This window comes from Meles meles, chromosome 3 (assembly GCF_922984935.1).
Source record: "Meles meles chromosome 3, mMelMel3.1 paternal haplotype, whole genome shotgun sequence".
Lineage (NCBI taxonomy): Eukaryota > Metazoa > Chordata > Mammalia > Carnivora > Mustelidae > Meles > Meles meles.
Genome location: NC_060068.1, coordinates 132,832,536 through 132,967,872, shown reverse-complemented (window position 1 = coordinate 132,967,872; position 135,337 = coordinate 132,832,536). Strand labels below are relative to the sequence as shown.

Genomic DNA, 135,337 nt, shown 5'->3' with positions numbered 1-135,337 from the left:
TCAACAAAACTTCTCAAAGTAGTCACTGCCTCTAATTTTTCACCCAGCCATTTTATTGTGCTAAAATATATATAACACAGAATATGCTCCTTTAAACATGCTAAGTGTATGATCCAATGGCGTTAATCACATCCACACTGTTGTGCAACCATCACCACAGTTTCCGAATTTTTTCCTACATAGAGGAAATCCCAAAGACTCTCCAAGAAAGCTACTAGAGCTAATGAAGTTTCAGCAAAGATGTAGCCTCCTGTTGTCTCTTGAATCTTCCCCAGCCATTTTGCCTCTAATGGCTCCTCCTCCCAAATGACTCTTTCCAAAAAATTTCCTCTGAACTCCATTTTGCTAAAGCCAATGGTCCACTCTTGGCCCTAATCCTACCTTTCCTGCTGCATCATCCATGCTACAACATGGCGGATCATGTCTTCCTTTTTTATAACAGCGTCTTCACTTGATGCTGTAGACTGAATGTTTGTATCCACTTCAAGTTCATATATTGAAACCTAATCCCCAGTGTGCTGGTATTTGGAGGTGTGGCCTTTGGGAGAAGATTAGGTCATGAGTGTGGAGCCCTCAGGAACTTGAGATTAGTGCCCTTATGAAACAGACCCTAGAGAACATCTTGCCCTTTCCACCATGTGAGGACACAGCAGGAATATGGTGGTCTATGAACCCAGAAGTGGGCTCTCCACAGACACTGAATCTGCTGACACCTTGATCTTGGAGTTTCCAGGTTCCAGAACCACAAGATAAAAATTTCTTTGTTGTTTATGACACACCCAGTGTATAATACTTGGTCACAGTAGTCTGAACAGACTAAGACACTTGGCTTCCAGCATCATAGTCCCTTGGCTCTCTCCTGCTTCTATGGGAGACAGGGAGTGTGACCACAAGTCAAAGAATGCCACCAGCCACCAGAAGCTAGAAGAGACAAAGAGCAGGTCCTCCCAGAGCCTTCAGAGCAAGCATGCTGACACTTAGTATTCTGACTTCTGGCCTCCAGAACTGAGAACAAATTTCTGTTCTTTGAAGCCACCAAACTTTGCGCTAACTTAGTATAGCAGTCCTAGGAAACTAATAAAGATGTCTAATAGAGATCTTCAACTTGATATGTCCAGAACACAGTCTTCGGTTACTCCCCTCCCTACATCCTCACCCTCTGAAACTGTTCCTCCCACACTGCCTCTACCCTCTCAGGAAGGGGCAGTTCTAGCCTTACAGTTGCTCAGGCCAAACCTTCACGTTCTATCATAATCCATGTGCATATTGTCAGCAAACCCTTTTGGCTCTACCTTCAAAGGCAGCATCAGTCAGGTTCCTTCTGACCTCCTTCCCTGCAACCACCTGGAGCCAAGCCACAATCACCTCTTGCTGGGGTGTTTGCAATCATCTTCCTTCTCCCTGATTTTGTCCTTGCTCCTTACAGCTGTTCTCAAAACAGTAACTGGGAGTGATGCTGTTAAAATCCGAGTTGGATTTTGCCACTCCTCCGATGGTCCTCCAACTCACTCAACATAAAAGCTGCATCTTTACAAGGTCCTACGAGGACCTACATGATCTGGGCCCCTGTAACCCCTGTGTTACCCCTCCCCCCCAATTTCCCTCCTCCATCACTCAGGTCCTCGAACTAGCTGTGCTGTTTCCTACCTCAAGAATGTTTCACTGAGAATGCTGGGGGTCTGGGAAGGAAGCTGATGAATTGCTAGGCTACATTTTGTGCTATTTGAGATTTGAAGACATGAATTTAAAGTGATGCCAAATGAAAAGGAAAATAATAAAGTGAGGTCAATCGGCACAGTTTTTTCTCTTCAACATTCAGCTGGGAATAAGTGAATGGAGAAAGGAGAGGTTTGGGCATGGCCAGATCAAGGTTTTGCTAGTAAAGAATAATAGGAAGAGAAGATAAGGACATTAAGGCCATTTGTGGAAGAGAGTGAGTATAATGTTGGACCGTGAAATCGAAGCTGGATAGCGAGGAATTAGGTCAGGTGACGTACAGGAGGCACTTTCTACGAGACCCCCACATTGTAAGGGCTCAGGGAGCAAGAGCTAGTGTGATCACAAGTATTCTAAGTGCACTAAAACCTAAGGAAGACCTAGCAAATTTAACTGCAGTATATCCTCCGCCCAGCACCTGTGATTAAACCTCAATCTCTATAAATAGGAGATGGCTTTGAAGATAGAACAGTAAAATCCAAGACAAAGATGATAATTAACAAATATATATGTATCTTAGGCATACATAAATAAAAGTATCTTTTTTAGTTCACCACTGCGAGAGTGAAAAGTCATCATTGCTTTCAACACTAGGAATTTATAATAAGCAGCATGCCAAAAACACATCCAAACACATCCTTCAATTTAAATACAGAAACCCTTGCGTACCCTGATGATATGGTGGTTTTTCTCTTTGATGTCTGCCTCCTCTTACAAATCGTTACTGACTTGCCTTCAGTGAGGCATTAATGCTGACACACAAAGTACCTTTTCATCTGTTACCCATATCTGCCAAGCGGCAAGCTGTGGCTGACTAATTGGAAACACACAACTGAATGGATCAACTTTATCAGTGCATGCTGGGTGTCCAAGGCCGTGGCCCATTTTCCTTCAAGTTCCAATACTATTTAAAAATTTGCCTAAGGAAAATATTTTACTCCTATGTTTTATAGTTAGAGAGAAGCTAATAAGTCGAATGGCAAAGTCACATAGATTTTGATGATTAAAATGTATCAGCAATATTCAGGAGCTGGGCCATGGAGCGAAAAATCAACAGATGGTAGTTGTGGTAGGAGGTTCCATCTGCCCAGCCAAGGTCCTGCTCATTTAGGATTAAGATGACCCTCCTTCTCAGCACTGTGGTAGAGGGAATGCTCCAACAGTTTTGAGCTAAGCACGTAGGTGGATGGGGTTGCCAGTTACTAAAACGAGGGAACTGGGGCCAGGATCCATGGTTGTGTGTTCAAGTCTCTGATTTCATGCTGCTTCTCCCCCCTCACCCCGATTTTATACCTCTAAGTGTAGAAGCCTCAGTTTTATTATCTTCAGTGTGGGGTTATAACTTTGAATTTCCTCAATTCTGTCATTCACTTTTTAACATTGCTGGTATTGAGAATATGTCTTAAAATGGACCCATTTGAAGAGGTAGTGCTTGTCTTTAAATGGAAAAAGTATAAAATGGAAGAAATTCTTTTTCTTGGTGTTTATTTAAAATGTAATAAAGCAGATAGGACCTGGCTGATGAGGTTGCTGTGAAGATCGAAGTAGTGAAAATGAGCCTCATGTTGGGTGTAGGTATGATTACTTAAAAATAAAAGCCATCCATCCATCCATCCATCCGTCCGTCCGTTAGTGGAAATGAGAAGCTGTATGCAAGGCATTTAGGAGAATAGGGGTATCTGGACCTAGGGTTGAGACGAGGCAGGGAGGATTAGCAGCTGCAACCTGGTAATGTCCCACTGCCCAGTCCCACATGCTGTGAGGATTTCATGTCATCTCAGCAGAACCAAAGCCTGGCAGAGCACAGCAAGAGAACGGAGAGGGAAAACATCCCTTCCCTCCTCCGCAGGATTATTTCTTATCTGTAATTTATTGTAACTAGGTTCAAGGATGTGCGTTTCTCTGGAGCTGATTTCTACCCCACTCCTTTTTTTTTTGTTGATCACTATGAAACCTACTTGAGAACACTGTCAGATTTGGCCCATCAGCCAGCTCTGCTGGGGGACCTGGGACCTGCATCTATTTCTTGTTTACATGTACATCATTTATGTAAAACCTTTGTTCAAAACACTCCAGGTCGCTCTCTAACTCCACGTAAAAGCCAGTGTCAGGTCCGTGGTCCACGATGCCATACGTGACCTGCGTCACCATTATTTGCCTGACCCTCCGTTCCAGCCACAGTGGCTTCTTGGCCATATACTGTCTCAGGCCTTTGCATGTGTTGTTCCCTCCTCCTGAAATGTTCCCCCTCCCTCACAATACCCTCAGATATTCACATGGTCACCTACTAAAAAAGGTCTTTACTCAAATGTCACCTTTGCAGCGACACCTTTTCTGAACACCTTACCAAACATGCAACCTACCCCAACCAACCTCCTATTTTCTCCTGCACTTCATTTTCTCTCCATAGTACTCAGGAACATCCAACATACTACTGTGTCTATTTACCTGGTTTATCGTCTCTCTCTCTCTATTAGACTGGAAGGTCCATGAGGGCAGGAGTCTTTATTCTCTTTGTAACTTTATCCCCAGTGTCCAGAACAGAGCCTGGAACGTGTACGTACTTAGTATTTATTTACATAAATAATCTTAATTTAATCTTAATCTTTATTTACATAAGTAATCTGTCTGTGTTTAGCATCCCACTTCTTCAAGGTAGGACTTTTGGGCCAAAGGGATGAGATATCTTCTTTACAGTTCTTCTCCTCTGTTGTTGCATGTATCCTTGGTTTGTTCCTTGTTATCACTGAGTACTGTTCCATGAGATGGAGTTTGTTCAACCCTTCCCTTATTTTAAAAAATATTGTATGTATTTATTTGAGAGAGAGAGAGAGAGAGTGCACAAGCAGGAAGGGAGGGCAGAGGAAAAGGAAGAGGCAAGCTCCCTGCTAAGTAGGGAGCCAGATGTGGGGCTCAATCCCAAGACCCTGGGATCATGACCCTAGCTGAAGGCAGACACAAACTGACTGAGCCACCCAGGTGCCCCTGCAATTTTGCACTTGTGGGAACCCAAATCTTCACCTCTCTGGGATAAACGCCAATGAACAATTGCTGGCTTGTATGGTAGGTGCTTATTTACTCCTCAAAAGAAACTGCCAAACTGCTTTTCAGAAGGACTGTGCCATTTTACGCACCACCAATGAAGAATGATCATTTTTCAGCATCTTTGCCACCATTTGGTATTGTCACTCTTTCTTATTTTAGCCATTTTGATAGGTGCTTAGTGATGTTGTGGGTTTAATTTGCACTTCTCTAATAGCTAATGATCTTGAACATCATTTCTCTGTGTTTTTATTTGCCATCTGTTTATCTTTGGTGAAATGTCTCTTCATGTCTTTGGCAAATGGTCTAATTGGATTGCTTGCTTTTTTACTATTGAGTTTTAAGAATTTCTTCAATATCGGGGTGCCTGAGTGGCTCAGTCGGTTAAATGTCTGACTCTTGATTTAGGCTCAGCTCCTGATCTCAGGGCGGTAAGATGGAGGCCCATGTCAGGCTCTGTGCTCCCTGTGGAATCTCCTTGTCCCACCCCCTCCCCTTCTGCTCCTCCTTCGAATGAATAAATAAAATCTTCCAAAAAAAAAAAAGACTATTTACTGGAGAACATATGCACAAGCAGGGGAGCAACAGAAGGAGAGGGAGAAGCAAACCCCTGCTGAGTTGGGAGTCTGAGGGGGGCTGTGTCCCAGGACCCTGGAATCATGACTTGACCTGAAGGCAGACGCTTAACCATATGAGCCTCCTAGGCACCCCAACCTGCATTTTGACAAGCTCCTCAGGAACGTGAAGATTTGAGAACTGCTGGGGAGAGATTTGTAGGATTTCGACAGTGATGTGACGGTAAATGTTTCACAACTGGTTCCAGATGAGGAAGGGCAATTTCTGTGGTAAAAATACAACTTTCATAGTTGATTTCAAGCTACCTATATTGTACCACAGAACGCGGAGTTGGGAAGAGATGCTCAGAAGCACACCAATACGTTTTATTTCCACACTTCCATAGATGGAGTATAGATAATAAAAAAAAATGTAGTAGGAGTTTGGAGTATTAATTACCTTTGTTTTCAGTGTAATTTGTTTAATTTTACATCAAGAACTTTGGAAGTTCTAAGAGTTTACTCTACCGGTAAACTAACAAATTGTCAGTTTCACAGATGCCAACAGAAGACATGAGACTCCCAGGTCAGAGACAAAGGCCTTTATTACTCACAGCAGCTGCGGTAATCAGAGTGCCAGCATTATCTTGCACTAGTTCCCTAAGCCCCAGTTCCCACGGGGCGGAAGCAAAGTGGGCCAGCTGGCACTTGCACAAGCAGCAGGTTGAACACAAGAGAGGAAGCCTGAGCTTAGGGACCTGAATCTCTTTTTCTTTCTTTCTTTCTTTCTTTCTTTCTTTCTTTCTTTCTTTCTTTCTTTTTTTAAGATTTTATTTATTTATTTAACACACACAGAGAGAGAGAGAGATCACAAGTAGGCAGAGAGGCAGGCGGGGGGCAGGGGGGAAGCAGTCTCCCCACTGAGCACAGACCCGATGCGGGGCTCGATCCCAGGACCCTGAGATCATGACCTGAGCTGAAGGCAGAGGCTTAACCCACTGAGCAACCCAAGCGCCCCCAGAATCTCTTTTTCCGGTAAGTTACCATCTTTTGCAATGCTCAGACGTGGACGTTATTTTTCTTATTCTGGATGATAAGCAAACCTGCCCTCTCCTCTGGAAGAAGACATCGTACAAACAACTTTGAAAAGACAGCCCAGAATGAAGAGTCAGTGCCTCTACTTGTGAGACCGGCTAACGTGAGAGAGACCCATGAAGAACTGGCTCCCAGCGGTTTATATAATTTAATTTTAATTATGTTCGTGTTGAACTACCAGCTCAGAAAATTCCTGAAAATTTAACAATAGGGCCTTCGAAGCCAGTACTGGTTGCCTCCAGCACACCACTGTATTTCAAGGAAGAAACAAGGAAGGGCAAAGACGGATAGATTCCCTCTGGGGTGATTTACCAGCTAGGAGCCTAGCAGGCTGGAAATGAGGCCCCATTACTAGAAAAAGCTGTTTTGATGGATTGTTTTCCAGAATGGTTATGATTATAATGGAAATTATAATAATGGCAATTAAAATAAAAATAGCAACTACTCTTTATTGCCCGTTAAGGATAGGTCATACATTTTGGGGGCTTTTATCTCACTTAATCTTCATGATGACCCTATGAAGTAAGTTCTATCACTTATTGCCATTTAATAAATGAAAACACGGAGACTCATGGGGTGAAGGAAAAACGCTGGGCTGAGATTGACCTTTGCTGGCAAACTCTAGTTCTGAGAAGTTCCAAATTCACAGTCCTAAAAGCAACTTTCCACCTGAACTCACTTCAGCTCACATTATATTATCACATAAATGTCCCACCTGCCTTCTCGTCCTTCTCACTGCCCTTCAGAACCAGGGCTCTGCAGTGTAATGGTGGCAGGTGCCAAGAGTACAGATTTCTGGTCTCTGTTCACCCATGAGGTCTGGTGTGACCTTGGACAGACTGATTCTTCTCTGCACCTCTGCTTCCTCATCTGTCCAATGGGCTGATGGTACTGCTCTGCCAGTCTTGTAGAGTTATCCTGAGAATCAAAAGTGTATCCAAACTGGCTGGGTTGGAGTTGAGTCCGCATGACTTTATAATAAGCATACCATCTCTGGTCCTCTAAGTTTCTTCTTTCTTTCTTTCTTTAAAGATTTTATTTATTTGACACACAGAGAGAAATCACAAGTAGGCAGAGAGGCAGGCAGAGAGAGGGAAGCAGAAAATGCTCTTCTCCCTGCTGAGCAGAGAGCCTGATGCAGGGCTCAATCCCAGGACTCTGGGATCATGACCTGAGCCGAAGGCAGAGGCTTAACCCACTTAACCCACCCAGGTGCCCCTAAGTTTCTTATTTCTATAACGAGGGAGACACATGTGGTTGCCATGGGGCTGTCAGATTCTATGTCTATAAATGAGATAATAGTTCCAGGAGAGCCTGGAAAAGCCAGGAAGCAGCCCACCGATGTGAGGTGGTGGTTTTATTCTTTGCTCCTCCACCTCTTCCCAGCCTCCCATGGCTGTGCGGTCCTGGGCTCGGAGAGGGTCAGGTGAGCATTTGTGACTTGAATCCCCAGACTGCCATAGTGATGCTGGTTCAGGTGGGCCTGGCCTTCCTGGGGACAGAGGAAGGCCCCCCAGATGTTAGGGAGGAGGCATGTGGAAGGAGCAAGGGGCTCAGGCATGGCCTGCCTCTGTGCCCGGCAACCCACAGTCTGCTCTCATAGCTCTGCCAAGTGGCCAGGCCTGGGCTTCAGGCCCCGAGTTGCCAAGACAATAGCTGGAGGAGGGCATTCTAAGCTTACCAAGGATCACAAATGTAGGGCCTGGATGGGGGCATGAACTTAGCAGCTTCAAGTGGTAGCAGACAAGCCTGGCTAGAGAGAGGAAGGGTAAGAAGTCAAATATCCATCCAGGCAGCAGCACTTCCAAGAAGACAAAGGAGCCCCCAAGGGGGCCGGTGAAGGATGCTTCCTGTTTCTTTTCACCACCCAGTCCTCAGGTATGGTCACCCCTGACTTCTGGGAAGCCTTGACTTTGGAGGGATCCCCCTATCTTCTAAGGCTCTAGATGCTTGCAAAGGAGTGGATCAGTCCCCAGTAATGGGGCCAACAGCCAGCAACACCCAGCTGTGGCCATGCCCACCTGGGACTAGCTGACCATCTTTCTTCCTCTTCTCAGCTTGCCTGCAGGCTGGGTCTGGGCCAGAGGGAAGGTGCCTGGCAGGGTTTAAGACACAGCCTTGAGGACTTGGCTCTTGCTGCCTAGGCGTTACAGCCAATGCTGTGTTACCAAGGTCCCTTGGCCTCCATCTGTCAGTTCCAGAAACCCATTCACCTTGGGAGAGAAGCTTCTGGCAGCACAACTGGTGGACCATGAAACTGTAGCCTCTCCAAGCTGGCAGGGAACTCGGAGGTCACTGAGTGCAGCCAGAGACACTGCTGTAAGCTGCAACCTTGGAAATGGAACATTCCCAGGTGTTCTCCCAGGCTGAGGGCAGGGAGGTCTCCACCGGGTCGCACAATCTATAAACCCACCTGGGGAGTTTACAAAAATTCCCAATGTCCAGGCTGATTGTAACAGAGTCTCACTGGGGAGAGGACTAGACTTTTTAACATCCCACCCAGGCGATGCCAACATGCAGCCAAGGTTGAGGACCAGGCCAGGGTTACCTGCAGCTTTCTGGGACTGTAATCATGATAGCAGGGCCTCTGCTGTTACCCAGACTTGGATCTGAGCTCCTGCTCTGCACCTTCTCCCGCTGAGTGACCACAACCAACCTCCGGGGCCTCTGTTTCCTCATCTATAAAACATGCATCATAGCAATACACCTGTCTTTTATGCTATTCTCAAGGCCAAATGTATGAATCCCTGAGAAGCACACAGCACTATGCTTCATTCTCCATACGAGGCCAATGAGTGTGTTTATTGTTACTACTTTCCCCAAGTCAAGCATTCCTTTAGAAGGTTGTTTGGTAGGTTAATTTCAAGTGTTCTTCTTCTGGCTGCAGGAGTGATCTTCTCAAAACCCAAGTTTGCTTCTATCACCCACCCACTTAGAATCATTCTGTGGTTTTCTGTTACTCTCAGAGACAAGACAAAAGTCTTCAGTTTGACCTACAAGCTTTCAAGATCCAGGCTCTGCCAGTCATCTTCTCATCTTACACCCTTCCCACTTACTGCCTGGGGGTGGGGGCTTTTTTGATTGCCTCCAAATGCCATGCTTTCTCACACCACAGGATCTTTGCATGACATGCTCCTCCCTGAAATGCTTCCTCTCCCTGCTGTCCACAATTCACCCTGTAGCTCTCAGCTTTGGGTTCCTTCCACCAGTAAAGGTCTCCTTGACCTCTTATCAGGACAAATCCTCATTTGGCATTCTCATGGCACCATGTCACAGTTGACATTTTACCTTTATTTGGTGGTCATTTGTCCAACATCTGTCACCTGTACTAGAGGCTGAGTTCCAGGAAGACAGAGACCATCTCTGTGTTTTGCTCCTCCCAGTATTCCCAATGCTTAACTCAGTGCTTGGCACATAGTTGAGGGTCAGTAGTTAGTTGTTGAATAAATAAATAAACTGACCAAGTATGGTCACAAGATAAATTCCAACAGTTGTTCGAGTGTGCCTTCTAGAACTTCTCACAGCAGTCTGCACCCTTGACCCCTGGACTCCTTTGCAAGTGTAGGCAGGCACCACTGGGATTCCTACTCTCCTCACCTCTTTGTTCCCTATAGAAGATGGCTCTCCCAGACCCTCCACATCCTGCCTTGGGCAGGTTCTGTTTGAATGGTGCCTGACTGGGACAAAAACTAGGCGATGGGGAGCTTTTCAAGAGTGATTTGCCCATACAGTTCTGCCAAGTGATGGGGCAGCTGAGAAGTGGTTCCAGATGCCCTTGTTAGCCTTTCACCTCTGAGGCCCTTGAGCTCCATGTTTAGTTCATACCTTAAATGACTTTTATTCGATAAGGGAGCCCAAGTGGAACGTGGACTTTTTACACCAGGAGGCCATTTTGGGTCCTTGTCAGACTCAACTTGAGCACATGGGACAGGGGTGACTCGGTGTTACTGAATTGACAAGGGCATCAGCGAAAATAAATCCTAGAGACAAAGGTGAACTCTTCCTTCTCATTTTTAATCAGGGCCAATCTGAGGGAAAATTATAAAGCAGATGAAGAATGTCTTTTTTAAAAAGCCATTTGCCCAGAGCCATCTTCGTGCCTTTGCTGAGAAATTTTTTTCCCCAGGCTTCTGTCTCTGAGCCAGAGAGAGGGGGAGGGGCCAGGCCAGGAAGTTCCCGGAGGTTACTAGGAGCCGGCCAGCCCGGCACTCCTCTCCGCCGCCCTCAGGACTGTGGCTGAAGAGTTAGACCTTCCGACTCTTCCTCTGAGCTTCAGATTCACCTTCCACCTGGGCCCAAGGGCAGCTGTGGAAATGGCACCAAGAAAGGGGAAATGAAGAAAAAAGGAACACCCCCCATTAAAGAGCAGAATGGAGTCTTTCCTGGTTTCGTGTTTCCCTCAGGTCTGGCAACGCAGGCTGTGCTTTAGAATGAGCTGGGGAGCTGGTTCACCCGCCAGATACCCCCTCATCCCCACCCCTACGCCCCACCAGGGAAACCGAGGAGCTGGAGAAGGTACGACCCTGCCCTCTCCCACACTCCCACCCTGCCCTGGGGGTTTCTGACTCCTCGCCTGACACGGGCACCACTGGGGCCTTCCCGGGCCTTGCCCTGGCAAGAACCCAGGAGCTGTCTGCTGGATCCATCCATCATTAGCCTCGATCCTGCTCTGTGAGAGAGAAGTGTCTGCGGCCCAGCCCTGGTCCACCACTCAGGAGTGCTTCCAAATCAGGGCACTTCTCATTGCCTGACACCCCCGCGCCCCTCCTAGGGGATACACAGGTGGCAGGGAGGGTCTGCGGCTCACACGTGGGCCTGCTCATCCTCTGGACTTAGATGCCCTCCCAGGTGGAGCCATGCACTCACCAGCTAGGTGACCTTGGCACTGACCTAACCTTTGTAAGGGCTCAAACTTCTCCATCTGTAAAGTGGGGCTGATGATCCTAGTAGCTGCTCACAGTGGTGTTGAGAAGCTGAAAAGAGACAACGCGTGTAAAACCCAGCATAAGGCCGATGTTAGAAAAAGTGGCTTGTCTTCCAGCTCAGGAAACCTAGTGCTGGCGGTTGGCTGAAAGTCTTGGATGGAGGCGGAAGGCGGAATGTGGAAAACCAACCTTCCAGAATGCGCCGGCTGCTTTACTTTATGTTTCAGGAACTTCAGGCTCTTCCAGCTCTACTTTAGAGACAGAAACATAGATGTTTAGGGCCAAAACGGATTCTTGAACCATCTGATCCAACCCTTCATTTTACAGATGGAAACACTGAGGCCACGAGATGGGAAATGACTTGGCCAAAGGCACCCAAGGCGTCAAGGCAGAGCTGGGACTGGAACAGGGATTTCTTGTTTCCCAGACAACTGCTGTATTCCTTGCACTAAACCAGCCATCTCTGCAATTTTGAATGTATGTGAAATTCTTCCACTCAAAGTGTTAGGAAGACACGCGGCTCTTGTGTTTTTATTTTTTCTCTTCCCCAGTGTGCAAGGTCATGGCCGCATAGTACCGTGAGCCAGAGTCTCTTTCTCTCTCTCCCCCTCATTGGACTCTGAATCTAGAAAACTGCCTAGAGACCAGAGTGGCTCTTCCAGCCTCTAAGCCTGGGGCCTGGAGGTTTGTGCAGTAGACGTTCTCCCCCTAGTGGAAGGAGTGAAGATGACAGGCAGGAAGTGAAGAAAAGAGTTTCCCCTCCAGGACGTGGGGGCTAGGGGTTTGATGCTGCCAGGATCTGTGGCCTCCCTCACCTCACCCTAATCACAGCACAGTCAGATTCCATCTTTACTTAAAATTCGAATATTTTGCTCATCGTAGAGGTTTTTTTGCATTTTGATTTATTAACATTTTACATTAAGATATTATTTATATTTATTACTGAGGGTTTTGGCAGTCCCTGAAATTTTGTGCCAGAGGCAAGTGCCTCACTTGCCACCCACCCCCAGCCATAGTTCTAATCCAGAAATCAGCCCTGAAACACTCTGCAGACACATGACATGCAGCCTCCCTCACCTGTCAGGTGAGCCGGAGGCCTGGCCAAGACCAGGGCTGGCCTGTTTGGGCAGCACGGGTCCAGTGTTCTTTGCACCATAATAACCAGAGCTGCACACTGTCAGCTTTCTCCAGAAGGGGATGTGACAAAGACTCTCTCGTGGCCTAAATTCTAGCCGCACTACTCGGAGCCCTCATCTGGTCTAGGCCTGTCAACCTTGACTTACAAAGACTTGATCGAGAACATTACTCAAGGCAGCCCCAAAAAACCTGTATTGTTGGTCCCAGGCAGCATCTGAAGATGTTCGGCATCTGAACATCTGAAGTGTCTCCAGGCTCTGTGGGAGGGTAGGGGTCCACCTTGGATAGATGCCACTTAGCAAATGTAGGTGGGTTTCACGTGGACCAATCCTTTCCTCTGTTTTGTAGTTCTTTACTCCCCTGACTCCAAAGAACCCCTCATCCCTAGTCCCTCCACACCCCAAAATGCCCAGTCACGTCTGTACAAATCGAAGTTGGGTTCAGTTCATGTTGGATGCTTTTCCCTATTGTCAGAGTGATTATAATACTGATTAAATCTGTCTTTACCAGTATTTTAATCAATACTGATTAAAATCTGTCTTTTCCACTTTAATGAGTGTCAGCTTTCTGGTCTTTGACAATGGGTGCCTTTCAAAGTGTGTCCCTTATGAGAAAAGACCCTGGGCTCAAGGGCAATTTTACTGCGGAAAGATGAACCCCATTCTGTGTCTTCATCAATGCCTACAAACGGGAAGGCCTAAAGATAGGCCCTGTTGGCTGAGGCCCATTGCAAGCAGCCAGAGCCAGGAAGAGAGGCTGGTGCCCCCGTGTGGCTGGGAATCCCCTCCTGGGAACACCTTCCTTGTCTGGACCTCTGTCCTGCCTCCTCTGGTCCTGCCTCCTCTGCCTGAGGACTCCCAGTGTCTCCCCAAAGAGGCAGCCCCATCAGAAGTGTCAAGGGATGAACCAGCCCTCACCCTCACCAGCAGGGTGCTACCAGAGTCTTTCTCGACCGTGTCACCTGTTTCTGCCCCACCTGTCACAAACCTAGTGCTCCTATCTCACAATCTCCAGCAGCCGTGCACCACAGCTAGGGAAGACAACACCCCAGCTCTGGGGCCTGCCAGGTCCCTGCTTCTGTCTGCTCCATCCCCCACATAGTGGGCTAAGTATCCCCCACCATCTCCACGACCATCCCTGGGGAGTCCCTGGCAAGGGCACATGGGTTTAGGTCAGGTCCCAGAAGGGGCAACCACAGAGCTTTGGGCTCCTGCCCATCTTGCTCAGGCAGGATTTATAACTCAGACTACCAAGGGTTAAGTCAACTGCCTTCAAAGGAGTAAATCCCTGGGGGAAGGAGGAGGAAGTAGCTAAAGATGCTCCTTAAAAGTTGTGGGTGTTTTTTTGTTTTGTTTTGTTTTTTGTTTTTTTAATAAAGAAAAAGGGAAAAAGCTCTTCACAGAAAAAGATACCCTTACTCTCAAAAGTTGGCCCCTTCCTACAGGGCTGATGGCGGCACCACAACCCATGCATTAATACACCTGGGCCCACACCCCTTCCTGGGTTACTTAAACACATTCCAATCTCATACTTTTTGTGGCCCAGAGAGAATGGAGCTATTTTAAGTAAAACCCATTTTATTTATGGAGGGTCCCATTTCTGGGACCACCATAGGCAGCCTCGCTGGATCCATTTTTCCAGCTAGAGGTCAGTCAGAGTAACCTGCCAGCCCCATCAGAAAGTTCTTCTCAGCGGTTGACTTGTGGGTCCCTCTCAGCACCCGCCACTTTACACCGGATTCTCATGTCCAGACCCCTACACTCTGGAAACTCCTCAGGTTGGGGGCAAGATTCATTTCTATGCTATTCTTTCCCGCCACGTTAGAGCCGTGGTTCTCGGGCACGCGGGCATATCCTGGAGGGTCCCCCTGATGGAGAAACGGGCCTGCCCGTGATTTGTAACTAATAATAAAGTCCTTAAGTGTGAGGCTGAGCAGAGCCAAGGTTATCCCCATATTGATATCATGCTCACTGTTGCATTTCAATAAGCCCCCTCCAGCGAGTGAACTCCCCACGGCCTGTGAGATTCTGTGTAACACCCGGCTTCACACCTCATGCCTCCCGTCTCCTTTCTCACTTCACCAGTCCCTCTGGCCTTTAGCCAGTCCCTCAGACTCTTTCCTAGAGCGAGGTCTTTCCTATCACTCACAGCTCCTTCTGTCAAGAGACCCCTTCTCCCAGACAAATTATACGAATTATGCAGATCATGTAAAAATATGTAAATTATGCAAATTATGCCCTCTGTGTCGTTGGAATTCAGCTGAAAACCAACTTCTTCCTGTTACTCACTGGGAAGGCACTTAAGAGAGCCTCAGGGAGCCAGGGAGGGGGAAATACTGTGTTTGTGACCTACACAGAAGTGACAAGCTGTGTACCCATGTAAAAACTCACCGAGCTGTCCGCTTCAGATTTGTAGACTTTATGTGCGCAGACTTAAAAAAAATGAAATCTAAAAAAAAAAAAAAAGTCACTCTCTTCCTCATCTCCTCATTATTAAAGCAATAAATAATTTCTATTACATTTGACTATAGCACGTGCATCTCCATCTGGGCACGGTAATTACATGCTTTGATTATTTATTTGTAAATTGCATCTCCTACTAGAATAGAAGTCCCACAAGGACAGAGCCTCTGTCTATCTTGTTCCTTGATGCACCTTCCAGAACACAGAATGGTGCCTATCACACAGTAGATACTAAAAAAAAAAAAAAAAAAAAAATTAAAAGGACTGAATGGATATGTGGAAGGATGAATAAAAAAGCTTAGATTTAATGATGAAGGGAAAAATGTCCAAGGCTGGCAGTTCCCACACCCACCAGGCAGAGAGCTGAGGGGTCTTGTTCTAGAAGTCCAGGAGCTTGTTCCCTCCTTGGAGCCCCAGCACCTGCCTGTCTACACTTCATTGGGGTTGTCCTGGTCGGCGTAGATGAGGAAGCCCGTGAAGAGGCTGTCGGTCCAGTAAGGGTCGTAGAAAAGCCCATTCTGCTCTGAGTAGAAGATCTGCAGCCAGACCTCGTCACCCTGCTTCAGAGCCAGGATGGTGGAGCCTGAGGCCACATCGTGATTGCCCGTGTTGGCATCGAAGGTCCGGATGCGGTACTGGCCGTTGTGCACCAGGCCAATGGCTAGGTGCTTGTTGGCCAGCGTGATGTCGTAGGTGAAGTAGTAGATCCCCGGCACGCTGCAGACGAACTTGCCACTGGACGCGTTGTAGTGGCCGCCCTCGTTCATCAGGATCTTGTCAAACTTGATGGGGAGCCGCTCCCTCGGGTAGCTCTTGGTCACCGCCACTGAGAAGGCTGACTTGGCGTGGCCACTGCCGCAGCTGCAGGGGCCTGGGAGGCCCGGCTCCCCCTTCCTGCCCTTGGGCCCTTTCTTTCCTGGTGTGCCGTGCTTCCCCGGGGCACCACTGACCCCCTTGGGGCCGCGGGGGCCGGCCCGCCCAATGGCCCCGGCTTTGCCCTTTGGTCCTGGCTTTCCCCGGTTACCTGTCCGGCCAGGTGGACCTGGAAGACAGAGCAGCTGGTGTTATGGAGGGACCTTCACAGAACTAGGCAGAGGCTGTGGGCCTTGGCTTTCCATCCTTGGAGTGGAAGCCTTTGGGTAATGGAAAGGGCAAGAACGTTTTGGAGTCACATAGAAATGGGAGCAAATCCTGATGACATAACCGGGGCACTTCTCCCCATCTTATCTGGAATATGGGAATGGTGATACTTACTTTTCAGAACCACTGTGGATCAGGACAAAAAGAATAACTTAAAAGAGTTTGCCCCCTTCCCTTCTCCTGTCTTCTGGGGAAGAGTCTGGTTTGTCTGTCAGATCAATCCTTTGACGGGCTGTGGAGGGAATGGCTTGACAAAAGAACGGGAAGAAGCTTCTTGACTTCAACACACTGATCTTGGTACAAGCCCTGCCTAGTGCACGAGGTCCCTGTCCATATGGTAAGAGTTTTTAGTGCAGCATTGCTCACAACAGAAAAACTAAGAATAACTAAATGCCCATCCAAAGGGAAAAGACTAAAAAATTCTGCTCTGCCCATACTGTGCGATTCTGTGCAGGAGTTCAAACAGTGAGGTAGGTCTATGTGCACTATATGAGGACTTCTCTCAAGTACTGTTAAGAGGGGAAAGCAGGTAGCAGAATCTTTTTTGTTGAAAGGAAACCACACACTAACCAGTTCTATAACCATGAAGTTGCAGAGGAGAATGGCTGGCCCACAATCAACACTCTGCGAATATAGTTGGCATATCCTACAGAATATTCCTCGTGTCACGTTTTCCTGTAGAATGCCCCTTGGTTTTTAATGCCTGTATTTCATAAAATGTACATTTCTCTCGATATAATATTTTTTGGCCAATGATTATATACTACACGTGTCTATTTATGTCCCCTAAATTCAATACAACCTTTTAAACGAAACAAATGTGAGTAAGGATTTGAGTCACATCCAAACACAATGGTATAACGGGTACAATTGGTAGACTGGGAGAACCAGGTGTAGCTGTTTGAGAACAGTGCTGAATGTCAGTCGAGGGCCTGCTTCTGAAGGTTGTTGCTGCTGAAAGGCATGCTGGCAGTATCGTACACCAAGGCGACTGTGTGCTAGCCCCCACATGAATGATCAGAAAGGACCGTTGTAGGCGTCTTACATTCTAACAACGTACTTTGCTTCTTATGTGGATATAGGTAGGCACTTTACTGTGCTTTAGTTTTGAGTAAAGATGTAATGCATTTAAATTCTTCCTATTTTAAGAAATTGGGAAACAGATGCCCAAATAGCATTTTCTCAATGAACATCTACGTGGCTGGCAAAGCCTGGTGTTACCACACACAAATGTAAACTATGTAGAAAAAGGCCAGGAAGGGGACACATCAAAGCAATTAATAGTAGTTACCTCTGGGAAGTGAGGAGAGGATGAGGAGGGTTGGAATTAAGGAGGTCTTTTGTTTTATTTATATGGTTTGGATATATTGCAATGAGAATGTATTATGTATTACTTGTAATTAAAAAATTGTTTTAAATGTTGTTTTAAAGATTTTATTTATTTATTTGACAGACAGAGATCACAAGTAGACAAGAGAGGCAGGCAGAGAGAGAGGAGGAAGCAGGCTCCCCAAGGAGCAGAGAGCCCGATGTGGGGCTCAATCCCAGTACCTTGGGATCATGACCTGAGCCGAAGGCAGAGGCTTTAACCCACTGAGTCACCCAGGCGCCCCTAAAAATTTTTTAAATGCGGAAAAATTAAACTAAGATCACAAAGCTGTTCCATGAAAAAACAAAAAGAAGCAAAACTTACTGCCTCAATAGTGGCAGAAAGGACTGTGAGGAGGAATAAAAACGGAGTCATTTTGCCTTGGAGTTTTTTGGGGGAGATAGATAAAGGAATTTCTGAGGAAGTTCTACGGTGTGTAATGTGGTGTGCCTCTTTCCTGAGACTTTTGTGAGGAACTCCAGGCAAAGTTGATTTTACCTGTCAAGAGTCTCCTGGAGATGGATCTGTATGTGTATGTGAGGGGGAGGGTAGTTGGGTGGTCGCTACTGGTCCTAGGATGACCCAGCTTTACCGGTCAGGACTCTGCACCTCTTTACACTGCCTTCCTTGCTGTGTTGTCCTTATTCTCAGCAGAGACTCCCTGCATCACAAGAGAGATGGCCAAGAGCAGCCCCCAGCCTACATCGTCATACCTCAATCCAGGAGAAAAAGTCAATAGCAGGGCACCTGGGTGGCTCAGTGGGTTAAAGCCTCTGGCTTCGGCTCAGGTTATGATCCCAGGGTCCTGGGATTGAGCCCCGCATCAGACTCTCTGCTCAGTGGGTAGCCTGCTCTCCCCCCCCCGCCGCCTCCTTCCCTCTCTGCCTACTTGTGATCTCTGTCTGTCAAATAAATAAATAAAATATTTTTTAAAAAGTCAGTAGCAGAGATGTCCACTCACCTCTGGGACCTGCAAGATGAATGTCAGGGGAAGGTCTCTCCAGCCCCGCTTGGAGCCCAGGCCCAGACTGAAGCTACCACTGGGGTCAGGGAATGCGACACCATGACACCCAGCACCTGACACACTGTGAGACCTCCCTGAGTAAAAGCCGCCGTCATCATTGATATAGTTATTTGTGGAAGGAGGTGCCTTTTTAGGACCTGAATTGGTGTGGTGGGAAAGGTCTGAATTTGGAGTCTGCTCCCAGCCTGTTCCATGAGCTGGGCATGTCAGTGAAGGGGTGACTACCGTTTACCGTGTATCTACCTTGGGACTGAGGCTTCCCGGTCATATATCATCTTTGTCACACCCGGTGAGGTAAGTGCCGTCATCATCTCTATTGTAGAGATGAAGCAACTGAGGAATAGAGAGAAGGTAACTCATTTGCCAAAGCAGGTATGCAGGACTGTGGCCTGAGTTCAGGTTCTCGCAGCCGTGACATGCTGCTCTCAGGGGAACCCCCCTGACTCTCGGTTTCTCCATCTGCGGTATGGGGATAGTACCTCCTTCACAGGATGGTACGGATGGCCAGTTGAGCAACATACTCATAATCGCTTTGTCAACATTCAAAGTCATTATGGCGCCCTACTTCTTAAAATGTACATGTGGGGATGTTTGCTGAGATCAAGGGCTCTGAGACGTAAGGAATAACAGGCTGAAAGGGTCTGGAGAGACTATTTGGTCTGTTTGCTGGCTGCCTGGCTTCTCCTCCTTCAGGGAATAGCCCCTCATGACTTCCTGTGGTCACACCCAGCGGCGGGCCCATGACCCAGTCCTGGCAGGTGGTGGTACCTCACCAGGTGGTCAAAAGGATTGGTCCGGGATCTGTATGTGATTTGGGAAGATTCGTCATCCTGAGATTTGCTCTGTGGATCAAGCCATGAGGAGGTAGGATCCAGCCCAGTGGTCGCCATTTCAAAACACTTAGCCTTTGCGAGAACAAAACCAACGGACTTGAGAAGCAGAGCCTTGACAACACATTTGAGCTTCTGGACCCAGACACTGAACTTCCCAGCTGCATGAGCCATTAAATTCCATTCAGGGCTATAAATTGAGTTTCTGTCACCTGCCACCAAAGGAATTCTGAGTAATATATCGGGAAACTTGCCTAAAGCAACTCAGCAAATCAATGGGGCAGCTGGGGAAGGAACACAAGATCTGGTACCTACTAGTAGTTCCTTTCAGGAGAATACACAGCTCTGTTTTTTAGAGACATTAATTCGGTTTATAATGAAATGGGATTACTTTCAGTTTTTATAACTAAACTCCCTCTGTGTCAGAGGATGTCAACCCCAGGTAAGAACAGGAGGGGCTGGCGCGGGGCCTCTTACCTTCCTCTCCGTTGTCTCCCCGATCCCCGTCCTGGCCATCCTGGCCATCTTTTCCAGGAAAGCCCATTCTTCCTACCATTCCTGAGGGCCCTGGGGCTCCCGGGGGTCCGGGTGGGCCCTGGGGGCCAGGCAGGCTGCAGACAAGTTGAGGGGAGCCCTTTTGGAAGTCCCTGCGGGCGAAGGCTCCAAGCAGCGGGTCTGCCGCACAAGGGAGGGCACAGGCCAAGAGGACCCAAGGGATCATGGCGGTCACCTGTGGGAGGCAGAAGAGCTGTGAGCAGGCAAGTCCAGTCCCTGGGCTGACTGGCGGGCAGGAGAAATGCAACCAGAGGAGGAGAAGGCAGCTGGGAGAAATTTCACTATATTTCTCTCCTGCTTTCTCCTCCGTCACATACAAGTAGCTGGACAGTGTTGTCTTATCTTGAGAACATATTTGGGTGAACTGAGTCATGTACCCAGAATATACTTTGGAGAAGTCTTGGGGGCAAGGCCCTCATCACCACACTATTGTCCTTCAGAGGAGCTGAAACGGAGGCAGGACCTGACGGCCCAGTCACACAGACTAGGAGGAGCCATGGGTGGAGAGAACCGAGCTACGATTTCATTCCAATACGTGGTACAAGTAGCCAGTTCCAGGGCAGAAATACTTCGCACTGTCAGTGATGGTTTGTGGCTCTGCTGCTTCTGCAGGGGGGGCTCAGGGGATCACCAGGTGCGAACTGAGGCTTCAGTTCCAAGTCAAGTTGCCCCACACCTGAGCAGCCTCGGCTGCACCAGGAGCCGCCTTGGGGGCCAGGCACCGGCTCGGAGCGATCCGTACATTACTAACTCACAGCATCCCTGCCAGAGAGATGCTGGCGAGGGAGGGCAGGCTCAGAGATGTGAGCAAGGAGCCCAGCTTGTGCAAGCAGCAGGTGGCAGGGCTTAGGTTTGAACAAACTAGGCAGATTCAGAGTTTGTGTCCTTTTGCTGCCGGCAATAATGCATACTTCTTTTTTAAGTGAAAAAAAAATTAATTGAAATAATACACTTAACATTGTTTGTGAAGTCAAATAATACTCTAAGTCTTATAATGAAAAACTGTGGTCTCCAGCCCCACCTCTCCTTAACCTCACACCCGACCCCACACCCTTTTATCTATCTCCTCTGGCATTGATGTCCATTAACAGATAATATGCTAATACTGATTCTTTTTTATTTATCAAAAAAATTTTTTAAAAGATTTTATTTATTTATTTGAGTGAAAGACAGAGCAAGCACGAGTTGGGGGAAGGGTAGGAGGAGAGGGAGAAGGAGACTCTCTGCTGAGCAGGGAGCCCAAATCAGGGTTCAATCCCAGGACCCCGGGATCATGACCTGAGCTGAGGGCAGATGCTTAACTAAGCCACCCAGGCGTCCCTCGAAAAAACTTTTAAAATTAAGTATTAGGCTCCACGCCCAAAGTGGGCTTGAACTCATAACCCTGATATCAAGAGTCACATACTCTTTCTGCCAAGAAGACATCCAGATGGCCAACAGACACATGAAAAAGTGGTCAACATCACTTGGCATCAGGGAAATACAAATCAAAACCATAGCGAGATACCACCTCACACCAGTCAGAATGGTTAGAATTAACAAGTCAGGAAACAACAGATGCTGGAAAGGATACAGAGAAAGGGGAACCCTCCTACACTGTTGGTGGGAATGCAAGCTGGTGCAGCCACTCTGGAAAACAGCATGGAGGTTCCTCAAAAAGTTGAAAATAGAGCTACCCTATGACCCAGCAATTGCACTACTGGGTATTTACCCTAAAGATACAAATGTAGTGATCTGAAGGGGCACGTGTACCCGAATGTTTATAGCAGCAATGTCCACAGCAGCCAAACTATGGAAAGAGCCTAGATGTCCATCAACAGATGAATGGATAAAGAAGATGTGGTATATATACACAATGGAATACTATGAGGCCATCAAAAGAAATGAAATCTTGCCATTTGCAATGATGTGGATGGAACTAGAGGGTATTATGCTGAGTGAAATACATCAATCAGAGAAAGACAATTATCATATGATCTCTCTGATATGAGGAATTTGAGAGGCGGGATGGGGGGTTGTGTGGGTAGGGAGGGAAAAAAATGAAACAAGATGGGATGGGGAGGGAGACAAATCATAAGAGAACTCTTAGAGTGCCTGGGTGGCTCAGTGTGTTAAGCCTCTGTCTTTGGCTCAGGTCATGATCTCAGGGTCCTGGGATTGAGTCCCGTGTCAGGCTCTCTGGTCAGCAGGGAGCCTGCTTCCCCTGTCCCCTCTGCCCCCCTCTCTGCCTACTTGTGATCTCTCTCTGTGTCAAATAAATAAATAAAATCTTAAAAGAAAAATAAGAGACTCTTAATCTCAGGAAATAAACCGAGGGTTGCTGGGGGGGTGGAGGGTAGGGAGAGGGTGGTTGGGTTATGGACATTGGGGAGGGTATATGCTATGGTGAGTGCTGTGAAATGTGTAAGCCTGACGATTCACAGACGTGTACCCCTGGGGCAAATGATACATTATATGTTAATAAAAATAAATAAATAAATACAAATTGCAAAAAAAAAAAAGAGTCACATACTCTACTGACTGATTCAGCCAGTACCCCTTTGTGCCCCCTTTTTTGGCATTATCTTTTGAATTTCATTTATGACAGATGAGGAATCAGCCCCCTTCCATCACCCTAGCTCCTATTTCCCCTCCCTCATGTAGTTAAAATACAAAATCTGCTGCTATCAAAATTTGGTCTCTGAATTATTATCAGTACCATGTACTGCCAAGCTAAGCACTATACCGTATTTCCTTTTTCATACACTCTTTCTTACTGGAGATAATTTTATTTTGTCCTTTGCTTACTCCCTACATCATTATTTTCTACATTACCACATATATCAGATAATTTGATCCATTTATTCTCCCGAAGATTAACGTCCTGGAGCCTCCCCCGCCCCCCACCCCTGTTCCGACCCTCATACATGCTAAACCCTTGCCATCCTAGATTCTCCTTTATGATCACTGTGGGGTTGTCTTTGCCTCTCTCCTGCGTTACATCTCCTGTTTTATGCATCCCATGTCTTTCTCTCTTCAATTTAAAAAAAAATATTTTTTTAAAGATTTTATTTATTTCACAGGTAGAGATCACAAGTAGGCAGAGAGGAGGGCAGAGGTGGTGGTGGGGAAGCAGGCTCCCTGCGGAGCAGAGAGCCCAATGCAGGCCTCGATCCCAGGACCCTGGGACCATGACCCGAGCCGAAGACAGAGGTTTTAACCCACTGAGCAACCTAGGTGCCCCTAATTAAAAAGAAATTTTTAAGGCTTTAGTTTGGTGGGATATATCCTGTGATAACTTCCTGAAAAATAGTATGGGGAGTAATTTAAGAAAAAAACGTTGCAAGTCTTTGGGCACCTGGGGCTCCTTGTTCAGCGGGGAGGCTTCTTCTCCCTCTGCCTGCTGCTCCCCCTGCTTGTGCTCTCTCTCTCTGACATATCAATAAGATAAAATCTTTAAAAAATAAAGATGTATTTATTTATGAGAGAGACAGAGTGAGAGTTTGGGGAGAGGCAGAGGGAGAGAATTTTTTTTTTTTAAAGATTTTACTTATTTATTTGACAGATCACAAGTAGACACAGAGGCAGGCAGAGAGAGAGAGAGAGAGAGAGAGAGAGAGGAGCAGGCTCCCTGCTGAGCAGAGAGCCCGATGTGGGACTCGATCCCAGGACCCCGAGATCATGACCTTAGCCGAAGGCAGCGGCTTAACCCACTGAGCTACCCAGGCGCCCCAGAGGGAGAGAATCTTAAGCAGACTGTCTACTGAACACGGAGTCTGACACCAGGCTTGATCCCACGATCCGAGAGACCACAACTGGAGCGGAAACTGAGTTGGACATTTAACTAAGTCAGCGTGGCTCCCTGAGATGATGATGTACTCTTAGACCCTCACTGTAAAGATGCAGACACTGAAGTCCAGAGCAGGAATAAACAACTTGACCATGATCTCTCAACAAATTGGTTCAGTCACTTCACAATCAATAGCCTTTCTCCCAAGAATGAAACTTTCTAGGCATGGAAAGTTTCTTGCCATGGGGAGAGCTCCAAAGGGTAGCTTGCTTTGCGACCCCGGGCAAGCCCTTTTCCCTCTCTGGGCCTCAGTTTTCCCACCTGAGCAAGAAGGGGTTTGAACTAGGTCAGCAGTTCCCACATTTTGGCGTGGATCGCATCACCTGGAGGGCTTGTGCAAACCCAGATTGCTGGGCCTCGCCCCCAGGGTTTATGATTCAGTCAGTCTGGGCTGGGGCTAAAGGATTTGCATTATTAGTGAGTCTCCGAGTGATGCTGCTGCTGGTGGTGGTTCAGGGACCCACTTTGAGAACCATCAGCCAGATGGTCGCTCAGGTTTCTTCATCTCTGATGCTGGGCCTTCCAGGCTTTGGCCCGCCCTCTTGCAGATACGTAAGCCTTGCTGGCTCCACTCTGCCTGTGAGGCTTCTGGTTACCTAGAGCCTTCCAGCAATGAGTGCCAGGGTGCCGGCGGGTCTGGGTCCTGGAGTTCGAGCTTTGCTCCTGAACCTTCAACTTTGCTTTCCTTCAGACCTTGTTTTGCCTTGGTTCTAGAAGCCTGTCCAGACTGCAGGCTGCCTCTGGAAACAGGTTGACTCTACCTCCCCCCCCAACCCCCTCCAGCATCCCTACCCCTGGCAAGAGATGAAGGGGAGAGAAAATCAGGCCTTTGCTGTCAGGGAGACAAGGGAATGTCAGAGCACAGCACTGTCCCGGACCTAGGGGCCTGTTTGCATTCCGGCTCCAAGGCTCACCTTCTTTGGACCTTACGCAGTTTCTCAAGCTGAGTGTCATAGAGGTGCCCTGGCCAGGTAGTGCTGTCATAGAGGTAGCCCCTGGCCAGTGACTGCTTTCAATAACATTACATCATATAGTAACAAAATTATTATCTTTTCAATTTCTTTGACCCTACTAAGTCGAGGAAACAATTTCAATGTGGTTAGTGTATCTTTAATGCCTCCCTAGTCCTTTCTACTATGCCTTTTTAGCCAAGAGCACTGTCATCTGTAGCAGTACATACCCATTCTTAAAGCCCCCCCGCCCCCAGCCCCAAATATGCATGGAGATCTTGGGAAGCCCCAGACAGGAATATTTGGCGCCAGGCACCCAGGGAAGAGCATCTACTATGACATAAGGAAGGCCTGTGGCCCCACATAAAGAAAGAGACTTGGATGGGGGCACAAGGGAGCTCTGGGCATCCAGTCCTCTGGAGAGGGGAGAAAGCAAGACTTAGCGGGTGAGTGTAAGAGACTGTTACAATCGAGACTTCCACTGGGCACCAGGACTCATGAAAGGCTGTATGCTAAAAGGAGTGGTCAGGCCAAAGCAAAAAACTGACAAAGGAACAGTGTGAGAGCCCTTTCCGTGATTCTTGGTACTCATATCAGATCAAGGATTTTAAAATGTGGCGGGTGTCACTGGGATGGGAAGGAGAACGGCCACTCCTCTGAGGCCTGGTGTGAAAGGCTGAGAGACTGGCTGAGGAGAAGGGGAAAGAGAGTACAGGAAGGGGCTGACTCCCTTCTCGCCTCCCTGGGAGGTGGAAGGTACCAGACATTCCCCAGCAGGAGCCAGCCTGGGCCCGAGAGGTCTGGACAGAAAGGGAGGAGCCACAGCAGCGATAACCACGCAGGGCAGACACCAGAAAGCCAGAAGCTGAGGGCAAGGCCTGGGCTTGCCAGCGAAAAGAGAATGTGCGTGACCCACTTCAAGGCTGTTACAGTCCGAGTCCAGTATGGTGGCCCCAAGGAACCGGCAAAAGGCTCCCACAAAAGATGTAACTTTGATGTCTGCCAAGCCGAGAGAGCCAAGGCAGTCTCCGCCCAGACACATGGGAGAGCCCTCCCACTGCCTGTCCCCTTACCTCTCCTTCCTTCAACCTGGAAACAGGTGAGCTGAGAAAGGGGGCACATGGCCCTGCCAGCTTCCCATCTGGGCTGGGGGACAGGAGGAAGCCTCACCTTTGAATGAAGATTGAAGATGTGATTCCCTGGGAGTGGATGCCAGGGCCGGAGGGGGGGGGGGGTCCCTCCCTGGCTATATTACAAAGGGGCAGAGGAGGCAAAAATGTGTGTTTCTGGGGTCACCTGTGCTCCCCCTGGCTGGCCTGAATGACAGCAGAGGTGGTGAGGTGGTAGGTGGACCTGGAGAATGTGGTGAAGTGTCATGTGCGTGGTGTACTTTCGAAGAATTGCGTCCTTGACCCTCCCAGGTACCAGGCATCTCCATCTCCTTCCCTGGTCTGCTTGACAAGAGTCTTGGAAAACTGCCACTGCTCCTTGTGAGCTGTGATACATCTGGGCGCCCACAAGAGAAACGGACTCCTCAAAGCAGGTCTGCTTTGGTCTGCAAAGTTGCCATCTGCAGACATTTTGGACCAGGGCAAGGGAGGAAGGAAGCGGGTGGGAGCGGGTCTTCTAGGCAGAGGAGGTCCTGCAAACAGCTAGATGAAGAAAGGCAGGAAGGAGAGACAGCTAGATGAACGAGGAGGGAAGGAGAGGAAGCATCTGCTTCAGTTTACGAGGCCTCTTCTCTCTTCTGATGATCACTCTCAGCCACACAGCCCAGCAAGAGGGAGGAAGGTCTGCCGTCCCGCCTACCTCCGCTGGCACCAGCCTTTTTGGACAACAGGGGATTCTGCTTAGCGACAGCTGGCCCAGGACAGGCCCCAGTGGCTGGGTGGAGGCGCAGGGCTCTGGAACACGCACGAGGAAGGGATTTCTCAGAGCTGGAGTCTGGAGGTTCCCGCAGTCCGAGCCAGGAACTGTTTTGGAAATAAAGGCGGGGAGACTAGATTCTGGAGGGAGAGAGAGGCTCCTTGCCTCCAGGGCACCTCCAAGAAAAACAAGGCTGCAAAAAATTCCTTCTCCCAGCTGGTGCCCCTGCTCTCCTGCTCTCCCAAGTCCAGCCCCAGGCCAACTCTCCACACTATGGTGGTGAGACAAACTGGGTATTGAGGGCTTGGAAGGCAGCCAGAGCCCCAAAGCGTCCATATAGATTACCTCTTCCAGGGTCTTTTAAATAAATTTAATTTAGAAACGGGGCGCCTGGGTGGCTCAGTGGGTTAAAGCCTCTGCCTTCGGCTCAGGTCATGATCCCAGGGTCCGGGGATCAAGCCCCACATCGGGCTCTCTGCTCAGCAGGGAGCCTGCTTCCTCTCTCTCTGCCTGCCTCTTTGCCTACTTGTGATCTCTGTCTGTCAAATGAATAAAGAAAATCTTTAAAAATAAATAAATGAATAAACAAATAAACTTAGAATGGCATACTTGGGAAGGTCCCCATGGGACCAGCCCCTTTAGTTACAGACAGAGAAGCTGAGACAGAGATAAATGGACTTTACTAGATGCCCACAATGTTCCAGGCACTGTATTAGGTTCTTTACATGAATTACTTTATTTGAAGTTTATAATAAACTCTGTGAAGGTGGTAAACTTACTATGCTATTTTTCAGAGGAAGAAATAGGCTCTGCAAAGTGAAATGATTTACCTAAAGTTACATGATTGGAGCGATGGGGACCACATTCAAACCAGTGTCTGAGGGGATCGGAAGACCACACTTAATTAACTACACCTTGCTCTCCTCTCCTGCTATTTTTGTCCGGTTTTATACGAGAGGAAACTGAAGCTCAGGGAGGCTAATTTGCTCTTATTTACACAACTAGTTCATAGCAGAAGTTATATTTGAACTTGGGTTTGGCTGACCCTAATGCCCAAACGCTTTCCATTACGTCAGTATTTCTTAGATTTTCATCCTAAATATTCTGAATCACAGAAGAGACCCCGAAGCATTTGCCAAAGCCACATGCAACAACAGAGAAATTTCTTTACTGTCAGTTTACACACACATGCGCACATGCGGGTGTGCGCTTGCGGCGCGCACACACACACACACACACACACACATACGTGTATATATAATACATGACTTTGAAAATGTAGATGTGATTTTTTTCCCCCTCAGGATACTTGAGTAAATCAATGCTTAAGGAAAACCTCCTAACCTTTGAGAGGCCCACACTTGGCTTAGCCAAGGTGATGGGGTGGGGATGGAGGGACGTCCTGGGCCCCGACTTCCACAAGCCCCTTTGGAGTGTTCATGGGGTGTCCCCCATGAACATGAGCAGAACCGAAAGACCAGGGTGCACAAAGCCCATTTTCATCCCCAGCAGCTCATTCCTTGCTTTGACCCAGCAGGGGCCTCCTTCCCCTACACGTACTCCCCACTTGAAGCCAGAGGAACCGCTCAAACATAACTCAGCCACATCGCTTCCCGGAGGGGTTACTCCAGTAGCTGCTGGCGGTAAGGGCAGCAAAAGGGCAGCAAACATCGGAAATCCTGACGTGGCCCACAAGGCCCTAAGTGACCCGGCCCCTGCTGCCACCACTGTGCCACTGCCAGCTCCCCCTGCCTCTCTCTGCTCCCGCCCCCAGCCATGCTCCTTCAGGCCAAGCTGCTCCCTTCTGCCAGCCTAAGAGCCCCACCCTCTTGGCTAGCGGGCTCTTTATCCATCATGTTTCTGCTTAAAGGTCACTTCCTCCAAGGCCTTCCCTGAGGCGCCCTTTCCCACAGCTCTCCCTCCCTTTGGACCCCAGCTCCTTGTCTGTGCCCTTCTAGCCCAATGACGCACCTGTATCCACTGGATTAGCTCACTCCCCTGCTTACTGGGCCAGTTTTCTCTCCCATTAAAAGGAAGCCCCATGGGAGCAGGGACCCCAGAGAACCTGCTGTATGCCCACGCCTTCCAACTTCCTGGCCCACAATGGGTGTTCAGGAAGCATTTGCCTCATTAATGAGTGAGACATGCACTCTGCCCTCAAGAAAGTCCACAGTGAGGAGAAAACAAGGCAACGGCCTAAATCAAAGGAATCCTTGGATCCAAATAAGTGTTCTCCAAAAACAAAAAACAAAAACTCCCTTTTGAGGTTTTTCTAACTCAAAACGGAACTAATTCTAATCCTTCCTTCCTTTTGGCCTTCTAGAGCACAGGCTCCCCACTCCAGGCATGGCATTTACAGAGTATTTTATACATAGTAGGTACCCCATAAATATCTGTCCAAATGATCAGAGGAGGGAAAAGTATTGATCCTTCCTCAGCTTTTCAAAGATTTTATATATTTATTTATATGTCAGAAAGAGAGAGAGAACACACAAGTAGTCAGAGAGGCAGGCAGAGGCGGAAAGAGAAGCAGGCTCCTTTGCCAAGCAAGGAGCCTGATGTGGGACTTGATCCCAGGACCCTGGGATCATGACCTGAGCTGAAGGCAGCGGCCTAACCCGCTGAGCCACCCAGGCGTCCCCTTCCTCAGCTTTTCAAAAACTATCTTAGTTCCTGGGACACCTGGGTGGCTCAGTCGGTTAGGCATCCAACTCTTGATTTCAGCTCTGGTCATGATCTTGGGGTCATGAGACAGAGCTCTGTGTCAGGTTCCATGCTCAGCGCGGAGTCTGCTCGAGATCGTCACTCCCTCTCTCTCTCTCCCCTTCTGCTGCTCCCCCTGCTTGTGCTGGCACACACGTGCATGCTCTCTCTCTCTCTCAGATAAATAAGTAAGTCTTAAAAAAACAAAACTATCTTATTTCCTAAATTTGTTCTGGTGGGAGTTGAATAAAAAGGCTGTGACATCTTCCTGCTGTAGGGGAAAAAATGTTAGTTGATTAAACCTCCAAAATGAAGTCATGAGGTATTAAACTTGGAAGAAGTTCTTCAGTCTGGTTTTAATCTGTCCAGTCCCTGGGCTTCTCATCTCTCAGTTAAGTAGCTAATGATTCATAAATACTCATGTCCTAGAAAGACACTGGGAGCTAATGAGCCCAGCCTGAAGTCCACTGTCAGGGCAAGAGCCTTCCTTTTCCTTTCTGCCCTTGGCCCTCAAGACACGGCCCCTGGTTCATTCCCAAGGACCCTTGGGCCAGACTGTGATGCAAGAAGGACCAGAAGTGAGGACACCAGTGTCCTGCTGACTACCCCTGAGTGTGGTCTGCTGGCAGAAACTCCAGGGTCACTTGTCCAGGCTGGATGCTCTCTTCTGAGTCATCCTGCCTTGGAGACTAGAAGATCCCCCTTTTATGCTTAAATAAATCTGACTTGTTGGTTATCGGGTGATGACACACTGCAGGTAGGGTGGTGTTTAACTCTTTGATTAGGACCCATGGGAAACCCACCCACTTAGTTTCCCCATCTACTGGAAATAATGGTTTAACCACCTCATGGAGTTTCTGTAGGAACAATGAGATAACCTACTGAAAGCTTCGAGCCCAGTGTGTGACTCAGTGAGTGCTCAGCAGTTGGAGAGAGAGCTCTGCCTGAAATACCCACTAGCCCTCCTGCCTCCCTGTGAAGCCCACAGACCCTTGCCTGCCTCGTCCTTCAGGGCTCAGATCTACTACCATCTCCTCAGTGGGAATGTCTGGTCATGGGACCAAGAGTACCTCGCCCACTCCAGCTAGTTTGCTTTTCCTTCCAAGCACTTGGACCGAGCTGTGATTATACAGGTATTGGTGTCTCGACCCACTAACAGTGTGCTTCCTCTGGCGCGGAAGGTCCAGAAAAGCAAGTCCCTGCCTGCCTTGCTCTTGGTCATGTCACCAGAGCCCAGCACAGTACCACCCCCCACACAGGAGTGCTCAGCTCAGAGTTGTTCCTCAGCCTTGCAGGAGACACCCCTTGTAATAAAAGGGTAACAGGATCAAAGCTTTCATTTGCTTTGTGCAGATGACAAAGCCACACTTGGCCAATGAGGGAGACACAGCGAGTTGACTGGTCTTGGACTGGAAGATGTGGGCCCCAGCGCTGGTTTTATAACTCACTGGGTACGTGACTGTGGGGAAGTCATCTCTTGCCCCAGCTTCCACTTCTGCACCTACGAAATGGGGGTGGTAACACTCATTCTGTCTGCCTTCTAGGGCTGTTCTGAGACTCAAACAAGATAACCAACATTGTGAGCAAACAGGATACAAAATTTCGTGCCTTGCTGGAAATTGTAATTGCCATCACCTGCCCCTGAACTAACAGCAAGCAGTCCTGACCTCCCACTAGGAGCCCCTGGAGTGTCTGGGGAGGCCGTTCTGGCAGGGGGCTGCTGGGGATACCTGATTCTGACCCAGCCAGCGACTCTCCCAGACTTTGGAGTTAAAGGGGAAGAGCTGGAGGCTGGAATGGGGTGCAGCTCTCTTGCAGATGAAGCTCCCTGAACATTCCCTTTGATGGGAGCGAGAATTCTATAATGAAAAACACCCCACGCCCTCCCTGGATTCCAGGAAGCAGACTGGAAACAGCCCTCTCCAGCTTCTCTGAAAAGCTGACAGCCTGCCTGGAGGAGAGGGGCTGGCGACAGCTCCTCATGTAGGGCTCACAGAAAAGTCCCCTTTCCTGGGATCTGGAAACACTCCAGTAACCCAAGTCTAATACAGAAGATTAAAAGGCAAGGGGCCCACTTGCCAAGAGGCCCCAGAAACCATCCAATCTGCTGTTCTCTCCTACTACACTCCCTGCCTCTGGCTGGGTATAGAAAAAGAGGCCCAAGGACAAAGCGTGACCCAGTGAGATCCCAGGAGCGGGGATCTCACAGGGTTTACATCAGCAAACACTCCTGAAGGCACATTGGAAGTCGCTATTCTGTCCGCTCTATATACCCAAACCTCGACCAACCGACAGACTTGGCATGCGAGGTGCTGTGCTGGACACGGGGCCCACCCCTCAAGGCCCTGGCTGCTTCGTGTTGGATCCCAGCTGCCCAGCTTCAGAGCTGCCCACAGCTGTTTCCGCCACGGAGACCGAGGACTGCAGTGAGCCAGAAGAATGCAGCCGGTGTGCCAGACGGGAGGGGAGGGAAGGAGGCCTGAGGGTGTTCAGAGCCCTGTATCCAGCTTGTCCTGGGGGCCGGCCCCCAAGTGGCAGCCCAGAGGTCTGGGGAGCGTGTATCCAAGAGCCACCATTCGAAGTGGGTCTCATTGCAATGTTAAAAAGGTAAAAAGAAGCTGTGAAATTAATTTTAATGTGTTATGTAGTCTTATCTATCTCAAGATCATTTCAACGTGTAATTGATGTAAAAATGATTAATGAGGCATTTTGCATTTGTTAATCAGCACTAAGTGCTGGCAACCCAGTGTGTACTTTCCGCTTGCAGTGCGTCTGCGTTCAGACCGGCTGTGTGGTGGCTGGGATTAGCTCTAAACCGAGCCACTTGAGTTGAACTAGCTGAACTCACGGTGGGACCTTTTACAAATTACTCTGTTTTCCTCAGCCTCTCCAAAATGGGCACAACAGTACTACTACTACTGCCTTGGAAGGTTGTTATGAGGACATAATGTCCCTAGACAAGACATGGCCTGTGGTGAGGGGTACAAAAGCATGAGTTATTATTACTGCATTATTTCTTATCCTTCCAAAGATCAAACAGGATGATGGATGTTGAAAGTAAAGCACGATACAGAAATCAAGACCTTGTTCAAAACTGTAATTCTCACCAACTGTAGCTGAACTCATGAAGAGCAGTCCTGATCTCTGAGTTCTGTCGCGTTTCAGGCGGAGGCCCCTGACTTTTCTCCATTTTCATTTAAGCTAGCTTGCTTTGTGTTTCTGTCACTTGCCACCAAAAGCCAGGAGGCTTGGCCTTTTCTCTGGGCCTGGCATTGCCTCCTGAGGGAAGGACGGGGGTGTCTGTCTTGGCCCCACACCACTGAGACATCTGGTGTGTTCACGCTCCATAATGCACAGACAGGTCAATCAGTGGGGCAGTGTTTAGCTCAGCCGGTGACAGGAGGCCACATGGGATATCACAGGCTTGGTACCAAGGCTCGGCACGCGGATGCCCATAAATGGTGCCACTTTTTGCCTCTGAGGCCAGACACTGGGGTTCTGGAGATGAAAAGATGTGGCTGCCACCCTCACAGGGCACATGGTCAGGTTATACTGAGGGCCCAGCCTGGCCCACCTGGGTGCCCAGGATGGAAAGCGAGCCTTGAACCTCTTTCTTTGAAACAGGCTCTCTTTCCGAAGAGCATCCAGGACCATGCAGAAGGCAAGCGAAGGAAACTGTGGGGTGAGAAAATCCCTTGGAATGGTATAGAAGGGCCACATTTGAAGACCCAGGAACTGAGGGAGGGAAGACATTCTGAACTCTGAAGGGCTAGGGAGTAAAGGCTAAGTTTGCCCGGACTTCTCTGGGCTGCTGGTCTCCCTGGAGGCTGTTTCAGTCAGGCCCTGACAGGCATTCAGGGTAACTCTAAGGATCTGACACAGGGCTGGCCTTCGAGAAGCCCACAGTCGGTCTGGCACTTAGGATGCATCTTATAGATGATGGACCTCTGCTATTGTACCTCTCTGGTCCTCAGTTTCCTTGTCTGTAAAATGGGAAAAAAAACACACTTTATCATCTTATTTAAGCCACCTGGATTTGAAATAGCATGATAGAAAAATACTGATTCTTTCTCTTTACGTGTGAAATCTGAAATAACTCAAACCCCAATTAAAAGTTTATCAAGAACCTTGCAAGGCAGCATGACTTACAAATCATCGACTGTGCTTCTGCGAGAGCCACAGGACAACACTAGTCTAGTAGGTGAGCAGAAGTACCTGCGATCCTCCCGCAGGCGAAGTGCAAATGACACCAATTTGAATTATTTGAGGTCTTTACTCCCTGAGCAGTTAAATTGCTCATACCTCCCTTCTAGCATAATTGTGAAGATCAAATGAGATGACACAGTAACCAGGCACCAGTAAGCGCTCAGTAATGTAGTGTTATTCTGACATAATCATAATATGTAAAAACCATGTGAGCTAGGATATAATGGGAAGTTAAAGGAGCAGACCTGGTTCTGCTGTTGCCTCATCTGTAAAATATGAGAAAGGTGAGCTGAGCAGTTGTGACAACAGCTTGTGTAAACAGCTCAAACGCAGTTTTAACAGCTGATAGGGGGTGACAGCAAGGCAACAAACGCTAAGGGGGCATTGTGTTTGTTTAAACTTGAAATTGTTGCCAATGCAAAACGTGGGGGATTTTATTTTATTTTTTTTAAGATTTTATTTATTTATTTGACAGAGAGAGATCACAAGTAGATAGAGAGGCAGGCAGAGAGAGAGAGAGAGAGGGAAGCAGGCTCCCTGCTGAGCAGAGAGCCTGATGCGGGACTCGATCCCAGGACCCTGAGATCATGACCTGAGCCGAAGGCAGCGGCTTAACCCACTGAGCCACCCAGGCGCCCCAAACATGAGGGATTTTAAAGTCAAGATTTCCAGGCACAAGCAAAGGAGTCTGCAGCTGGAGCCCGGCTCCCGCAAGGTGCAAAGCGCTCTTGCCAGCCCCCGGCCTCCCTGCCTTCTGCCTGAGCTCCAGGTCTCCACCTGCTGAAATACTGGCGGCTGGTCCACACCTCTCCTGCCTTCCAGGACGTGGAGCCCAGAGCTGGAGCTGCACACTGTTCCGGGGCACCTAGAACCCAAGCCAGCTGTTCTGCAAACTCACCCTGGGGCACATCGAGGAGTCCCCTGAGCAGGAGCTGAGACATACCCAGCGCCCGCAGTGCCAGAGAGTTCCATGGGAGCCACGTATGGAGTGTGTGCCTGCCTGCCTTGGGCACAAAAGGAGGAGGAGGGAAGACGAGATGGACAGCACTGGCCCCCTCGCCGGAGAGAATACTCCTGGGAAACTCGCTTCCAGCGAAGGCGGTGCAGAGGCAAGTGACAGTGACCACAGCATGACAGAACTGTACCCACCCGATGGTCACGGGAAAGGACCTGGGACGGACTGAGCATGGGGGCAGCACCGATGACTGTTTGACAGCGGAGGTAAGAAGCGAAGGTGTCCAAGAAAGAAGGGCCTTGGGGCCGGAGAAGAGATGGAAGCCAACCAGGAGCTGGTCCTCAAGCATTGGGAGAGGCAGTTGGGCTCACCAAAGAAATTCAAAAGTCATCACCATAAACCTAAGAGCTTCGCTCTTTTAAACACGTTAATAGGAGGTTGTTGGAAAAAGCAAAAAAAAAATTTTTTTTTAAATCAAGATCTTTGGGTTTCCTTGAGAATCTAGGGGGTCTGGCAACATTTGGCAAGGCGCGAATAGGCTGCCCCTTGAGGTGGAGTGTTATGGGCTGAAATGTGTTCCCCCAAATTCATACGTTGAAGTCTTAGTCCCCAAAAACCTCAGAATGGGGCAATATTTGGAGGTTGGGGCTTTGAAGAGTAGTAAAGGGAAATAAAGTCATATGGATGGGCCCTGTTCCACGATGACTGGCATCCTCATAAAGAGATTAGGACACAACACACAGAGGGATGACCATGTGAGGGCCCAGCAAGAAGGTGGCCATCTGCAAGCCACGGAGAGAGGCCTCAGAAGGAACTAACCCCGTTGTCACCATAATGGTAGACTTCTAGCCCCTGGAACTCTGAGGGAATAACTTTCTGCCGTTTAAGTCATCAGGCTGTGGTACTTTGTTATGGCCTCCTTAACAGACCACGACGCAGAACCTACATTCCCCAATGTCCACAGCACTCACCACTCCCGGATGGCATGCATTCTCCTTACTTTTGTGTCACACACTACCCCTGTCAGCATCTGAGTTGGCAACCCCTGACCCGGGGGGAAAGGATGTTCTCCACATATGTTGTGTGTTCTTACTTCAAAGCTTCGACGTTCATTTTCCCCTTTTGCTCTCCTCACAGTTCTGTAAGGCTGATACTATCGTTCTCACTTGGCTGAAGAGAAAACAGGGCTCAGAAATGTGAAGTCATTTTTCCCAGGTCCAAGCTGGGAGGGGACTCAGGCCTGCTGACTCAGGGTGCGGGGCTCCTGTCCCTCTGCCATGTGCTTGGGCATAGGACCCAGAAACATAAAGCCTTAAAACACAGCAATGCACACATCCAAGGAGGCTTATTTTCTTGGAAAAAAGATTTGGCGTAGAATTCCTTTCAAAAGTAAATCTAGAATAGAATTTGAACTGAAATCTACTTTAAGCAGGAGTTCATCTCATGGAGGCAAAACCCGGTTGGCAAGCCTCTGACTGGGAGAAAGGGTGAGGGAGGCTGTGAGGGTGTACACGGACTTGTTAGCCTATGCCGAACTTTCAGGAGCAGAAAGCAGCAGATACTGGCACAGGAAGAAAGAAGGGTCAGTCCCCTGCGTCCAAGCAGCTGAGGAGGAGTAGCAAGATAGGGAAGAAGAGGGGGATTTGCAGAGAAAGCCGTCACTTCCTGGGGGAACTTGCTGAATATTTGATGGAGGCAGAATAGCTTCTGAGATGACCCCAGACTTGTGACAGAAATCTCCATTTACTCGTGCAGTGACATACTATAACACCGTTATGAGAACAAAGTCAGTCCAGACATGCAGATGGAAAGATGGCCAAGATACACCAAGTGAAAAAGGCATGTTGTGGTATGGAATGCAAAGTATGATTTTTTTTTTTTTAGTTAAAAAGGTCAACACACACACACACACACACACACAGATAACTTCTGAAAAGACACAACTTCTTGATACACGGGTTTCCTCTCAGAATTAGGAATGGCTTTTACTTTTTACTTTATCCTTTTTTGTAATGTCTAAATTTCTTATGATGAGCACTGTTAATTTTATAGCATTTAAAACAAAAGGTCACCCTGACCTTTAGGTATTAGAAGACAGGCAAAGCTGGTGCCTCTGCTAGGGGACAGAGAGAAGCCAGACATTGGGAAGAAGGCAAGACCATGATGCACTTGCTGCGTTAGAATGAAGGGTGGCAGTGATGTTCTAAGGGGATCCGAGGTGCTGGCAGGGCAACGTGGGCCTAATGGATACAGTTACCAGATAACAGAATAAATCAGAAGAGAACTGTGTAAATGGGGGAGGGGGCAGACAGGGAGGAGAGGAGACGACAGGCTTTGAACAAGGCTAACTGAGCACCAGCCTAGGGTTGACATATATAGGATGTTGTTGCTATTGCTGCTGGTTCAGTGGGGGCGGAACAGGGGATCCCTGGGAGATGGTGGATCTAAGGGGGCAGATTTTGAATGGTTCCAGGTAGGAGAGTTCTAAGAGCAGAGGAGGATAGTGCAGAAGTTGTGCAAATGAGGACTGGGAGACCACTTGGGGCCACTGCGATGTTGCAGTGGAGAGATAAAGTCCTGGAATAGGACCATGACAGCGGGGTTGGGGAAATATGAACAAAGTAACTAAGACAACGCTTAGAGACAAGTAGTTTTGGGGAAGGGAGTTGAAAGAATTGGGTGCAAACCTCAACTTGCTGCTTAGTACCTTTTGAGCTCAGTTTGCCCGTTTAATAACATATTTAATTAAAGAAGGGCTGTGAGAAGTAAATGAGATCATGCTCTCCGTAAATACGAACTAGGATTGTTAGCTCTGGTATTGGACTCAGACTTACCAGGGTTCAAATCCCTTTATCACCAGTTACTAGCTGTGCAACATGAAACAAGTCATTAACATCTCTGAGCCTGGTTCCTCTTTGGCAGATGGGGATAACCTGTCGTCATGGAAATAAAACAACACACCAGAGGGCTGGCAGAAGCTGGCAGAAAACAGGCGCTCAATAAATGGTAGAGGTGTTCCTGTCAACGGTGAAGCCACTTAGCACAGAGCCTGGCATACAGAGAACGCTCAACACATGTTAACTCATGCTATAGTTCATAAGGCAGAGGTCGGAGCCAGGAATCCCGGGGCTGGCCGGCCTGCAAAGAGGCTAAGTTTGCAGCACTCGACCTCCCACCCTCGCAGACCCCTGCCCCGGCCCCAGCATCACCGAGCCCTCCCCTACCACCTGCGCGCTCCCCCGCTGCGGGAGGGCGGCGGAGGCGCTGCGCGGAGAGCGCACGGACACTCACCCTAGCAGCCTCCGCCACGTCCAGGGGCTTCCGGAACCGCGAAACTGTCGGCGGAGCTCGGCGTCCCGCCTCCTGCCGCTGCTGCTCTGCCGCCGCCCGCCCCAGGCATACTTTTCCCATCCCGTCATGGGCGGGAGCGCGCCATCCCGGTCACGTGGGCCCGCCCGGGGCTCCGAGTGCTCCCCTCCGCCTCGGTTTGGGAAAAACTCTACGCTGGTGACGGCTTGAGAGTGTCAATGCATGTATCTGTGTGTAGAGCTTGTCAGCGTGTTTGAAAGCTTCCATGCACAAGGGTGTGGCTATTTTTGCATGTGTCCGAAGAGACCTCTGTATTGCTTGCACGTGGGCATTCATCTCGCTTCCGACCAGAGGGTGCGTGTGGGCAGGACAGCTATAGCGGCGGAAATTCCCCAGGTACGGAATTTGCCTGTACTTGAGAGTGATTATGAATCGTGTGTGCATGTTTAGGGGTGTGTGTGTGTGTGTGTGTGTGTGCACTCTCAAGTGCATGTCCAAACGTTCATCAGGGCTCCTGTATGTACATATACACACACGTCCAAGATTGCAGCTGGGGGGCGGTGCTGAAGTGCACTTCATTTGCTGGGTGTACACAACAGTGGCTGGATATCGGCGTGCTCCATACACGCTGAAATGTGTGTATGGGTGTGCACAACCGCATACCCCAGTGTGTATGTGCATGATTTCTGGGTGGCGTCTGTGTAGTGGCTCATTCTGGGCGTGTTTATATGTACACGTGCCTTGGTGTAGATTCGTCCAGATGTGAGTGTGCGCATATGAAATAGTGCCCTGCGTCCCAGCCCTCATCTCCCTCCTGCCAGGAGGTAGAGCTTCCCTGGCTTCACTTACTCTCTGCCCCTGCCTCAAAGTCCCAGAACAGGCAGGGTGATCCTGTTCAGGTTGCAAGCAGACACTAGAAGAAAGAAAACCACAGAGGCCCGGCCTTAGCTTCTTCCTCCTCTTTCCACCGCTCTCTTCTATGAGCTTCCAGTATTTTACTCCGTAGCCAGAGCATCTGCCTAGCAGATGGTATATGACCCACATTCAGAATTTTAATGCAGGTATGTGTTTGAACTCTGCTGGTTCCACCACCTAAGCCCTTTACCTCAGGGATGGCGTTTCATTTTCTGAAAAGTAGAGAGAGTAATGATTATATTATTGCATTGTCTTTCCCCCTCGAAGGTGGGCCCCTCCCCCATAAAGGTGTTTGGTAAGCCACTGAACTATGTAGGGAATTATTACTAATATTACATAAACAGTAGCTGAGGCTGAAAGTTAGCAGGCCCAACGGGTGTTCATCCAACAAATATTTGATAAGCCTCAAACTGTTATCTGTCAATCCCTGAGCCAGGTGCTGGGGATATGGAGGTAAACCAGAAATGTCTGGTGCCTGTCCTCATGGAACTTGGAGTCTCATGGGGATGACACAGGTGGCTACAGGTGAAATGCGTATCACAGAAGAAGAAAACACTGGATATGAAACTGGGTGTTCAGGGGAAGACCCGGTTCCAGCCCTGGGGGAGGGTTGGGACCTGTATTGGTGTAGGGGAGTGTGAGCTCTAAACGCAGAGGAAAGATGGCATGGGAAGTAGGGTTTAGTGTGTTGATTCATAGTGGCTGGAAAGGGGACTTCTGTCCACCACTCCCTCTGGGTTCCTTGGTCTGTTCCCAAATAATGTCAGGAATGAAAAAGGTAAGGAAATCTCGCCTCAAATGCATGGATGCCATTCACAACCTAAAGGAGAGAGTAGGAATCTCCGTGTGTTACCCATGGGGGTCCACAGCCATAGGGTTTGAAATCCCTGACATGCTCTTGTTGGTGAGGGAGGGTTGAAGAGAAGTACAGGAAAGGGAAAAGAAGTACGGGAGAAGGGCACCTGGGATGCACTTAATATACGTTTAATGGCTGAATGAATGGGTGTGGATGTTCTTCCAGCTTTTGGGGGAGACCTGGGACCGAGGTCCCCTGAAACTGAGCAGAGTCCTTGGGGTCCTGTCCTGTGGGTCCCAACAGCGGTGATGGCTTCATGGAGTAGAAAATCCCAAATACTCATGAAATGGCTGTTCTAGGAGCTGCAGGAGCTGCTTCAAGATGGAAAGGGGCTCAGAACTTCCTTGGTCTCGCCTGTTTCTGCCTTTAATTCAGTCCACAAACATTTGTTACTTGTCTCGAGTGTGGGGACAAGAAGGTGAACATCTTGCTCACAGGGAAAAGGAATGAGAAGACTGTACAAAATGAGGATTTCCCTACTTGTTTGATTCAGCTTGATTCATTTTTTAAAAAGATTTTACTTATTTATTTGTCAGAGAGAGAGAGAGGGAGAGACCACAAGCAGGGGGAGCCACAGGGAGAGGGAGAGAGAGAAGCGGGCTCCTTGCTCAGCAGGGAGCCCAGTGAGGGTTTGATTCCAGGACCATGGGATGATGACCTGAGCAGAAGGCAGACACGTAACTAACTGAGACACCCAGGAGACCCTCAGTTCAATTCATTTCACGATGCCATTCATGTCTAGAGATGAAAGACACCAAGACATTTATGGCCACAGAGAGCTTATAACCTGGCAGGGGCAGCCCCATGCTGCAGATGGCAGACTGGCTTGTTCCCAAACCTTTCTCTGTTTGCCTTCCTGTACTACAGAGGCTGAAAAACTAAAATCCCATTTCCCAAACTCCTTGCTGTTGGGGTTCCCGTCGTAATTTAGGGTTAGCCAGTCCTGTGCGCTTGTGCAAACCTGAATTCAACACTGAGTTAGGAGAAACAACGGAGTTTGGTGGAGAGGAGGCGGTAGCCAGGGAAGGGTCCATGCAGCTGGCGGTGAGCTACAAGGGGCCAGATGAATCTAGAGTTTGGGCAGTAACTCCTGGTCCCGGCTTACACCTAAAATTATGTATTCCTGTAGCCAGAGAGTGCGTCTGGTGACTCCCGGAACCTCAGCTTCCCGACTGTGGCAGAGACTGTATTCCCTTGGGCACTCAGCCCTGTGTGGTGTTCTAGGAATCATTCTCGGAGGACCAGGCCAGGCCAGAATTTGCTCTGCAAGTATTCTGAGTTCACTTGATTCTCTTTATTAATCTGTGTTTTCTCAAAATAGCTAGAACGGTTTTGTACCTTCACATGAGCCCTAACTGATACGTTACACTGTGATCTACAGATGTTGTGAGTGTCAGAGTCAGAGCAGGACATGAATGTGAGCAGAATAGCAGGGACGACCTCCAGAGGCCCACCTTTGTTTCCTCTTTCCATTTCACCTCGACCCCATTCCAGTCCTATAAGCAACTTTCAAACCGATTGATCTATTGGTTAGATATCAAACAACAACGGTGCACAAGGCACTCTGATTTTTGTTCCGGTCATGGCAGTGCACAAAACAAGGGAGCTCTCTGCCTCTGTGGTGCTCTTGAGGAGACAAGTGTCGAAGGAGCACTGAAACTTAGAATTCTACACCATGGTAGGAGTTATGAAGGAAAAGAAGAGGGAACTGTGGGAGAGAACAGCGGTGTGGAGTCTGTGAGAAACCTTACTTTCCTGGGAGGTCTGGGAAGATCTCTCGAGTAGGTAACATCGAAGCCGTGTCACCAAGGATGAAAACGAGCCAGCCCTGCGAAGGTGGTGGGGGAGGAAGGAGACAGGTGCCAGGCCGAAGGAGCAGTGTGTAAGAGCCACACTAGCCCTTCCCAACAGCTCCCTAATGCTCCCCTGGGTAATAGTCATAGCAGAGAGCCTCAGCCTCTTGGTGTTTCTGTAGCCTCACTAACCGGAGGTCCCTGTGATTTGACATGTTTCCAGCCACTTCTCTGATTTTTTCCTGTGTTAACGTTTCTCATTCTCTGGTTATTGACGCTTGAGACTGTAAGTCTTCACTGGGGGGGGGGGGGGGACTCTCCTGGGTATTGCAGGATGGTTAGCAGGATCTTTTGGCCTTATTCTCCAGATGATGGCAGCAACCGCTTAGCCTCCAGTTGTGACAACCAAAGATATCTCCAGACATTGCCAAATGCCCCAAGGTGGGCAAAATCGCCCTCCATTGTGAGCCACTGCCCTATGGGTAGCCCTGTTTCGGTCGGGCTGGCTCCCAACTTCACCTTCACTTTTCATATGTCTGTACCTCCACTCAGGCAGTTCCCTCTAACCACCCTTCTGCCTCTCCACAAAGCCTTACCCATGTGTCTACTAGAAATTCACAGCTTTTATCTGCCCATTATCTCTCTCTATCCACTGGGGAATTCCATCTGGGTGATTCTCATGTGTACTGGGTGGTAAGGAAAGAGTGGTCCAGCTTGGTGCTCTGCCTGCCCTCTGGCTGCAAGAGTAGGGGCGTGTGGACCAGGTACCCCTTTCTTTTGTGCCAGTTAAGGACCCAAATGGTGGGCATGAGATCCAAGCAGAGATCATCAGAATCTTACCATGTGATTTCCATGAGATGGCACTTGCTTTTCTTCTGAATCTGTTAAGTGTAAAGAGAGAGCCCTGGGCTGCACTCGCCATTCTTCCTGCCATTTGGAGAGAGCCTGCTTATGGGAGGAGCCAGTGACGTCAACATACAATTAGAAGCAGGTGCAAGAAACACTGACAGGTGGGAGAGAGAGAGTGCTCTGACCACATTATTGGAAATCTGTGCAGATACTTGCACTACAACATTCACGTTCTCATATTCATTTTCTGTCTTTTTTCAAGCCAGTGCAAGTTGTTCTTGTCAGTTACCGCGAGTTACCAAAGAGTCCTACAGTGTTATCCTTCAGTGCCCACTTCAAGTCTCTCCTCTTTCTTTTTTTTTTTTTTTTTTAATATTTTATTGATTTGACAGACAGAAATCACAAGCAGGCAGAGAGGCAGGCAGAGAGAGAGGAGGAAGCAGGCTTCCCGCTGAGCAGAGAGCCCGATGCGGGGCTCGATCCCAGGACCCTGAGATCATGACCTGAGCCGAAGGCAGAGGCTTTAACCCACTGAGCCACCCAGGCGCCCCAAGTCTCTCCTCTTTCATGAAGGGCCTCTCAGTACAGAATCATCTGAAGAAAATGTTGTCCTTGAATTCCTAACTAGTGGTTTGCTGGAGACAGCCGCCCATGCCGTGCCTCTGTGCTTCTCTTTCCAATTCTGAGTCAAGGAACTTCATAGTTGCGGCATAGTGGGAATAATTACACTACGGAAATCAGCAAGTGCTACAAATCAAGACTCTCTCCCACCAGCTGAGGCTCCAGCCTGTTCACCAGCACAGCACTGTCTGAATGCCATCTCAACTGGACCACCCGCTCGGATATTAGTCATGTAACAATTTGTGACAGCTCGTGCTTTTTCAATGTGGTGAGGTTGGGAGGGCAAGGACTCCTGACCTACACTGCCTCTGAATCACCAAAGGAGGAAAGGTCCTGAGGAATAGTTCAGTCTGTGGTCTTCATTTTACACACGGGGAAGAAGAGGACAGAGACCTTCAGTGACTTGGTAATTAGTTGTGAAGTCAAGGCAGAGAAAGTCCACAATCTTTTGACTTCCACCCATGATTAAAATGTAGGCCTTCCTGGCCTTCTTCTTTGTCCTTTTTAAGCCCTTCTTTTCTGCAATTTTGGCACAAAAGAGATCATTCCAAATAGCTAATGGCCAAGACCCAAATTGTCAATGCTTACTTTCAACAAGGGGCTTTGGGGCTGTGAAGTTCTCCAGGATGAGATCATTCCAGATGGGGTCTTCTTACTGTGGCAGCACTGGGGAGACAGCTGCTGAAAGAGAGGACTTGCTGTCCTTCCACAGAAAGATCGAGATGTTGGAGTGAGTGTTGGCTTCCCTGTATATTATGTCACTTCGAATCAAACAAGATGATAGTTGAACTGCAATGAAAGCTTGCAGACTATAAAAATCGAAAATACACAGTTTATGTTTGACATAGCTGTTTTGTTTCCATAACTTATTCTGGAAATGTGCATCAAGATATTCATTTCAACCGTGTTTGAACTAATAAAATCCTGGAAACAATCTGAATGGCTCACCGTCGGGAACTAATTAAATATGTCCTTACACAGAGGCAGAACTCTATGTACTACTATAGAATTATCTGCAAGATACTTTGTCTAGTGAGAACGATAAGGAGTAGAACAGTGTGTATAGTTTGCTAGCATCCAAGTTAAAAAGAGGTGAGGAAAACACACAGAAAAACACATGACTGTATGAACATAATCTACCTCAAGAAAGATAGACGAAACATCGTGACCCAAAAGGTTGTCTCTAGAGAGGGGAACTGGCAAACAGTAGTAAAAGGAAGATTTATTATTCACTGTATGGGACAATTTGACTTTTAAAACATGGGAATCTAGTACTTATTCTATATCCTTCCCTCAATAAAATAAAAAAAAATATATATATATATACTGTGTTACAGTCCTTGGAAATTCTTTCTTTGCTCTGATGGATGAGTTGGATCTGTGGCTGTGCCAGAGCTGAGAGAGTTAAAATTACTAACACTCCCCCTACAACTATATACTTTCTTACAAAAGAAAAAATTCAGTCTGTTTGAATCTTCCAAGTTTGGTATATGTGCTGCCGAAGCAAGCACGAATCTTCCAAGTTTGGGATGACTATTTCTCCCATTATACAGCTGAAGGAACGGAGGCAGCGAAGCCAGCCATCTTCCCAAGTTTACAGGCGAGCAGGATCCAGAGATGCCACGTGAGCTCAGCTCTTGTTCAGGCATAGGTTCTTCTGCTGGAGCCACGTGCAGCTGGGCAAGGGCTTCCACAAGCACAGGGTCTTTGCAGGAGGGAAAAGAAAAACCAGAGAGTTTGGAGAGGCTCCTTTGGCCCAAGGTCTCAGTAGAGTTAAAGCCCTGAGCCAGCAAGATTCCCAGCACGAATGAAGTCAGACCAAAATAGTTACCACTTATATTCAACAGGAAATGACCCAGAAAAGATCCAACCACTTTCCAGATGTAACTTGAAGGGCCTCAGTTGGAGGGACATTCTGGAATCTAATGCAAAACGCTCTTGAGGATGTTTCTCAAGCCGGTGTGGGGACCAGAAATGAACAAGACATTTGATTTGAGGGAAACATCCTGCTAAGAAAGTCTAAGCCTTCTGCTTTAGGGAATCAGTGTTTGAGAGAGCAGCATAGGAATGAGTATAGAAACCAAGGCCTTGCCATGTTCTGCCAGCATAATATGGATAGGTCCCAAGGACCTATCCCTGCCTTTTGTCTGGAAAGAAAAGCAGAAATCCTAGATTGAGGAGACGATGCACGATTAGACTGCATAAGTGAGATTTAGCTACTAGCTAGAAAGACATTTTTGGTCTATCAGCTGTTGTGCAGTGAACAGAGACTAATTTGTCTAAATCTTGTATTTCGAAAGACCTACAGATTTCTCTGAAGACACTTAGCTCTACAGGTCTCATCCACTTATTTTATGATTGGTATAATAAAAAAAATCATTATATGTGCTACTGCTTGTGAAGAAAAAAGGTTACACATACACACACCTAACCTCTGATTAGCAGAAAAGAGAGGACAGAGGCACTTGTTCAATGATATAAGAGAAAACAACCAATTCAGAGAGTGAGACATTCTTTGAAATGTCATACAAAATTAAAAGGTGCTTAATAAAATTAAGAAGATATTTTGGGGGCAATTGGAGAAAACTTGAATATGATCTGAGTGTTAGTATTCGGGAGTTACTGTCAGATGGATGCTGAAGTATGCAGCGGTGAAGAACACGATGTTGGAACTCACTTTAACATGGTTCAGAACACGTGCGCGCACACACACGGTTGTTAGGTTATACTCTCTTCGCTTCGAACGCTACTGCGACTGCTAATTCTTTCCCCTCTGCCAGCTGGTCTTCTGTTAGTCAGCCAATAGGGGGCACTAGATAGAGGGAGACTGGAAGTCTAGACTTGGCCAGGAACTTGGCTCCTTTCTGTTTTGCTTCCTGTTACTGTTAGTGTCACCCAAACAACAGTTCCTGATGCTGGCAATGACAGACTTACTTCCTGTGGGAGCAGCTGGTTCAAGTTTCCATTTTTTCCACAATCTCAGAACCTCATTATGCTGCTTCAGACATACAGGTTTCAGCTGGCAGATGTCTTTCCTGTCCCAGCCCCATGGGTCCCTTTATCCGAGCTATTAAGTTTTATTAATCCCAAGCTCTTCTCCTTTCTCCCAGCTTTTGGGCTGGTAACTGCTTTCTGCATTTACTTCAGTATTTCCTTTGCCTTTCCAGTTTTCTAAGGCCTGGTTAACAATTCCTTATATTAAATTCCGTCTGTGAATGTAATTGGTAGAGTTTGTGTCCCCTGACTGAATCTTGACTGATGCAGAAATTGGTACCAGAAGTCACAGGAAACAGGCCCTCAGAGATGAAATTTTTTAGGTGTTTGGATTTGTCTCTAGACCTGAGTGCACTATTGAGCTTCTTATCATGGAAAAGGGATGCTGGTAACCCACGCCACAGAGTGGCACTGATTAGTCAAATTATTGGCTGTAGGTCATTCTGATAAAGAACTTCCTGAGATCAAGTAGCTGACTGGGATAATGATGACCAGGAGGACTGTGGGTGGGATGCCTTCTTCTGTGGGCACTGGAGTGCTTACAGAAAGAAAATGATACACTCAGCTCTTGAAAGTCTCAGCTCAAGTCCTGGTTAGGGAGATTCTAAAAAGTATCTCAAATCTCTTGTAGCTGCAAATTCAGACACAATATTTAACTGTGAGGGCTGCAGAATTTAAATGTAAGTTGAATTCATAGGCCTATGTCTCTCAGTCAAGTTGGGATGAGAACTGGGACAGTGTCTAATTCTAAGACTTGGAATGAAGACATCTGCATGGGCTTGGATGAAGCTAAAAATCTTAACCCCTAAATCACTCTGAGCCTTCCTTGCCTTCACCCTCCATGCCTGAAATCAGGCTTCCTTTGCTTGAAGTCTTTATATTAACCTCACCTGAGACAGATGCTTTACAAAGAGATGCCTTTACTCTGCAAGATCTACCCTACTATCCCTTATTGCCACTAGACCCATAACTAGAGTCAGAGTCAGCATATTACAAGGAAACAAGTTCAGAGTCTGATTCTGAAGAAAAGATTTTATAATTTAAAATAACTGCAAGATTTTTTTCTAATTTACATAGGCAGAAACCTGGTGAATATGTGTGGAATGGGATTCTAAAAGCATTAGACTCAAGAAGGCAGAATATAACAGGCCAGATTTACTGATATGGGTGTACTTATCAGGGATTCTCTATTTAATGTGTTAACCTATATTAAGAATTTGCTTATTTGGACTCAGTAGTGACCTACATGGAAGAATCAGTTTGAGATTCCAGAACTTCCCTGGCATAATGTAGAGAAAGGAATGAAAAAATGTAGGGAGAGAGAAGTGTCGGAGTAGACATACTATGTGTGACCTTCAAACTTCCGCCACTACTGTCCACTACTACATGGTTCAAGAGGACCTAGCGGACACTCCTTCACTAAGGTATCAAGCATTACTGATGAAGCATCAGTATTCTTGAAATCTCTGCGGTGCCTGTTCTTTTTAAGCTGGTATAGAAGTTGCTGTCACCAATTCATTGCTGTTCATTGATTTCATCCGGATTGAAGAGTAGAGTAGCAGAGACTAGGCAGCAGTGCTTAGTCACTAGAAATAAGGGGAATCCTTAGTCACTAGAAATAAGGGGAATGTGTTTAACATAATATACAGCAGGGACAAAATGGCCATCAAAATGTTTTGAGCCAAAAAAAAAAAAAAATGTTTTGAGCCTCAGGGATCACTGACGGTAGCTGTTGATGGTTACTTGTATGTGTCAATTTGGCTGCGTCGCTGGGTGCTCAGATATTTGGGTAAATATCATTCTGCGTGTTTCTATTCTCAGATGAGATTAACATGCAGATGGTTGTGGACTTTGAGTAAAGCGGATTGCTCTCCAAAATGGGAGTGGACCTCATCCAATTAGTTGTAGGCCTGAATAGAATAAAAAAACCAAGCTTCCCAAGCAAAAGGGGAATCTCTAGCAGACTGTCTTCAGACTGGATCTGCTTTCCCGCCTGTCCGGCTCCTAGCCCACCCTGCAGATTTGGGACTTGCCAAGCTTCCATAATGATGCGAACCAGCTCCTTATACTAAATCTCTTCCTATGTATATACACACATGTCCTATCGGTTCTTTTTCTCTGGAGAACCCTAATACAGTAGCTAATTGGTACGGAGGACCTAGGAATAAGATAGATGGGAAGTCTACGAAATATTACTTGGTCTACACATTAGGATAAACTCTAGGTCTGGTGGGTGTTCAGAAGTCTGAGTAAAGTCACTGCAGAGAGAGAGACTCTACTCCGGTTTCCAGACCTAAGCCAGCTATCATGCTCAGAGCCCCTTGACTGAAGGATATGCTGAGTTCTCTTAAGAACTCCACAACACTGCCAAAGAAAATACTATACACCGTCTTTCAAGACTTCCCCAGAGACCTGCAGGCTTTAATAAGGTGACTGTGTCCCAAAAAAAAAAAATCTTCAGATCTTTTGGACATTAATAAGCACTAGCCCTGAATTGGCAGGAATTTCTGGGACCCTAAAACAGTACTCTGGTCCACCAGTTAAAGTGGGGGCTAATGGTGGTCAGGTGATGGATGGAATATTGATTGACCCAAGTTAAAATTACGGAGAGCCTAGTAGGTCTGTGAACCCAGTGGTTATATTTCCAGTTCTTGAATGTCATTGCATTAGACCTACTTAATTACTGGCGGATTCCCCAAATTTCCTCTCTGATCCATGGACTGAGGATTATTGTTGTATAAAAGGGCCAAGGAGAAGCCCCTAGAAAATCCCTCCTTACCAAGCCAACAGTAATAACACATCCTTAGAGGAAACTGCAGAGATTAGTGCCGCCAGCATAGGCTTGGTATCTTCACATTTCCACTTAAGTTTACTTGTTTGTCCTGTGCCAAAAGTCAACGGATCTGAGAATTACTATGGATTACTGTGAACTTACACAGGTGAGACTCCTACCGCAACTGCTGCTCCAGATGTGCTACTTTATGGGAGAAAATCAACATGACCTTTGGCATTTCACGTACCATTAGTGATCTGGCAAAGGCTGTTTATTCCCACTCTCTGTAACAATCTGCAGTGGCCACCAGAAGCAGCTTGTTTCTACCTTGCAGAACTGAGACCGCCTTTATAGTTTTCCCTTAGGGCGACATCAGCCTCCTGTCTGTCACAGTCTGAGAGATCGTGATCATCTTGATGTGTCACAGTCCATCACACTGGTCCACTTCACTGATGACATGTAAGACTAGACCTGGTAGGAGGGTAGTGGCTAGTACTTCAGATGCCTTAGTAAAATGCACGGGAGGTTGGAGAGTGGGAGGTTAACTCCATAAAAATCCAGGGATGCACGCACCTTGATGAGATTCCTGATGTGCTAATGGTCTGGAGCATGTTGCAATAGTTCTTTCCAGGTGAAATCTAAGTTGCTGTACCTTGTATCATCTCCCACTGCAACAGAGGCTTGATCCTTGGTGGGCTTTTTTCGCTTTTGGAGGCAACACATACCACGTTTGAGTGTATCACTCTGACCCATTTACCATAACACTGCCGGTTTGAGTGGAGTGGAAAAGGCTCTGTAGCAAGTGTAGGGCTAACTATGCTGCCCCCTGAAACTGAAGACCAGTAGATTCAATGACTAAGTGTGTCAAATAAGGATTCCGTATGGAGCCTCTGGCAAATGCCGATAGGAGAAGCGAAGCATGTAACTCTAGGGCTTGGGAGCAAATCCATACCCTCTTTGAAGCTAACTGATTTTCCTTTTAGAAACGGCTCTGTGGCACTGGTTGCTGTGTGATTCAGCAAGCCGTAAACTGGAATGTGCACAGCAGCCCCCCTCTCATCAAGCGGCAGTGGTATATAAGGGAGAGAGATCAAGCAAGTCTAGAGCGCATAAGCAAGCTGCCTGAGTAGGTGGCTCAAATTTTTTGACACCTACTCCTGTTACAAGTCTTCCTTTTTCTCAGTCTTTAACTTTGGCTGCATGGGGAGTTACTTTTGACCAGCTGACTAACAAGAAATTTAAGTCTGGTTTATAGTTTATTTTGCCCCACTAGGCTGTGCAGCTGGGAGCTGCAAAGTCTGCTCTAGCATTAGAACGTCAATCGGGTGCGTCTCTGAAAGATCCTAACGCAGGGAGTCTTCTGAAGAATTCCGAGCTGTATAACTGCTTGTCTGCTATGTCTGAACTGGGCACTACTACCCAGAAGAAGTATGCATCGAAACTCTAGAGTTCAAGGGCAGTAATTAATGGTTGGATGATTGTTCAGGATTTGGGAAGAACAGATATGTAAGACAAGTGACGAGGTCTGGAGCAAAGTATATAGACGGACCTCTCAGAATAGGCAGAGAATTGAAGATTATTTTGCTCCTGGCTAATATTCACCAAAAGACACTGTACATCCGTAAGAATGTACTTTGTAAACATGCAACTATAGGGAACATAATTGACCATGAGCCCCAGCTGTTGCTCTCTGAAATTCATCACACCTGTGCTGATTCATGCTTCCCAGCTGGGCTGCTTCCAGCAAATGACTGAGAGTAACAGGAATACTAAAGCGTATAGGGGTCTCTTGTGATAGCTGGCCTTGGCTTGAAGACTCCTCGAAGGGCTTGCTGAACCTAAATTAAGACAGAGAAGGCTCTCAATATCAGGACAAGATGACATACTTTGTAGCTATTAGTCAGCTTCTTTTTCTAGTCATCTGTTCAGTGGTCCATGGACAAGAGTGTCCATGTTGGCAAGGATGGAGGCTTATACATAGGCTTAGCGACATGGACCTCCCTTCACCAAGACTGACCTACTGAGTGCCTGACCTGCCAACAGCAGAGACCAGAGACCAATACTGAGCCCTGATATGGGCACTGAGCGACAGGTTACTTACATTAGATCCCTTCTATCATGGAAAGGACAGCAATTTACTCTCGCTGGAAAATACACATTATCTGGGTATGGCTTTGCTGTTGGTACTTCTGTTAGCCTTACTGTCATGGAACAGCAAAGGAGTATGTGCTGACCTATCCACTCACTTCAAGTAGCCCTTGGTGGCTTAGAAAAACTAGTTGAGATGTCAAACATCCACATGATCAAGTCAGTTTTGGAGAAAAAGCTCCTTATATTTTCTATTTCCTGCCCTCATTTCCCGGTGCTCCACCACAGTTCTGTTTGCCAATTTGGAGCCAGCAGGGGCTCAGGTGGGGCAGTTTAAAAAAAAAAAAAAAGGAAAGAAAAAAAAGATTTATTTATTTACTTTAGAGAGAAAGAGCACAAAAGCAGGGAGAAGGGCAGAAAGAGAGGGAGAATTCTCAAGCTAATTCCCCTCTGAGCACAGAGCCCCACAGGGGGCAGGATCCCAGGAGTCCAAGATCATGACCTAAGCTAAAATCAAGAGCCTGCAGCTCAACTGACTGAGCCACCTAGGCGCCCCTCAGGTGGGGCATTTTTAATTTGAGCTACAAATACTTTTTCTAGAGATGTTTAAAATAAGGTATTTGGCGGGGCGCCTGGGTGGCTCAGTGGGTTAAAGCCTCTGCCTTCGGCTCAGGTCATGATCCCAGGGTCCTGGAATCAAGCCCCACATCGGGCTCTCTGCTCCTCGGGGAGCCTGCTTCCTGCCTCTCTGCCTACTTGAGATCTCTGTCAGGTAAATAAATAAAATATTAAAAAAAATAAGGTATTTGGCAAAATCTATGTGGTTAAATTAACTTTCAACCAATCATGCATAGAGAGTGACATCTGCTGGTCATAAAGATTATGTCTTTATCCTGATTCTTTTTTGCAATTGACCAATGACCTTAATTATATGAACTTATAGTAAAAATATAAGACAATTATCTCTTTCTTGGGAGAAAAAGAAACCAACACATGACTTGTAAGTTCCAATGTATGTACCATTGCGGGAAATTTTTTTAAACTAAAAACAACAACAACAAAAAACTAAGTTTCTTCTTCATTTTAGCAGATACTGTAGTCTCTGTAATTTGATCAAGGAAAATAAACCGTTGTAGAATTTGAAAATAAATTAAAAACTCAGCTATTCCCTTTAAAATATCCTTTGGATTTTTGTTTCATAGCAGAAATTAATGAATTTAGTTTAAGAGAGAATTCTAGTGGACTTAATGAAAGACTGGCCATCAAAGGTCACTTGCTTCTGGCAGTGCGTCCTAGTCCTGCTTTTTTGTACTGTTAGGTTCCATGCTTCGTACATGCATGCATTGCTCCCATCCTTCTTCCTTCCTGTCTCTAGATACACACACATATGAAACTTTATACATACTCTTCCACATTTATTCCTACATTAGCTTTGGAAATTCTTCCCACTGCTTTTGATGTTAGGTCATACTAGAAAAAAATTGGGACTTATATTTTATAAATACATTTTTAGATGAAAGCCACGTATTTATGTTTATTGATAAAAGTATTTTGATGGATGGTGATCAGGTTGAGTTTTGCGTAGACAATACAAACTTCAATTTGTAGTACTCAGGTGATAACTGTTAGTCAGATTTCATTCCCCTTCAGTCTTTTTTCCTCCAATTTTTCACTATTATAAAAATGTTGCAATTACCCATTTTATAAATAAAATCAGGATATCCCTGACTCTTCTCAGAACGTAAATTCCTAGAGGGAAAAATCCCCAGTCAGAGGGCTATGAATAATCAACGAAGGAACTAAAATTAACACTACCATAATCAAAAATTAGGAATAGTAGGAAAGGAAATGAACATTTTATGAATTCAGTAATTACCTATTATCTAGAGGAGTCAACATGTAACTTCTAAAGCTGATAAATTAAAACCGGCATATGCGGGGATGCTTGGCTGGCTTAGTTGGTGGAGCATGTGACTCTTGGTCTCAGGGTTGTGAGTTCGAGCCCCATATTGAGGGAAGAGTTTGCTTAATTAAAAAACCAAAAAACCAAAACACAGAACTGGCATATGTGTTTGGTATAAAAACATTACTTAGAGGTAAACAGAAATGGTTAAGTAATTGGGCAGGAAAGGGACTGTGGCTTTTCATTATAGGACTCTTATTTTAGCCTACCACTTTAATAAGATATTAAAGTTTTGAAATAAAAATGTAAATTTATTAATATTTAAAAATATATTTCACCAAATTATTATCTAGAAAAAGCATATAAATTTAAATTCCCACAGGAAATTTTCTGATGGCCTGGATTTACTACAGTAACTTCATGTCAATTTATTTATTATTTATATTCTGGTCCATTCGAAAGCTTTGAACTAAGTTAGGAAAATTCACATAGCTTAAGATGTAAAATAAATGAGAAAATGGGGTAAAGGGAAAATAAGATGAGACCAGAAGCCCAAAGAATCCAACAGAACTATCTGGAAGCTGGTTAAGAATGAAGGCCCCCCCCCCCCCCCACCAAAAAGAATGAAAAAAAGAATGAAGGCCCCAGACCTGCTAAATCAGAATCTCTATGGCAAGGCTCTTTTTAGCAGCCCCAATGACTTGGAGTCCTGCTGTAACTTTAAAAAAGACAAAGAGTGACTAATAGGCTATTAGGACATTTATTAATGTCATGGTATTTAGAGCATGGGAGTGACAGGAATGGATATTATAAGACTACCTCCAAAGAATACATTTAAAAGTAAATCTTATATAAACTAGAATCATCCCTTCTCCCACTATAACACTTCACAATCCTCTTCTGATCCCATTAACCGCCCCATAACAACACTCGCAGAGATATGGGGACTCAGTCTGTCGTTTTTACTTTTAACATGAAGATCTTTACTTTTAACATGAGGATCCATTTTCTGGGAGATCTTCTCTTTTCGATGGGCTCCATTCCTAGCCTAATGTACCACTTAGCTGGATACTCTAGGGCTTATGTGTCTTTTTATGTATCATATCAGCAGGGTCAACAGATACTTTGAAGAATTCTATGTATCCACCAGGAGATACTTCATCTTCTCTGCTGCCTGTGTTACCAAAACTGTGAAAATTAAAAGTTACAGATGCTAAACTTTTTCTTGGGCTTTGGTAGACTGTAAATATGAAAGAGACATAATTAATAGCTTAATTTTACAATGAAATTAAAAATATATTAAAAATTACACATTAAAAAGGTATCAGTTCACAGTGACTTCTGCTGTAGCTGTAGCTTCTGTTCAATGATGTCTGAGAAACGAGGAACTTTTTTTGAAATAGCCACACGGATGTCATCATTCATATTAAAGCAGCTTCTGGACTTTGTCTTAAAATGTAAAAGTGATGAAAATCCCAATTCACAAAGGTATGTAGTTGCAAATGGTATAAGGATTTCTAGAGCTGTCTTTGCCAGGCTTGGAAACACTGTGAATTGAGCACACCAGAAATCCTCAAGCTTCATCGTCTCAAATTCCATTAGGATTTGGCCACTAGCTCGTAATTCGGCAAGATCAGTTTTCGTCAAATAACCATCATCGACAAAATCCAGATTAAAAAGAAATGGATCCAGTATCCACTTACTCGCCTCAGCAAGATCGCCGACAGAAAAGTACCCGTGGAAGAAGTTGCTCAGCTGTTGCAGGTGCAGCGGTATTTCAGCTGCAATGCTTGCTGCCTCGTTGTCTGAAACAATGATTTCTTCAAGAAAAGGAAAGTTGGTAAAATTTCTTTTCTCAAGTCGCTTTAGCCAAAATGGAAACTTCCTAACAAAAGCAGATAACTTTTCTCTGGCTGATACTGTGTTCATCCCAGTCCTTTGCATAGATGCACTAAGTTCATTCAGGTGTTTGAATAAATCTGCAAGGTACGCTAAGTGAACTTTAAACTCTTTATTTTCAAAGCCATCAACTAAATTACTGCTTTGGTGGTGGAGAAACTGATTTATTTCTTCATACATTTCAAAAATGTGTGTGAGTATCTGACCTCGGGAAAGCCATCTCATTTCAGTGTGGAAAAGGAGGACACTATACTCGATTCCAATTTCTTCAAAAAAAGCCTGAAAGAGGCGATGATTTGGAGCTCGTCCTTTGATGAAATTTATTACCCTCACCACAGTAAACAGAGCATCTCTCAGTTTTGTAGGCAAGGTCTTTGTGACAAGTTCATGAGGATTCAACAAACAATGTGTGATCACGATATGAGGTGCCTCCTTTTTCACACAGGCAACAAATTCTGAGTTTGCTCCTAGCATAGACGAGGCACCATCAGTACAAACAGAGCCACATACATCAAATGCTATCTTATGCTTCAGAAAGAAGTCTCTGAAGAGATTGAACACATCTTTTCCTTTCATTGTTAACTGCAATGGTTCACAGAATAGAAATTCTTCTATGATCTCTCTTTCTTTTATGTACCGTACAAATGCCATTAGCTGACTGCAGTCACCCATGTCCGTGGTCTCAGCAAGCTGAATACCCACTTTCAGAGGACTGGCTTGGATGTCTTCTAGAACTTGCTGTAAGATATCCTGGCTCATTTCATCAATTCTAGAATGGATCACATCATCTGATAAGGGTACCTGCTGAAGCTTCTTTTGTGCATCTGGTCCCAAAACTATTTGTGCTATTTCCAACGCACAAGGTTTCACTAGTTTTTCAGCTATTGTATGAGGATTCTTCTCCTTGGCACATAAATATGCAAACTGATAAGATGCTTGTAATAGGGCATCCTCGTGAGATGCAACTCCAAATGCTTTCAAGGTTTCACTCCGATCAGATGGTGCCGGCATATGTTTCAGGCTATTGAGATCATGCCCACCTACACCACCATGCTGTCTGTTAAAATGGTCAGACAATTTGGATGGTCTGAGGTCAGCATTTGAAAATATTGAGTTACACAATACACACTGTGGGCGCTGAGTTCCATCAACCTCTGTCGTACAGGTGAACCAGTAACGAACATAGTCGTCATCCCATTTGCGTTTCTTCGACATGGCACCCCCAAATTCTCAGGTAGTATTCCAGAGATGCTGCAGAATTTTGCTTTGGGAGTAAAATATAACCCACACATTAAAAACCACAGGCTAACCGAATAAAAACAAAGCCACATCACATGCCATTTGTACATGTCAAGACACATCCCATAACATGTCGGTTGAAAATAAACCATGAAAGCATGACAGTCCAACTCAGAGCTATCAACTCACAGCTAATGCCCCAGAATAAATAGATTGGCACTTATGTAGGTGGTGAATACCTGTAAACCCTCTACTGGTGAACTGAAATTATGGCTTAATTTGTTTTCAGTGATGTACGTTTCAAACAAATCTGGTACATTTTGTATTCCCTAAAAGGGCATCTCAACTATGCTACCCCTTCCCTCCATTCTCCGCCAGGGATGGAGACACACAGGCAGTTATGAACAAGTGAATAGAGAAGGGAGAAATTCACTAAATACTCTTAAGAAGGAGATATTTTGACATAGTGGCCAGTTCATTTTCTTTCTTTCTTTTTTTTTTTTTAAAGATTTTATCTATTTATTCGACAGAGAGAGATCACAAGTAGGCAGAGAGGCAGGTAGAGAGAGAGAAAGAGAGAGAGAGAGAGAGAGGAGGAAGCAGTCTCCCCACCAAGGAGAGAGCCCGATGTGGGGCTGGATCCCAGGACCCTGGGATCATGACCTGAACGGAAGGCAGAGGCTTTAACCCTCTGAGCCACCCAGGTGCCCCCAGTTCATTTTCATAGTTAAGGATTAAACAGGTCTGTAATACTATCTGAGCCTTGACTGGCTCTGATTCCAATGTAAGCAGAGAATTTGAAGCAGGTTGGATTAAGTAGCCTTTGACACAGAAGTGGGATATAAATTTGGCTCAGAGCTTCCTTGCAGCTAAAGTATAACACACTACCAATCCATGATTCGTATTGTCCATACAGAGAAGCAAAACAAGTTGTTCAGGAGAAACACAACTATTTTTGCTACTGAGACTTCAGAAAAATGTCTCTCATAGGACATCCTTAGTTACGATAGGAATTTCATGATGCTTTTCCATATAGCTACCCCTCAATAAAAGCAGTCAAGAAAGAAGCCACAACAATGGAATGAAAATAAGCAGCATTCCCAAGATTAAATTTGTTTTAATCTGAGGACAGGGATTAGAAGGTAATGGTTCCTAGTTTAGCAAATGGAGGAATCAGTGAAATCTTTCGATAAAATGTAGATTCATGGTCCCCACTCCTAGAGATTCTGATTCACTAGCTCTACAGCAGGGGTGCAGAATCTGTATTCTACATAAACATAAGATAATTCTTGTGAATGATAACTAGAACAGTAATCTTTAATAAGAGATGTTCATCATAATCACTGGGAACCCCTTTGAAATAATACATCTCCCTTAGAACTAATAAATCATCTTTTCTAGAAGGAGGACAAAAGACTCTAAATCTTGGGGCAACTGGCTGGCTTAGTTGCTACAGCATGGGACTCTTGATTTTGGGGTTGTGAGTTCGAGCCCCACATTGGGCAGAGATTACTTTATAAAAAAAGCTCTAAATATTGTCCAGGTGGTTCTAATACATAGCCTAGTGCATAGTCAGATTTAGAGGAATGAAAACATATCCTTTAGGACAACCCCTAGCTTGCTGATATGCTTAGGTTGCTAAGTAAATGCTTTTTTTTTTTTTTTTTTTTTTTTTAAAGATCTTATCCATTCACCTGACAGAGAGAGATCACAAGTAGGCAGAGAGGCAGGCAGAGAGAGAGAGAGGGAAGCAGGCTCCCTGCTGAGCAGAGAGCCTGATGCGGGACTCGATCCCAGGGCCCTGAGATCATGACCTGAGCTGAAGGCAGAGGCCTAACACACTGAGCCACCCAGGAGCCCCTAAGTAAATGCTTTAATGGGCTTTTAAGTTTCTGAGTTGATAACCTCCTAAGAAAGTTGAGGGACAGAAAGAAAGCCAGGCCTTTTACTTTTCTTCCTCCTTAGCAATGAGCAAAGGTATAACCCACAGGCAGGCTCAAATATACCTTTGAAAACAGTTCTATCTCCCAGTAAACAAGTGATCCCCTGTTTCCAAAGGTCTGTACTACAGAATGTGGCAGAAATAATTTAACAGGGACCTATTTAACTCCAAATGCCCACTTTGGCCATAAAAAACCCTCACAATAAGTAAGGCAAGAATTTTAACTTAAAACACGAACTCTCTAGCGGCTCTGCCACAATTAACTAGCTACAAAACGAACTTCTATGTAAATCAGTAAGCTGACATACCAGACGGCTGTCTGGTATGAGTCAGTTAAACACTGGAAGGTATCCGCCCATCAAGAAAGACGATAGGAAGTTTAAAAGTTGATCTTAAACTTTCTTTTTTAGAACCTCTCCTGACTGATAGTATAATGATGACACTGTCATAAAAATGCTTATCTTTCTATATTCTCTTATGTGTATTTACCATGTATGTTTTGGGGAGAGGTGAATGAAAAACCTTTGCTTTAGTCTCATTAGAAATTATTACAGGACCAGTTAGGAGTCCATTCCAACCCACCCTGACTATGCTACTCAAGTATGTTTCGACTGAAAATTTACCTGTTTTGAACAAAAGCGTTTTTAGAAAAATTCATTTGCGGTAGACCTTCTCATCCCCCTCAAAAAGAGAGAAGAGGTGGCAAGAATTCTCAAGATTCTCAAAGAGGAATTTACTGCCCAAGAGGCTTTCTTGTGTTTTAGAACCTCTCAATTTTCACTTGCTCCTTAGTAATCACAATATCCTAAAATATGTAAACATTAAAAAAGCATCATTGTATTAAAAAATTGTTGTTAACTGGGGGCACCAGGGCGGCTCAGTCAGTTAAGCATCCGACTTGATCTCAGCTCAGGTCTGGATCTCAGGGTTGTGAGCTTGAACCCCACTTTGGGCTCCATGCTGGGTGTGGAGCCTGCTTAAAAAATGGGGAGGAAAAAAAGAAAAAAAAAAGAAATTATTGTTAAACAGATGTGATAATGGTATGTTTGTGTGAAAAAAGTACTCATTTATTAGAGATACAGACTTAGTTGTTTACAAGTGAAATGACGTTTGGGATTTCCTTTGAAATACTGTACTTCAGCACACACACAAACACACAAAGTGGAGTGGAGATAGGAGACGTAAGATGGGCCTTGAGTTGTTAACAAAGCTGAATGATGGTTGTTACATTACACCACTCACTATTTTTATGTTATATGGGGAAATCTTCCATAGTAAACAGTAAGACGAACAAAAAGCATTATCTTATAAAATAAACATAATTTGTTCGATTCCTTTGAGAGTTTGAGAGTTAAGATGCGGAGTTAAAGACGTGATATAACTAAGTAAAATGTTTTTGCAAGTTTATGAGGCATAAGGGTAGATATGAAAAAGTATCACAACTGATGAAAAGCCGGTTAAAAGTGAACATTCACATAACTGCAATCTCTGGGAAATGCTAACATATACATTTCGCAGTGACAACAACCAAGTGCAGTTGTAAACCTAAATCTCCAAATCAAACCCAATTCAACTTCTATCTCGCCACTACCTCTTCCAGGCCAAGGGAGATACGGGTTTCTGGGGGACGGAATTTCATCAACACACTGCAGTTAAAGGCAACAGCCAGGAGAAAACGGAACAGTAGCTGAGCAAACGCTCCAGAGGCAAACGCCTGGGATCCTGGCTTTGTCACCTGGAGGCTGGGTCCCTTCCAAGCCTCGATTTCTCAAGTGGGGAGGAAAATAGTACCTACCTTAGAGGGTTGTTGGGAGCTTTAATTATGAAGCATGCATGCAAAGAACATGCAGCTCGTAACTGGTAGGACCTGTTGGTATATTAAGGACTGCGCGATTGGGAAGCGGCTCGGGCGAGCTAGCGCGCCGGCGGCCAGGAAAGAAGACTCCGCTGGGTCTCCACCCGCCCGTCTCCGAGCCTGGGCGCAGGCCCAAAGGATGCTCGGGCTTTTCAGGCGCCCGTCTCCGGCTCCAGGTCACTCTCCGATCGGGCTGGGGTCCAGCCACTAGGCGCCGGAACCAATCAGGGCGGCGGCTCCTCAGGTCCGGTCCCCGAGCAGGAACCCACGGGCGCAGGGAAACAGAAGAGTCTGCAGCGACCTCCACCCCGGCCGTGCCGGGGTTCCATCCGGGCTCTCCGTGTGGCTTCCCGCCCACAGACGGGGCGAGGTGTCTCCCCGCACGCAGGCGCATTAGCCACCGGCTGAGGCCTCAGCAGGCTTGAGTAAAGAGCATGCGCGTTGTTCCTCTCCCTTTTTTTTTTTATTGTGTACATAGCAAGGAGGTTTTTTGTGTGTCTGCCAGAAAGAATGAATCGTAGACTCGAAGGAATGGAAGGTATGGCAAAGTCCACATAGTTCTTCAGAGCACTGAAATAAATTTTTAACACTCCAGTAATTAGCATTTTCTATGTGTGATTAAGGAGTGAAGAGAAGGAAGCTCATTGAACTCCCAAATTAAACACTGAAGCAAATGCGACAGGCTGTAAACTCCATGAAGATACTCAGAGTGGAGAGGGGCGTCTACAGCTTGTGTCTTCTTGTCCATGCAAGTCACCTCTTTCCGTAAATTAGAGCATGAGGATGAATTTCCTCAGAATCATCATCACTTTAGAGAAAAGAGCTTCAATTTTAAAATTCGTTTTAACATGATCTTGAAATTATAAACCCATATTAGAGAGATTTTATTTTATTTATTTGACAGAGATCACAAGTAGGCAGAGAGGCAGGCAGAGAGGGCAGGGCGCGGGAGAAGCAGGCTCCCTGCTGAGCAGAGAGACCCATGCGGGACTGGATCCCAGGACCTCGGAACCTGAGCCGAAGGCAGCTGCTTAACCCACTGAGCCACCCAGGCACCCTTAGAGAGATTTTAGAGGAAAAAATCCGAAAGCAGAAACTAGAAAACGTTGCTGAAAGAAATTCAAGCATAAACCTCCTGCTCTTTGCGGGGTGGAGGGGGTACTCCTTCCAGGATTGTAACAAACTTAATGAAAGAACAATTTATTCATTTTTGTATAGTCAGTATTGGTAGAAACATCCCACAAGGTTGGGTAAAGGGGCACTATCAAAGAATGTGGGACAGATGCATCATTATCAGGTGTTGAGGGTGAACCTGGCCAACTGAGGCCTGCAAAAGACCAGTCTTCCTGGTCTAGAAAGCAGGGTCTTAAATACTAGAGACAGGAGTAGGATGTAAGAGTCAGAAATACTTGGCTTTATGTCCTGGCCCTAACACTTTCAACTGTCAGGACTTGAGCAAGCTACCTGGAATTGTTAAGCCCATGTGCTTTTTTTTTGTAAGATAGATAGGGGCATTATCCATTACACCATGAAGTTCCTTTTGCAGAGGTAACATACAAAAAATTACAGTACATAGTTTCAGCACTCAAAAGGCAGCTATTATTAATAAATGCAAAGTTCAAATAATGAATAATGTTCCAGGTGTTATCTTTGTTTTCCAAAATGGAGAAATAAGACAAGGTGGAGAAATAAGAGTTCAGATATTATAGAAGTCTTCCTAAAATCAGTAAACTAGATTTCACTGAAGAGGGAACAGAGAGCCAGAAAAGTCCACACATTTTTTGAGTTAAAGGATCCTGAAATTTTCTAATTCAAAATCCCTTGCCATAAACTACTTTCCTGCCAAATATTTGAAATAATACTATAAACCACTCAGTTAAGTATTCTCAATTATATATCTTTATTAACAAAAGATAAATAAAATACAAAATAGACATTGTCAAACTTTATGTTGAACCACTCCATATTATGGTAGGAGTATGAAAACGTAAGTCATTGACTTTCTTGAAATAGGTAAGAATGAGCTCTCTCTGCATTGCTGTTTGAACTTCGTACTAGTACTAGCCTGAATCTAGCTACGGTATCCATAGTACTTGACAATTTGATTGTTACTCTCACGAGCACAATTCCTTAGATGGTAACTTAATGTGGTATACTAGTGGGTTTTGGTAGCTTAGAAGCCAGTGAGCTATTAAAAGCCAATTACTTATGTCAGGGTTTGAAATAGGCTGTTTTCATGATCCCACTCTCACTGTATTTTTTTTTTCCTACTGTATTATCTTCACAGTGTTCTTATAAGAGGCCTGAGGATCATGGTAGTCTCAGTTATTAATAGCCCTATAAGCTATCCTTGTAATTCTCTGAAGAAACCTTCAATTTCAGGTTTTGCTTTCTGCAATTTTTATACAATTACAAGCCAATTTTTGCTTTCTGTAAAGATTAGGTACAATTGATACTCTACAATCTTCTAAAATTTAATATTCATGATCATTACATAAAGGCAATTACAATTAAAACAACAAATAGTACCACAAACCATCCTCTATAATAGAGGAAAGGGTTTCTGTGTCTAAAGGTTCATGTCCAGAATGGTAAAAGACCTAGTACTGATCAGTGACTCGAAGATAACTAAAGAGTTATTTTTCCATTCAAAGACTAATCCATTTAGTTCTGGATATAAAGTATAAGGAAATATTTTAAAAATCAAAATTTTATAACCAAATAGAAAACAGAATTATTACTATACAGACTGAAATGGGGGATAAAGTCATACATATATTCTAAAGGTTTCCTTTCAGTAACTCAATTTATTTTTAGCTTTAGACCAGGAAAACCTTAGAAGGCAAAAACAAACGATACTCAAGTAACTACAACTATAGTTACTAGTAATCTGAAAAAACAAAACCATGATTTTGAGAAAGAGTAACTCATCTGCCTTTAAAATGTGTACTAGCACTAGATAAAGGGCCATAAGAATTGAGGAAATAAAGTTAGAGACTTAATAAATGTTGAGTAGAAGATGTTCTTGTTAGGTAGAGAGCCAAGGCCTCTTTGCACATCATCTTGTATAAAACTGGAAGTAAAATCAAAATATATCTTAATGTACTTCCTCTTTGTTTTTGTTTCTTCAGTGTGTAAAGAAATGAATTTGCTATGAGACTTCTGAGTCTTTATTAAAGTCAGGCAGCAAGAGTAGTAGTTGTGGGTTTTTCCATCTACAATCATCAGCAAGAAGCTGAAAAGAATGTATCAGCTGTGTCTATCTTGGGTGACTGTCTATAACTAGTTACTACTGTCCAAGGAAGGAAGCCATGGGGTCATCTGGCCTCTGACGTTTCATTCTATAGGCCTCCATTTCCTCTTCAGTGGGTTCCCGAGTTTCATATATGCTGTTGTAAGGCCGCTTCCTCTCATCAATTTGCATGATCTCCTTGACATGAAGAAGGCGGGCCTCCTCTGCATTCAGTGCCTATAGTGAGAGGAAAAACATGAGAACCACAGCTCTACATCAGATCTCTTCTGATCTAAAGTAGCAGAATACCAAAAGTCCCCACTGAATATAAATTGTCATATCAAAAACCTAGATTGTCCAAAAGAGCTTAAAGTGTCAGCCCTTCTACTGTCAAGCTGTAACTAATTACTACTTGGCTGATACAGTATTTTCATATAGCACAAAACATTCTACCACATTTTCAATGTTAAAAAAATTTACTTAATAACAAAGAGATTCAATGATATTGATTTCACTAACAGAAGTCCACAACTGATGCTTCTGGTGGAAACTACCATTCTAACTTTTCCCAAGGACTTGCTGAAACTTACAAATTATGGAGCTAAAAGGCAATTCTTTCTGGGCAGTCAATAACTCTAAAATAAAGCTTTAAAAGCACATTTCTTCAGTATGTTAGTAATTTTTATCAAAAATTCCAAGAAACAGGGAATACTGAGATACACAAAAATCTCCTTTTGCACTCTAGACCTGATACAAGGTAACCTAAACAAATCACCCAGACTTGGGGCTTATTTCCTCATTTCTTAAGGTTGCTACAAATAAAGAATACTGTCATCACTTTGACTATTTAGAGTTCACAGAGACCTTTTTCAATTTTTCATGTTTCTTTTCTTCATCATCACTATCCGAACTGCTCTTTCGATGCTTCTTTTTCTTCTTCTTCTTCTTCTTTTTATCTTCTTTTAGTTTTTCCTGATGCATCTGACAGGGAGGGTTGAAATATATAGCGTTATTAATGCAAAAACAAAGCTCCGGCACCAATTTTAAAGTCAGCCTTCCAGGACTTAATTCAGGACAAATGATTAGACTTACCTCCATGAGGGTTTGAGGTTTTTTCACAGATTCTTCTCCAGTTATATCATTTATAATACATTCCTCTGAATTCTGTGGGAAAATATATTTGACTTGAGTATCATAGTTACCAATCACTGAAGAAAAAGTTAAAATTTGAAACATGAGAAACATACTTAATACAGATTTTGACTTAAGAGCTTTGGTTGTGCTACAGTTTAAGAACTAGAGGACAATTACTTACAGCAATCTCCTTGCCAGCTTCTCCAGTGCAATAGGAATACTTGAAAAAAGAGTGACAGCATTTGTATCCCCATCGGCCTTCTTTCCAGTAAGATCCCCAGATATGCTGCAGAGAGAGAGTTGTTACTTAAAAAGGAACCTGAAACTAGGGATTCTCATATATTGTTGATATGAGTACCAAATAATACAGGCCCTTAAAAGGTAATTTGGGAGTAAAACTATGGGGATTCCATGGCAAGCTAACAGGGAAAGGGTGGCCTGACCTCAGGTGTAAGAAGCAGCCATTAAATTATAATGGTCTCGCTTTCCATTCCTAAAACTGTAAAAAAAAATTAGGATTATCTGACTTCTCTTCAAAAATTAAGAGCTGGGAAATTCTGGGCCCACATTCCCACGTGGCAAGAACTGGCTGTTGGTGACCAATGGATGTCCATTTTATTTATTTATCATTTATTTTTCTAAAAAGATTTTTATTTATTTATTTGACAAAGAGAGAGCAAGAGGGAACAAAAGCAGAGGGAATGGGAGAGGAAGAAGCAGGCCAGCAGGGAGCCTGATGTGGGACTTGATCCCAGAACCCCGGGATCATGACCTGAGCTGAAGGCAGACGCTTAACGACTGAGCCACCCAGGTGCCCTGGATGCCCCTTTCAGACAGGGTTTGTGTTCTGTGTGTGTGCCTGGATCACTTCACTCATATACATTCAGTGGCCTGGCTCCTATAGCTAGTTCAGTTTTTGACCTGACTTTGACAATTGTAGTTTGAGTACTTCCAAGAGTATAGCAAGTAACATATGTTTTATGATGTGAGACAGTAGAATTCATCATAAAAAGTATGAATTATGAATTCTACTGCATCACAAATATTCTTGTCATAATTTTGAACTTAAAACTAATCAAGCCTTTAGCTCTGAATTCCTGTTTATAGGAAATGCGGAAGATAGAGGAATAAATCCTATAGTATCACTAGGAATCAGTCAAATACAGATTATGACACAGTTTAAAAAATAACTGGCCTCATCTGTTTAAGGGTTGCTATCATAAAAAAAAAGGGAGATATGACAGAGGAAGATAGAGAAAAAGAGATACAACAACCAAAATGAACTCTGATTGGATTCTGACGCAAGACAAAAACCACCTCTTTAAAGACATTTTTGTGTATATTTTAAGTAATGTGATTAAGAACCAGAGATTAGATGATATGAAGGAGTTATATCAATTTTTAAAGTGTGATAGTTATGGAGGGGAATATCCCTGATTTTAGAAGATGCATGACACAGTTTCTATGGGTGAAATATCATAGTATCTGTGATTTTCAAATGTTTTAGTTAAAAAATAAATAAATTTTATTTATATATTATATTCATTATGTATACACACACGCACGTGTGTGTACACGCCCCAAAGCATATATACCAACAAAATTTCTAAATCTAAGTAGTAGCTATGTGGATGAACATAATAGTATTCTTCCACATTTTTTGTATGTTTGGAAAAATTTCATAAAACACAATTAAAATGTAAAAAAAAAAAAAAAAAAGAAAAGAAAAGCACAACAATGATTCGCTACTATTGTAGTAAGAAAATATGACCCAGAGCAAAATTCTAACAAGGACACCAAATAGTTCTGGTTTAGCACATACTGTGTGATTGTGGATCTTCACATCCTCCTCATACTTAGAGCAGGCAACAGCCCGCTCCTGTCCTTTGATGACTGTCCCATGTCTTGAATACTCCACATAGTCTTCAGTCTGAGCTAAAAGCAATTCAGCTGGAGGGGCATCCAAGTGTTCTTGGCCACCATACTAAAAGAAAGTGAACATTATTAAATACATTTTACAGCAAAGATTCACATTCAAATCTCTATTGATGGGTTTATTTCCAATCAGAAACATTAAAGGAATAATCATTATGGCCTTTGTTATACAAAATACAGTAAAAAAAGTCACAAAAATCTTAGAGGGAAATAAAAGATGTCTCCAGCTGCTATTCATCTTTTGAGTGTGTAGATTACAAAATGGCAATTAATTCCTTTTATTCTCGTACGCCTGCCCATTTGCCACATGACCTTGCTACTCTTCCCCTCAAGAGACAGTTTCTCCAACCTCTGAATCTGGGCCTGGCCGTGTTACTTGTTCAGGCCTGTGGGAAACTGGCAAATTCGATGCAAGCAAAGCCCTGAAGAGCACTCGTGCACTGAGGCATGCTTTTTGTTACTAGTCTCTGGTACGGAGAATGCCTGCTGAAGCTGGACTAGCCTACTACAGGGTAAGAGCCCAGATGGGGCAGAGATGAGCTGTTCCAGAGGTGGGATCCTAGGATAATTAGCCTGCTAACTGCTAGAGACCAGAATGAGACCATTCTAGATCATCGAGCTTCAGATGAGCAGGCCCAGACCAGGAGACCCAGCTGACATACAAAATTCTGAGAAATAACAAATGTTTATTTTAAACTACTAAGTTTTTCCACAGTTTGTTTTGCTGCAAAAGCTTCCTGATATGTATATACCGATAATGTATACAATTGTCAAGTTAATAGGAGGGTAGAACTAGTCCTAACGAACTAAAAGAGCCTCTCTGTGTGTTGTATTCCACATGTAAATCAAATGATAAACTGGTCATTTCTTGTTAATGAACATTCTTTTCTTTGCATTCTGATCAAATTACCTTTTCCAAGATGCTTTCTTTCTGCTGTTCTTTGAAGTCTTCTTTTTTGACTTTGAAGGACTTGTACAGCAGCTCTAGTTTTGTAGGATCAGCCTGCAGATGCACTTCAGATCCCTTGTCATAGGCTTCCCAAGCAAACACTACAATAATCAAAAGCATCTTAATGAGTTCTCAGCTACATTTATTGCATACTTCCTGAAAACAAGCTTCTAAAAATGCCTCCAAATTTCTTTAGAGTGGATATAAAATACCTTGACATAGAGTAAACACTTACACTGTGTCTGAGCCATTGAAATGGTGTCTCCTGTGTATCTTACAAAGTTATCCCCTGCATAGCTCACTCTGTAAACACAAGTTAAAAAACAAATTGTTTCAGAAATTGCTTTCTTTAAGGAAAGTTCATTCTTTTCTGACCCAGCCATAGATGTTGTTCATTTTAACTCAGATTCAGTTTTACGATTAAAAACGCTCCTCCCCCACCGTGAAATCTATACATTTAACGTGATACTTACTCATCTGGATTCTTCCCTGCGTTGGCATAGGGATTCTCTCTCATCGCTCTAGTTTTGGGATCATAGTAAGCAGAATTTGGATCTAAATTCCGCAAATACTAGAAGGGAAAATGTTTTAAGACTGTATTAACATTTACGTCTGTCAAAAAAAGATTTCAGCAGACTAGGCGGAGGAATTAATCATGATCAGTTACATGTGTGTATGCATTGGTGGGGTACAGATGAAGAGAAAAAAACAGAATGATACTTAATCTTGGAATGACAGACTATATCAACCCATATAGTGCTCAGATACCAGATGAGTAGACAAAATTTGGAGTGGGAAGACAAACATTTTTTTGGATGTGTATGTTGAGTTAGCAAGGATTACTTTTGCAATATCTTCTCGAATCCTGAGATTCCGGACAGTAATTCGCCTCTTAGAGTCAAAGTTCTGTCCAGGCATGTCAATATCATCTGCATATTTATCTTCATCCTCATCTTCACTATTATGATCTTTTTCCTGAAGGAAGGGGAAAGAAGGAAAAACAAATTATAAGAAAAAAAGAGCAACATCTAGTTCCTGATTTCCCTCTAACCAAACTCTTATTCACTTATATTTCTTATTATTCACTTATATTTCTTAAAGCTATTATTATTATTGTTACTGTTATTAGCTGTCAGAAACTGAAAAATTTAATGTATACCCAGACAGGGCACATATTTATTACCGTCTGAGAATTTGGTTCCTCTTCTCCCCACTGGTGTTTTGGAGAATTCTGCATCATTCAAGAAGAAAAAAAATTTGTAATTTTATTCCATTAAATCTACTGATTATTTAACACTTTAAATATATAGGTATTATATATATATAATATATATATATATATATCACAAATTTAATCTAGCTGAACAAATCCTATTTCTCATTGTAATCAGCATGTAAATTCTGAATACCAGTATGTCACTGTGAATAATTTTATCAGACTGTCTACAAAGCCAGAAAATTTCTAGAGAATTTTCAGTGATACAGGATTATAATTGCACAAAGGTAGGAAGAACATTAAAATGACCAATGTATCCAATATATATTCATTTCTTATATGTTAACCTTCAGGCATATACTATTTTTGCCAAGCCTCACTGGAGTTTTTCTATCAAGTCTAAAAAGAAAATGTTACTAGAATCATGTAATAAGTATCTTTAGAGCCAAAACAACTTTTGTAAAATCATGCAATGAGGAATCTACTCAAATGATACCATACTGTAATTTTTTAAAAAAAGATTTATTTATTTGACAGAGAAAGAGAGAGAGATCACAAGTAGCCAGAGAGGCAGGCAGAGAGGGGGGAAGCAGGCTCCCCGCCGAGCAGAGAGCCGGATGCAGGGCTGGATCCCAGGACCCTCAGATCATGATCTGAGCCAAAGGCAGAGGCTTAACCCAATGAGCCACCCAGGCACCCCATCGTACTGTAATTTAAGGAGAGTCTGAGATCCTAGTCACAAAGACATCCTTCCTTCATTAGCATTGGTCAGGATTTTCTCTAACTCCACAAAAGGCCTATAGCAAAGTAGTCAGCATCTTATCATGTCCCTTTAAAAGTCTTCAAAGTTAAAAAGACTACCTTAGAGCATTAGTGGGGGGATATGGAAATATGAGTGTGTATGAATATATCTATCCTCTCTATATAAACACAATGATTATATACATGCGAACATTATGTGTGTGTATATATATATATTATGTATATATATATATATATATATATATATATATATATGCACATAAATTTGTATAGCTTTCCTGAGTGGTACTTAAGTGATATGACATTAAAATTTTAAATAAAAATACTCACTGCATCAATTACACATTAAGGGATTCATCCTAAGGGAATATGTCAATTATATAAATCAATTATATAAAGAGGTATGGAAAACAATGTTATTTACAGTGCTGTATATAGTATCAAAAATCTGGGAAAAGTCAAATTAATAATAGAAATTGTTACATAAATTACTGCACTCAGTGAATACTGAACATCCATTAGAAGTGATTTTATCCAATTTGCAGGAAGAAAATAGAATTTGCTCCTCTTTTTTTTGCAGTTTTTGTTAAAAAAAGGGGAGAGAAAGGTGGGAATAATATTATTTGTTTTTGTTTGTGAAACTCTGAAAGGATCCACAAGAAAAATAAAACAGATTATGGCGGGGTGAGGTTTAGAGATAAGGTAGATGGAGGCAAGGATGGGAGACTTTTTACTGCATATCTTCTTAATAGATAAAATAACTGCATATCTTGAGTTTTGAACCATGTGAATTAATATAAAAATAGATAGGTCTATAATGACAGAGAAAACATGAGTTCACTGCACTATATATTAATTGAAAGAGTAGGTGATAAATAAGTATGTAAAGATGAAATCCATGTTAAAAACATGTGTTATAATTACACACATATAGATACATGTGGGGAGGCGGAGTGGGCCCTGGAAAGGCCTACTTCAAAAGGTTAATAATTAACATAAAAGATACTTATTTTCTTCTTTATAATTTTCTATTTTTTCACTGAGTATGTATTACTTTCAGCATCAGAAATATATGCATATATTTCTATTAACATAATATATATATATATTTTATTTTTTATTTTTTTATGTATGGTCCAATGTGGGGCTTGAACTCACAACCCTGAGATCAAAAGTTGCACATTCTATTGACTAAGCCAGCCAGGCACCCCAGAAATGTTTTTTTGTTCCCACAAGTGGCTAGTTCAACAAAAAAACATTTATACTGCCATACAAAAAGTTCAATCTCTATAGTAGACTATTCTACTGCACGTAATTAATATTAATATCCAAGTACTGAAGTGGGCACAAATCATCAGTCTCCTATACACATTTAAGTACGCTTACCGGTGAAATAAATCAGACCAGGTTACAACAAACAACAGAGAATATACTAGAACAAGAGAAACAGCATGTTTTCTTTTCTAGAGCTGGTAATAGTAACAGCTTCTAATTACCAAGTGTTTACTTACATTGTGATATGATGCTAGGCCTCCTAGGTGGTAGGTGGTGGTGTCTCTACTTGAGATGATAAACTGAGGCTCAGAGAAATAAATTACTTTTTCTGTGACCACCTAACTGGCCAGGGGCAGAGCTGTATTTTGATATCTGTTAACCTGTGCTGTGAACTTTCCTGCCAGGTGGCCTCAGTGACTGCTCAGTTGGTGATTACTTACTTAGGTCTGTTTGTAACTCATATTTGCTGAGTCCCTTTTAGGAATTTAAACTCCAAATGTTTTACTTATTATTTATGTGTGCCATCAATTTGTCAAAAAGAAAACTTTTACTAAGCACAGTATGCATTAACTATTAAGCTGTCATGAATAAAAAATTGGCAATACAGCTTTACTACAGGTTTTTTTACTCAGCTATAAAATTATTACAGTCATTATGGAAAATGTAGAAAATACTAGTAAAAATACCAAGAAAAATGTACTAATTCTACAGTGAATGAGAATCAGTATTCTGGTTTTTTTTCCTATGTGATATTACAATATTTTTTTCATATGTTATTTAAATGTAAGTGTTATCCATTGTTGTTACAAGTGTTGATAAAAGTCATTTAAGAACTATGCAACATTCTATTATACAGATGCAGGACAGTTTACTTCACCAACTCCTTGCTCCTGTTTAGGCTATTTCAATTTCTTGCCATTTTAAAAAGTATTACAATGAATATGTTTGCATATGTGATCTTTTTTTCTGATTACTAGGAAATTCTTTAGGATAGAAGGACCTACTGACTTTATTCCAGAAATGTATATAAATATTTTATGGCAATATTCTCTCCAAAATGACTGCATCAAGGTATGTTCCGTGAATGTTATAGAAGTGCCAGTTTTAGTCTTTCCCCTCAACAGCACTTCTCTCTTCCTAAGTCTTTCCTAACTAGACAGATATAAAATGAATTCTTGTTTTGATTTTCATTTTTTGTTTACTAAGAGTTTAATGTTTTTATGGACCATTTTTATTACTTACAGCCTGTTCCACTAATTTTCCTGAGGCTAATTCCTCTTGGAGTTTCTGGGCTTTCAGAGTTCGTTTTGCCTAACAAAAAAGGAAACATTTGAAATTTACTTTACAACATTCAAATGAACATTTAATTTTTATATACTTAAAATTAATAAATTTATTGTTTCCAGAAAGGTCATCTCCTTGAGATTTCTTGTAACTCTAGACGTATGATTTCTAAATAACAGGATTTACAAACTTCTGTTCGAGTTAGGCATTAATGTAAACTGAGCCAAAAAGCACTAGTGATTAAACTGCAAAGAACAAGCCCTATCCAAAAGGGGCAGCTGTCACCTGATCCCAGATGACTGATGCTTGCCTGACAAGCCCAGGATTACCACATATTCCTCTGTTTGAGAATAGATGAAATTTACATTAGATAAATCCCGTGATTTTTAAATGTAAACTCTACTTATGAAAAAAAAAAGCAGCATTACTGTGGATTTGAAGGAATGCGGGAAAGTTGATAAAATCATAACAAAAAACTCTGAAGTTTAATTAAAATAAAATTCAATTTTCTGATATGTGTTATCCTGTTCTCCTTTGACTTCTCTCAAATACAATGTAAGACATCTGTAAAACAGGCCCAGACAAGATGCAGTGTGTGGGGCCAGGAAAGAGTTTATAACCTTAAAAATCCAAAAGCCCTAGATACTAATCTGTTCTCATGCTTCCAATATCTTCTGTAGCCTCAGTTAGGGAGTTAAATAAAAAATACGAGAATCAAATAAGACACTGCTGCCAATATGGTTAGCACACCTTATTTTCACTATTCTATCAGACCTACTACTACTATAATAAAAACGCCACCATTTTTACATTGCTCGAAGACTCAAAAACAGAGTCACTTAATCAATGATACAGCAAAATGTACATTCTTTAAGGAGTGTAGGAAAGCAGGGAACTTTGCTCACCAGATCTACTTTAGCATATTCTTCCACAATTTTCATGTGTTCCTCTGGATTGTAGCCATTCCACCGGTCCCTCTTCCCATCATAGTCAAACATCAGCTGAGGCTGGACATGTTCATCTGGAGCTATATTAGTACCTGTAAATTTTGCTCCAACTCGCCTAGGTCTCTGGGAAATAGAATAAAATCAAACCTTTCCCCAAGTTCCTGTAGCCTAGGCGAAAATTTCAGATAACCTTTACAAAGCAAGCATAAACATACCATGGGAGTTTGTGGTCTGTTCAATTATCAGTTACTCTCCCAGCAGAAAATTATGATGGTGCTAAACTAATCTCACTCAAATAAATTTATATTTAACTTGTACCAAAATTTAGGTAACTTTAGAAAAATAGAATTAAGCTCTTTGATAGGAAAAAAGAGACTCTCTGACAAGTTTCTAGAATTCTCAAAGATGAACTTACCTCAAAGCAGTCTTTCTTTTTGTGCGTCATGGCCCCGCAATTTTCACATGCCCCCTTGCGGTACTTAGTAGTTATGGAATTCTGTAAATGGATATAAAGAAAAACAAAATGTTTTATTTCTGAATAAGTTAGAAATAATTTTGGTTCTTATTACTATATTGTCTAGTGAAGTGACTTACTCATTAAGAGTAAAACTACATAAAGTCTCCATACTTTTATAAATGAGAAAGTTTAAGTACTTTAGCAACATAAAATGTAGAAAAGAAAACACAGAAATAAAAGTAGTATGTATTACAAATTTTAACCCCAGGTAAAAGGGTTTGTATTCTGATATAACTTGATTAAAAGTTCTTAAATTAAGTTCTTAAAATAAAATCTCCATTTTCATAAGGATATATATAAAAGTTGCTCACATACCTCTTTTACACCTCTCTTGTACCATTCTCCAGATGAGCTGTATTGCTTCTGTTTCTCTGGTTGTGGTCTCTGGTGCTTTAAAGTAGGTCTTTTTGACGGATCGATATACCATGGCACTGAAGAAATATACTGAGGTATATGAGGGTTGATGTCTCTGTAATTAAAAAATATATACTTTTTAAGAATAAAGTTTGTGGGGGCGCCTAGGTGGCTCAGTGGGTTAAGCCTCTGCCATCGGCTCAGGTCATGATCTCAGAGTCTTGGGATCAAGCCCCGCATCGGGCTCTCTGCTCAGCAGGGAGCCTGCTTCCCTCTCTCTCTCTGCCTGCCTCTCTGCCTACTTGTGATCTCTCTCTCTCTGTCAAATAAATTTAAAAAAAAAAAGGAAAAAAGGAATAAAGTTAAAAAAAAAAAAAAGAATAAAGTTTGAGGGGTGCCTGGGTGGTTCAGTCGTTAAACAACTGCCTTCGGCTCAGGTCATGATCCCAGAGTCTGGGATCAAGGCCTGCATTGGGCTCCCTGCTGGGTGGGAAGCCTGCTTCTCCCTCTCCCATTCCCCCTCCTTGTGTTCCCTCTCTCACTGTGTCTCTCTCTCCACAATTAAATAAAAATCTTTAAAGAAAAAAAAAAGTTTAAAAATAATTGTTATTACAATTACAAAGATAGCCTATACAGATTGTAAAAACAGAGATAGTGTAGGGGGAGGGAGGGAGAGAATATGCTTGATATCTCTATAATATAGTAGAAAACAAAACAAAACAAAAAAGCTCTGAAGATAAGGAATGTAATTTATTTTAAAGATTTTATTTATTTATTTGACAGAGAGAGAAGTCACAAGTAGACAGAGCAGTAGGCAGAGAGGGGAAAGCAGACTCTCCGCTAAGCAGAGAGCCCGATGCAGGGCTAGATCCCAGGACCTTGAGATCATGACCTGAGCCGAAGGTGAGGCCTAACCCACTGAGCCACCCAGGCGCCCCAAGGAATGTAATTTATTTTAGAGTGAAAACATTTCCAATATAGCAACTAAGAGTAGTGACAGAACTGAAGTCAGGAAAGAGATAAGGAAAATAGGGATGTACGTTAGTAGATAAACCTTATACAAGATCAAGAAGTTAGTTAATAATGCCTAGAGTTGATTAAAATAATCATGCAGATACATTATTTAGAGATGTGGAGCTATCAACCAGAAAAATTCAAAATAGAAAGATTTAAAAGTAGTCACTTTTGCAGAGTGGGACAGGGAGTGGGAAGACTTGAAAGGGATGACTGCTGTTCATTAGAAGTTCTTTAATACATTTCTATTATTAAATCTTACATATACAAATCTGATAAAATAATAAAAACTGTCAAAGCAAAACATGAGAAATTACTGAGTAAACATAAATTTGAATTTTTAATGAATAGATCATGCAAACAATGTACTTACTTTCCTTCTTCATCAACTTCTGCTGGAGCATTACCCAGTTTTCGCTGTTCTTCTAGCTCCTTCTTCTTTCTCCAGTCCTCTCTGGTCATCTTCTTTGGTTCCTCTAGACTTATTTCTTTGGACCCTGACAGGGGGGCCGCATTAACTGCATCTACAGCTGCAGCTGACATGGTTATCTGGACCCCTCTACGAAAAGAAATATATATATTAGTATAAACTAGGCCCTCATGAGTTCATCAGTGAAATTATCAAAAGTACACCCTAATAACACATACTGCAGTCTCATTTATACATAGTATTTCATTTGTTCTTAAAGTATCTGTGAGGGAAGAGTCTCTTTCCTTTCTACAAAAAGTCTCTATGCACTGTCTGCAGTTCCTTCCTCAACTCTAATTTACAAATGGAGAGAAGCATACACATGTACTTTTTTTTTATTTAAAAAAATTTATTTGGCAGAGAGAGAGATCACAAGTAGGCAGAGAGGCAGGCAGAGAGAAAGGGGGAAATCAGACTCCCTGCTGAGAAGAGAGCCTGATGCAGGGCTTGATCCCCGGATCCTGAGATCATGACCTGAGCCAAAGGCAGAGGCTTTAACCACTGAGCCACCCAGGCATCCTGCATACACGTGTACTTAAAATTTCATAAGACTCTTTCATTAACCCTCCTGAATCTCTCTATGTATGTCTCAGGCTTTTCTAGCATGTTAATCGTACATGAGTAAACAGTGTCCCATTTTCCTTAAAGACGAAATGCCTTAAGAGTTATCTATATCCATTCTCCATTTTCCCATCTTCTACTTCCTTCCACAGTCACTCTAAGTTAGCTTTCACCCCATCTCTCTGAAGAGTTACCACTAAGTCATCAATGATCAATGTGCTAAATCCACTAGATATTTTTCAGTTCTCTTCCTTCCCCTTTTTAAAATATTTTATTTTAAAGATTTTATTTATTTATTTTGGAGGGAGAGCATGAGCAGGGGAAAGGGCAGAGGGAGAAGCAGACTCTAGGGAGCTTGACATGGGGCTTTATCCCAGGACCCACAGATCATGACCTAAGCCAAAAGCAGACACTTAACCGACTGAGCCATGCAGGTGACCCAAGATTTACTTATTTTAGAGGGAAAGAGAGCACGCATGAGGGTGTGGGAGGGTGGGCAGAGGGAGAGATAGAGAAGCGGACTCCCTGCTGAGTGGGAAGCTGGACAGACTGCGGCTCAATCCTACCATCCTGAGATGATGACATCAGCTGAAATCAAGAGTTGGGCGCTCAACCAATGGAGCCACCCAGGTGCCCCTCTTCCTTCACTTCTTGAAACATTTGTATCTCTTGGCTTAAGTAACACTATTATCTCTTGGTTTTTCTTGAATCTCTCCTGCTGCTCCTGTCTTCTTGACAAGTTCCTCTATTTCTGCCTAGTTATTTAACTTTGGATTCCACAAGGCTAGTCTCTTTCATCACTCTGGACTCCATCAGTAGAAAGTTCATGTATTTCTAAGGCTTCAATAGCCACAATATACCACTGTTGGCTCTCCCACCTATTTCTCCTCTCTAGATCTTTTATCTGAGCTTCAGATACATATATTCCAACTGCTTACTTCACAGTATCTCCATTTAGAGCGTCTTAAAGACACCTGAACTCAACAAATCTTAATTCAAATTCAGGAGCGTCTCCATGGAATGGCATCTCCATTCACTGTTTCCTCTCTTAATGAAAAATACCACTCATACCTTTACATATATGTTCCAGATAACCTCCATAAATATTTCATCACTATTGCTTTTTTTGCCTTCTGAATAGCATTCAGATTTATTTACTTCTCTCTATTCTCAATGCTAACATTTTATATAAATTACTACTTTTCTCTCCTTATTGGTCTCCTGTCCTCCTTTCCTATCCGTTCTCCACACTGCAGTGTTATTTTTTCAGAACATAAATTTGATTATGTCATATCCCACTACACAAGCCTAAAATCTCAATATGGGGCAGAGATAAATACAATGCCAGCCTCATACATGACTTCAAGCGTTCCAGTAGTCATATTAAGATAGTAAAAAGCAGGTAAAATTACTTTACAATATTTTAACTTAATCCAATATAGCCAACATATTATTTTAACATGCAATGAACATAGGAGAAAATAAAGTAAATCTTTAAAATCTGATACAAATTTTACACGTATTCAGACTAGCCATATATCAAGTGCTCAGGAGCCCCAGGTAGCTAATAGCTGGGAAGTGAAACTCCAATAACATCTGATAGCTGTTACCATTAAAAAGCTAAAAACCATTAAAAAGACACAGTCCTGGTTTGGCTTGGCACCAGTATAGTGTCTGAGGCCTAGGACGGTGGCTTTCTTCCCGGTTCCCAATCCCCGTTCCCTCCTCGACCTGGAATTCATCACTTCTGTAAGGATGTGTCTAAGAAATAGGAGCCTTTGTCCTATTTCCCAGAGTCTTCCAGCTTCATCTTCTCCCGATCCCCAAATTCCTACATTTTCTTACCCAGTCGGGCCACAGGTCACAACGAAATCACCCGACAAAAATGAAGTCAATCCGTCAATGTTTACTTCCTGGCTTTCAGTTCTCTCCCCGCAGCCACTGCGGTAGTTTCCGGGCTAGCGACACATGCGCACTAACATGGAGGCGGGGGGGGGGGGGGGGGAGGGGGTGTCCTAGGCTCCCACGCGATGTTGTTTATCGCGAGATCCCGAGTGCGTCTTTATTTACCTCGGCAAAGAGGGGGAGGTTAGTTTGAGTAGATGCTTTTCTGCTCCCAGAGTTTGTACCGTTGTTTCTTGTAGACTCGGAGAGGTTAGGACGTGTTTTTTTGTTTGTTTGTTTGTTTTGTTTTTTTTTTTTTCCGTTTGTTTTTTTGAAGTACCGAGAACGGACAACAGCTTAAGGCTCTCTCCGGAACTATGAAATGAATCGGGAACCTCGTGACATATTAATTAAAAAAAACACCACACAACAAAAAACAGTTAAAACTAGCGTTAATTAGGCAGATACTGTGTAACACTTTGGAGACGTGGTGAGCAAAAAGAGTATTTCTTCGAAATTACATCATACAGAGTGAAACACTAAAATGATTATTCAAGTAATTTCGTTGTAAAAAGTCTCTGTGAGGGACGCCTGAGTGGCTCAGTGGGTTAAGTTGCTGCCTTCAGCTCAGGTCATGATCCTAGGGTCCTGGGATCGAGTCCCACATTGGGCTCCTTGCTCAGCGAGGAGCCTGCTTCTCTCTCTGCCTCTGCCTGCTACTCTACCTGCTTGTGCACACACTCTCTCTCTGACAAATAAATAAATAAAAATCTTTAAATAAATAAATAAAATCTTTAAAAAAAAAAAGTCTCTGTGAAAGGAATACCAGATGCTATGAGAACGTAAGGCACTATTTGGTAATTGTGACATTCTGCACCGAAGTGATCTCGCGTTTTATCATTGGAAAAGAAATACTACAAAACAGTTTCTATTTTGGGAAAACAATAGTATCTATGACATCCCAAGCCTCCTTTGAAAGTACATGTATGGGATCACTTGGGTGGTCAGGTGGTTAAGCTCTGCTTTCAGGTCGGTCATCATCCCACTTCCTGGGATAGAGTCCCCCACTGGGCTCCTTGCTCAGTGTGGAGCCTGCTTCTCCCTCTGCCTGCCACTCCTCTTGCTTGTGCGTGTGCCCGTTTTTTCTATCTCTCTGACAAATAAATAAAAATAAAGCACAGGTATGGGGGCACCTGATTGTTAAGTGTCTGCCTTCTGCTCAGATCATGATCCCAGAGTCCTGGGATCAAGCCCAGCCTGGTATGGGGCTCGCTGCTTAGTAAGAAGTCTGCTTCTCCCTCTCCCTCTGCCCTCCCCCCCACCCCCCCCATGCTTATTCTTTCTGCCTCTCAACAATAAATAAAATCTTTTTAAAAAGTTCATGTGTTAAGTAAGATAAAATATTGGAAAATAAGCAGTAATTTTCATAGAATTTCTTGTGTTTTTCTTCTTTGTGCTGTTGTCATTTTAAAAAATTTTCAAGATATCAGGTATCTTATTTATTTGTTGAGAAAGGGGGAGGTGAGCAGGGGGAGGGCAGAGGGACGGGGAGAGAATCCTCAAGCAGACTTCCCACTTGATTGCAGGGCTTGATCCTGGCACCTGGAAATCATGACCTGAGTTGAAATCAGGACTGTGTCGCTTAGCCGACTGAGCCACACAGTCACCCCAACATGTATTGCTTTTAAAAGTAAAAGCGAGGGTCCCCTGGGTGGCTCAGTCAATTAAGTGTCTGCCTTCCCCTTCTGGAGTCCTGGAATGGAGCCCCATGTCAGGTTCCCTGCCCATGTCAGATTCTCCCCATTCCTCTGCTCCTCCTCTCTCTCCCATCATGCTCTCTCTCTCACTCTCTCAAGTAAATATATAAAATCTAAAAAAAAAAAAAAAAAAGTAAAAGTGAAAATAGCTCACATCCTTGCCTCAATAAAAGCCTCTCATAATACAATATATGTTTTTTCTTATTAAAAATTTGCAGTGCCTACAGTTCAGGAATGTAAATAACTAATTTTGATATTTACAGGGCAATAGGTGAAGGAACAGAGTAAGAGAATAGGAAAGTGAGTAGTCTCTGAATCACCCACACTTTGTTTTCATCTCTTTAAACAATTTCTGAAATATGCTTGGAAGTGTTGAGGCCTGTTTTAAAACCACCAGCTTAAGTCAGGGAACACATCTCGCAGAGGAATCATATAATGGTACTAGAAGAGATGGAAATAGATTTGTAAGGCTGGGGTCCCCCATGGAGGATTCGGAGGAGAGCATAGGGAAGCAAGGGGTGAGTTTTAGATGGGTTGCTGTTTGTAAATCAGGATTAGAATAAACTGGGATTAATTAGCATCTAGGTGTTGTGATAAGTGGAGGGTGGTTACTAATTGGATAATCTAGCAATAGTAGGGAGTAGTAAAGTGGGTCAGGGCATCATGGGTGACAAAACAACAATCACTCAAAGAGGGGGTGGTTAAAGCATTTTTCAGTTTCTGTGTGACCTTGGGAGACACAGTGCTTACTGTTGTAAAGGGAAGACTTAACTGGGGGAGATAGAAACCTTGCACCCAAAGACCTTAGGGATAGAGACTCCCCATTTCGGACCTATAGGTGCTGTACAGATATGGTTTCAAAGTGAACAGTTTCATGTGCTGATGATGCAATATAGAGTTGAAATACTTAGAGGGAGATACAGAGAGAAAGCAAGGAGAGGAGTGGGAATAAAAGGAAAAGGACAGCGAAGGGGCAATAAAGGTGTGCATGGTTTTGTTTGTTTGTTTGTTTTTTGTCCTTTTTACCCTCTTGAGTTAGGATCTTTTCTTCTTGATGCCTAGCCCAGTGTCTAGCATTTAAACGATAGTCAATAAATATATATTGAATGAATTAATCATTCAACTAATTTTGGTTCTGAAATACCAGGGAAGAAAGGCAAATGAACTAACATATATTGAGAACTGCGTCTATGCCAGGTGTGGTGCTGAATCTTTTGTGAAATAATGTAGGCTCAACTGCTCTCTCTCAACTTCCCTACAAGTTAGAATGTTATCTAGTGACCTGTGGGGAGTAGGGATGGGATGATACAGATCACTTTTGGTCTTTTGATTTTATTCCTTTACCTTGTATTTGTTTAATTTATTTCCGTTTACTACAGAAATAGAAAAAGGTCATTAACTTTTTCAAGCATAATTTCTCCCTCTATCTTGGAAATTGGAATTCCTTATCTATAATTGTATTATTCCCCAGATCTTTTTCTCGCCTTTGTGCCCTCCGCCACCGGGCCCTTCCAGGCAGCTGTGATGAATGTATTGTTAAGATACAGAGGTTTAAAATAAAGTTAAGAGGTTTAAAATAAGTCCCATTAAATGACCTAGAGGCAAAGGTGTCAGCAGGGTTGGTCTTTTTCTTCCCAGCAAGCAAACTACAAACTTCCCGGGAAAAGCCTTCCCGGCGGTCCGCGGGAGCCTGGCGCTCCCCCCCCCCCCATGGCTTCTTCCCATTGGTTCTTCCTGGGAGCCTCCGCCCCACCCACGGTCCCGCCTCCTGGGAAGATGAACCAATAGGAGCGTGAGTTGTGGTTTAAACTCGGAGTCCGGGGAACTGTCTGGAGGCCGAGTCTCTGTTGAGTTTGGCAGTTGGTCTTGAAGTGGGTGGACCGTGGTGTCGTGAGTGGCTGGGCGCGCGGGTCCCGCGAGGAGGAAGGTGGGCTGGGGGCTGGAAGCCGGAGGGCCTGGAGGTCGGAGTCTGGGGCTTCCCGGGGTCGTCTGCGTCGCTGAGCCGGGTTGAGCCACGGCCTCGTTCTGCGTGGGCTGTCCTCCATCTGATGAGTACCAGGACCTGTGCCAGCCCCAAACCGCCGAGTCTTCTGGAACTTAGAGCCTCCGGCGCAGGTTTCAAGAGTTAAGAGCTGGATCAAATGCCTGTTGGCTCAAGAACGGGCTAAGCTCGCTCCTTAGCTCTAGTTTTTGCGTGGACGCGCCCAGGGTCTAGAAAGTACGGTCTCTGCTACACCTTCGCTTCTGTCTTCTTCCATAACCCCCGGGGTCTAACGTGTGTTTCAGACCCGCAGCTGGCCCAGAATGGCTACCCTGATCTTTGTTGATAAGGAAAATGGAGAACCAGGCACCCGTGTGGCTCCCAAGGACGGGCTGAAGCTGGGGTCGAGGCCTCGTAAGTATACCGGCTGCAACCCGAGTCCGGTATTGTGAATCAATTGTGGGCGTGTCCTGGAGCTGGGGAAGCATTCTGTGTACCTGACAACTTGAGTTAGGTATTACCGAATACCGCTATTGCAACGTGCTCCTGGGTCTCTTCTTTTATGTTCAGTACCGCAGATAATTAAGGGGGTACAGAACCGAAGTATTGTTAGGCCTATGGCCATGCTACCGACAAAAGTGGAGGTTGAGTTTGGGGATGAGAATGAGGCCAGGTTGATTTATACAGTCAGCCTTCAAGCTGCACACGTGTTTATTGCCTGAATAATCTTATGGTAAGCCTTTTCCCTCAGCAGTCAAAGCTTTAGATGGGAGATCTCAGGTTTCAACACCACGGGTAGGCAAAATGTTTGATGCTCAAGCAGCCGTACCTAGAGTTGCCAGAAAGGCTTTGGGAACTGTCAACAGAGCCACAGAAAATTCAGTAAAGACTAGTGGACCTCTCAAACAGAAGCAGCCAACCTTCTCTGCCAAAAAGGTAAGTGTTGGCTACAAAGTCACTGTTGAAACACTTTAGCGCTTTTGACTTTTAAAGTGACTATAGGCATCCTACCTTGCTTTCTCTCTTGTGAATGCAAGGAAATGTAGGCTACCCAATATAGATTAACAGGAGGGAAGCATGGGAAGCTTACTTTGTGGTCTTCCTCTGTGCTGCAAGATCAGAAGTCTCAGAAGCAGCTGGTGAATATTTTTGCCTCACCTGTTCTTAACTAGTGTGGAGACGATTGATTGGTAGTATCTATGTATGGTCGCAGAAAGGATTGAGAGGGAGGGTTCTTTGCCAGAGGTCATGGAGCTGAGCAGCTTAGGAGTTACTGTCCTGCTCCCAAAGGCCTGGAGGAAGCACCAGGTACTCTGCTAACATGTTGACCTTCGTGTGTGTGCACGAGCTAACAGTCTGTGCATCCCAGACTGAGGAGACTTTGCTGTGAAAGATGACTCAGCACATAGATTTACACTTCATTTGCTAAAATAAATGGTTTTATTATGGATTAGGGAAAAAAATCCCTAGTACTTTATATTAAAATAAGACTTGAGGTGTGGTTTAGAACAAGATATCTTTTTAAAAAACTGAGTAAGAGAAATGTTAAGTTCAAGTATTGGAAGGCTATGGCAACAATAATGAGAATGTGACACAGAACTGAAGTGTGGGAAACCCTGCTTTAAGGATTTCTGTAGGTGTGCACATATGACACAAGGTTGGATCAGGAATGTGCAGGCTTCTGCTTTGGCCTGCTTTAGTACACTGCCTATCTGCCAATTTTAGATTAGGGAATTATCCAGGCTTCTAAACTGCTTAACTGTTTTTTTGCTGAATCTTACTCAGTGTGTGTATTTCAACTTAATATTAACCAAGCAAATAATTAAAGGAGCACTGATGGGGAAACATAGATGGAAATCACACTTCCAAAAACCAAAAATGGCTTCTAGGATTAGCTTCTGTGTGGGTGAGTCATGCTGTTTTCTCTGACAGGTTGAGTGACTGAGTTGATTAGCTCTGAATTAACTCTGCCTTCTTGGTGCCTTATGCTGAGAGGTGTGGGTAAATTTCAGACTTAACTTGAGCCAGCTGGCAGAATTGTATTGGTATGTAATTATGAGAACTAAGGATTATGGTTTTTTAGAAGTCAGCATGAGATTGAAAAACTGGTGAAGCAGTCACATGTCTTGAGGAAGACTAATGATCTTTTGTCCTAATCAGTTGACAAGGCTTGCCTTTCACTAATTCTTATTTTCTTGGATGATTTTAGGTGACCGAGAAGACTGTCAAAGCAAAAAGCTCTGTTCCTGCCTCTGATGACACCTACCCAGAAATAGAAAAATTCTTTCCCTTCAATCCTTTAGGTAGTATTCTTTTGGTATTACAAAGATGTTTTACTTTTGAATTTCTTTTAGAATCTGATTCAGCTCTAATCTGATACGGATATGAATGTGAACTGTGACCCAAAACTGTAATAAGACTGTCTAAATCTGGGTTTCTTTCAACAAACATACTTGTTGGCAGATTTGTAAGGAACATCTTAGGTCAAAAGGGGAATTGGTACAAAGAGGTGGAGATCATTGTTCCTGACCTCAAAAGCATAAGGGAGATAAGATGTATTCACTAACACTGAACAAGTCTAAATGTGACTGTATTTTTGGCAAGCCTTTTAGAAAGTAGGTTTTATGTTAAGTTGAACAGTGTCTGAAAAAAATCCACATAGTCGGTGATAGCATGTGTATTTTTACTCCGTCAGCCTGCTAATGTGTCCGAAGTATTTTCTGTTATAGAAGAAGCTTTTCAAGCTTTCATTTACTCCCACTGGAGGAGAGGCTACTGTATCCAGGCTTTGGATGCAGTGTTTAACAAGACAGGCCCACGTTGATAGAGCCCATGATTTGGAGGGAAAGTCAAACACGAACAAATTCTCTCACTATAAGTGAGAAGGAGAAACCAGCCCATTGGGGGAACTGAACCGCACCTGGAAGAGCAGGGAGGCTTTCTCTCAGGAAGTGCCATGATGTGGCCTTTTCAAGGGTAAGGGGAGAGCTAGGTGAAGCAGGGAGGGGCCAGGCAAGAGCACCACACCTATGTGTGTGCAGTGATCCTGAGGTGGAGCAAAGGACTGGAGTGGTTCTGGGACAAAGGCAGAGGGAAGGATGACAGAGGCGAGACTGTGGGCAGGTCCTGCAGCAACTTCTAGGTTTCTGAGCTGGCATTTTTGCCCTTTCATCCAAAGGGCATTTAGTCATTCTGTACATCCAGGTTGTTTCTGGCTTTTATATAATACATTTTATATAATACAATTCTGCAGTTTTCTTGAAATTGTATTGTTGTGAGTTTGTGAGGATAGCTGAGTCTCAGAGGGTATGTGATTAAGATTTGATAAAATGGAGCGCTTCCATGCTAATGATTACCATTCAGCCATTAAGGAAAATGAGGTAGATTTATGCATCTTGATCAGGAAGGAGGACTTCCATATGCTGTGTTTGAGGAAAGAGATATGGCCAAGTTGTCCTCCAAAATAGCGTAAATTACTGAATTCATGTAAGGATGAATTCATGTAAGGATGCCTGCTTCTCTAATCTCTAACAGGAGATGTTTTAAAACTCTTATCAAAAGGGCAATGGGTATCTTATTGTTTTAAATTGGGGAGCATGTATGTGTGGTGAGCATACTTGATTATTGGCCTCCAATAGTTTGTTTTTTAATTTCCTGTTGGTATCTTTGTTTTTCTTTGATAATAGGTCTTCCTTTCCTTTTTGCTTTTCTGTAACAGCTTTTGTGGATAAAGGAAATTAACCCTAATATGTTGCAGACTTTTTCCCTCTGGAGTCTTTTGTCTGTTTATGATTTCCTTTATAATTCAGTGTTTTGTTTTTTTTTTTTAAAGATTGTATTTATTTGTGAGACACCGGGCACAAGCAGGGGGAGGGGACAGAAGAAGAGGGAGAACCGGACTGTCTGCTGAGCAGGGACCCCGAAGTGGGGCTTGATTCTGGGACTCTGGGATCCCGACCTGAGTCAAAGGCAGATGCTTCACCAACTGAGCTGCTTGAGCACCCCATATAATTAAAGGGTTTTAAATTAAATAGTTCCATATCACTCAATTCCTTCTTAACTTCTGGGTTTTAGTCTTTAAAAGAGCAGACTAATTCCTTAGTAGTCAGGATTTAAAGAACTTTCACACTTCAGAAAATGATGGTTCTCCTTCCATCTTTGTTCTTTTGAGAAAATGCTAAGCCCCTCAGAAAGAGGAAAGAATTAATATTCTGTTTCTGTTACTGTCAAGAAAAATATGCTGTATTCTTTTTTTAGTTAAAAGATTGTTTTTGAAGTACTCTCTCAGCCCAGTATAGAGCTCGAACTCAAGACCCTGAGGTCAAGAATATCATGCTCTACCAACTGAGGCAGGTGCCCCTCCGCCCCAAAATCTACTTTAATCCTAAGAAGTAAGGCACTTGGATTATAAGAAGGAGTGTGACTTAACCCAATAGTTCTTATTTTTGTTGTGTGATTTTTACAACCCTTAAAAGCTAATGAAGACCCCAGAGAACTTTTGTGTGTCATTTATCAATTTTGATTCCTGATGCAGGATATTTAAATAAAAAAATGAGTTCCTTAAAAAAACCCATTATATTAATGTAAGTAACTTTTTTCTAAGACCTAAAAATAACTTCTTTAAAACAGAAGAATTGTTTAATTTTATATTTTTGAAAACTTGCTTAATTTGGCTTAACATAAAGCATGGGTTGCCCTCTGATTCTGCATTCAATCTATTGTATATCTTGTTTTGGTTGAAGTACATGAAAAAAATCTGGCCTCATAGAGATACACAGTTAAGAAAGGGAAGAGCAGGGGAACCTGGGTGGCTCAGTGGGTTAAGCCTCTGCCTTCTAGCTCAGGTCGTGATCTCAGGGTCCTGAGTTGGAGCCCCGCATAGGGCTCTCTTCTCAGCGGGGAGTCTGCTTCCTCCTCCCTCTCTCTCTGCCTGCCTCTCTGCCCACTTGTGATCTTTCTCTGTCAAATAAGTAAAATCTTAAAAAAAAAAAAAAAAGGGGGGGGGAAGAGCATTTCAGTAGTCTTTTCCAATAAGTGTGGAGAGTTTTCTTTCCTACCAGACTAAAACCCAACAAGTGGCAGTTTCCGAATGTAGGGTTGCAATGTATAATCTGAAACCTTATCAGTGAACATTTTGTACCCTGACAATAAGTGCTGAAATACATTGGGCTGTTCTGCACTTTGAATGTGTCTTTTATTTTTGCAGTTATCACACATTGATCATTTAGAAATAATGATTCACTGGGAACTGTAGCTCATCCAAATGTTGAAGTGTGTCATTATGCAGTATCAAACACACATTCATTAATGCCATCACGGATCTCATCACAAAAGTATTGGGAAGTTGGCAAGCTAATGACTGCGGATAAGTTTTCCAGAATTCTAGTTTTTTTTTTTTTTTTCTTGGAATTGTGATCATTGGCAACGAATATCGTGTTTCTTGAAGTGATAGAATTTCTTTCATTCCTCTCAGAAAATGTGTTACAAATACCCAAGCCTGAGTAACCAGTTTGTCTTTCCTTTGTTATTTCAACTAAATAGTGTTCCAGGAAAAAGGCCTCTAGTTTAGCTTGCAAACTGAATAATCATGCAAATCTTGTTTTCTTTGAGCTCACCTGGTACTTTGGTATGCAGCAGAAGTGTTTTATGGCATACTTATTTCATCATACAGAATACTAAAAAGACAACTGTTCTTCAGGGTTGAGACCTAATAAAAAGTAAAGTGGTAAAGTGAGATGTGAAGCTGGCAATTTTTTACTGCCAGTGAATGGTATTGAGGAGTAGTGACTATAAAATATAGTTTATTGCCACTGCCTTGATTTGTGCCAAGGCACAGCAGTTCCATCCATCATTGCTTTTGTACCATCACTGCAAATGTCAACACAGCAGAAGAAGGTGTTAATGTTATTAAGCACAGAGTTTGACCTCATTGTTCCACTGAAAGGGTCTCAGACCCCAAGGGGCCCCTGACCACTCTGAGAACCACTGCCTTGATAAAGTGGCTTTGTCTTTGTGGCAGATTTTGAGAGTTTCGACCTGCCTGAAGAACACCAGATTGCACACCTCCCCTTGAATGGAGTGCCTCTCATGATCCTTGATGAGGAGAGGGAGCTTGAAAAGCTGTTACACCTGGGCCCCCCTTCACCTCTGAAGATACCCTCTCCACCATGGGAGTCTAGTAAGTGAACAAGTGCCATTCTAGAAGGGCTGTGGATTATTTGTGTCATAATACTTCCATTACTGTGGGAGCAGAATTGTGTAGAAGATTAGCCTATAAGTAATTTCTGTTTCAAACTTCAGAGATAAAGTTTCAGAATAATGAAAACTGCTTTCAGTTGGTATTGTTTTCAGTCCCAATTGCCCAGGTAAAATTAAGTCCTTCTGGAATGCAGACAGTTTAGATGCAGAAAATAATCGTAAATTTAGGATACAGCTTCATAGCCTATAACTTGAAGTGTAATAAACTTATTTGGAATGAGAATTCCAAGTTCTATCCAAAGCTAATCTAGGATCAAGACACCTGAGCACAATAGCACAGAATGGCAAAATCTTACTACCAAGGTGGGAGGCCTCTGTATGTTTTCTATTTGTTCTGATGGGATAGTGTATACTATTTTTTATAAATTACCATAGTGATATTGTTGGCTCTTACTTGGGTCTCTCAGAGCAATGGAGTTTCGGGTATGTCTAAGATTTATTTCCTAATGAAGTTTAATTCTGGGATTTTAGCCACATTTCAAGAATTGAGTGTGTGTGTGTGTGTGTGTGTGTGTGTGTGTGTGTGTGTGTGTCTAGCTGGGGTGGGGCTAGGGATTCATTAGACAAAGGGGAAAATAAGAATTTGTGAGTAAAATTGACAACCAATGTCTATTGAGATGGACTAAAGCGTTTGCAGATATTGAATAAGAAATTCCTGTTTTCTAGATCTGTTGCAGTCTCCAAGCGTTCTATCGACCCTGGATGTTGAATTGCCACCTGTTTGCTATGACTTAGATATTTAAATTACTTAGCATTTAATAGTTTGTATGTTTTGTATTAATAAAGCAACTCTTTAACAGACTCTTCCTAATCTCGCAGTTGGTATTCTTTGGAATTTGCTTAAAACAGTATGAAAATTAGTGGAAGTGTTTGACAAGGAACTATAATCTGACAAGAGAAGTATATCTCATTTGAAAACTCACCTTAAAACCCTTTGGTTTGTTTTAACAGCTTATTTTAGACGCTGCCACTGTTCTCCCTGAAACATACACCCCTCAATGTGTTCTTTACTGTCTTTCTGTGGCCATTAACTAGTGACAGTTATTAGATCTCTTAATTAGAAGAGCCACTTCTAGCTCATTAAATATCTATTGCTAAGCATTCTTTATTGCTGGTTCTATTTGGTTTCTAATGACTTTAATACTCACTATTCAGTAATCAGAATTTGAAAGGCTCTAAATCTTCTGAGAACTCTTCCTCCCTGGGATCTTCAATTAGGTTCTTTCAAGAGCGCAGCAGATAATTTACAGTTAGTAATAACCACTCTTCACCTATATGAAACTCTGTTTAGTTGCTTACACTGTTTTGGGACCTGTTTTAGGTATTTAATAAGCATTATTGTGTTTCAAGTTTATGACCCTATTTTTCAGATGAGAACTGTGAAGTGCAGAAACTCACTGATATACCAGAGACATGAAGAGCTATCATTTTGACTCCCAAGTTGGGGTTTGGGATCAAAATATCAGAGATTGTAAACGGTTGCTCATGGATTTTCTTTTTTGGAGGGCTGGGATGGAGGATATTAAAAAAAAAAAAAAATTGTGGCCACCATTTAAAATCCCAAAGTATCACATACCTCTGGTTTTGGAGCTTCTTTTGGTAAAGGTTATCTGGCAATAGTTGGCCCTTGTTTCGAATACTTGGACTGGCAGTGGAATGCTCGCTGCCTTTTAGGTGGGCTTTCTGTGCTATAGACCCTAAATGAAATAGCCCGAAGGGACAACTGAAGTGTCCTTCTACTGTCTCTTTTCGCTCCAGCTCCCTCACTCCCTTTACTTGCCTGGGCATGGAGTCCAATTGAATTAATGCTTACTTAATACCAGCCTATGTAGGAAGCTTCTCTCCTGTAAGGCCTGTAGCATCTGTAGTCAGAATCTGAACCCTTTTCCATCATTATTGCAGTTGGTATTCTATGGAATTTGCTGGAAACTGAAAGCTAGCTGAAGTGTTTAACAGACTAGGGTCTGTAATCTGACAGTTGTTTATCTTATTGAAAAACTTAGGGGCGCCTGAGTAGCTCAGTGGGTTAACTCTGCCTTCAGCTCAGGTCATGATCTCAGGATGCTGGAGTCAAGCCCCACATTGGGCTCTGCTCAGCAGGAAGCCTCCTTTCTCCCCCTCTGTCTCTGCCTGCTTCTCTGCCTACTTGTGATCTCTGTCTGTCTCTTTCTCTGTTAAATAAATAAAATATTAAAAAAAAAACCTTAAAACCCTTTGATTTATTTTAATGGTTTATTTTATTTGAGAGAGAGAGAGCGTGCAAGAGAGACTATGAGTGGGGAGGGGCAAAAGGAGAGGGAAAGAGAGACTCTTAAGCATGTTCTATGCCTAGCGCTGAGCCTGATGCAGCCTGATCTCATGACTCTGACCTGAAATCAAGAGTTGGATGCTTAACCGACTTAGCTACTCAGGTACCCCTTAATGGTTTATTTTAGAAGCTGCCACTTTTCCCCGAAACCTAAACCCCTCAATGTGTACTTTATTGCCTCCATTGTTCAGAAGCAAACAAGGAAGTGGCAATATAGGCGTGAAATACTAAGAACACGTACACTGATCTTGACTTTAAAAAAATTTTTTATCTTCAAAATATAACTGAATCAGTCTGAACTTCTGTAATTATATAGACACCTAAAAGAGAAAATACGATGAGGTGCCTGGGTGGCTCAGTGGATTAAGCCGCTGCCTTCCGCTCAGGTCATGATCTCAGGGTCCTGGGATCCAGCCCCGCATCGGGCTCTCTGCTCCGCAGGGAGCCTGCTTCCTCCTCTCTCTCTGCCTGCCTCTCTGCCTACTTGTGATCTCTCTCTCTGTCAAATAAATAAATAAAATCTTAAAAAAAAAAAAAGAAAATACGACTATTAGGACACTTGGTTTTAAGGAAGAGTATTAGATCTGCCAGCCTCAGCTGTAGAAGGGCCCTGTGAAAACACAGCGTGATTGTGAGTGGTTTTCACACTCTGTGATAAATTTAGAAGCTTTGGAAAGGGGTCTCTTGTGGTAGAAGGAACAAAGGACTGAGAGCCTGGCAGCTAGTTAGTCCTTTACCAGCTAGTTAACTGTCCTTGGTGATCTCTTCATCTGCTGTTAATCCAAATACAAAGTGCTTGGGGTGCCTGGGTGGCTCAGTCTGTCCGACTTGATTTCCACTCTGGATTTTGGCTTGGGTCATGATCCAGGGTGTTGGGATCTAGCCCCACATCAGGCTCCACACTCAGCACAGAGTCTGCTTGTCCCTCTCCCTCCCCCTCTACTCCTCTCCCCTTGTTCTCCCAGGTGTGGGCTCTCACACTCTCTCAAATAAGTAAAATCTTTAAAGTGACTAATGTTGGTTGTGGCTTTGAGAACTTTAGACAGAAGCTTCTCCATTAATATAGGTAATTTTTATTCTGTGGGGATTGCTATTTATATACATTTTACTAGGTATCACATGTTTGGCTTCATTACTTAAAGCTTACAAGAAGTCCTTTTTGCAATTCTAGTCTGTCCAAGTGATAATTCTCTAAGTTGATTGTTTTTGGGGTAGGCAGTCACACCACACTGGACCATAAAGGTGCTCTGATATATGAAAAGTCCACCAATATCTAGCGTATGCCTCCATTGACATTTTTCGGGCTTTGAATTCTGATGAACCCTCAATAGGAACATGAAGCTTTTTAAATATGTTAATGTAAATATTCTATCAGACCAATTCTGAGCAATGGTACCAAGCCACAGGAGGCTCGGTACAACCATTAAAATTCCCAAGTTGACTTTGTTCTTTCCATTAGTTTAACTAATCATGTATACAGGCCTCTCTATACTAGGGACCAGGGCTGTGATGGTTAAGTGACACATTGCCCCTGCTCTCCGGCCTGTTGTCCAGTGTGGGACACTGGCAGGAAATGCTGTCAGGATACAGGAAAATGAATTCAAGGGCGGGAAGAACCAGCTGCTGGGGAAGCACTTTCTAGCCCAGTTTAGGGAAGGACAGAGGAGGCTTCCTGAGGAGAAACCATGGATGGACACTTGATAGAAGAAAAGTGCTCTGGCCTGAGGAAACAGCTTCTGCAAATGCCAGGAGGCAAGAGAACACAACTTGTCGAATGTTGAATGAAAACTAACTCCCCCATCCCCTCTCCCGCCTTTATTTTTATTTTTTTTCATTTTCCTCCTTCAGGTTTGGGCAAGGACTGTGGTTGGTAACAAAGGAGTCTGGAGAGTTAAGCAGGGGCCACATGGCTTTGTAAACTCTTGCAAGGGGCTTAGCATCTGTCTTAGGGATGGGATGTTAGGGGCCATGGAAAGGTTTTAAGGAGGGAAGTGACAGGGTCAGGTTTGTGTTTCAGAACCTCACTGTGGAGGCAGGGAGACTGCTCTGGAGTCTACCATAGATGATGTTGATGAAATGACTTAAAGAGGTGACCGTGGAGCATGGAATAAGGCTTCAGGAGGGATCCAGGAGTTGGACTTGGCAGGGCAGCAAATGGTGTTGAGATAGCACTGGGAAGAGTCCGTGATGCCTGGGAGCATCCCTTACAGGAGGGTTCCCCAGTTGTGTTTACAAATGTGTTTTTTGCTGCATAGTTTGTAATTGGAAAATATGATACAGATGCACACTGGAATTAAATATATTCATTAAAAGGGCACTAGGGGTGCCTGGGTGGCTCAGTTGGTTAAGTGACCGACTCTTGATTTTGGCTCAGGTGATGATCTCAGGGTCGTGAGATCAAGCCCTGTGTCAGGCTCTGTGCTCAGCACAAAGTTGACTTGAGATGCACCCCTCCCTTTATGCCTCCCCACCACTTGCTTGCTTGCTCTCGCTCTCTCTCTAAAATAAATCTTTAAAAAAGGTATCTATATATGTGGCCAAGGAAAGATAACCATGGGACTTTTTCGTTGTCAAAAGTGGGTTACAGAACAGGATCTAGGATCACTTTTATTTAAATACACATATTATGAGACAGAAAAGTATAGTGACAAGAAGTGAAAAATGAGATTGTGGCTCAGCAACGTAGTTCCTCTGTGACCTTGGACATATCATTTAACCTCTCTGAACTTCTGTTTTTTCATTCATGAGACCCATGATAGTTTATCTTGAAAGGTTGTCAGGAAGAGTACAAGTGAGCTACTGCAAGAACACAAAACCAGCTTGACTTGTAGTAAGCCTTTTAGTTTCAATTATGGTTAGGTTGTTTGTGAGCATAAAAATATCTATAAAATCATACATTCATGCCTTACTGAGGTTATCTTGTGTGTGCATATGGGAGACCAGCTTAAACTTACAAAAACTTATGTATTAATAAGATTACACCATTTAAAGAAAGAGAAAATGCTCTTCCCTCTGGAGGCTGGAGAGATTGTCTGAAGTCATACTTTTTTTTTTTTTTTTAAGATTTTATTTATAAGAAAAGGAGGGGGAGGAGCAGAGCGAGAGGGAGAAAGACTCCCTGCTCAGCAGGGAGCCCGACGTGGGGCTCAATCCCAGGACCCTGAGATCATGACTTGAGCCGAAGGCAGATGCTTCACCAACCTTGCCACCCAGGCACCCAGTAATTTTTTTTTTTTTTTTTTTTTAAGAAAAACATTTATCCCATTTGTCTTGGTAACAGTCAAATGAGTCCCTATGTTCTTGCCCATGGGCTTTATTGTGGAGTTGAGGGCATTGGGTTTGAGCCTTACCTTGAGCCCTTGAGGTTCAGGGATGTCTGAACACCCAGTTCGTAAGTTGGGATGGGCTTAGTGCAGCTGATTCTGAAAGGGCCCGACAGGAGGCTGGCTGGGGTAGGAGACGGTGCTTTGGTGTTAGTGCCTTTTGAGAGCTGAAGAGCCTTCCTAGGGCAGATCACCCAGTGGGGCCAGTTCAGCATCCGTACAGATTCACGACTAGCCAACTTTGTGTGTTGACCGGGGCACGCAACATTGCCCGGCAGTTTTACACTGATATCATTCTTCTACTTGGAGGCCACTGTATTCCTACCTCTCCAGTCTTTAAACTTGAATCTGTCTGCTACCACCCCTGCCTCTCAGGTGCTGAACCTCCCCCTAGTAGAGGCTTCAGGAGTCGACAGTCAGGAATGTCCTCTTGTTGCTGCCATTTATTCTACAACATCTTGCAACGGGTGTCCTGCCTGGCTCATGTCCCCTTGTCCCCTCTTTGGTTATCTCCCCCTCCCACTCTCTCGTGTGTGTTTTGGGGAGGGACTCCAGCCTCTGCAGTCTCCCTTTTGTACCTAAAATTGTCTCCACCTCTTTCCAATGACAAACTCCCTGTGTGATCTTCTGCAGTCCTGCGGTTTGAAATCCCACCTCTCTGCCACATTGCTGTCTCTGACCCACCTCTCTCCCCTGAACTCTGTAGTTGCTTACTAGATCTCAAGTCTCCTCTGTCTAAACTGGAGCTCTAGTTTTTCCCCTCTCCAGAGTCTGTGCCTTGCTAGCCTTCAATACCTTAATAAATGGTGTTTACTCCTGCCACAAACCTGGGGCTCTCCTTGTCACTTCCATCCCTCCCCACATCCATCCCCATCACAAGCCTGATAATTCTGCCTCTGGTATATATTCGTGGTTTGTTCACTGCTTCCCACCCTTCAAATGCAAACTGTAATTTCTCATGATGACCAAAACCCTCTAACTGGCAGTTCTGCTTCCACTCATGCCCCTTCCAACCCATTCTCCTCTATTGCTAGAGTGAATCATATTTTACTTATTATTATTATTTTTAATTAACATATAATGTATTTTTGCTTCAGGGGTACAGGTCTGTGAATCATCACTTTTACACAATTTCCAGCACTCACCATAGCACATACCCTCCCTGGTGTCCATAATCCAGCTACCCAACCCCCTCATCCCCCCACCCCCCAGCAACCCTCAGTTTGTTTCCTGAGATTGAATCTCTTATGATTTGTTTCCCTCCTGATCCCATCTTGTTTCATTTTTTCTCTCCCCACCCCACATAACCTCTTGCCCTGCCTCTGAAATTCCTCATATGAGAGAGATCATATGATAATTGTCTTTCTCTGATGGACTTATTTCACTAAGCAAAATATGCTCTAGTTCCTTTCACATTGTTGCAAACAGCAAGATTTTGGTTTTTTTGATGGCTGCATTGTATTGCATTGTATATATATACCACATCTTCTTTATCCATTCATCTGTTGATGGACATCTAGGTTCTTTCCATAGTTTGGCTATTGTGGACATTGCTGCTATAAACATTCGGGTACACGTGCCCCTTCAGATCACTACATTTGTATCTTTAGGGTTAATACCCAGTAGTGCAATTGTTGGATCGTAGGGTAGCTGTTTTTTCAACTTTTTTAGAAATCTCCATACTGTTTTCCAGAGTGGCTGCATCAGCTTCCATTCCCACCAACAGTGTAGGAGGGTTCCCCTTCTTCACATCCTCACCAACATTTTTCATTTCCTAACTGGTTAATTTTAGCCATTGTGACTGGTGTGAGGTGGTATCTCACTGTGGTTTTGATTTGTATTTCCCTGATGCCGAGTGATGTTGTGCACTTTTTCATGTGTCCATTGACCATCTGGATGTCTTCTTTGGTGAAGTGTCTGTTCATGTCTTCTGCCCATTTCTTGATTGAGTTATTTGTTCTTTGGGAGTTGAGTTTGATAAGTTCTCTATAGATTTTGGATACTAGCCCTTTATCTGATATGTCATTTGCGAATATCTTCTCCCATTCTGTCAGTTGTCTTTTGGTTTTGTTGAGTGTTTCCTTTGCTGTGCAAAAACTTTTGATCTTGATGAAGTCCCAATAGTTCATTTTTGCCCTTGCTTCCCTTGCCTTTGGCAATGTTTCTAGGAAGAAGTTGCTGTGGCTGAGGTTGAAGAGGTTGCTGCCTGTGTTCTCCTCAAGGGTTTTGATGGATTCCTTTCTCACATTCAGGTCTTTCATCCATTTTGAGTCTGTTTTTGTGTGTGATGTAAGAGAATGGTCTGGTTTCATTCTTCTGCATGTGGCTGTCCAATTTTCCCAACACCATTTGTTGAAGAGACTGTCTTTTTTCCATTGGAGATTCTTTCCTGCATTGTCAAAGATTAGTTGACCATAGAGTTGAGGGTCAATTTTTGGGTTCTCTATTCTGTTCCATTGATCTATGTGTCTGTTTTTGTGCCAGTACCAAACTGTCTTGATGATGATAGCTTTGTAATAAAGCTTGAAGTCTGGAATTGTGATGCTGCAAACTTTGGTTTTCTTTTTCAACATTCCTCGGCTATTGGGGGTCTTTCCTGGTTCCATATAAATTTTAGGATTCTTTTTTCCATTTCTTTGAGAAAAATTGATGGTATTTTGATAGGGACTTCATTAAATGTGTAGATTGCTTTAGGTAGCATAGACAGTTTCACAATATTTGCTCTTCCAATCCGTGAGCTGGAACGTTTTTCCATTTGTGTCTTCCTCAATTTCTTTCATGGGTACTTTATAGTTTTCTGAGTACAGATTCTTTGCCTCTTTGGTTAGATTTATTCCTAGGTGTCTTATGCTTTTGGGTGTAGTTATAAATGGGATTGACTTCTTAATTTTTCTTTCTTCTGTCTTGTTGGTATATAGAAATGCAACTGATTTCTGTGCATTGATTTTATATCCTGACACTTTACTGAATTCCTATATGAGTTCTAGCAGTTTTGGAGTGGAGTCTTTTGGGTTTTCCACATAAAGTATCATGTCATCTGCAAAGGGTGAGAGTTTGACTTCTTTGCCAATTCGGATGACTTTTATTTCTTTTTGTTGTCTGATTGCTGCGGCTAGGACTTCTAGTACTATGTTGAATAGCAGTGGTGATAGTGGACAGCCCTGCTGTGTTCCTGACCTTAGGGGAATAGCTCTCAGTTTTTCCCCATTGAGAATGATATTTGCTGTAGGTTTTTCATAGGTGGCTTTGATAATATTGAGGTACGTACCCTCGATCCCTACACTTCGAAGAGTTTTGATCAAGAAAGGATGCTGTACTTTGTCAAGTGCTTTTTCAGCATCTATTGAGAGTATCATATGGTTCTTGTTCTTTCTTTTATTAATGTATCATATTGATTGACCTGTGGATATTGAACCAACCTTGCAGCCCAGGAATATATCCCACTTGGTCATGGTGAATAATCCTTTTAATGTAGTGTTGGATCCTATTGGCTAGTATTTTGGTGTGAATTTTCACATCTGTGTTCAACAAGGATGTTGGTCTGTAATTCTTTTTTTTAATGGGGTCTTCGTCTGGTTTTGGTATCAAGGTGATGCTGGCCTCATAAAATGAGTTTGGAAGTTTTCCTTCCATTTCTATTTTTTGGAACAGTTTTAGGAGAATAGGTATTAATTCTTCTTTAAATGTTTGGTAGAATTGCCCCGGGAAGCCGTCTGGCCTGGGCTCTTGTTTTTTGGGAGATTTTTGATGACTGCTTCAATCTCCTTACTGGTTATGGTGTGTTCAGGTTTTCTTTTTCTTCCTGGTTCAGTTTTGGTAGTTTATATGTCTTTAGGAATGCATCCATTTTTTCCAGATTGACAAATTTGCTGATGTATAGTTGCTCATAATATGTTCTTATAATTGTTCGTATTTCTTTTTTTTTAAAGATTTTATTTATTTATTTGACAGAGAGATATCACAAGTAGGCAGAGAGGCAGGCAGAGAGAGAGAGAGAGGGAAGCAGGCTCCCTGCTGAGCAGAGAGCCCGATGCGGGACTCGATCCCAGGACCCTGAGATCATGACCTGAGCCGAAGGCAGCGGCTTAACCCACTGAGCCAGTTTGCTCCTGTTTGTATTTCTTTGGTGTTGGTTGTGATCTCTCCTCTTTCATTCATGATTTTATTAATTTGGGTGCTTTCTCTTTTCTTTTTGATAAGTCTGGCCAGGGGTCTATCAGTCTTATTAATTCTTTCAGAGAACCAGTTCCTAGTTTCCTTGATTTGTTCTACTGTTCTTTCGGTTTATATTTCATTGATTCCTGCTCTGATCTTTCTTACTTCTCTCCTGCTGGGTTTAGGCTTCCTTTGTTGTTCTTTTGCCAGTTCCTTTAGGTGTAGGGTTAGGTTGTGTACTTGAGACCTTTCTTGTTTCTTGAGAAAGGCTTATATCGCTATGTATTTTCCTCTCAGGACTGCCTTTGCTGTGTCCCACAGATTTTGAACAGTTGTGTTTTCATTTTCATTTGTTTCCATGAATTTTTTTAAATTCTTATTTAATTTCCTGGTTGACCCATTCATTCTTTAGTAGGATGCTCTTTAGTCTCCATGTATTTGAGTTCTTTCCAACTTTCCTCTTGTGGTTGAGCTCTAGTTTCAGAGCATGGTCGTCTGAAAATATGCAGGGAATGATCCCAGTCTTTTGGTACTGGTTGAGACCTGATTTGTGACTCAGGATGTGATCAATTCTGGAGAATGTTCTATGTGCACTAGAGAAGAATATGTATTCTGTTGCTTTGGGATGGAATGTTCTGAACATATCTGTGATGTCCATCTTGTCCAGTGTATCATTTAAAGCCTTTATTTCCTTGTTGATCTTTTGCTTAGATCTGTTCATTCAGTGAGGGGTGTGTTGAAGTCCCCTACTGTTCTTTTATTACTGTTGATGTGTTTCTTTGATTTTGTTATTAATTAGTTTTATAGTTTGCTGCTCCCATATGAGGGGCAAAGATATTTAAAATTATTATATCTTGTTGGACAGACCTTTAGGTATGATATAATCCTTCATTATTTCTTATTATAGTTTTTGGCTTAAAATCTTATTTATCTGGTATAAGGATTGCCACTCCAGCTTTCTTTTGATGTCCATTAGCATGGTAAATTGTTTTTCATCCCTCACTTTCAATCTGAAGGTGTCTTTGGGTCTAAAATGAGTTTTTTGTAGACAGCATATTGATCGGTCTTGTTTTTTTAACCATTCTGATATCCTGTGTCTTTTGGTTGGGGCATTTAGCCCATTTACATTCGGGGTAGCTATTGAAAGATATGAATTTAGTGCCATTATATTGCCTGTAAGGTGACTTTTACTGTATATTGTCTCCATTCCTTTCTGGTCTGTTACTTTGAAGCTCTCTCTTTGCTTAGAGGACCCCTTTCAATATTTCCTGTAAGGCTGGTTTGGTGTTTGCAAATTCTTTTAGTTTTTGTTTGTCCTGGAAGCTTTTTATCTCTTCTTCTATTTTCAATGACAATGTAGCTGGATTAGTATTCTTGGCTGCATATTTTTCTCATTTAGTCCCCTGAATATATCGTGTCAGTCCTTTCTGGCCTGCCAAGTATCTGTGGATAGGTCTGCTGCCATTCTAATATTTCTACCATTGTATGTTACAGACCTCTTGTCTCAAGCTACTTTCAGGATTTTCTCTTTGTCACTGAGACTTGTAAGGTTTACTATTAGATGACAGGTGTGGACCTATTTTTGTTGATTTTGAAGGGGATTCTCTTTGCCACCTGGATTTTGATGCTTGTTCCCTTCTCCAAATTAGAGAAATTGTCTGCTATCATTTGCTCCAATATACCTTCTGCCCCCCCTCTTTCTTTTTCTTCTGGGATCCCAATTATTCTAATATTGTTCCATCTTATGGTATCACTTATCTCTTGAATTCTCCCCTTGTGGTCCAATAGTTTGTCTCTTTTGTTCAGCTTCTTCATTCTCCATCATTTGGTCTTTTATCACTAATTCTCTTCTTCATTTATCCTAGCAGTAAGAGCCTCCATTTTTGATTGCACCTCATTAATAGCTTTTTTGATTTCAACTTGGTTAGATTTTAGTTATTTTATTTCTCCAAAAAGGGATTTTATTTCTCCAGAAAGGGATTCTCTAGTATCTTCCATGCTTTTTTTGAGCCCAGCTAGGACCTTGATAATCTGCATTCTGAACTCTAGTTCTGACATATTACTAATGTCCATATTGATTAGGTCCCTAGCCATTGGTATGGCCTCTTGCTCTTTTTTTTTTTTTTTTTTGTGGGGAGTTTTTCCAATTTGTCATTTTATCCACATAAGAATACATGAATGAGAGCAAAATACTAAAAGGTAGCAACGACCCCAGAAAAATATACAATAACCAAATCAGAGGAGACCTGAAACTGGGGAGAGAATAAAGGAGAAAAAAAAAATATATATATATATATATATACACACACACACACACACGTATACACACACACATATGTGTGTATATATGTGTATATATACATATACATTTTCATATGCATATATATATACACACATAAATATGTGTGTGTATATATATGATAGACTGTTGAGTAGAACAGAGCCACATACTTGGTTTTGGGTGTATTTTGGTCTGTTAGAAGAAACTGACTTCCAAATTTTTAATGAAAGAAAAACAGATATATACAAAAATAAGGGTAAAAACGATGAAGGGATGGAATATTACTGTAAAGATGAAAATTAAAAAAATTCTTAAAAAGGAATTGATAAGATAAGAAGTTGGTTGAAAAAATAAAGAGGGAAGAATGTGATCATGCTGCAGACTAGAACAAAGCCATGTGCTAGATTTAGGGTATATTTTGATCTATTAGAAGAAACTATCCCAAAATTTTAAAGAAATAAAAACATATGTATACAAAAAATAAGTCATATATGATATGACTTAAACAATGAAAATGTAAAAAGATTTATAATAAGGTATTGATAAGATAAAATAGTTTAAAAATGTTAAAATGCGAAAGAGGAAAATTAAAAAAAATAGAATAGGAGAAAAGAAAATTAAAAAAAAATTAACTTTGAAAGCCTAAAGAATCATGGGGAAAAAGCCATGAATTCTATGCATTGCTTTCCCCTAGCTCAGGAGTTCTGCAGTTCTCATTGATTGGAGAACTTGGTCTTGGCTGGATGTTCTTGCTGATCTCCTAGCAAGGAGCCTATTGCCATGATTCTCAAATGTCTTTGCCCAAGGCAGAATTGCACTGCTCTTGTAAGGGGCCAGGCTAAGTAATCTGTCTGGTTTTGCTCTCGGTAGGTTTTGTTCCCTGAACGCTTTCCGTACAGCTTTGGAGGCTGGGAATGAAAATGGCGGCCTCCTAGTCTCTGGCTGGGAGAGCAGTGAGCTGGGGACCCCACCTCTCAATGTGCCCTCAGAGAAAAGCAGTGAATCCCTCCCGTCTCCATGGTCTCTGGCTATACTCCAAGCCCACCCGGCCTGTGGAAACACAGTGTTTCTATCTCTGCACACGGCCCTGTTTGGAGTCCCCAAACCCAGCAGATTCCTGCCACACTGCTCCTACACTGCCCCTCTCAGTGGAGCAAGGAGGGGGTCTCCCAGGATCTGCCACTTGTGGGGTCCCTGCTCGAAGAGTGGTGGTTCGACTGTGCCTTGGATCATGGTTTAAGGTAATCCAGAGCTGAGAGCTCACTCCTCGTCTCTGTCTTTGCAGCTGGCTTCCTGCTCTGATACCTGAGCTCTGCCGTACTCAGACAGCTCTGGTCTGACTTTTTATTTTTTTAAGATTTATTTATTAGAGAAAGAACACAGTGTAGGGAGGAGCAGAGGGAGAGGGAGGCAGATAATCTCAAGCAGACTCTGTGTGGAGCCCAATTCAGGGCTTGATCCCACAACCCTGAGATCATGACCTGAGCTGAAACCAAGAGTTAGGCACTTACTGACTGAGCCACCCAGGTGCCCTAGAGTGACATTTATTTTTTAAAGATTGTATTTGAGAGAGAGCACAAATGGTAGGGGGAGGGATAGCGGGAGAAGCAGGCTCCCCGCTGAGCATGGAGCTGGAAGTGGGGCTTGATCCCAGAACCCTGAGATCATGACCTGAGCCACCTAGGTGCCCCCAGAGTGACATTATAATATTTTATTTTAAAAAATATTAGAGAGAAAGGGAGCATGTGTGTGCGAGGGGTGGGGATGGGCAGAGAGAGAGGAAGTGGACTCCCCACTGAGCAAGTAGCCTGATACAGGGCTCAATCCCAGGGATAATGACTTGAGCCAAAGGCAGACACTTAACTGACTGAGGCACACAGGTGTCCCCCCCCGCCCCCACTGAGTGACATTTTAAATGCAACTCTTTTTGTCTCCTGCTTGAAGCCTGCTAGTAGATTCTTACTGTGCCTTGGGTAACAGGTGAACTCCTCAGCCTATGAGGCCTTGCATGATCTGGGTTGTGCTGGTGCTTGGTTGTCCCCTGTTCCAGGCTTCCTCTCCCTCTCCTTACCTTCTAGTTCCTGAGGCACTACTCCTGCCCCTGGTGTAGCTCTGCCGGAGGCATGCATCTCTCTTGCCTCCTGAATTGCATTTTTTCTGATTCCTCTAACCATTGCTGACTGCACCTGAGGGGGCAGGGGCAGCTCTGAAGCAGAGGGAGTGCATTGCTTCCCTTCGTCTGTGCCACCTGGTCCGTCCTCTGGTTCCTCACCTGAGCAGTCACCCAGTCCTGCCACTTCCCCTGCTTGCATATTTCAGAAGGGTTTGATTCTTTCCTTTGCTACTGGTATACCCCTTCAGGCCACCATTTCTCCCCTGGGATGTTCTAACAACTTCTCACACCTGCTTTCATATGATTTCCCCAAAGCTATTCTCCGTGTGCAGCCAGGGTGAGTGTTCCCATTCAGCAAATGTGGTAGTGTCATTTCCTTTTAATTTCAGATGTTGTTCTCAACTCTAAAAGCTTGATTTTTTTTTTAATATTCCATGTTTCTGCCTAACTTTGAACATATGGAATACAGTTATCTCTGTTTTAAATGTCCTTGTCTACTAATTCTAACATCTGTTGTCAGATCTGTGTCAGTTTCAATTGTTTTGGCTTTTCACCCCCTTATTTTCCTACTGTGTACTATGCCTGGCAATTTTTACTGGATGCCAGAAGAATGTTAACTTTTTTTGTGTCTGGGTATTTTTATATTTCTGTACACTTTTTTTTCTTAAAGATTTTATTTATCTGACTATACAAGAGAGCACAAGCAGGGGGAGGAGGCAGAGGGAGAGGCAGGCTCCCTGCTGAGCAGGGAGTCCTGACATGGTGCTCGATCCCAGGACCCTGAGACCATGACCTGAGTCAACCTACTGAGGCTCTCAGGTGCCCCTTCTGTAAACATTCCAAAACTTTTTCTGGGATGTAGTTAAGTTGCTTGGAAACAATTTGATTCATTTGAGTCTTGCTTTTAAGTTTGTTAGGCAACACAAGGGCTAATTTTCCCCCTTCTACTGAGGTCATGCTTTATTTAAAGAAAAACATATCTTCCATTTATTTTTACAACAGTCAAATGAATCCGTATCTTATAGATGAGCAAACTGAGGCTCCCAAAATTTAAGTGGCACAGCTGGTAGGTTGTAGGAGTCTGGAATCAAACTCATGTCTATCTAGCCCCAGGAGCCAGGCTTTTTTTGGTTATTGTTGTTCCCAGCTTTGGGATCTAATTGACATACAACATTGTATAAGGTGCTGATTTGGTACATGTGTATAGTTAGCTAACACTTTCATTATATCATGTAATTACCATTTTTTGGTGATGAGAACAGTTGGGATTTATTTTTAGCAAGTTACAATTATATAATGCAATATTGTTAACTATAATCACCATGCTACACATTACATCCCAGAACTTACTGATCTTAGAATTGGAAGTTTGGACGCACCTGGGTGGCTCAGTTGGTTAAGTGTCTGACTCTTGATTTTGGCTTAGGTTGTGATACCAGGGTTATAAGATGGGTGTTGGGCTCTGTGCTGAGCGTGGAGCCTGCTTAAGATTCTCTCTTCCCCTGCCCCTCCCCACCCTATCCTCCAGCTTGTGCTCTGTCTCTTTTTTAAAGAGTTATTTACTTTAAAGAGGGAGAGCATGCACACATGCATGCTTGTGTGATCTGGGGAGGGGCAGAGGGAGAGAGAGAGAAGCAGACTCCAGGCTGAGCACAGAGCCCAGCTTGGGGCTCCATCTCATGACCCTGAGATCATGACCGGAGCCAAAGCCTAGAGTTGGTGGCTCAACTCATTGGGATACCAGACACCTCCCCCTCCAAGAAAAAAGAAAAATGAAAGTTTTTGCCCTTTGACCAGCATCTCCCCATTTCCTTCACCCCACAGCCCCTGGTAATGAGTATTTCATTCTGAAATTGACTTTTTTTAGATTCCATATGTAAATGAGATCATGTAGTATTTGTCTTCCTGATTTGTTTCACTTTGCATAATGCCCTCAAGGTCCATCTGTGTTGTTGCACATGGTAGATTTCCTTCTTTCTCATGCCTGCATAGTATTTCATTTTATGTATATACACACCATATTTTCTTTTCCCGTTCCTCTGTTGATGAATGCTTACATTGTTCCCGCATCTTGGCTCTTATGAATAGTGCTACAATAACATGGGAGTGCAGGTATCTCTTCGAGATGCCATGTTCATGGTCTTTGGATCTATACCCAGAAGTGGGCTTGCTCAATCATATGGTAGTTCTATTTTTTTTTTTTTTTTTTTTTTTTTTTTTTTTTTTGAGGAATGAAGTAAGACTCTTAAAACTCCATCCACTCTTCACGGATTGGAAGGTTTTCTAGCCTGACTGTTGGGAGCAGACAGGCTTCCCAGTGCTCTGTGAGCTCTGGTGCTCTTCCCTCTAGCTCTCAGGCATTTCCTTACTTGCAAGCAATGAGGCCCTACAGGGGACTGCAGATTCCCAGGGTCATCTCGTGCAGTGCTCTCCTCTCCAATGTTCTGGCTGGCTGACTAGCTACATGGTCTTCCCTGACTCTGTCTCTTCAGCTCAAGGAGTTGGCTCAGCTCTTCTTTCTTCTCCACTCTGGCCTGGAAATGCTCAGACCAGTGAGCTGGGCCATATCATAGGGGGCTCACCTCATTTATTCACTGTTCCTCAGGGACTACTGTCCTTTGTTGCCCAATATCGATTCTCCTGGAAACCATGTTTCATATGTTGTTTTTCAGTTGTTTTGGGCAGGAAGGTAAATTGGTCCTTGTTCTGCCAGCTTGGTTGGCATTAAAAGTTCCCTCCAGGTGTGATTTACCTTTTGTTTTGAGTTGAGGTAAAATTCACACAACACAGAATTCACCATTTAAAAATTTCAACCATTTTGAAGTGTACAATTCAGTGGCTTTTAAGTCATTCACAGTATTGTACAAACATGACCACTACCTACTTTCAGAATATTTTCATCCTTCCCCCCAGAAAAAAGCCTGTACCCATCAAGCAGCCATTCCTCATTTTATTTTTAAATGGTGCCGCACTGCCCTTGGGAGAAAGCCCACGTGACTCCCAGTGCTGCCCAGTGGCTCCTAGGGCGATGAAGTGTGATTCTTCTCCAGGAAAGCTTTTCTGATTTGCTGGCTCACACCTATTTGCCCTATCGCTCTCCACTGAGCTACTTCTCTGACCAGAAGCCTTTCCTGATACCCCAAAGAGGGGGCTGGGTTCCCTCCTATTTGCCCCACTCCAGACACTGAAACTTCTCCTAGCACTTCACCTGCTAAGCTATGTCTGCCCATTTGTCTGTCTCTTCTGCTGTACTGGGGGCCAGCTCGGGTCGGCCCTGTTTGCTCTTGTAATTCTGGCGACAGTAGGTTCTCAGGTATTTACCGAAACGAAGGAATGTGTCATCCGTCCCCGGGGACCCAGGTTCTAGAGGCCCAGTGACTTTTGCACTAAACTCACTGTTAGCATCGTGCAGAGTAAGGGCCAGGGACTTTGCCTTTATCCCAGGTCCCCCCAGAGAGAGAGACAGGGGTAGAGCACAAGCCCATGGGGCCAGCTTCTCGCCTTCCCTGCTGGGCAGCGCCCATCCTGTTTGTGTTCTTTTTCTAGCCCTGCCCGCCTGTGTGTGGAGAAGGTCCAGATCAGCAGGGTGGAAATGGGAGCTGGTTTTCTTTCTTCAGTAACTGCTACCGGTGGGGTTTGGTCAGCTTCTCCTCCCTGCTGGGTGGTGGGGAGGAGCATCTTAACTAGATTCCATAGCTTTCTGGTTCCTCTTGGTTAAAATCAGTTTCTGACTTGGAATGTAAGCCTCCGTCTTGTTCATTTTAAAACTTCAGTCTCAGACTTCTCGCAAGGTCTTCTCTCCCCCATGCATGGGCTAGAGCTGGGACTGGAGCCTGTGTGGTGAATACACCTCCCCGCCCCCCTGTGGATGTTGGGCTTGTGTGGGCCTCCTTGCAGCCCAACACCGAGGAGGACAGCTGGAGGGAGAAGCGATTGTGCTCGTGTGACAGGCCACGTGTTGGTTATGGGCAGTGTCCTGGCTTCGGTCTGGGTATTGAGCTCTGTGTGGGGCTGGTGGCCTCCACTCTGTGTAGAGGTGTGTGTGGTTGTGTATTTCCATATGGCTGGGGATTCCCGCCCCTCTGAGAATAGCAGCCATGCCTCCTCCGTACTTTTCCTGGGTGGGGCTTCCTACTGCTTTGCCCAGGGCCCCCTCCCTTAATAACCACTGGGGTCCTTTTCATACCCTTTGAGGGCCATAGAGAGCAGGATGGGGTGTAGGTTTCCTGGGCACACCATATTCGAGGATCTTCAGGCCCTACAGTGCTGGGCTACTCCAGCAGGGGAGAAATCTTGGGACCAGGAGCGGCCATCAATATTTAAGCTCAAGTCCCCACATGCCAATGATCCTCCCTTTCTCTCCGTTGTTTGGTAAGAAGACTGAAAAGAAACCATATTCTTAGGCTTCCAGAATGCTCCCCTTGGAGCCCTGTCTCACAGTGCTTGGCTCCGTGGGTGGCACCAGGTGGGCTCACGGTTTCTGCAGCTCGGCAGGCATGCCTCTGGGGGACAAAGGACCATTCTCCTCTTCTTGTAGGTCCTGGTCCTCAGGTGTGGTTCATCTGGAGCCAGTCTTGGCCACAAGAGGGGGGAGGAAACCTGTTCTCCTACGGTGGATATGTCTTTCCTGCAGACACCAAAAGCTGACCACTCCATTTCCTAGGCCTCTCTCCTCTCCTGGTGGCTGGTTCTGCCCCTCAAAGCAAGCGCAGTGATAGCTTTAAGACATGCTGTATGAGGTGACTTTTGGAGAACTTAGCCACATGCGCTCAAGCAACAGGAGCAATCAGAGGCCCATCTTTCAGTCCTCTGCTCTGAAGGGTGCTTGATCTTTGCAGCCTTCAAGCCCACAGCCCTGTCTGGGACAGTCTGTGGGACTGATTACAGCAGGAAGTCAGACAGCAAAGTGGCTGCCAGTATGCCTGTATGCACAGGCTCCCGGGAGGATCTGTGACTACACTCCTTATGAAGAGGCCTCTTTTCCTGTGAGAAGAGGCCGGATTGACAAGCCACTTCTCTAAGAACACCAGCCTGCAGGCTCTGCCTTCCTCTGGTGCCTGAGGAGTGGGAGGGGGTTTCCATGGTGATGGCACGTACTGTCCCTCTCCTCCATCTTGCAGGGCCACCGCAGAGGTGGGAGCTGCCTGCCATTGGTATGCTGTTCAGAGCCCAGGCCACAGCTGGCTTTGGCTTCCTGCACCCTTGCACTGACCCAGGAAGGGACACAGCCCATTGGGGGCACTATGGGAGACTAACCTGGAGGTGTGAGGGGAGAGCGCGTAGTTAGGAAGATCTTCCTAGATCTTCCTAGAAAGATCAAAAGCTAGTTGAATGCAGTGTTCTGCATTGGTAGGTTGAAAACTGGGCATGTAACTAGAGCAGTAAAACAAATCATCTTTCTGTCCTACATTGTAGGTGGAGGCAGAGGGCTGATGATGGTGTGGAGAGATGCTGAAGGAGATAGTTGGGTAAAGAGAGACAGGGAGAGCAGGTACTTTGTTATTTAAAATTGTGTGTATAAGATGACTTAATAAGCTCTTATTTTTATTGTTTCAAAATCTGCACAATCCAATTCCCTTCATTCATACAGAAATGCTGAATGGTCCCTAAGTGCCAGGCACTGTTCTAAGTACTAAGGACATAGCACTAAACAAAATAGATAAAAATCTCTGCCCTCAGCCAGAAACCACCTATCTACAAAATAATAGTAAGATCTACTATAGGCTAGAAAGTGGTGGGTGCCATGGAAAGATAAAGTAGAGAAGGAGGAATGAATGTCCTGTGGGTGAGGGGATGGATGGGTGGGTTGGGATTTTAAATAGTTTATGGAGGTCCTCATTGAGAAGGTAATTTTGAACAAGGATTTGAAGGTGAGAAAGAAAGGCTGAGAATATCCAAGGGTAGGACTATCCATGCATAAGAGGGAGCTGGTACAAAGGTCCTGAGGTAGGAATGGACTTGGCATGTTTGAGGAATGGCTGAAAGGTCAGTGGGGCTGGAGCATAATGGGTAATAGGGGGTTAGGAGACAATGCCAGAGAGGTAGGCAGGGGCCTAATCATTAGGACATTGAAGGCCATAAAAATGACTTTGGATTTTAAGTGTAAGTCCCTGGGCGGGGGTGGTCAAAAGATTATTGAGATTAATAATCAAAAGATTATTGAGAATAGGGTAGGGCTGAGCTGGGAAGATGGAGACTTTGGTGCTTGAAGGTCAGATTATGGAGAGTTTGAAGCTATTGGTAGTGAGAATGTCTAGCAGATGACCACAGGAATGAGTGACAGGCAGATGGAGGACAAGCTCATGGGAGAATTGCCCAGTAATTTTGAGAGCGGGGTTCTGAAAGGAAGAAACAGAATGAAGGAGTGGTGTTAGAATGGTACTGAGCCAGGAGCCAGAATCCAAGGGGGGAAGGGAGTGACCCAGGTCTTCACAATAAGACAGGCCAATGGATGGTGTAGTCTGATGACATAAGGTTCCAAGCTGGGGTTTTGGGGCAGAGAAAGGGACAGTGGCCTGGAAGCAACAGTGAGGATCCCTGGTGGTGTTGGATGGGGCGCCTTCTTCACTGATGGTGACGGGAGGCTGGGGGTGGGGTGGTAGCTGCGAGCCAAGGTTCCCTTGAGGTGTGGTGGGTGTCTTAGTGTACGGCTGTACAGAACTACTTATCTCTGTGAAACCCAAGTGGGAGTATCATTGTTCAGTACTAGGTTTCTTAGTCTGACGAATTTGAGTCAGGATCTTTTAGAAGTTCTTTTCCCTAGAAATGGAATAATAGGAATTAACAGTTTATACTTCTTGGTCTTTAGATTGAGGCATCTAAGATTAAAACAGCCCCTCTTTAGTGCTTATAGAATTCTGTCTTGAGGTTCACCTTCTCCCTGACAGGCTGCACCCAGGGTATGGAGGAAGAAAAAGTCGACTGAGAAGACATGCAATTGCCAGGAAAAGAACAAGAGTGGAGGAAAAAAGGAAGGAAAAGCAATTGAGATGTCCACGGGAGTGCTTTGGGTGGAATGAGCTCCCTGCAGAAGTGACTCTCAGGAAGGCAGAGCCCTTGGCTCATTTGCCCTATAGAGAGTGGTGGTTCTCCAACAGCAGCCCAAGACCCCAGGGGTCCCAAAGGCCCTTTCAGGGGTGCATGAGGTCAAGACTATTTCAGTAATAATACTAAGATGTTATTTGCCCTTTGCATTCCTGTTCTCTCATAAGTGGACAGTGGAGTTTGGCAGAAGCTACACGAAGTGAGATAGCCCAGCAGACTGAATGCAGTAGAAGATAGAGAATCTAGCTATCTTTTAAAGTCAGGTCATAAAGAAATCCAAAAAAATAATGGCAGTCTTCTCACTAAATGTTTTTTTAAATCTGGGAAAATAGTGATTTTTTCATAAAAAATATAATATTAGGAGGGTTTGCAATGTTTAAATCAATGAGTAAATATTTTTTAAATTCCCATTTTAATTTCTGCCATGTCCACAACAGCCCCAATATAGAAAGAGCCCAGATGTCCATCGATAGATGAATAAAGCAGATGTATAATTATATATAATATTGTATTTAGTGGGATATTACTCAGCCATCAAAAGAATGAAATCTTGCCATTTTCAGCAATGTGGATGGAACTAGAAGGTATGCTAAGTGAAATAAGTCGGTCAGAGAAAGACAAGTACCATATGATTTCACTCATGTGGAATTTAAGAAACAAAACAAATGAACATAGGGAAAGGGAAGGAAAAATAAGATAAAAACAGAGAGGGAGACAAACCATAGAGACTGAACTCTAGGAAACAAACTGGGCTGCTGGAGTGGAGCTGGGTGGGGAGATGGAATAACTGGGTGATGGGCATTAAAGAGGGCACATGATGTAATGAGCACTGGGTATTGTAGGCAACTGATGAATCACTAATGTCTACCCCTGAAACTAATAATATACTATATGTTAATTAAATTGATTTAATTAAAAATTAAAAATTTCTAATACTGTAAATATTGATAGCCATAATCCTTGTAAACAAAAGCTCTTTGTTGTCCTTAATAATTTTAATTTTTTTTTAGGGAGAGAGAGAGAGAGAGAGAGTGAGAGCTGGTGGGAGGGACAGAGAGAGAGAATCTTATGCAGGCTCCATGCCCAGCAAGGAGCTGGACATAGGTGCTTGATCTCAAGATCCTGAGATCATAACCTGAGCTGAAATCAAGAGTTGGATGCTTAACTGACTGAGCCATGTAGGTGCCCCTGGCTCTTAATAATTTTTAAGCATAAAGGAGTCCTGAGACCAAACAGTTTGATAACTCGTGGTTTAGTAGACAAGAGACCAGGCTCTGGAGTTCGTGCACTTGGGTGTGATCTCAGGCTTTGTGATCGTAGGTGAGTTACTTACCCTCTCTGAGAATTGGTTTCCTTCTCTGTAAAGTAGGCTACCTCAATACAGTTATTATGAACAGCAAATAGAATAATCTATTATTAGTACTTTGCATAGTGTTGGACATAGAATGATCATTTTGTAAAATTACTATTTCATTATGTAATGGATCAAATATCTATTACATGCATGACTGTGCTAAGTCCTGAGAAGGATGTAAAATACATAAGTGACGGCTTTTACTCTGGGGGGTGGGGGGGTTGCCACCCATCAGGGGAGAGAGTTCCAGATTTGTGGTTGGCACCTTTGGATTTAATTTCCAGTCCTGTCCTTGAGTAAGGACTTGACCTTGAGTGCTCAAGGTCACCTCAAGTGCTCACCTTGAGTGAGCCACTTCCTGTGAGGTAAAGTCAGATAAAAAAGTCATCCACACCCGTCCACTGAGGAGACAGTAATGTCCCACTTGTGTCTCTCAGGCATCACTGCCTCCTGCTTCAGTTTAACACTTGACTTTGTCCTTCTCCTTGAAAATTAGGCTAAATCCTCTGCTTTGCATTTCCGGAATCCACTTTTCCTCCTGAGATATTGTAACTACGCCGCTAGAGGGCGCCCCCCGCCTTCTTATTCCGTCCTTGCGGCTTTTTCTAATTTGGAAATGTTCAGCCGAGTTCCGTGGCAGGTACAGATTTTGTCTTCAGGACAGTCTCAGCTTGGTGAGTGTGGTAAGCTTTATCTGAAAATCTTGACTCTGTTTTTTATCAGTCAATATTTCCTGAGGCCTCTCGAAATAAACCCGGGGGAGAGGGGCTGGTGGAAGGGGTACTGTTGGTTACCCCAGCATCACCAGGCAGCGTCGGGCGTCTGCTCCCCCGCCAGGGCCCGGCTCCGCGCTTCAAGGAATCATCCGGGGGGATCTCGGAGCAACACCCAGGGGTGGTTTTAGATGCTGGACAGCCTGGCTCTGACTGATTAGGTGATTCGCATCCCGTCCATTGGGATGGAGCTAGCTCCTGTGCTCTGGAAAGGGGAGTGGCTCCAGAGGTGGGACTGATTAGTTTCCCAGAGAAGGGTGCTGGTGACAGAGGAGGGCGAGAGCTGCGGGGGAGCGAGGGAGGTCTGAGCCTGGCAGGAAGCGGGATTCGGACAGAAGACGGCGGTTAGAGACGGTTTGGTGAGGCAGGGCCGTAACACCTCCTGCAGCGAGATCCGCCCGAGGGGCTCATCAGCCCCTCCCTCACCGTAGCCAGGGATTCTTCTGTTTGAGGACGGTGGGTCTCAGTCTTAGCCCACATAAAACCCTCTTCACCATCCTGAAGTGAAATTCAAAGGCAGCTCAGATCCATGTTTACAAGAATGCTTACGTATAATACACAGGAGAGGCTGCAGGACCGCCGAGTTTCAGGGGCAGACAGAAAATTGGCCACACAATTTCTGAGCTTTCCACCAGGGGGCGGCACACCCCTTCCGTTGCTGTTAGCAGCGCCCACCCAGTCCCTCCGCGGGGAGGGCGGTAATCCTCCCGGTAGACTCCTCCCCGGGTGGCTGGATGGTCTCCCCCAGGGCCCCTGAGGGGTGAGGGCGGGGTTATACACACAGGAAGTCGCAGAGTGTGGGGCCCAACCTCAAGTTAGCGTGGTGGATTTCTAGTCACGTGAACGCGATTAGAATCCTGTGCTTAAAAGTTGTAGTTACTGTCATTTGCTTAAACAGTGATTATGAAGTAACATATTTGTTTTATTTCCATTGAAATTTTCGAGGTTACTTTGTATCATAGCAAGCGATCCGTATTAACTGAATATTTTTCTTTAAATTGATTCCACTTTTCTTTAACCTAAATACATATGCTTAAATGGAAACTTTAAGTTAATGTATAATGGAAAACTTGTATCACCTAGCATAATTATAGGGTAACCTATAAAGAACATAAAGCAGTGTTGCTACATTCTTGGTGATTCTTGGTTTCCCACCAAAGGTCCATTCTCTCTTTGTAAAAAGGGAATGTAATAAGTATTAAAGAGCTGTTGCAGTCATATTCACACTGAGCTGAGACTCTCCTCGATCAGGACTAAAAGAGAAGTCAAGGGATATTTTTTCTCATTAGTTAAGAGAATCCACATTATTTAAAGCTTTTCTCTGTGTGTCCCTAAAATCTTCTCCCATACAACAGAGGACAAAATGTCTCTCACTCTGGGACACTGGTTCAGCAGGTGGCTTTCTGGACTTAGGGTCACGGGACTACTCACTGGCTGCGTGTTCTGGCCATATCACTTACCTTCTCTGGTTCTTTATGTCCTCACCTGTAACTTGAGAGGTTAGAAGAGACCTCTGCAATTCTTCTGCACCCGATGGTTGAAGACTCCCTGAAGCCCCATGCTCACTGGAAGATGGGAGCATTCTTTCGCTTTGTAAAGCTTAGACGTTTTGATGAAGGGCACTGGAGAAAGTCAAGGGTTCTCACAACCCCAACCAGCACGCTCTCTCCGAAGAGGCAATTTAGCTTAACAGAGCAGAGCAGCTAAGAGCTGAGTCTCTGGAATCCACAAGACTTGGATATAAATCCTTGCTCTCTCTGTCTCCTCCTAGTTTTGCAACCTTAACCAAGCTACTTCTTTGGCCTTACTTCCCTAATATAAAATAGGGATGGTAATAGTATTTATCCCTAGTGTGAAGATGAAATTGTAATATGTATGTCAGGTACTTACTATAGTGCCTGGCCCATATGCTAGCAGTTATTCATGGGTGTTGTAATTCCCAAGACTTTTTAAAAAAGGAATTGGTAAACCCTAGAAATAAGCCATTGGGGGATGCTGTTTGGTGGCCCTGTTCCCAGTATTTTTAAACTGATAAAATGAAATGAATATTAAAGGCACCCGCAAAGGGAGGGCCTTGTCCCACAAAGGTGAATGTACAAGGTTGTCCCACCCACACATGGCCTTGAAGGTAATGTGGGGGCCAGGCATATCTGTGTGGGTTTAGGACTAAAAAAAAAAATTAAAAATTTGTTGTTGTTGTTTTAAATCGCTAGCTGAGCGACTTGTAGCTTTCCATGCTACAGGCTTCCTGCATCTCTGACTGGCCTCCAGGTACAGATGCCTGCAAGTGTGTGGATAAGACAGGAGAGTGGGGAGAACAGTAGAGGGTTGGCCGTTTACCCTCGGTCTGCCCTACCACTAACACAGGCCTGTGGTAGGCCAGATGGGGGTGGGCAGGGTGGCTGGGGCACTGGGAGCCCGAGGTTTAAAAGACCAGCACTGCCCAGGCTCAGGAACACCTATCTGTGAGCTCTTGCTACAACTTCTGGGATATGCCGGACCAGGGAGAATTCTCTCTCGATGAAGATACCTTGTTGGCATGATCATGTGTGTGCTACTTAAAGCAGAGAAAATTCTGTTATTTAAGCTGTGGACCTGGGTTTTTATTCTGACTTAACCACTAATGAGTTCTGTGACCTTTCTGAACATTCTGTTTCTTCCATTCCTTATTTGCAAAATGAAAGATTAGGTCATACCAGTGGTTGTAGAGTTACTCTGTGTGTGTGTGTGTGTGTGTGTGTGTGTGTGTGTGGTAGATCACAGAGGCTTTGACAAGCTCATGATAATTAGACTTCCTCTCCAGAAGAATATATGTCCTCACACATTTTATATAAAATTCAGGGTGTTTTAAGACTCCCCTGGGAATCCATCCTTGGATTCCAGCTTGCCAGCCACTAAGTCTCTGTGCTTCGTTCAGCTTACAAGCTTCTGTGAAGCCCATGTCTTCCAAGTTGACTTTCCTACGGAGCTCAAACTCAGTGAAGGTTCTGTCCATTTGTAAACATGTGCTTAGCACATTGTGCTGTTAGCCTCAGCCCAGCAAGGCCGTGCAGAGATGTGACACCTGGGCCTCTGCTCGTGGCCATGAAGGTCATTCCCGGCACAGGGCATCCCAGCTGACGGCCATGCCTTTTCCTGTTCACATAAAGGTGGAACGTGGGCCAGCAGCAGACTTTGCCACATATACTTGGGCACCAAAACATCAGCTGCAGCAGGTGGTTCTCCACCTGAGGGCTTGCTCTCCCTGTGTGAGGTCCATGGGCAGTATTCATTGGTGGCTGGGGAGAAGGGTTGTTGAAAGTCTAGAAATATACACTTAAAACTCAGGTGAGACTGAGCTCCTTGAATTAGGACTCTTGTGGAAAGCATCTGGATTTGTTGGAGTTCTTAGTTGCAGGTAACAGAAACCAATTCTCTGACTTCAGCAGAAAAGGAATTTATTGAAAGCACATTGGGTGGTTCACAGGAATGTCAGGCAAGCTACAGATCAGGCACGAGATGAAGGGCAGTGACAAGGGAGGTCAGGTGTCCGTCACAACAGCAGTCCCTGTGATGACGCAGCCTCAGTCTGGCATAGATGCCACTGTCCTCAAGCAAACCAGGCTTATGCTGCTGCCTCTGGGAGCATGGGATGGAAGATGTTGTCACCACCCCGGTAAAATGAATTCTCCAGGGCCTTGCTTCACTGCAGATACACATCTCATTGGCTAAACCTGGGTCATGTGCTTAACCGTCCCAGCTGCAAGGGACACTGGGAAAGCCAGTGACTGACATTTCCCATTTCTGTAGTGGGAGGTGCTCTCTGCTTCCCACCGAGACCAGGAAGGGGGAGGGGCCCCCCCAAATAATTGAAGGCAGCTCTCCAACATCAACAGACATTCTGCAGAAACAGAAAACAGCCAGAGCTAGCTTCACTAAAAAAAGATTCTTAGAGGCTACAAAGTGTTTCCGGAAACCAAGGACAGGAGGGAAGCCAGACCTCTGGAATGGCCTAGAACCAGGTACTTGAAAATCAGACCTCTTTCTCCAGCTCTCCCCTCTGCTTCTCCAGGCTGCTCCTTCATTTTCTCTCTCTCCATTCTGACATTTAATTTTTCAGCCCAGGAGGCAGGATCTTGTGGTAAAATGGGGTTTTTAGAGCCCCCTCCTATGGCTCTAAGGGTCCCTCCCAGGAAGGAGAACGAGGCATTCACACAAGAGGTGATTTCTACCCCCTCACACCTTCATTCTGGCCTCTGAGGACGGGTCTGTGCTGTTCTGTATGGCTTTCACCCACTGTGGAGGTCGCTTGAGGTAACTTGAACATGCGTGTCTTTCTGAGGCTGCGGTTAGATATCTTCCTTGGTTTACTGACGGAGGGTCCCGGGTCGTAGAAGTTAAGTGACTTGGGATTCTGACTGTCCTGTGAACGAGCTGGTCCACATCCAGAGTGTGGAAGCCTGCTCAGCATGTGGGTAAACTCTCAGCAGATGTTATATCCCTGGGATCTCTTTTCTTCCAAGCATTTTTCTTTCCTGTTTTTTTTCTTTCTCTTTCTTGGCTCCCCTGTCCCTTCTTCATTCATTCCCCCTCCCCCACCCCCTCCAGCCAAAATATGTACTGGAGGCCTTCTGTGTGCCTGGTACTCTTCTCCGTACTGAGAACTCCTCTCTGCCCAAGAAGGCGAGTGCAGAACAGCATTTCTGCCAGTGAGAAGGGCTCCAAAGGAGGTGACCAGGAGTGGCAAGCGGTGGGGCTGATTCTGTGGGAGGGCTGCTTCAAAGTGGTGATCAGGCAGGATGCCTTCAGGGTGGTGATTATGAACTGAGAAAGGAAGGATGAGAGGGAAGAGCATGTGCAATGGCCCTGAGGTGAGAACAAGCTGGAAGGAAGGAAGGAAAGCAAGCCTTTGTGGCTGGTGCAGGACAGGGTGAGTGTGATGGGACATAAAAGTGCGGGGGAGCGGGGAAGGCCAAGGCCACATCAGGAAAGTCTCTGTGACAACATGGTTGATCTGAGTGCAAGGGGTGGGAAAGTCGTGAGTGCCATTTAAGTAGGGCCCTGTTGTGATCTCATTTACAGTAAAAGAAAATTGCTTTTAACAGAGAACCACAAACTGAGGGGCCTTCTACAACCACCCAAAACTAAACAACAAAGACAAACCAACTGGTCTGTACTCTTTAGCAAGGTCAAGGTCATGAAAGACAAAGAAGGGCTGAAGGACATTTTCCCATTAAAGAGACGCACCTGTCAAACTTACTGTTTGATCCTGGACTAGTAATTTTTTTTTTTTTTTTTTTTTTGTTAACTTCTTTGTTGGCTTATTAGCTGTAACTCTTTGTGTGAGGCTGTTTATCTGCTTCTTAAATGCATCACGGCCCACTTGTAGGTGATAGTCTATCACTTGATACTTCATGTACAGCGTGAGAAGCTTGGGGAGTCTGCGTGTATTTCTCTTATTGTCGTGAGTTTGTACTTTCTCCCATGTTATAAACCCCACATTCCAATGTCATTATTTTTGTTTGAACAGTAGCTCTTAAAGAGGTTGAGATCAGAAAACATGCTTTCTCCTCTCTTCACTCCCTGTGATGCTCCTCGTTGCCGGCTGGGGTCTCCTCTCCTGCGGGCTGAACTTCTTTATTTCTTGACGTATGGATCTGTAGCTGATGAACGCTTTCAGCTTTTGTAATGTCTGAAAAAGTCTTTATTGTAGAATTCTAGGGTGACAGTTTTTTTTCTTTCAGAGTTTTAAAGACGAAGCTCTACTGCTTCTCCTCTTGCGTATTTTTCAATGAGGAGAAATCTGTTATTCTCACCCCTGTTGCTCTGCGCCGAACGGCTTTTTCTTTTAATAGCTACTTTCCCCTACCCCCAAACTGCCCCCGTGTCACTGATTTTGAACAATTAGATTATGATGTTTTCTTTGTGTTTCTCCTGTGTGGGGTTTGCTAGCTTCTTGGATCTCTGGGTTTATAGTTTTTATCAAATTTAGGAAGTTCTCATCCATTATTTTTTCAAATAGTCTTTTTTTTTTTTTTAAAGGTTTTATTTTATTTGAGAGAGAGAGCTCATGCCAGGGGAGAGGCAGAGGGAGAGAGACAAGCAGACTCCCCACTGAGCAGGGAGTGTATGTAACGTGAGACGCAATCCCAGGACCCTGAGATCATGACTTGAGTTGAAGTCAGACATTTAACCGACTGAGCCACCTAGGCGTCCCTCAAATGGTCTTTTCTTTCTGTTCCCCCAGCCCCTTCTTTGGGGCTGCAATTATGTTTATTTAAGCCTCTGAAGTTGTTTCATAGCTCAGTGATGCTTCTTTTCACTTTTTCCATTTTATTTATTTTTTTCAGCGTAACAGTATTCATTCTTTTTGCACAACACCCAGTGCTCCATGCAAAACGTGCCCTCCCCATTACCCACCACCTGTTCCCCCAACCTCCCACCCCTGACCCTTCAAAACCTTCAGGTTGTTTTTCAGAGTCCATAGTCTCTTATGGTTCGCCTCCCCTCCCCAATGTCCATAGCCCGCTCCCCCTCTCCCAATCCCACCTCCCCCCAGCAACCCCCAGTTTGTTTTGTGAGATTAAGAGTCATTTATGGTTTGTCTCCCTCCCAATCCCATCTTGTTTCATTTATTCTTCTCCTATCCCCCTACCCCCCCATGTTGCTTCTCCATGTCCTCACATCAGGGAGATCATATGATAGTTGTCTTTCTCCGATTGACTAATTTCACTAAGCATGATACGCTCTAGTTCCATCCACGTCATCGCAAATGGCAAGATTTCATTTCTTTTGATGGCTGCATAGTATTCCATTGTGTATATATACCACATCTTCTTTATCCATTCATCTGTTGATGGACATCTAGGTTCTTTCCATAGTCTGGCTATTGTAGACATTGCTGCTATAAACATTCGGGTACACGTGCCCCTTCGGATCACTATGTTTGTATCTTTAGGGTAAATACCCAGTAGTGCAATTGCTGGGTCATAGGGTAGTTCTATTTTCAACCTTTTGAGGAACCTCCATGCTGTTTTCCAGAGTGGTTGCACCAGCTTGCATTCCCACCAACAGTGGAGGAGGGTTCCCCTTTCTCCACATCCTCTCCAGCATCTGTCATTTCCTGACTTGTTAATTTTAGCCATTCTGACTGGTGTGAGGTGATATCTCATTGTGGTTTTGATTTGTATTTCCCTGATGCCGAGTGACGTGGAACACTTTTTCATGTGTCTGTTGGCCATCTGGATGTCTTCTTTGCAGAAATGTCTGTTCATGTCCTCTGCCCATTTCTTGATTGGATTGTTTGTTCTTTGGGCTTCTTTTCATTTTTTCCCGGTCTTTTGCTTTGTGTATTTCCATTTTGTGTAGTTTACTGGGTCCTTAATTTTACTAATATTTTTCCCACAATTTCTAATCTGCTTTTTTCCCTTTTTTGAAAGATTTTATTTATTTGACAGACAGAGATCACAAGTAGGCAGAGAGGCAGGCAGAAAGAGTGGGGGAAGCAGGCTTCCTGCCGAGCAGAGAACCAGATGTGGGGTTGGATCTCAGGACCCTGAGATCATGACCTGAGCTGAAGGCAGAGGCTTTAACCCACTGAGCCACCCAGGTGCCCCCTCCCCCCCTTTTTTTTCCTTTTTGACATACAATTTTATATCTAAAATCATTAGTATTAACTCCATGTCAGAACAAATAATATTGAAGGGTGGAGAATTCCAATGAAGATTTTAAAAATATGTATTATGACTTTTTGGAACTGCCAAAAATTATGGTGATAAAAGTTTTCATATAAAATTAGAAGCTATAATCTTTATTGCTCTTTAACTACAAAAGCAGAAACAATGTGTCCATATGCATGATTTTGCCTAAACCATTCCTCAAAGTTGGACTCAAAAACATCCTTCTTTTAAAGATTCAGGAGGAGAAATACTTCTAATAGCCCTCCTGGATGATCATTATATTTTAATTTTAGCACACAGTTTCTTATGTCTTTAACAACTTCCTCTGGTGTTAATTGAGGTCCATTTCCAAGAGCAATACCTGAATTGTTTTATCTAATAATCTGTATCAAAATATTTCATCACTGCTTTGCTATTATATAACTAATCCTAAAGAAGAAGCACTATTATATAACAGGGAAATATCTCTGAATGCCAATTTCCCTTGATTCTAGTTCGGATTCTTTCATTAAGTAGTTATGAAACTTTGAGGGAATCCATTAAACTCTTTTGGCTTTTTGGCACTCATTTGTTTAAAACAATAAGTTTTAAGCATATGTCTTGATTACTTTTTTAGAAAGGGTAGGACTGTGGAGAAAGAGTAGGAGAAAAAAAGCAATGTCTAAAACAAATATAATTCTCCAGAAAAATACTCATTTTTTCTAATCTGCTCTTAATCCCTTCCAGTATACCTTTCAGATACAGTTTTCAAGTCTAGAAGTTTGATTTGGGTCTTTTAAAAATACAATCTTTGACTCTACTTAACTCTGAATATATAGACTATGGTAGATGACTTAATGCCTTTGTCTGCTAATTCTAACATATGTGTTGGTTCTAGGCCAGTTTCAACTAATTGATCTTTCTTCTTGGTATGGGTCTTGTTTCCCTACTTATTTGCATGCCTAATAACTTGTTATTGGATGCCAGACATTGTGAATTTTAACTTTTTGGGTACTGAATAGTTTCCTTTTCCTATAGGAAATTTCTTGAGCTTTGTTCCAGGATGCAGTTACTTAGAAATAGTTTAATCCTTTCAGATCTTTTAGGAGATGTTAGATCAGATTGGCATCTAGTCTAGGGTTAACTGTAGCTCTCTACTAAGGCAAGACCCTTCTTATTATTCTCCCTATGCCCAGTGAATTAAGATATTTCCCAATCTGCTTGTGGGGCCAGGTGCTAGTTTTGCTGATGCCAAGTGAATGACAGATACTCTTCACTTGAGTCCTTTCTGTGGTTCTTCCCCCAGCCTTGAATAGGTTTCTCACATATCTGCCAGGATCAGTACTCTCTTGAACACTCAAGCAGGACCCGGTGTGGAACTCTGGGGCTCTCTCTGTGCTACCACCTTCTTGCTGGCACTCTGTCTTGTGACTTCTCACCACTGTGGACTTCAAGGACTTTCAGATCTGTCTTCTCAACTTGAGGTGTTCCCTGGGTCGTGCCTCTCCATGTCATGACCTGGAAAGTCTCATAATGTAGTGAGCTGGGGCAATTGTGGGACTTCCCTCAATAGTTTCCCAGTTTTGAGGCATCACTGACTTTCATTGGCTTATGCCCAGGATCTAAGAAACCTTTGTTTCATGTATTTTGTTTGGTTTTCACTTTTTTCACGTGGGAGGGTAAATCTCGTCCCAGTTACTCTATCGTGGCCAGCAGTAGGTGTTCTTCTGTTGGTTTGGCATTATTTAAAATAAGAAGTTAAAAAAAAATTCTAGCTGCTGTGTATATGGAAAGAATAGAAGCAGGAGACATATGGTTGAGGGAGAAAGAATGGTCATTTGGAATTGGCTGGTGACAGTGAAACTGGAGAGGTGCAGTTGCCTTGGCGATTTGTTTCACAAATAGAATTTCCAAGACTGGCTGGTGGATTAGATGGGCAGCCATAGATGTGAGGCTTGGTGTGAGGGAAAGAAAGAAATCAAGATGGTCTTCACATCCTACCTTCTTGACCTGTTGCCTGCTGGGGTTTAAATTAAGCTCTTGATTCAAATCAGCAATATGGTATTTCAAGGATATAGTTCCTAAAGCCAAGTGGTATCATCCAGGTGGTATTTCCTCATGGGAAGGCTGGATATTCATGAAGACTTGGTAAACTGGTAGGCCACTTCATATCTCATACGCTCAAATGCATGACATGGTCGATGACCACAGAATGAAATTGTTGGTACTTGGGAAAAATATTTGCTCTCAATTTGTATAGACTTCCTGAGTTTCTGCTTGTCAAAGATTACATGTAGGTTGGGTAAGACCTCCCTGTTACCTGTGATTTCCAGAGCTAATATTCTTTTTGGGGGAAGGAAACACGTGGCATCTGTTGAAAAAGGTTTTGCTGTGGGGATCATGATTAAGAATGTACTACATGAGTCAATGATGGGGCTTTTCTTTTCATAACCTCTTAAGGGATAGATCTAGTTTGGTCAAAAGACGTATCCCAAAGAGGACAATGGTACCCTGGTCCTCAGCCAGTAATGTTGGACCAGGCATTTGACCCCAAAGTAGCCAGTTAATGGGTTTGTAGCAGCCGTGATGCATGCTGGTGTGAAAAGATGGGCTAGGCCATTGGGGTCTCTTTTTACTGAGAGTGTTGATATAAGAAATATGTGAGAGAGCTGACTTTGTAAGGAACCTGGGCTGGTCCTAATGTGGCTGATGGATGTTATGCCTTTTAGGGCATACTCAGTCACTTGAGATCCTTGCCATGCCCATCCCCCAGAGCTCAGCTCCAGAGCTGCAGATTCCATGGTTCTGGGTTGGAGCTTGGGAACTGTCCTGTGTGTTAATTCACTCCATGGGGGATCCTGATGCAGCTGTCCGGTCCAGGACAATATTTTTCTTCTTTTTAAAATTAATTTGTTTCCTGTAACTTAACTTCTTCACTTAAAAATACTTTCAAACTTAAAAGTTGCAAGAATAGTTGTAAGAAATTCTCTGTACTCATTAACCAGATTGACTGGCTGTAAACATTTTGCTACATTTGCTTCTCTCTCTTGCTCTCTCTCCACACAAAAGACACACATTTTTCCCCCTGAACTGAAAGTAGTGTGCATACCTCAAGCCCCTTTATTCCTAGATCCTTCAGAATGTATTTCCTGAGAGGAAGGCTATTCTCTTACACAACCATAGTAGAGGGACCAAATTCAGGAAATCTAGCATTGATATAACACTATTCTCTTCAGTTGTTATTCTGATCTCATCAGTTATCCTGAGTGTGTCTTTATCTGGCCTGGGAGCCTACCCAGGGTCATGAATTCCACTCGATTGTCATGTCTCTTTAATGTCCCAAGGATCACATTTTGAGAAACACTGCTGTAAAGTCAGATGGCAGGGAGAGGAGAGAGAGTCAATTCCCTGAAAAGAACTGAATCACAGGGGTGGCAGGGCAGAGACATGAGGGCAAGGACTCCTGCTCTGCTGTTATTGCAGCCTCCTTGGATCCAGGGCAGTGTCTGTGGAAAGCTCCAGCTCTTCCTGCTGCCACACTGCAGGTCTTAGATCTGCCTCCATGACCAGCCTTAATTCCCTTGCACTTTCTCCCCTACTTCCACAGTAAAGGCAAGGAAGTAAATCTCCATTATGTGCAACTGAGAGTAGGAAAGGAAAAGAGAAAATGAATGGGAAGGAAGAGAGTGGGAGAGAGAAGTAGAACAAGAGACTACATCAAGCTGTCCTGCTGGTAGACCCACAAAGTACAAGATGACCTTGGGCAAGCTATACCATATTTTCAAGCATCAGAACCAACTTGAGAATAAAATTAGTTCTTACTTTCTATATCCTGAGGGTGAGCAGATGATTGTAGGAATCTTGGGAGCTATTATTGTCAAATGGAGGGATGGGAGAAGTCTGTTGACGAGGTTCTGTACTTATGAATGTCCCACCTCATCACACCACCGAGCTACCCACCTTCACGTGGATTTTGCATGACTTTTATTTTGTTTTGTTTTTAGAGGGAGTGAAAGAAGGAACTCAGTGCACATGACATTGATGGGACTAAAAAAAAAAATCCCTATTTAGAAATCTGATATAAAAGCAAAGTCATCATTTTCAAATCCACTTGGTTCCAACTCATTGGCCTGACTAGTGTTTCTGCACAGGCTTTGAGGGGAATCTCCCAGGGCCATGTGCCCAGAGGCAATCCTTCTAACTGTGCAAACTGGAGCTGCAGGGGCATGGTCTGTGCTATGTCATGATGGTGCTAAAAAATAAATGCCCAGGGAGTGATACCTATGCACAGAGTCCTAACACTTTCCAAAGTGATCTGGTCCCACTGTGGTCTCCTTTCTGCTCACTGCCCACCTCCCACTCTCCATCCTGTGATATTGTACCTCTATGCCTCTTCCACATTTGGTGACCATTATGTTTGCTGTCTACTCTGGAATATTCTTTCTTGGCTCTTTGTCCTCTTAAATCCTACTTCTCTTTCTGTTCTCAGCTTTGAAATGATTTCCTAAGCCTTCACTGACCCCCAGCTTAGAGAAGGTGCCTCTTCTTGAAATCTCAATATTGCATGAATTCTTCATCCTAGCATGGTTGTGATTGACTGTTAACCTGCCTGGACTCCAGAGTTGATTTTTAAGACTGTAAGATCAAGCTCTCTATTTTCCTTCTTTCTTTCTTTTTCTTTCTTTCTTTTTTTATCTTTTATTTTAATTCCAGTTAACATACAGTGTTATATTAGTTTCAGGTGTACAATTTCGTTATTCAACAATTCCACACATCACCCAGAAGTGCGGTGTTTTCTTAACGTTCTATTTCTGGTTCATGGCATAGTATTTAATGCACTTAAGTGCTCAATAAATATTTATTGGATGAATTAAAATCCTCTGAACAGTTTGGAAACTAAAACAGAAAGAGTGAATTGTGTTTGGCAACATTTATACATACTCACGTGGATCCCCCACTTCTCCCTCCACCCACTATGGAAAACTCAGAGATATTGCATTAACTAAAACTCTGGAGTTTGTCTTCAGCTTCTTCCTCATCTTCCCCAGCTAAATATCCAGACCCTACATAGTCCACAGCCTGGGTCTCTAAGGTTTCATCATCTCCTTTTCATCCTCACTGCCGCTGCCCTCATCATCCCCTTGTTAGGTCAAGAAATTCCATTGCTCCTCAAGCTCAGTATCTATTTGTTTTGGAAGCTCCTCATCACAGCCTTTGAAACCTTACTCTGATGGGCCCATTGGTTTCTTGGGGTGCAGGTCCCCACACTGGACTCTTGGCTGCTCCTTGGCTGCCCGGTACCTTGCTCTCTTAATCCCTGCTGCTTCCACAGCAAGGAATTCCCACCTCCCACACCCACTGAACCTGCTTGCCTATCTGGCAAGGCTGAGTTGGATTCTGTTTCTAAGTCTTAAGAGTGAGAATACCCTTTTCTCTCTGAATCATTTTGTTCCTGAGTTCAGATAGCGTGTTTGGATAGGGCATGGTAAGGGTTATCCCAAACGAAGAGGTTCCGGATTTTGGGAGAGCAAGACACTACAGTCAAGTGGAGAAAGAAACCGGTGGAGCGGTGGCCTGTGCTCCTTGCCATTTACTAAGAACTGGGGCTGTGCATTTTTTTTTTTTTTTTTTTAGAGATTTTATTTATTTATGGGAGAGAGAGCAAGCACGAGCAGGGGGAGGGGAGGGCTAGAGGGAGAAATAGACTTTTTCCTGAGTGGGGAGCCCAGTATAGGGCTTGATCCTGGGACTCCAGGATTTTGACCTGAGCCACGGGCAGAGGCTTAACTGACTGAGCCACCCAGGCACCCCTGGGGCTGTGTGTTTCACCTGCTGGGTCTCCTTTGTTCTTCACAACAATGGTTTAGAGCGAGGTGGGGGACTTGGGGAGGAGCAGGCTCTTTATCCTCCTCTTACAGATGAAGAAACAGAAGTTCAAGGAGGTGACCTGATTTCCCCACATTTGCCCAGTGGTAGATCCTTGGCACTGCTCAGCTCTACTCTTCGTCCCTCCAGTGTGTGAGCTGGTGACCACTGTGCCCTACTGAGGGGAGGAGCCAGCCTCAGGGTTCTCCCAGTGGCTTGTGCACACAGCATGTTGCCTTGCAAATAATAAATGCTCCACAGTCTTTGAAATGAAGGAATTCTCTCTGATTGGTGTTGACAGAGTATGATCTTTCATTATCTTTTATCATTAATAATAAATGATAATTTATTATCATTTTATTTATAACAATATGGCATATAAGTGTGACCCTTTGGTTTCTTTAAATAGAAGTTCTGTACGTGAGTAATAAAAAAAAAATTAAACAGTACAAGAGCATACAGAATGGAAATGAGGCTTTATTTCTTCTCATTCAGGCCGCCTAGTCTAATCCCCAGAGGCAACCACTGGTAACAGTTTCTTGTTTATCCTTCTGAAAATATTCCATGTATAAATCAGCATATGTGAATATCGATTTCTTTAAAAGAAACACAAGTGGGAGTCTACTATGCCTTGCTCTGCATCTTGATTTTTTTCATTTAGAAACGGGTTCTGGAGAATGTTCTATTTCACACGTATGGTTTGGCTACATTCACTTGAAGGGCACATAGTATTCTGCAGAATGAATGTGCCCATGACTGAGTTAAAGCACACTGTGTTGATGGGCATTTAGGTTATTTCCCCTATTTTGCTCTTTTTTTTTTTTTAAAGATTTTATTTATTTATTTGACAGAGAGAGATCACAAGTAGATAGAAAGGCAGGCAGAGAGAGAGAGAGGGAAGCAGGCTCCCTGCCGAGCAGAGAGCCCGATGCGGGACTCGATCCCAGGACCCTGAGATCATGACCTGAGCCGAAGGCAGCGGCTTAACCCACTGAGCCACCCAGGCGCCCTCCCCTATTTTGCTCTTACAAACAATGCTGCGAAGGGTACCTTGCGCACCTTTCTTTACCCTCGCGGTGAGTGATCTCGATCCCCTCACATGTATATGTGTCCCATTATGGGGTAACTCTCGGCAATGGCTCCACTTTTAAAGATAGGAGACCAAGGCGCAGAGGTTTTGAACAATCTTTTCAGATGAAAGGAGAGAGGAAGGGAGGTCAGAAGCCCCTACATTTTCAGAACAGGGTCAGACAAGAAGGGTATACAATGTGGAATGACTATGGTGTGCCCTCTCTACCCGTTAGTGAAAATCACCAATTAATATAACAAAAAAGTTCAGGTGTTTCCCTACAGGGCCTACCTCAATGCTTTTGTTCAACTGTCTATTGCTTTTAAATCATTCCTTTTTTGATGTCCCTGATTTTTCTGAGTCCCTAATTAGGGGCTTAGCCTGCCTCCAGCACTGGCTGGAATGAGAGATGGAGCTACAGGGGGAACAGGGGGTCCCAGGCCTTGGGATCAGCCGGGGCCAGTGCGCAGAGTGGAACTGAGCCTGAATTCACAGCCCTGGCCCAGCCTCTAACTCTGTGGAAAAACACACTGAGACTCAGATGTCATGCGGCTGTCAGCAAATAATTGATATCATCTTAACACAGGCCTCCTAACTCTCAGACTGGTGACATTTTTTAAGTAAGCGAAACCACCTATAAATAAGTGTAGCCCTCAGGCTTCATTTTTATTTCACAAGTGCAAACAGCATCAGGAGATTCAGAAGCCTGTTCTAGGTCAGTGGCACGTTCAATGTCGGCTGCTCTCTGCCCCAAAAGGATGCATTGCTGGAGACGGGCACATAATTTATGCTGTCCTGTTGGGAGAGGTGGAGATTGACAGTCACTGGGTCCTTGGGGACTGATGTGTGCTGACACCACCCACCTCTCCGGCACTCTGATGGCCTGGAGGATGTCTGTCCACTGCCTCTCAAACAACATTTCAAGGGTGGCTATGGCATTCTCTCTCTCGTGCCCTGTCCACGTGGCTTCGAGAGCTCCCAGCCACTGCACTGATCATGGTAAGATCTGAGCTGGCAACACTTCCTGTTGAAAGAACCATGTAAGTTAAACTTGCCAGAGACCATGCATGGCAGCTTGGGCAGCCGCTGGGAGTCCCTGGGGACAAAGAGCCTTCTGGGAGCTCTTTGGACTTTCTGAGCCTATGACCCTCCTATTTATTGTTTTCTTCATTCTGGGCCGGGCGCAGACAGTGTGGGGTGATGCGTAAGGGCAGGCTCAAGACAGAGGAATATCTGGGTTCAAATCATGTCTGCACTGCACGCTAGTGTGGCCTCGAGTGAATTACTTCTCAGCCTCGAGCACTTCTCCGGAGTCTGTGTGCACGTGTGAAAATGCAGCTAAGGATTTTGGATTTTGGTGATAAATTAGTGGCTTTTTTGGATTTCACTTGCATTAAAAAGGCCACTGGCCTGATGGAAGTCTGAGCTGAAGCTTGGTAGGTAAAAGCATGGTTCTGGAACCAGGGCCCTTGTTTTTGGACCCATGCTGTGGATTCTTCTCACCCATCCCCCCGCCCCGCCCCACAACTAAGTGACCTTTGACAAATCACTGCAATGCTCTGATTTCCCTCAGTCCTAAAAGGGGGGTAACAACGGTGCTCACTTAACTCACAGGTTACTATGAGGATTGTTTGAGATGTGCACAAGGTGACCCAAGCAAATCACACAAACTATGCCCTATGGTTAGATGCAAAGGGGTTGTTTTGAAAGACTTGACTGTATCTACAACTCCTCTGTTTCCTTCTCCAAATACAGTGTGTCTTTCCTTTTTTCTATACTCTAATATCTTTAATTTTTAAAAATATGTGTATAATAAAAGATGCTCACACGTGTGCAATTCACCAGGGCATTCACTTAACACATATTCTTTAAGCTTGTCCTGTATGGCATTTGCTGTGTTCAGATGACAGCCACCACGCTGAACAAGAAAGCTGTGTCATATGCTGGAAGGCGATAAATGCTGTGGGCAAATGGTGGCAGGTGCATACGGGAGACAGCACTGGGGTGTGTGTGTTACTCAAAATGCGGGGTGCCTCCTTGGACAAATCTTGAGATTTCATCAGAACCATGATACAATGAGTGGTGGAGACACAACGGAGTTCTGAGGAACAGTAGGGAGGCCTTTGCCACTCACAGGATTGGGCAGGGGTAGAGGTAGAAAATCAGGTCCTAGAGCTGGGAGGTGTTGTGGGTGTAGATATCACTGGGCTGTGCAGGCCATCGGGAGGATTTTAATTTTGCTCTGAATAAACCAGGTTCCACTGAAGGTTTTTGAATAAAAGAGTGACACGATCTGATGTAATTTTAGGACAATATTTCTAAAAAGTTACTCTTGAGCATTGGTCATTGAAACAAAGACTAGAAACAACCTAGATGACAATTAGTGAGGTGTCAGTCACATAAATGCAGCTATAGAAAAGAAAGCTCGTTACTATGAGTGGGATCCATGCTATGGACTGAATGTTTGTGTCCCCCCTACCCCAGTTCTGTAACAGCTGTCCAAATTGACTGAGATAATACGGTATCTAAGATGTGTTGGAAAGTGAAAAAGTGCAAAATGCAGCGTTTTGTGTCTTATATACATACAGAGATCACTGTATTTGCATTAAGATACAGAAGAACCTGAAAGCCATGGGAATGTAGAGCCTCCGGAGAATGGAGTGAGCCTTTCTAGGCTTTGTCCCTTGAATTTTGAGCCATGTGAATATATTACCTCTTCAAAACACAATGATCAAAACTAAAGAGTGCACCTGCTTGTACCAAGTCAGATGATAGAGTTTGTGTATAAAGAGGTTAAGATCTGCCCCTTCTCTGTTCCAGTGCTAATCCCTGAGAAAACCCATGATGTGTATTTTTTCACATCTTTCTCTTTGTTTAAATATAAATATATAAAACATAAACACATCTATGTTTTCTTCTTAAAATGAAGAAACCAATAAGAAATGGGATTATGTTACATCCATTAAGCAACTTGCTTTCCCCCCTGCTTCTCAAAACCTTCTGGACCCAGCCAATAAAATTAACACTTGTTATTATCACTTTTTTTTTTTTTTTTTTAGTGCAGAAGCATCCATTATATGAATGTGCCATGGTTTACTTAGCAGCCCCTACTTGGCACACGTCGAAGTAATTTTGTATGTGCATGCTTGTGTGTGCCTCTTCTGACAGTAAACTACTTTCAGATTCCCCATCTCGGCTGCTTGGGGAGTCTTATGGGGTAGGGGTGTCAGTAACCTTCTTCTCCCTTGTGACAGTTTGCAGGAGGTCCTATGAAAAGCTGGGCTTTGGTCCAGCTCTGCCACTCCCCAACCCATTTTGTAACTTTGTGCATGTCTTTCCCTGGCTCTGGGTCTCAGTCTTCCCAACGGTCAAAGGGGAGAATTGGACTTGGTGAACCCGAAGGGCCTTTCTGTTTCTAGGATCTTCATGGAATTGCAAGTTCCACTAGAAGAGGGACCTTGTTTGTTTTATTTGCTATCGTTTCTTGAATATTAAGCACATAGAAGACCTTTAATGGATATTTGTTGAACAAACGAATGAATGATTCTTTTTCTTGTTTAAGGTCATGAAGCTCAATCATAGCAGACGGGTGTGAGCTCTTGTTTCTTTTTTTCCTCTACATCACACTGCCTCTCCCCTCAAATACCCTTGACCTTTACATCTTGTAACCACATGATCTTTTGTTCTTCTCCCCATACTCATGTGATGTGTGTTTCACTGTCAATGTGTCTTTTACATATTAAGTCAGGGTTCTAATCTTAGTGCCATCGTTTATTACCTGTGTGTCCCTGGGGCAATTTGGCCCTGTTTCCTCCTCTAAAAATAGGAATGGGAGTTTAGTAACTACCAGGCAGATGTGCTTTGAGGTAAATTATTTAAAAGAATATGTGCGAATTGCCCAGCAAAGTGCCTGGTAGACAGGGGTGCTGAGTAAATGGCAACAATGGTGGCTTGAGCAGGGTATAGCCTCAATGGTGGGCATTTCCCCTTGACGAGTGAGGCTTGGTGTCTGCTGGATGGGAGACCCTGGCTTAGGGGTTATGGTGATTCAAAGCTGTGTGATAACATGATCTGTCCTTCAAGTAGCTCATCACAAAATCCCAGAGACATCGATTTCATAGTGAAATTTTATTAAAATGGTGAAATATATTGTTGCAAATCATATTTCTTGTCCTCTCTTCTTGGGTAGTTACTGCATTAAAGGACACAGACACTCACCATGGATTTTTATGCATTTGACTTGGTTTCTGTGCTTTTCTTATTCCAAATGCCTGGACCATTTTTTTAAGTCATATTGTTGGTTTTGGAACCAACAATTTAGCTTAGAAATTGGGGTTGGTTGAAATAGTTGAGGCAGAAAAGGGTGAGGACAGCTGAAAGCTTATTTTCTTTCACTTTCTTCACAGAGAGTCTGAGACTCCATCAAATTCTGAGGTAGAGAGTGGCTACAGCATGGGTCAGGTTCCAGAGAAATGCAAAAGATGATTCATCTCTGAAAAGTGAATCAGAGCTTCTTATGTGCAAGTTACAGAAGGCCAGACCAAACTGGCTTAAATAGTAGTTCATTGCTTCATATAACTGAATTGTTGAGTAGTATGCAAGCCTCAGGTTAGGCCTGATCCAGGGACTCTAGCAGCACTATCCCCAGGACTTTTCTTTAGTGAATGACTTAATTTTCAGGTCTTACCCTGGGTTTTCTGGCAGTTCCAGACTCCTCCTATGGAAGCTGCATGGCTGGGGCAGTCTCAGCCCCCCATTTGTAGAGTTCATGGTCTAGTGGGAGAGAGAGAGGGTCTCTTTTGAGACTCTTCACAAACATCAGATTGCTTCTCTCATTGGCTGAATGGGTCGTACATCCTTTTCTGAGCCAATCATCATTGTTACCACAGAGTGATTTAAGCCAATCAGTGAGCACCTTTGGAGGGTAGTATAAGATTAATTCCACTCGAAATGATAGGGTTGACAACAGGGGAGAAGTGATTTCATAAAGGAGATCTGGAATAGTGTCTGGAAGGGAAATGGATGTTAGGCAGCCAGTATAGCTGTTGATGAGAATAATCAAGCATTGATTTATGGACTACCCTATGTGTATTGGCCGTGGTTCTGAACATTTTACACATATCAATTCTCTTAGTGCTAATGAACACCCTACAAGATACTACAATGTTTTCTATCCCTAGGAAAAGACAACAGAGGTCAAAGAGATCAAGTAAGTTGACCCCTTGGTAAGTGGAAGTGAAAAAATTCAACCGGAGTGGTCTGGGTCTGGACCCCTTTCTTCAATGTTACACCACAGTTTTTACCAGACCCAGACTGGCGCTGAAAGTAATTCTCCACAAAATCATTTCCTTAATACCATTTGCTGTAAATGATATTTTGTCTTGGGGTGGTTTTTTTTGAAGAAAGATGATGATGTTCCTATATTTCTCTGGATCATTTCACGTAGTTGAAAGCTTTTGGATAGTTTCGGGGTTCTTCAGTGCTTTTTGGAGTACATGGGAAAGACAAAATACTTTTTTGCTTAAAATTACTCTTACATTTTACTTTGATCTATAAATGTTTACTCCCTGTTAATGTGTTGGATATATGTTTCCAGCCTTTATCTGTAATTTTTTACTAGCAGCATGGCTAGTGGTGTTTTCCCCAGCCAAAGCTTTGAAGGGAGCAGAGCAGAAAGGTTTGCAGAGGAGAAGCAGCTTGCTGGGAAGATGTTTATGAACCCCTGCTTTCTGACCTCCTTTCCTTTTTCCCTTCTCCTCCATCCTTTTTCTCTCACTTAAACTAATATTTCCCCCACTTTTTATAAAGATAGTACACTTGGATTTTTTTCTTTTTTCTTTTTTTTTAAGTAGAAGTACCGAAGAGAATGTCAGAAGGATCTCACGTTGTCTCATCTTCTATAAATAACTACTATTACCTTTTCGGTGTGTTACTTTCACTTTTTCTTGCAGAAATTTGATGACAACAAACATTTTATAGTATTTTTTCCCTTTTGAAAAATTTAAAAAAAATGTTATCAATAATTCCTTGTCATCAAAAAAAAAGAATTCTTTCTCATCATCATTTTAAATAGAGTAGATAATGCTTATTTGGTAGATGCACCACAATTGGTTTGATCAATTCTCTATTTTGGAGGATGAGATTTGCTGCCAGTATTTGGATGTTAAAGCCGCTTTACTCATGAGCATTGCATGGCAAAATCTTCGCTACATTATTGATGACTTCCTTCATTTGCTGGGTCCGAGCTTGTCAGTGCTCCAGCATTTGTCTCCTGCTGGTGGTGGGCACGCTCTGTTTCTCTTCTGGGCCCGCTGTGGTGTTCCCACCTGTAGGGAGTCTTGATTGTCCACTCCCACATTTTCTTTTCTTTTTTTTTTTTTTTTAAAGATTTTATTTATTTATTTGACAGACAGAGATCACAAGTAGGCAGAGAGGCAGGCAGAGAGAGAGGAGGAAGCAGGCTCCCCGCTGAGCAGAGAGCCCGATGCGGGACTCGATCCCAGGACCCTGGGACCATGACCTGAGCCGAAGGCAGCGGTTTAACCCACTGAGCCACCCAGGCGCCCCCACTCCCACATTTTCAATTCAGGAGCAGACTCTCCCGATGCAGGAATGCAGTGGGCATTATCATTGTTTTCCTGCTTGTTTTTCTAACAAGGTAGTATGCTCTCTTTTCCTGGAGCCAAGTTTCAGAGAGCTGTCTGGGAGTCCGGCTCATAGAAGGGTCACCCGAGAAATACTGAGATATTTAGGAGATGAACTTCTTGTTCTGTCATTTTCACAGTCTGTTATGGACCATGTATTATGTTTGGCACTTTATTGATTTTTAAAATTTAAGTTTTTAACCCTGCTGTGTCAAGCAGGAGTTATTCCTGATTGTGTCGGAAGTTAATTAGAGGTTGAGTTAGTTTTTCTCAACTGGAGTCTGATGTTTGGCTCTCTCTACTACTCCTTGTTGCCTTTACAGGTGTTAACCTTGTTGGAAGGAGGGTTGTTCACAGACGAGAAGATAAAACATTGGACAGGGCATTCGTGCCAGACAGTACTGTGCTAGGATGGTAGGAGGGGGAAGCTGGGCTGCTGCTTGTTATGCCTTGTACACAGTACCTGAGCCGAAGGCACTTGGCTACATGGACTTTTCCTTCAGGGAGTGGCAGTCCACCAGGCACAGCTAACCCTCACTTGAACCTGCAGAGACAGGGGTCTGAATCCTGACTGTGGGTTCCAGCTGAACTATAAGCTGATCGAGGTACCAACTCTAACCCTTACCCCAACAGAAGCTGTCTCTTTGGGGGATTTCCTGGGTTCAAGAACCCTAAGCATCTTAGCTACTGAGTGGGCTGGAAACACAATCATCACCATGACATTTGGGGGTATTTTCTTTCATAGCTCTCTATTCACAATTTCCCAGTATTGGATCAAAGAGTCAGAGGGCCAAAGACCTCAGGTGGAGACATGCTTATGGTACTCAGGAGCATGTTTTTGAGGGTCATCTCTCCAGTTTGACATTTTTGTACCCCTGGGCCCACACAGTGATATTTAAGGTGCATAGTGGCAAGATTCTCAGGTTTCCTGTCTGTGCATTGTGAAACATGGAGCAAAGCCATCACTTAAACATGGAACCGATAACACACCAGCGACTCTGGACAATATGTGTGTATATGCGCTTGTCAGTGGCTCTTTGGGGAGAAACTCATGCCAAAATTCAAAAAGAAACTCACATAAGTCAAAATTAACAACTGTTAAAATTAAATGCCTCCCCAACATAATATCATAACTTTTTATGAACTTTATGAACTTTATGAACTTTAACTCAACTTGTATATTAACATTCATTTCAGTTAATACAGTATTATGCAAAATCAAGGCCTGCCTCTATGTGATATTAACTGTGGGATATGGATGCATTTGGAAATGTCTAATACAATGGTAGAAGTTAGGGGAAGTAAAATGAATTATTCAAAAGGAAGGGTGGCCCAGCTTGGATTTAGAATAAAACAATGCAAGGCTCAAAACTTTTTGTACTGATGTTGTTCCCATTGCTCTCCAAGTAAAGGGGTAGAAAATGGCTCCGACTCAATAATCCTATTAATTTTTGTATTTGTGAGTGCCCGTAAAGAGCATAGTGTGGCATTCAGTTAGACTGAGACTCCAAACCAGGAAAGGCAGTGTCCTTGTCCTGCAGGAAGATTCACACCCATCCCACAAGTCCCTTCCTCTTATCACTGCCTTTCTAACTCTACCTGGGAAGGAGCTTCCGTCATGTGTACATTCTCATTTGTGAGATGGAGATGGTGAGACCCATTTAATGAGCATTAAATGAGATGATGTAGGAAAAGTACTTAGCTCTTTGCCTGGCATATAGGTTCCATGAATGGTATGTAAGTTCGCCTCCACTTTACCTGCCCCCACCAAAATAAAACAAAAACGATATAATCAATTTTGATCATAAAAGGGTGAGGCTACGAAAACCTGGCTCAAGATTTTAAGTCTGTTCTTACTGAAGCTGCAGACACAAGATGGAGATGCCCACTGCTGCGGCACGTAGACGTTAAATCCTGCCCCTTGCATATTTCTGGAAAACTACCAAATGGGCCCCAGGGATCATGAAGGAGCCATTAGGAATGCAGAAGTCAGGTTAACCAATTGGAATGGGTAATGGACTTGGTAGCAGAAACCATCCAGGCTTGGGTTCTTCCTCTTCCTTCTGTTTGAGTCTAGTCCCAGTTAATGGTGAAGGGAAGGACAAATTCCTCTCTACCCAGGTCTTCCAGTGGATTAAGAATGAAATTTACATGACACCGATTAATAGGAAAAAAAAAAACCCACAAAGTTTTTTTTTTTTAATGTTTTATTAATTTGACAGAGAGAAATCACAAGTAGGCAGAGAGGCAGGCAGAGAGAGAGGAGGAAGCAGGCTCCCTCCGTAGCAGAGAGCCCGATGTGGGGCTCGATCCCAGGACTCTGGGATCATGACCTGAGCCGAAGGCAGAGGCTTTAACCCACTGAGCCACCCAGGCGCCCCCATAAAGTTTTATAATACATGCATGGAGGACCAATAGTGAATCAGAGACCTAAAGAAATGATCAAGGTAGGCAGTTTTTATGCTTTTTAGGCAGAGACAATAAATTGGGGAGGAATTGGCAAGACAAAGCAGACTTAACTCTGGGAGCTGCAATCAGAATTTGGGCTGTAGTAGTAAATTAGTGAAAGGTAGCAGGATTGTTTATACAGACTTCTGAGCTCTAAATTTCCTCTCTCTGGTGATAAGGTTGTCTCTCTACCTCCTGGTACAGGGAGGGTGTCTTTCACGTGGGAGATTTATTTCCTGCTCTCAACGGGGACAGAGAAGGGTCTGAGTGTCCTCCTTTACACAGGCTGTCCTTTCAGTAACTTATTTAAAATCACCAATATGCCAAAATGGCTCATTTTGGGGGAGCCTGCCCGTGGCCCCTATGCTGGATCCAAATGACCTCACATTTCATCTGAAGATAATCACCAATTGACATTACGCACTCTTAGCTTTTTATAAAAGTTTCACAAATAGGTCATCAACTCCTTAATTCGATGTGGGTTCGGTTAAGAGTCCTCTTAACTTTTCTGGTCGGCTTATCCTTCCTCCCTCCCATCTGTCCAGTATTTCAGCAAATACTGAATAGTGCCCAAAGGTCAGCTCAGAGATGACTTAGGTGCCTGGCACCTGGCCCACATCCCTAAGCTGCTTCCTTTCCCAGAGAGTCTTACATCAGCAAACGGGTTTGATGTTGACCCTCTAGAGAGGCACTGTAAGGTGGTGATGGCTTTCAGGGACTGGAGGAGGGGAAGCCTTGGGCCAGGCCTGGCTCTGCTAACTTTTAGCTATGTGACCTGGGGCAAGTCTTTAACTTCTCCTGAGCCTCAGTTTCCTCGTTTCTAATCAGGGTATAAAACTATCCACATTTTGGGGTCATTGGGAGGATTGAGTAATAATAATGCATTACATGCATGCATGTAATGTATAGTTGTATGGCATATAGTAAGTGCTCAATAAATACTTACTTTTTAAAAAGTTATCTATAATAGAAATTCAAAAAAATCTTTTGGGAGTCCAGCAATGGGAGCAGTGAACACCTTTTGGGGAGGTCAGGGTATGACTAACTCTACCTGGAAGCAAAAACCTTTGAACTGGCTCTTTTCTGTCCATAAGTAAAATTTCCAGTGTAGGGAGGTCCTACTGTTCTTTGGGAACCCTTCTTTGCAGCTGCACATCCCAAGGCTGGTCCAGTTTGGGGAGAGGAACAGCAAAGGGCTCCCACAGAAGCAGCTACTGATTGCGTGACTTTGGGCAAGTCACCCTAACCTCATCACGGATAAAATTCCCTTATCAGTGATACAGAGCTCATACTACTGGCTACCTGACATGCTTGCTATGGGATCTGGAAAGACCATGCATGTGAAACATTTAGCAGAGTGCCTGGTGCAAGCTAAGTGCCCATTAAAAATTAGCTCTTAT

The 135,337-nt window shown here is 43.8% G+C and overlaps 4 protein-coding genes across 14 annotated transcripts; 1 reads left to right on the top strand and 3 right to left on the bottom strand.

Annotated features, from left to right (window-relative positions):
• Window positions 1-15,008: 15,008 nt before the first annotated feature.
• C1QTNF2 (C1q and TNF related 2) lies at window positions 15,009-37,738 on the bottom strand. Of its 2 annotated transcripts, XM_045999819.1 has the most exons (4): window positions 37,650-37,724; window positions 26,438-26,601; window positions 19,772-20,024; window positions 15,009-15,973 (listed from the first exon to the last, which is right to left on the bottom strand). In XM_045999819.1, the coding sequence occupies exons 3-4, from the start codon at window positions 20,013-20,015 to the stop codon at window positions 15,360-15,362; spliced, it is 858 nt and encodes a 285-aa protein (XP_045855775.1). In that variant the 5' UTR covers window positions 20,016-20,024; window positions 26,438-26,601; window positions 37,650-37,724; the 3' UTR covers window positions 15,009-15,359. The 2 variants fall into 2 exon arrangements, with proteins under 2 accessions (XP_045855775.1, XP_045855776.1); XM_045999820.1 differs by lacking the exon at window positions 26,438-26,601 and having other exon boundaries at window positions 37,650-37,738.
• Window positions 37,739-53,203: 15,465 nt separating this feature from the next.
• Window positions 53,204-59,741, bottom strand: ZBED8 (zinc finger BED-type containing 8). Of its 2 annotated transcripts, XM_045999818.1 has the most exons (3): window positions 59,335-59,741; window positions 58,163-58,512; window positions 53,204-55,622 (listed from the first exon to the last, which is right to left on the bottom strand). In XM_045999818.1, exon 3 carries the CDS (start codon window positions 55,571-55,573, stop codon window positions 53,789-53,791), a length of 1,785 nt encoding a protein of 594 aa, XP_045855774.1. In that variant the 5' UTR covers window positions 55,574-55,622; window positions 58,163-58,512; window positions 59,335-59,741; the 3' UTR covers window positions 53,204-53,788. The 2 variants fall into 2 exon arrangements, with proteins under 2 accessions (XP_045855774.1, XP_045855773.1); XM_045999817.1 differs by lacking the exon at window positions 58,163-58,512.
• A 1,534-nt stretch (window positions 59,742-61,275) lies between these two features.
• Window positions 61,276-77,013, bottom strand: SLU7 (SLU7 homolog, splicing factor). 2 transcript variants are annotated; one of them, XM_045999815.1, is made up of 16 exons: window positions 76,889-77,013; window positions 74,387-74,572; window positions 72,961-73,114; window positions 72,544-72,624; window positions 72,087-72,251; window positions 71,140-71,208; window positions 67,828-67,875; window positions 67,488-67,619; window positions 67,118-67,215; window positions 66,880-66,947; window positions 66,606-66,745; window positions 65,583-65,744; window positions 63,942-64,046; window positions 63,719-63,790; window positions 63,491-63,607; window positions 61,276-62,863 (listed from the first exon to the last, which is right to left on the bottom strand). In XM_045999815.1, the coding sequence occupies exons 2-16, from the start codon at window positions 74,554-74,556 to the stop codon at window positions 62,684-62,686; spliced, it is 1,761 nt and encodes a 586-aa protein (XP_045855771.1). In that variant the 5' UTR covers window positions 74,557-74,572; window positions 76,889-77,013; the 3' UTR covers window positions 61,276-62,683. The 2 variants fall into 2 exon arrangements, with proteins under 2 accessions (XP_045855771.1, XP_045855772.1); XM_045999816.1 differs by having other exon boundaries at window positions 76,879-76,999.
• Window positions 77,014-80,514: 3,501 nt separating this feature from the next.
• On the top strand, window positions 80,515-87,734 carry PTTG1 (PTTG1 regulator of sister chromatid separation, securin). 8 transcript variants are annotated; one of them, XM_046000094.1, is made up of 6 exons: window positions 80,515-80,555; window positions 80,971-81,079; window positions 81,417-81,601; window positions 82,875-82,968; window positions 86,685-86,843; window positions 87,590-87,734. In XM_046000094.1, exons 2-6 carry the CDS (start codon window positions 80,989-80,991, stop codon window positions 87,664-87,666), a joined length of 606 nt encoding a protein of 201 aa, XP_045856050.1. In that variant the 5' UTR covers window positions 80,515-80,555; window positions 80,971-80,988; the 3' UTR covers window positions 87,667-87,734. The 8 variants fall into 8 exon arrangements, with proteins under 8 accessions (XP_045856050.1, XP_045856051.1, XP_045856049.1 ...); XM_046000095.1 differs by having other exon boundaries at window positions 80,517-80,574; XM_046000093.1 differs by having other exon boundaries at window positions 80,518-80,611.
• The last annotated feature ends 47,603 nt before the right edge of the window (window positions 87,735-135,337 follow it).

Bases quoted from the DNA above. Each gene is read 5' to 3' on its own strand.
- SLU7 (XM_045999815.1), bottom strand. From the start codon at position 74,556: ATGTCAGCTGCAGCTGTAGATGCAGTTAATGCGGCCCCCCTGTCAGGG. The intron at 72,252-72,543 runs GTAAGTTCATCT...TCTATTTCCCAG, and splicing joins AAAAGAAAGACTGCTTTGAG to AGACCTAGGCGAGTTGGAGC. The intron at 63,791-63,941 runs GTAAGTAATTGT...ATTTTCCCACAG, and splicing joins AAGCTGGCAAGGAGATTGCT to AATTCAGAGGAATGTATTAT.
- PTTG1 (XM_046000094.1), top strand. From the start codon at position 80,989: ATGGCTACCCTGATCTTTGTTGATAAGGAAAATGGAGAACCAGGCACC. The intron at 81,602-82,874 runs GTAAGTGTTGGC...GGATGATTTTAG, and splicing joins CAACCTTCTCTGCCAAAAAG to GTGACCGAGAAGACTGTCAA. The intron at 86,844-87,589 runs GTAAGTGAACAA...CCTGTTTTCTAG, and splicing joins CTCTCCACCATGGGAGTCTA to ATCTGTTGCAGTCTCCAAGC.
- C1QTNF2 (XM_045999820.1), bottom strand. From the start codon at position 20,015: ATGATCCCTTGGGTCCTCTTGGCCTGTGCCCTCCCTTGTGCGGCAGAC. The intron at 15,974-19,771 runs GTAAGAGGCCCC...TCTGTCTTCCAG, and splicing joins GGGAGACAACGGAGAGGAAG to GTCCACCTGGCCGGACAGGT.
- ZBED8 (XM_045999818.1), bottom strand. From the start codon at position 55,573: ATGTCGAAGAAACGCAAATGGGATGACGACTATGTTCGTTACTGGTTC.